The sequence below is a fragment of the Xenopus tropicalis genome, chromosome 2 (genome assembly GCF_000004195.4).
Source record: "Xenopus tropicalis strain Nigerian chromosome 2, UCB_Xtro_10.0, whole genome shotgun sequence".
In the NCBI taxonomy this organism is placed as follows: domain Eukaryota; kingdom Metazoa; phylum Chordata; class Amphibia; order Anura; family Pipidae; genus Xenopus; species Xenopus tropicalis.
Genome location: NC_030678.2, coordinates 70,945,102 through 71,069,984, shown reverse-complemented (window position 1 = coordinate 71,069,984; position 124,883 = coordinate 70,945,102). Strand labels below are relative to the sequence as shown.

The following is a 124,883-nucleotide window of genomic DNA, read 5'->3' as shown; positions in this document are numbered from 1 at the left end:
TTGACCACTTGAGCCTCTATACTTGTTGACTTGATGACACTGCAGGGTACTAACTCTTCATGGCCTCCTTGTTGGAACTTCTGGCTGTTCTACAAACTACCCTGATAACTTGCTGTAGGAGTGAGAGGAGGTATTACAAATCATTCTTAGTACTTACTTCACCTACTGAGTCCTACCTCTGCCCCAAGTTCTCTAGCACACCACCCCCACCAGCAACTGGGGACCAAAGAGAAAGAATATGCATTGTCTTCTGTTTTAAAGACTGACACCCCTAGCCAGTTGCTGAACTGCCAGATAAATACTTTAACCTGGAATGGGAAACACTCCCACTTACAAATGTAAATCAGGCCCAACTCTAAGCTGACCAAAAGCTTCCTGGAAGACTACATAAAATAAAGGTTGGCGTAAACCTTTACCCTCCCACAATTTTTTTTTTTTTGCTTTCAGCAGTTACAGAAAAAAGCTCAAATAAATGTATATGTATTTGAGCCACAATGTCCATATATTATCATATTTGTTACATTTCTGTGCTTCTATAAAAACATTTATAGTGACATATTAGAAGTTAGGAGAAAGTGGTCACCGAGTATCAGACCACCCCAGGTCCTCCCCCCCAAAAAAAGGCTTTGGAGGGATCCAGTGTGCACTTTGAACATTACTGGCCACCCACCCTCCCTCTCCTCTGCCCGTTCACCCTCTCTCTCTCTCCCGTGTCCCCAGCACCCTGCTGCACACAATGCGGCCACAGATTGGGGTTATATTAAAAACTTTAAAAGAAGCTGGTCCGGGCCCCTCTGTCTTCTAGCCCCCTGCGACTCTTCCTCTATAATTATGCCACTGGGGAGATTCCATCTGAATTCAAATGCACAATGGGGGTTCTAGATGATTTGAAGGTTTATGGCATGGTCTCTTAACTGTTGCTTTAGTTCATAATACTCTTGAAGTGGCTGCATTTCCTGGGCATATACAGTGTAGTACTCTTTTACTTCCTGTTTTAAATATAGTCTTGAAGTAGGACAGTGTTAATGGAGAGTGGCCATACATGGGCCAACCTGTACGGTATGATATTTATGAATGGATACTTACTAGGGGAAATACATGTGTATGGTCTTGTTTCTATTGTTTTGTTTGGGCCAGTCATTCAAATAACTGGAACAAAAGAAAGTGAAAAGGAGATGCAGGGTTGGGCTTCTATTCACTTAAGTTTTGGCAAACAGATGGAAATTTTCTTTCAGGACTGATAATCCTCAGTTCACCAGGATCTCAATATATTCATTCAGAGCGACCTCCCAACTGGCCATACTTGTCCAGTTGTTTGGGCAGTATGGTTGAAATTGGCCAAACTTCCTGACCAAATTTAGGTGTTTAAGACCAGCTTAACCCATTAGTGTATAATATGATTTATGAAGGTTATTCAATTGTATTTTTACCCACAACAGACCAGCACTGAGGCCTCTGTTCATCCATAATGTGGCCCATACTGCTTTTATTTTTCATTCTAGGCAATTACTCTGAATGAAGAATAGTGAAATATTGAAAAAGCCAGAATAATGGATGTCAGGAACACGTTACTCTCAGACGCACGTTACACCGGGACAGGGAGACAAGGGGTTGCACTCAGTTACCTTTCACACAGGTTAGACTAACATCAGACACCCCCAAACACACCACCACCCCAAATAACTATTCACTGCCACCATCTATCATTAACAGGTGATAGAAACCTAATACACAAATGTATCACACACTCTCGCTCACTGTAGTTAGGGTTAGCTTCCACTAATTCAACAAGCACTCTAGCAGCCAAAGGGTTAAATTACAATCAAACACACTCTCCTGCTTGCAGTCAACTGGTTAATTAGCGTTTACAAAGACAAATCCCGCCCATTACATACAGACACGCAGTTAATACATTCTAGGCCCAAACATTTATACAAGGTACGTGGGATCTTTATAGAGCCAAAGGACATAACTTATTACATTTTATATTTAATATTACAAGAGTAAACAGTGCATTTAAAAAGATATTACAAAAAGAGACATACACATACAAAACAGTAAATAAAATAAAAGGAAATAAAACACAGAGAAACCCTATGTACGTTACCAAGTTATTTTCTTTGTCCTCCTGAGGCAAGAGTTTGGAAACCTGAGCACACACCTCAACAGAATTGGAACCTCAAGGATGAGCTATCAGTACCTGGGTCTGTTGCCCTATTATATCCCTGGCGGGGACCCTCCCTCATTACCATATGCATGAGGGGGGAGTGTCCAGGAACTTGTCCCTTGGGACCCCCTGTAGAGAGCTGCAATTCTCAGGCCAGTTGCTGTCATATAATATTGTCACTTGCCAGTATCCAATGTTATTATGAAAATATGGGCTTGCTTTAACCCATATGCGGGCGATTAGAATGATACCAAACATGAGGGGTGTCTCATGTTCCAGTCCCCTAGAAACCATCCTTCCTAACTGGTGGGTATAGGCAGTCCCTGTTTGGTATCATTGGGAAGCATGGGACCTCCTCATGACCAATATATTATTTACGAGGATGTGAACCCTAAAGCAAAGGAGATATGGATCCCTTTCTATAATCCATATTTTCTCATAGCTGCTCCCTCCTGCTGTTCTTAGGTCCACAATTGCCTTTCTTTGATCAACATATCAAAGAAACCAATGGCCCCAGCATTCCTGCCCCAAATGGCCTGGCTCCGAATTATCTTGTAGCCCAGATAAATTTGTCGCCTTCCACAGTCCCATATTTAATTAAGTAAGGGTCTCTTGTGGACACAAAGCCAAATGCTGGACATGCCAGGGAAATACAATGCTGGCATGACAATGGAGATGAGACGTGATTCAGATGACTCAAAACCAAAACTATGCAATTTTTATACAGTGTAGTTTTGGTCTCTGGTGCTCCAGAGGGGTATTATTAAAAATAAGCTTATAAAGGCTATGAAAAATGTAAATTATAAAGAAAGGCTGGCTAAGTTCGGATCATTTACACTCAAAAAGAGACACATGAAGCAGAACTAAAGCTTAAACTAGAAGTAAGGTAGAAATGCTGCAGTGGCTTCAAAAATGCCCTGTTAGCTCACTATGTTCTTTTTTGCTGATTCACAACTCATGCTCTGTACAGTTGTCAGCTATCTGAGCTTAGAGACCAACTGATAAAATATTGTATATATAGAATATAAGATACAAGGCTTACAAGTTTTTCATGAAAGTTAACAGAAAACAAAACCCTAATAACATATATGGTCACCGTCAGACTGAGATGCCCACCAGAAAACCTTGGACCATGAGCCCACTCTTTAAACTGTTACTTCTCCTCTCCACCCTCAACATTTTTATTATCCTAGTCTTCCTATACTGTACCCTGTTCTTCCATATGTTAAGCCTCTTTGTTCCCATACAGAAACAGGGAATGACCATGAAATAGGCCATGAAATAGACCAAGAAGTTAGAAGTAAAAGGGCCCACTGGCACCTTGGTCCACCAGCAGTTTTCTTGATATTCCAGTGGGCCAATCCGACACTGAATATGGCTAGATATAAATATTTAATATACTGAACTGCTAGGATTTATAGCCATTCGATCTTTGTATATTTCAATCAAATAATATTGTATAAGCTTTGCAGAGCATTATTACTTCATGATTTTTATGGCATAGTTTTTACTAAGCTGTATTCTATTTTTGCCTGTTTATTACTTCAAATTGTGAGTAATTGGTTGTATTTATAATCATTTTTAATAAATGTTATCACACTATTCGCTGCTTTCCCTTTTTATCTTACTGCATTGAGGATCCTGGTGTTCCCTTCAAGCAAAAGTTATTACATTTATGTTTGGCCCTTATTCACTACCATCTGGTAAGTGAGGGGCTAAAGAAGGAGCTGCATATCGATTTGGTTTTTTCAAAACAGCACGGACGAGTTTGGTTTTTCCAAGATTTCCCACCGAGAGCACTGAGTTCTGGTATTATATATATACCATTTGTAAACTACACTGTGTACATACAAGTTTATAAATAGGTCGGTATAAGTCTATATATGGACACTGGGGTTTGCTTTGGCCTTTTTTAATTCAACTTAACTATGTATGTAACTATGTAACAATATGTCTGGTAAAGTCACCAAACAAGTGGATCATTACCTGATATGCCTACATTAACATGGACAATAGATTGATCCGATCGTGTAGCTCTCTGTCTTCCATGGTGAGTTAGTTAGTAATTCAGTCAATCTGATATCCAGGTTGTCTCTCGGCAGTCAAACTCACCACATCTGCTGCGTAATAATCAGATGGCTCTCTGTCTGGTTGTGTTTCTAATTGTTTAATAAATTAAATTATTATTTTTTTATGCAATAAGGAAATGTGATGGAAGACCTGCCCACAATTTATGTAGAGAGAAACACAAGGAATAGCAAAAGAGAGAGAGAAGCAGGGTGGAAGGAAGGCTAAAAGAACATTTTATATATAGAAGGGGCTGAGCAGGAAAAGAGTGGGGGAGAAGGGATGGCACTCCACATTCCAAAATAATGTTTGTGTTATTATTTGTTTTTTTTAAGTGGATGTGGTTAAAGAGGAAAATACAATGTAATCTTTGTGCCTGAGGGTTAAAATAGTGCCACAAGCAGGGACAAACATGTTTATTGCGCTTGTGTTTGGAAAGCTTTCATTTAGGGCAAACAAACACCCACATTGTTCCCAGAGAGGAAATTCAGAGAAAAATGCCAAAAATACTCCTCGGAAAGGAGAAATAGGACCTGGGAATTCTACAGTCAACTTTGTTATATTTGCATGTGGAGAAAGAGAATGAGTTTGGATGCAAGAAATGTGATATTTAGGTTAGTTGGTAAGAAAGGTATGTGCCGCAAGAGCAAACAGTCTGCAAGAAATTAGCTAATTGTAATCAAGTGCTGCAAGCGAAAGGGAGGAGGGTCTGAGAGAGTCAGACAGTCAATAAAGGCACGGGGAGGTGTAGCAGACAGAAACACACAGATAGAAATGAAAATATTGGCATATAGAAGTAGCAAAGAGGGGAAACGGGCTGACAGATTTGAGTGAAGAATAATTTATGCTAAAACAGCTCCGAGTGAAGATTGTCGTGTCCAAGCAAAGCAATAGACTTATTGAGAAGGAATGAAACTGGCAGCAGGACGAAGGCCGGAGTAATAGAAAGGTGAGTGAAAGCAATCGGTTGATGTAGCTCCTAATTAATACAAACTCTTTAAGTATGCTATGGTTTTTGTCTTGAGCGAAAAATTCTATGTGTGTTGTGTAAGAGATCTAGCACAGAAATAACTGAACGCTGTACAGTAATAGGGTGTATACATTGAACATACAGATTACAAACAAAAAACAACAAAAGATAACCAATGCAGGAGGTAAAGAGAGCGCTGTCCAAAAACCTTGCAATCACCAGATACATGCATGTGCAGATGACTTTCATAACTCCCTTATTAGCAAGATAAATATTAGAATTTGTTAAGAAAATGCCAGATGATTCATCTTGGAATCTTGCTAAAAATCAAAGGGACACAAATTGCCTGTTCAATACTATATACTTAAGTTACCAGTATATTTAGGGGCATGTTTAGCATATCCAGCAAGGGAAGCTGAACTGATTGCAGTTGAATTTAAATGCAATCAGTACATCTTTGCAACATAAAGATCCCTAAACTTAAGTGATCTAGTAACCTTACTAATATATATATATACTGTATATATATATATATGACTTCATCTTTGTAGTAATAGTCTTGAAAAGAAAGCATAATACACATTAATGTGATAGTATCACTGAGGCAAAGAGAGCTTTCAGGATTGTATATTTCTTATGTGCAAACTTCCCCTGTTCTGTTTCTTGAAATGGCACTGAATATTCCATAAATAATAACATATAGCCTCTCTCTATCAAGAAGAACAAACAGACAGATATATTAAACTGGTCTTGTTGGGTGATACATTGAGAGTTTTAGCAGTTGCTCCTGCTCTAGCAGTACCTAACAACCAAGCAGTTCTAAACACAAAAAATCTTTGTTCACCTTAAAATAGTTTAAGTATGATATAGACAGCATATTTCTGACAAATTTCAATTGGTCTTCATTAATATTTTTTCTGTGATTTTTGAAATACTAACATTTACTTCTCTAAAGGGGCCATACATGGTCTGATTGTAGCTGTCAATATCGGTCCCTTGGACCAATTCAGCAGCTTATCGGCCCATGTAGGGGCAGAAACGATGGCCATACCCAACCCATATCTGGCCTGAAATTGTTCAGATATCGATCGGGCAGGTTAAAAGATTCAGTCGGGTCAGGGACCGCATCAGCTCGTTGATGCGGTCCCCGAACCGTCTGTGCCATTGTCGCCGTTAGAATTCGATCTTTTGGCCCCAGAGCCTACTTTTTCCCGATATTGCCCACCCCAAGCGAGCAGATCTTAACGTGTATGGGCACCTTTAGGCATGCTATTTAAACTATCTAGTTTCCAGGGGCTAATTACAACCAACAGGGTGTTTTAAAGTCAAAATGGAAGATGAACAGTAGAGAAAAGTCTATGGGTATATTTATCATGCTGTGTAAAAAGTGGAGTAAAGCATTACTGGTGATCTTACCCAGAGCAACCAATCAGCAATTAGATTTTAACAGAAAATCAAATCAAAGCGTCTGATTGGCTGCTATATACAACATCACCGGTGATGTTTTACTCCACTTTTTACACAGCATGATAAATATACCCCATTAGTATTTCCTACTTAGAGTCAGTTACCCACCAACATCACCGGTGATGTTTTACTCTACTTTTTACACAGCATGATAAATATACCCCTATGTATTTCCTACTTAGAGTCAGTTACCCACCAACAGAATTTTTGGGTGCATGATGGAATCAGTCAGAATAGAAAAAGCTAATAATAATAATAATAATAATAATAATAAAACATACAAAATAAATAAATAATGAAAACAAATGTAAAAGGTGCTTAGAATAGATCCACTTATGTCATACTAAAATGCAATGTGAAGGTGAACCTCCCATACAGGTAACTCTTTCATTGCATTAAATGTATTTCTGCCTGTCAATTTGTTTGTGATAATATCTCATTAATGTACAATAAACAGTTTCTATAGACAACATTGGCCAGGGCGAAGTTTCACTATTTTCTACTTGTAACTTATATCCACTCTAAGAACATTTGTACTCATGTCTAAGTATCTACACTTTCTGCTCCTTTGTTCAGGTATTTCCCCAGTGTCAATGGAGGCACTTGGTCAACAATCTGAGTTGTGCAGTCCAAACCTTAAATCAGGTATAGTTACATCTCACCTGGAGCTCATGAAGCATCCCTGCACAGTATACATATAGTAAAGGGACATACAATAATTATAATAATGAATAAAATGTAATAATTATGCTACTTTTTGTTTTTAGAACCACTCAAAGTGATACAGGAAATAGATGGGATAGAGCAACACTCTGAAATCAGTGAGTTAATCCAAGAAAGTGTGGTCACAGAACCCCCTCAAATGACACGTAAGTGCACCTTTACTCAGGAAATTAATGCTCTAAAAATCTCCACTAGTACTTACTCAGTTGCAAGTAAAGAAGGGGAGATCACTAGTGATGAGCGAATCTGTTCCGTGTGGATTCACCATAAAATTCACGAAACGGCAAGAAAATTCGTGAAATGGCGTGATTATTTTGTCGCCCGTGCTTTTTTTTTGTCACCCATGCTTTTTTTGACGCGACTACGCCCTTTTTTATGCAACTGCACCCTTTCGTTGACGAGACCACTGACTTTTTTACGTGACCGCGCCCAATTTAACACAACCACACCCAATTTGCCCAATTTTGGCAAAATGTGGAAATTCGCTGCGAATCCACGCCTGGCAAAAAAATTGCTATAGAGTACCAATATGCAGAAAAACTGCTGCAAAACATTTTGTAATCGACTACAACACAACATGTTCCGGGCCCCGTAGTGCCCTGTTTCAAGTTGAAAATGGGTACTAGTGGACCCAAAACATCATGTTGTAGTCAACAATAAATTGCATCAGTTTTTTACAAATACTGTAAGTGTTGTCCCATTCACTCACTTTAAATTGCTGGTCATGTGGTAAGCCTTTGGGGATAGATGCATTGCGCCTGCCAGGCTGAGCATCTGTCTACCAGTTGATTCTCATTTAATTGCTCACTTCCTTATCCAGTGTAATGTCAGTGGGACACCATTTTTTCAGAAAGCATTGCTAAGTGATAGAATTTTGTACCAAACCTTTTTTCATTAACCTGTTTGTATGTTAATACAGATTTACCAGTCACTCAGATTTCACAAATAAAGAATGGGAGCCCAAGAAATTTCCATTTACCCAACCCAAAGGGACCAAACAAGTCACTGTCCCAGTCAAACAAGCAGAGTAGCAGAAGCATTAAAGATACAGAACCTTCATATCTTTCACCAGAGTCACAAGAGGGTATGTATAATTAATTGGTAGTGTCTTAAAAACACCTTGTAGACTTACAAAAGAGTGAGCTCTGAGCACAACTGAACTGGACTGTCAATTTGCCAAAGAAGCAAGGAATGCAAAGTTTAGCTTTAAGTATAACCCAGCACAATGTGGGGAATAAGGGGGGAAAGAAATGCTGAAAGGTGGAAGGGGGGGGGGTAAAGAAATGTGCAGACCAAGACTAATAGGAATATAAGAAAGAAAGAAAGAAAGAAAGTGAACAGGGTAAAAGAAGAGGAGAACATAAAGTACTGTATATATTAGCTGAAGTGTAGCCCTGGGGACAGCCATTCAAGCTGTAAAAAAAAAGGAAATAGGCACAGGTTATATAGCCAATAACAGAAAAGTTCTGTGGAATACAATGGAAATCTACACAGCTTATCTGTTTCTGCTATGTAATCTGTGTCTTTTCTCCTTTTTCAATTTGAATGGCTGCCCCCATGGCTACATAATATATTTGTTTATGTAAACTATAGTAGGGCTTCTGAAGAAAACACACAACTTTTACCTGTTTATCTTAAATATGGGTTACTTTTAGTACCTGGACAACAGCAAAATAATATCTATATAGGATATGGCTAAACAATTACACTCTAAAGCAGTCCCAGCCCTCACTGGCTATCACATAGCAAAAAAGGGAAAATTGTGCTGACCACAAAATTTTAACATTTAGGTAGGGATGCAAAGAGGCTGTGACCACAAAAGTCATAAAAACAAAGACAAGAGGTCCTCCACATTCACCCATTACCATATATACTACATATGGGTGTTCTATCTCACCTTTTTTAAGAGGTCTGTCTCAGCTCTTGACCACCTGCTGTCATTTTCTACCTGCAGCTGGCTAAATCATTTTTTCATTGCTATGGGTTACTGCCCATATGCAACTTCACCCATACAATCAACTTCCTGATTCTGTATTCACCAGTATAGATCCTTCCAGCAAACACAAGTGCATCCATTCCGATTAGAAGAAGGCTTTATCTTAATATTCAGAAAGGGTTTTTGTTACAGTGAGAGCTGTGAGGTTGTTGAATTGTCTCCTTTAGGCTAATGTCCCACGTAGCAAGTTAGTCACCCACGATTGATCTCTACTACCACAAGCGACTAACTGCTCTGAAATGCCTTTCTACTGGCAACAATAGTAGTCGCCAGTGTAAAGGGTCATGCATCGCTTTAGCTTTCAGAAGTCGCGTGACGTTACCTGCAAAAGGAAACTTTGCATGACTTTGGAAAGCAGAATTGATGCAAAGGCCTTTCCACTGGTGACTCCTATTATTGCTGGTGGTAAGACATTTCTAAGCAGTTAATTGCCTGCAGTAGCAGAGACCTATTGCGGGCAACTAACTCACTCCCTGGGACATTAGTTTTAAGTGGATAATTTGAGATGAAAGCTGGAAGATAAGCAAAGATAGAAACAGGATAAAGGTGGCCACACACGTGGCGATTTGCGATCTTACAGATCGTACAATCCGCCACTAACCTTCAGGGCTGAAACGGCAGATAAGGAGGTAGAAACAATAGGATTTCTACCTCCTTCTGCCGATTCAGCCCTGACGGCAGATTTTGCTCAGGCGCCTTCTATGGCGCCCGATCAAAATCTTTTAACCTGGCCTGCGATATCGGTCGACTCGCCGACTTGCCATACACGCACCGAATATCGTACAAAACGAGGTTTCGTATGATATTATCGGTGCGGGTATGGCCAGCTTAAGTTGTACTTGATAACCAAACTTGATGCCAATAGAAAGGTTTTTATTTGCCTTTGCATCTCTAGCTTGGAATTTTCTTTGGAGGTGTAGAGTCATGGCAAAAACACGTAAGGCATAGGTATAGAAATAATTTGGTTTGGGTCATGACGCTTGGATTGTACAGCATAGTGCCAGCCTGGATCTTTTTCTTGTTTACCCTTTTTTCATGTTTCCTCTTAATTCCTACATACATTCTGTTTAGCATTACTATAAGTTGGTATTTCTTCATTTACCTTGGCTCTGTATTGCTTTATGATTTTACCGCTGGTAATATATTCACCAACATCTCTTGATCATAACTTATTCACCACACTTGAAGCTGCTTTCTCCTATTTCTTCTGTTTTGCACCATTACACTCCTAATTTATTTATCATTTCTTTGTTTAGATTGCTGTGTACACTGCACCCTAGCACTCCTCTTCTGTCAGTTTCTATCACTGTGTAACTTGGTGCTGGATGTCTTAACATGTGGTTCCTGTTCAGCTGATTCTGCTGAGTTCTGCTGTACCTGCTGCTCAATGGGTGGATGTCCTGATTGCAGTGATTCCTGTGACACAGACTGTGGGATTGTGGATGCTTGTTGTGAATCAACAGACTGTCTAGAAATCTGCATGGAGTGCTGTGGTCTGTGCTTTTCTTCCTGAAAGGAGTCCTTTATGATGTACTGGCAGCTCTCTATTACATGCATTTTGCACAACATATGCTCTATAAGAGTTAGAACAGCTCCAGAATTAAAACAGACATTGCTGTTACACTGGCTACTATTATAGTGAGTGTTATAAAATCACTACCACTACAAATCTACCCAAAAATGCCTTGCAATAGACTAACATTGGGCTCACCACAAATATTGCTAGCGGCAGTATGGCTTAATTTAGTCTAGCTCGATTCAGTCAGATCAATGTAATACGCATTATACGTGCCAATCATAATGTAAAGGTGGCCATACACAGGGGTCGATTGTAGCTGCCGATATTGGTTCCTTAGACCGATTTGGTAGCTTATTGGCCCATGTAGGGGCACAAATGACAGGTCTGGCCGACCGACATCTGGCCTGAAATCAGCCAGATATCTATTGGGCTGGTTAAAAAATTTACTCAGATCAGGGACCGCATCGGCTCGTTGATGCCGTCCCTGAACCAATTGCCCCTATTACCAGTGTTCTAATTCGATCATTTGGCCACAGGACCAAGTGGCCGATTTAGCCTGAATTCACCCGACATTGCCCACCCGTAGGTGGGGGATATTGGGAGAAGATCCACTCGCTTGGTGACTTCGCTAGGCGAGCGGATCTTTATGGCCACCTTAAGTCTACTAGCAAGGCATTTTTTTTTAATGCTGGCTACAAATCTCCCCGTGTGTCATTGCCTTAAAAGCAACAGTAAGACTAAAAAAAAAAGTTTCAAATAATTAAAATACAATGTACTGTTGCCCTGCACTGGCAAAAGGGTTGCATTTGTTGCAAAAACACTACTATAGTATGTATGTATGTATGTATGGATGTATGTACATACAAGAATTATAATAAATAAAGTAAATCCACATAAATGAAGTGTCATGTGGTAAGAGACACAGTAGGAAGGCAATCCCGGACCCATAGCGCTTACAGTCTGTGTGTGTTTATATAACTAAGTTGCTTTGTAGCCATAGGGGTAGCTATTCAATCTGAAAAAGGAGAAAGGCAAAAGGTTCATAGCACATAGATTCTGTAAAATATAATGGGTTTGTAGAAGAACTAAACCTGTTGTATTCTGCAGAGTTAAGGTCCCCATACACGGGCCGACTATAGCTGCCGATATCGGTCCCTTGGACCGATTCGGCAGCTAATCGGCCCGTGTATGGGCAGAAAAGAGCTGCCTGGCCGACCGATATCCGGCCTGAAATTGGCCAGATCTCGATCGGCCAGGTTAGAAAATCCGGTCGGATCGGGGACCGCATCGGCTCGTTGATGCGGTCCCCGAACCGACTGCCCCATAAGCTCAAATGTAATCCGATCGTTTGGCCCCAGGATAATTTTTTATATTGCTACCCGATATCGCCCACCCGTAGGTGGGGATATCGAGTGAAGATCCGCTTGCTTGGCAACATCGCCAAGCGAGCGGATCTTATAGTGTATGGGCATCTTTAGTCCTATTTCAGTTTGAATGGCCCTATGACTACACAGCAGCTTTGTTTATATAAACTATAGTAGTGTTTCTGAAGCAAAACAACATTTTACTAGTGCAGGACAAAGTACATTATATTTTAAATTAAAAACACTTTAATTTAGGTTAATTTTCTTATTGGATCCTTGTCCATAAATAAACCAGCTTCTCTTGGTTCCAAACTGGAAAGATGCCGAATAAAAAGCAAAATAATTAAAAAAAAAAACAAATGATAAAAATGAAGACCAATTGCAAAAATATAACTCACAACATCATACTAAAAGTTAAGTAAAAGGCAAAGAACCCCTTAAGGGAGAAATGTGAAAACACTGATAGCACTTTGAAGGAACACAAACTTCAAAATCTTCTTTAACTTGTGCTTAGCACAGTTAGTTTACAGGCAGGGTTTATGTGCTTCCAGTGGTTGCACAAAACAATAAATGGAAAAATTGTGGACAGCCCCAGTGCAAAAATGTTATGGTCCAAATGCTACAGAAATACATTGTAAAACCACCTCTAGTTTCAATATTTAGATTAAAAGAAGTCCATGTGCCTGAACCTGTTACATCAATTCCACCTTTGTGATGAATGGTTGCTTTAATTATGATGATGTCCCCAATGAAATCATCACACTTTTATCTCACCCCATTAACACTGAGAACACACGCAACATATGTAACTGTGGCTTAAGACGAGGAAATAAACAGAAAGTACAGAAGCTGCAACCAAACTCAGAAATGTCTCGTAAAGAAGAAAACCAAATATAAATACTTATTTTTCTCTTTGTTTATTACAAATATACAATGATAAAGATATTTTAATAGCTAGTTTGCCTTTAACACTGGAACAGATCACTGCTCATTTTAAATAGCATGCAGGTCTGGTGCAATGTTTTTCCTGGTGCTTGATCGGTGTGCAGCATGTTAACACTACATGGTTGTGGCACAGGCACAGTTACAACTAGCCATTATCCTTTTTGTGCTTTCCTAATGAAACAAATAGTCAGTATGTGTGAAAACAAATACTGTAAAATGATCACTTAGCTTCCCCCCCCCCCAAAAAAAAACATACCTTCATCACTGTGTGACATGAACCGTGCTTTTCACTGCATCATCTTTGGAACCAGATTGCATTTCCCTAATTACCAATTAGTACTGAGCACCCTGCTAATTATGTTATGCCATGTAATTAAGCAGCTAATTAGCTCAGTGTAAGCTGAGAATTAATTAGCAAATGCTGAGAAAACTGAAAGAAAAAAAAACTACCAAAATGTGGACTTGGAGGCCAGGGTTTGAATACAAAAAATTGCCCTGTTACATCAGTAAATGAGTTGGACTTAATGTCTTTTTAGCCTAAACAATTAGGTCATTGTATAGAAGAGAACTGCTATCGCTAAAGTCTGTAAAAGAGCATTTTGCAACATTTATAAATATTTACTGAAGCATTTAAATGCCTTTCCAAACCACAAATTAAACCATCTGCTTTTTAATTGGTACTTGACAGCCTGTTTAAATAAATCCAACTGTTACCTGGGCATATCTGATCTCTCTGGCTTGGGGGGCTGTGGCCATCAAACACTGCTCATCACCTTTGTCAACAACTCACTTCACCCAAACAGTTTTATATTGGTAATGGAATAGCGCCATACGCTCCTACCTGTGCCTGCACCTGAATGAATGGAATACGCTCAGGTACAGGCACATGTAGCCGATATCTGCTGAAAAATTGAAGTCTTGCGTTTTTGGCGTATATCAGCTACATGTGCTTGCACCCGAGCGTATTCCATTCAGGTGCAGGCATTTTGATGTAAAGTATTTAGACTAAATTGTGTCAGCGGGGGTCATTTATAAAATTCACGCAGCACATATTTTTTTTTTGCAAATGGTTGTTTGAGCATGTTTTCCCCTAAATTTTGCACTGCTGTGCTTGTCTTTCCTTTTTTTGTGATTTGCGTTTGCATGAGCATGCCCTCTATATATAATTATTATGCGCAAATATGGCACTGAATTTCTCTTTGCGAATATAAATTTGCAAAATCAGTTTAGGGAATATTTTTTCTTCCCTTAATGTTGTGGCGTAACTTGGACACGTACACATATACGTGTGCACATACAAATCCACAATTTGTGATATGCCATATTTAAAAACCATAAAGAACATTCACATTGCGAATAAAAATTTCGTAATTATGTTTGCACATTAAATGCACCAGTGTTGTTCAGCTTTATACATGTAAACACAGGCAGGGTAAATATGTTAACTGTGTGAATAATTTTGTGCGGCGCAAATTTTATAAATAACCCCCACTAAGTCTATTAAACTTTCTTAGATTTTGACTGAATAAAACTGGATAATAATCAATTTTAGAAGCTGTCAAGGAGAAGAAAAGGTAAAAACTAAGTAGGCTTATCAGTTCTATGTGTATACTGACTTCCACTCTCAGAAAAATCCCAGGGCCGGAGTCTGCATAGCTCTCTCCCTTCTCCTGCTCCCCTCTCCCATAAGAATTCATAATAACACACTCCCCCTCCCATCAAAATGTGTGATCTATGCTACCAAGGGCTAGAGCTGCAGCAGGAAGCTATGGAGACCAATCTAAAATGGCAGCTGCTATCTTAAACAAACGGAGGGAGCTTCCAGGGCTGTTTACTTAGGTATGGTAAAGCTTTCTGCAGAATAAATATAGCGTTCTAGCTTGCATTAATGTGGGGAATCTATTGGCAGTAAAATACCAAAATAACTTTTCTTCTCCTTTAAGAAAACAAGCATATTAAACATCATCCTTCTGAAACCAAAACAGGCTGGTCCACTGAATACCTAGAAAAACTCTTCCTAGGGCCTCAGCCCCTATTAGTGCAACACAATCTACAGTGGAGGAAATAATTATTTGACCCCTCACTGATTTTGTAAGTTTGTCCAATGACAAAGAAATGAAAAGTCTCAGAACAGTATCATTTCAATGGTAGGTTTATTTTAACAGTGGCAGATAGCACATCAAAAGGAAAATCGAAAAAATAACTTTAAATAAAAGATAGCAACTGATTTGCATTTCATTGAGTGAAATAAGTTTTTGAACCCTCTAACAAAAAAAGGCTTAATACTTAGTGGAAAAACCCTTGTTTGCAAGCACAGAGGTCAAACGTTTCTTGTAATTCATGACCAAGTTTGCGCACATTTTAGGAGGAATGTTGGTCCCACTCCTCTTTGCAGATCATCTCTAAATCCCTAAGGTTTCGAGGCTGTCTCTGTGCAACTCTGAGCTTGAGCTCCCTCCATAGGTTTTCTATTGGATTAAGGTCCGGAGACTGACTAGGCCACTCCATGACCTTAATGTGCTTCTTCTTGAGCCACTCCTTTGTTGCCTTTGCTGTATGTTTTGGGTCATTGTCGTGCTGGAACACCCATCCACGACCCATTTTCAGTTTCCTGGCAGAGGGAAGGAGGTTGTCGTTCAGGATTTCACGATACATGGATCCGTCCATTTTCCCGTTAATGCGAATAAGTTGTCCTGTGCCCTTAGCAGAAAAACACCCCCAAAGCAAAATGTTTCCACCCCCATGCTTGACGGTGGGGACGGTGTTTTGGGGGTCATAGGCAGCATTTTTCTTCCTCCAAACACAGTGAGTTGAGTTAATGCCAAAGAGCTCTATTTTGGTCTCATCAGACCACAGCACCTTCTCCCAGTCACTCACAGAATCATTCAGGTGTTCATTGGCAAACTTCAGACGGGCCTGCACATGTGCCTTCTTGAGCAGGGGGACCTTGCGAGCCCTGCAGGATTTTAATCCATTGCGGTGTAATGTGTTTCCAATGGTTTTCTTGGTGACTGTGGTCCCTGCTAATTTGAGGTCATTAACTAACTCCTCCCGTGTAGTTCTAGGATGCTTTTTCACCTTTCTCAGAATCATTGACACCCCACGAGGTGAGATCTTGCGTGGAGCCCCAGAGCAAGGTCGATTGATGGTCATTTTGTGCTCCTTCCATTTTCGAACAATCGCACCAACAGTTGTCACCTTCTCTCCCAGCTTCTTGCTAATGGTTTTGTAGCCCATTCCAGCCTTGTGCAGGTCTACAATTTTGTCTCTGACATCCTTGGACAGCTCTTTGGTCTTTCCCATGTTGGAGAGTTTGGAGTCTGCTTGATTGATTGATTCTGTGGACAGGTGTCTTTTATACAGGTGACTAGTTAAGACAGGTGTCCTTAATGAGGTTGACTAATTGAGTAGAAGTGTCTAACCACTCTGTGGGAGCCAGAACTCTTAATGGTTGGTAGGAGTTCAAAAACTTATTTCACTCAATGAAATGCAAATCAGTTGCTATCTTTTATTTAAAGTTATTTTTTCGATTTTCCTTTTGATGTGCTATCTGCCACTGTTAAAATAAACCTACCATTGAAATTATACTGTTCTGAGACTTTTCATTTCTTTGTCATTGGACAAACTTACAAAATCAGTGAGTGGTCAAATAATTATTTCCTCCACTGTAGTACATTCAAATATTTTATCTAAAGTCATATTGCTTTTTCTCCTCAGTTCCCCCAGCTGCATAGCTTGTCATCCCTTCCTGAACAGGCCACTCCTTTATTACAGCTAATGACTAATTAATTCAAACAACTATACTGGCTTTTCAGTCTGAGTAAACACAGTCCCTGTTAGTCACCCCATCTGCTCTGTCTTGTAAAGCATTCTAGTAAAAGGCTTACCTTCTACTTCTCTAGGTTTTTCTGGCTACTGTGCCACAAACTTTGCAAGGTTTATTCTTCTTTTCCTAAGTTATTGATGCTGAGGGATAATAGTTAATAATAGATAATAGTTAAACTTAATAAACTGTTGTTTGTTAAGTTGTTTCTTCAGTCCAAACAAACTATTTAACAACCATTCAAAATGCAGCACAAAGATGTGTATTTTTTAAATTTTTAAATAGATCCCTTATACTTACCATAACGTTTTAGAAATGAACATGTCACAAATAGGTTATAATATATATAATATAATATATATAATATAAGCTAACAGCAAAAAGACCACGGTGCCATATTGACTGTCCCTTAACTCTGTCAGCGTTAATTAAATAAGATAAAGATTCAGTCTCATTTCCGAGCAAATATAGGAGACACTTCCTTAGGGTTCCATCAAAACTCCTATTAATTCTTTATTTCCCAAAACAGACAATCCTCCAAATCTCAATGGAATGAAAGACGCTAGCTGATTAAGATATTCTAATTAATTCATCTGCTAAGCAGAGTTTACATACTGCCCTCCCCCACTTCCTAAGATCATGATATGAATTTACTGACCTTTAAAAAAATTTTCCTTGTCATGTGCGAAATAAAATCTCATAGGACCCAGAGGCCTAAATAATGTGCAGTTTTCAATTTTGTTACAAGAAATTTCAACAATAATGTGCAGTTTTCAAGCTTCTTATAAGAAATATCAACAGAATTTGATCTTGCGCATATTAACCCTGTCACAGCTATCTGAGAAAATGTAAATTAGCTATACAAATATTCATGTACCCGTTAGACTGTTGATTTTAGTGTAAAGGACTCATTAGTTAAAGGAAAAATGTGCCACCATATATTCAAAACAAATTATATCATACAGTTAATATCATATTGAGTGGCCTATTAAAGAATCTTGTCAAACTGGAAGATAATGTAAATTAATATTAAATATTGCCCTTTTACATCTATTACCTTGAGCCACTATTTTGTGATGGTCTGTGCGCTCCCTTAGAGATCACCTGACCAGAAATTATGCAGCTCTAACTTTTAAGAGTAAAAGACTTTGCCTATTAATTGGCTGATGTGACCTAACATGTATGTGTGCCCTTGATTTGTTTATGTGCACCATAATTCGTATGATCCCAGGCCAATCAGCGTACAGAGAAGGACTGCTGTGTGAGTGTGCCTGACATACATTGAGAATCCATATTTAGTCCAATACAAGTCTATATCCAGTATGTCTTTTTACTTTGGTAAGGTATATGTGCTACTGCTACCCAATGTAAAACCATATTAAAACATTTTGCTTTGTATAAATCATACCTGATACTGTTTCATGGTTTCACAATATGCACTTCATGCAGCACCTTTTGAGAGACACAAAAGTGTACAAAAAGTATGATATGACTACAAAATGGCAATTGGACCAGTCCCTGGATCAACTTGTACTGTGAGCTATCTTCCATAACGCAGTGTTTCCTCTCTTCCTAAAAAGCCATCCAACCCCTTCTTGAAGCTATATAATGTATTAGCCAGTATGACTGACACAGGGAAAGAATTCCACAACTTTACAGCTCTCACAGTTAAAAACCATTTATGAATAAATATGCAGAATCTCCTTCCTCTCCCTTCCTTTGGAATAGGTACCCTTGTGTCTGCTTGAAAAACCTACTAGTAAATAAAGCATTACAGAGCTTATTATATTTATACATAGTTATCATATCACCCCTTAACATAGTTACATAGTTACATAGTTACATAGGGTTGAAAAAAGACCATTGTCCATCAAGTTCAACCCATCCGAGTAAACCCAGCACACAACCTATACTAACCAATCTATACACTCACATACATAAACTATACATACAACCAGTAATACTAACTGTAGATATTAGTATCACAATAGCCTTGGATATTCTGCTTGTTCAAAAACTCATCCAGGCCCCTCTTAAAGGCATTAACAGAATCTGCCATTACCACATCACTAGGAAGGGCATTCCACAGCCTCACTGCCCTCACCGTGAAAAACCACCTACGCTGCTTCAAATGGAAGCTCTGTTCCTCTAATCTATAGGGGTGACCGCTGGTGCGCTGATTGTTTTTATGGGAAAAAAGAAAATCCCCCAACTGCCTATAATCCCCTCTAATGTCCCCTCGCAAGCGCCTCTTTTCCAGAGAAAACAACCCCAACCTCGACAGTCTAACCTCATAGCTTAAATCTTCCATCCCCTTTACCAGTTAAGTGCCTCTTATCCTATGTAAACAACCCTAATCTGGCTAAGTCTTTCTTTATAACTGAGATTTCCTTACCTTTTACTAGTTAAGTTGCCCTTCTCTGGACCCTCTCTAATATCCTGTTTGAGCACTGAACACAACGGTATATTTTAGATGGGGCCTTACCAGTGCTGTGTAAAGTGGGAGAACAAACCCCTCCTCCTGAGAATGCCCCTTTTAATACAGTTCAAAACGATGTTTGCCCTTGCAGCTGCTGCCTGGCATTGCTTGCTACAGCCAAATTTATTATCCACAAGGACTCCAACGTCCTTCTCCATTATGGATTTGCCTAGTGCAGTCCGATTGAGAGGCTAGCATATTTTTGCATTCCATGTGTGTGACCTCACATTAATCAACATTAAATCTCATCTGCTATTTAGCCACCTAGATTGACAGTTTTTCAAGATCCTGATGCAACGATTTCACATCATGGATCGAATTAATTGGGTTGCAGAATTTTGTGCCATCTGCAAACACTGATACATTACTTACAATACCCTCCCCTAATGAACGAACAAGTTAAATAAAAGTGGACCCAGTACAGAACCCTTAGGGACCCCACTCAAAACCTTTCTCCTGTAGCCAGATTCCTATCCATGTGCAATCAATTTCACTAAGACCTTAAGATGGGCAAGCACACACCAATGTAATCATACAAAATGTAGTTTGGTACAATTTTCGGACCAAGTGTGGGTTCAAAATTATTGTCCCAATAATTTTGGTACCATGGCGATCGGTTGTTTAGTTAATCGGACAGGTTAGGGCTCTGGCACACGGGGAGATTAGTCGCCCACGGCAAAACACCCTGTTCGCGGGCGACTAATCTCCCCGAGTTGCCTACCCCTGCCATCCCACCGGCGAACATGTAAGTCGCCGGCGGGATGGCAGACGCGGCGTTTTGCCGCGGACGACTAATCTCCCCGTGTGCCAGAGCCCTTAGAAAATTTTGGTCAAATAATGATAAAATCTGTGCATGTATTGTACAATGCATTTCTAGGAAGTCACTTTTGTATGATGTCTGCCAACTATTTCATGTTCAGAATGTCCTCCAATTTATTATTTTTGGGGTTTTATCCTACAATTTCAGTCTGAATGTTAGTTTTAGATCATTGGAAGAAGGTTAAAATCTGAACATGTATGGCCACCTTTAGTTTGTGGCACACTGTATCAAACATCATCATAAAAAGCAATCAAATTCATTTGACATGACCTATCCTTCATAAAGCCATGCCAATTACAGCTCATAATGTGTCATGAATGGAGGTTGGAGTGAAGATAAGCATCCTCTCCTACACCTCCGACATGAGGTACACCTGGAGCTGGATATACAGCTGGCTCAAAGGAGGAGTGTCAGGAGCGCAAGAATGGAAACAGCTCCCACAGAGTTGAGTGGTTCAAGCATAGTACCGAATCAGAAGACAAAATTGTAATCAAATCCAGGCAATATGAGTCAAAGGCAGGCAGGGATGTAGCAAGGTCAATAAAAGAAAGCAAGATCGGCAACAGGTAATTAGGAATGCCACAAGAAATTGACTTGGGCCAAGTCTAATGTTCTTTAATGGCAGTTTACAAAAGAGAGAGAAAATAACAACTTAGCAGTCCACTTGAGCAGGAAGATGTTGTCACCAGGGGAGTGGCCACTATGGAGTACTCCAGTGATAGACTTAATGGTGAACAGGAAGAATCTGGAAACAGGAAGAATTTGGATGCCAGGTCCTTCAGGTGGGATTTTCCCCTAGTGTATATATACCCACTAATTCCGATGATCTCCAGGGTACTTTAGAAGATAAGGGTGGAGCACGAAAAAAACATTCCGAGAGCCCTTTTCTGACCCAGAAGTTGGCTTGTGCCATTGATGCAAATGTCCAGACAGAAGTTCTGGATTCATCCTCAGATACTTACATTATTGACTCTTTATGTTAGTGTTTGGAGACTGATAGGTCCATTTTAGCATTCCAAGGGTTATCTCCTGAGATTGTGGGCTCATTTAATCTAGAAAACAGGCCATTTATAGGATCTACTCCAGAGTTTGAAGGACCTTCAGAGGCTTATGTTTCCTTCACCAAGCTGTCCGGAGACAACTACAAATTAGGTCCAGATCTCTGCTCTCTCTGCATAGATGTGCTATGCAACAATGCCCCTAATCAAGAGATTTGTAAAGTCTATAACAAAGATCGGAGATTAGTAGAAATTGCAGCACTCCCAATTTCCTGATCTAATCTAAGATTAAAGGTAAGTAAAGGTAAACATATCACACTGCGGGAAAATATAAAGAGTTGAAAGCCCCCAGACCTTTTATTGCTCATTGGATCAAAAATATTATACTGATGGCATATTTTTAAGGGGGAAGACAATTGGAGCTACTTGTAGAAGCTACTTGTCATGATTACAAAAATAGACAATGCTGAAAACTTATAATTGTCTCTATGTGTGTTTCACTAGCTCTCATAGCTGCTGCCGTATGGGACCTAAGGGAATTAGTACATTTATACCCACCTTAATTAGTTATTTCGGAAGCAAGAATTGAACCCTTCCTATTAAAGTTTATCAAGCTTTTTACTTTTTTTACTTTTTTGTTACACTACTGATCCTTGAGGTAACACCTACTTATAGGTGGGGTTTGTGTTTTATTTGTTAAGTCTTTATTCTCTTATCCTACCTGTTAGGGGAACAAAATAATCTCATGGTTGCTGCCAAAAGGAATAAGGGAAAATAAAGTATGGTGAGTATGAATTTACTAAATTCCCTGCTAAGAAAATCTCTTTCCTTGTTGCATGCAGCTGATGAAAGCCGGCTAAAACTGCATTGGCCCTAAGTGAAAATTGCAAGGAGCATGAACAGACCATGGCTCCTGTATGAACAGCGTGTGATTTTGTACTTTGTACCAGCATTCGGACTAAGATGCCATGGGCCCACCAGAAAACTTTGGACCAGGGGCTAAACTGTTATTCCACCAGTCTTCCCTCAACCTTCTTATTATCCTAGTCCCATTTCTCTACATACTATACTCCAGTATAGACCATATGACATAATAAACTTCTTTCACATATTAATGAAGGGTGATATCCCTGCAGTGAGCACCAACCATTTGGGTTTTTGCTACACTACCACCATTAATGTGGGGATGGTTGTAAAAACTCTTGCAATAACATGGGTGTGGTTTGAAGTCTGTGTGTATTAAAAAAGAGGGAGTGGTCAAAACATGCTTCCATTAATGACCCTCCACCAGGTAGGCTGGAAAAACTCCGGCCCTCGGTACCACAGCCCTACTATACTCTATTCTTCCATCTATTAAGGTTCTTTGCTCCTATACAGAAACAGGGAATGACCATGAAATAGGCCACATAGTTAGAAGTAAGAGGGTCCACTGACATGTTGGCCCTTCGGAAGTTTCCCTGGTAGGCCAGTCTGACACTGCCTGCATTCATAAATGAAACCTATTTGTAAACAATGAGGCAATAAATTGTATTTTCATTTTAGGAGACACTCTGATGCTCATTTAATAAAAAAAAGGATGGTTGTTCCCCAAACACAATAAGGCTCCAAAAAAGTTTGCTAAGGAAAAAGGAACGAAAACAGATATCTGTAGTAATAAGTCAAACTGGACTTGCTGTGTTTTTCTTGAAACAGATGCTTTACTGTTGGACAAATAATCATTGATAAACTTTATTTTCAACAAGAATGCATAAAAAATGTTGTTTGTACTTTCTAGAAAAAACATAAACCGGTAATCAAACTGCAGAAATTTCTGTAACTAAGTAAACATATAAATAAATCATCTTTCAAGATTATAGGCAATCATAAGAATTATCATAAACAATCTCTCACATACCTCCCAACTGTCCCGATTTTTACAGGACAGTCCTGATTTTAATAGCTGAGCCTGCAGTTCCGGATTCTTATTGAAAAGTCCCTCATTTCTCTTGCACTGAACACTAAAAATGATACAATATAAGTAGCTTTTGGCAGAGAGCCCTGAAATGTTAACAAGCCACACCTGCACTTAGATACAATTGTAACTAATAAGATAAACAGGTGTCTTGGGGGAACTGAGACTTGCAGCTTAAAGGACAATTTCACCTTTTTTTAGAAAAACTGTAACAACAGATAAAACAAGACCTCAAAACCCCTAGAAATGTGTCCAAACTTTAAATAACCTGTGTAAAAACGGGAGTGGTATTTAGGGGGTGTGGTAGCAAAAATGGGCGTGGTCAAAAAATTGACACGCTACACTTCTTTTTGACATTCTTTACATTTTTCAAATGTTAGGAGGTATGTCAATAGACCTTTAAAGGACATGTAAACCCCACACACAAAAATTGAATCCGTGAACAGCTTCTTTGAAATCTTTCAATACCCAGCACTCCGGTTACCTTCTGCCCTCAGAAGGTAAAAGGTCAAACACCCCCAGTACCACTGTACCCCAGTACCACTATACCCCAACAGACCCATTTTTTCATCTGAATTTTTTTTTTTTTTATAAAGGGCTAGTATAAGTTCGTTTTTACTCTTACTACAGATCTCCCTTGAACTGTTAATTTCAAGGGAGTCAAGGAATTTTGATGTCCATATGGTGTCTATATAAATATGATTTATTTTTTTTGAAGAATTGGGGTGATCAAGTTAAAGGAGAAAGAAAGAAGTAAGCTTTATCAGAAAGGTCTATGTAAATACAGCCATTAGCATTCACAGAAACGCTCTGTCAAAAGATTTCTTGTGTCTGTTTACCTGTCCAGAGACACGCAGCTCTCTCCCCTCTCCTGCTCCTGCTAAGAACTCACTCCCCCCCTTAGGAATGTGGATCTGAGCCAATCAGCAGGAAGCTGACTCATAGGGGCACATTTACTAATCCACGAACGTCCGAAAGGGTCCGAATGCATTTTTTTTCGTAATGATCGGTATTTTTGCATTTTTTTTGTCGCCGTCGCGATTGTTTCGTATTTTGCGCAACTTTTTAGTCGCTGTCACAAAAAATTCGGATTGGTTTTTCCGCCGTTTACAATTGCTCAATACGAAATAATTGCGGCAGCGACGGAAAAATCGCAAAATTTTAGTTTCCAATCTGTTTTTTTCCCATTCGGGATTCGGATTCGAGGATTAGTAAATGTGCCCCATAGTCTTACAAACTGAGCATGTACACCGGTCTTGCTCTTGGTGCAGGAGCAAGGCATTATGGCAACTTTGTTTACACAGCTCAGCGTTTTTTTCTTCCTGTTTGGCTTCTGATAATCTGAACGGGAGAAATATGGCACTTAAGGGCACTATTAAGAGAACTGAAGGTATGCCTGCAGCTTAATATTAACTCTTTACTAGCCTTTCCTTCTCCGTTAAAACAGAAAGCAGTGCCCAGTTTTTCTATACTGTTTAAAAAAAAAAAATATATATATATATATATATATATAAAAAAAGGTAGAATGCATTTTTAAAACATGCTCTGTTTATTGAGATCATGTTAAATACAGGTGTACATTGACTCTTTCACATAACTGTCACAGTATGGTTTTGTTATGTATTCCACATATGAAAAAGCGTGAAAACACACAGAGCTACTAGTTGCAGCTACTTCTTGCGGCAACTAAAACATACAATGATGATCTTTTACTGATAATTGTCTCTCCATGTGTTTTAGCAAAAGCAGTTCCCAGTATTGTCTATGGCATGGGATTTTCTGGAGTTTAATAACCATTAAAAAGTAGCTGCTACTAGTAGCTCAGTGTGTCTTCACCCTTAAACACCTTAATGCACAATACCATGTCTCCACTGTTAAATTTGGTGTACACTTCAACAGCTCTGCCCATAGCACGAATGCTATCCCTCCCTGATGTATTCTATTCTATTGTACATTACCCTGGAATATAATCTGCTTTATAAACACTTAAATATCAATAACAATAAGTTAAATAGACTTAAAAGAAACATTATCATTAAAAATATCTGCGATAGGAAACCATGTGCAACTCATGAATGATATGCAGTGTAAAAAATATGCTTTATTTTTTATTGTTACAGTCTCATTATCTGCATGCATTGAGAAACTTTACACAGAAAGACAATAACTAGGGCAGGACCAGTCATAGAATCAGAACCAGAGAAGCTTTATATTGGCAAGGCAGGCATAAATATATGAAAACTGACAATAATCAAGCATAAAATTACACAATATAAATTAGTTGGGTCTTATGCCCAAAAACGGTTTCTTTACAGTGTGAAATAAAGTATTATTCTATGGAACATTCCAGCACTGAAAGCAATGTTTGTTTATGCTTTTCACTTCTTTGGGTCTGACTCTGAAACAGGTCTCCTCCAGGTCTTTTAATCAGTCTTTGTACATTAGATTTGCAACATTGTTTGATGAGTGCAGAGAATATAAACACAATTCAATTTTCAAATAATTAAACCAATGCAGATGCTTAATTAATGTATATTGGAAAGTTGCTTAAAATGACAGTTTCTTAAACTGTGCCAAAAACAGTTATTGGGTGGAGAACCCCTTTAAGCCTGCATCTAAAACAAAATTAGTAAAAAAAAAAAAAAAAGGCACGATAGTGTCCCTTTAAAATTGCTTTAAACACAAAAGAACAAGTTTTTTAAAAGCCTGAATCTACATAACAGTTCACTAGAGTGGGAAGGTTTAAGAATCACACAACATGTGCTCTTATGTTCTGTATCTCCATGCAACACAAATAAGACATCATCTATAATATTATTCAAAGTATTTAATCAAAAGTGTTTAGCTGCTTTAGCCAGCTAGATATCTGATTATCCATTTCATATAACACTAGCGCCTCCTTGAGTCTGTTAGTGCACATGAACAAAAAAGAAAAAACTGTGTGGGTTCACATAAATGTATGTATATGATAACTTTGTTTGGTACATTGATATGACATTTAAAAACAACTAAACCAACCAATCAGTACATAAAGTTAAGAAACCTGAGCTGTACAAACGCAGGGCTCAATTACTAATGTTAGAAGTTAGCAAATGCTTCAGCTCTAAGGCCCTTTCATGGAACACTTGGTCCATGGTCATGTGCAAGGGAGCCCTGTACCTGAAGCCTGCTATAAATGCAACCATAGTTTGCATTAGAGGGCATTCCAGGGAACTTCCTATTTTGCACTGCATACTCCGAAGTGCAACTTTTTGAGCTCCATTCTAAGAGCATCAAGGCAAGGTGAAGAGTGGAAAAAATGCCATTTTAAGGAAAACTATACCCCCCAAACAATGTGGGTCTCTATAAAAATATATTGCATCAACAAGCTCATATGTAAAACCCTTTTCCATCAAAACAAACCATTTTCATAAAAATATACTTTTTTTTTAGTAATATGTGCTATTGGGTACTCCTAAATAGAAAAATGCCATTTTAAGAATTAAGGGCCACCTCCTGGAATCATAGGATTCACAGTGCACACAAACAAGCCAAGGCACACATACATGCTAGGCCCCATCAGCCAATTAATGCACAGAGTTCTGCCTTTTTCTTCCACACTACTTCTTGTTACAGTTACAGCTGCATTATTTCTGGTCAGTAGGGAGCACACAGCCCATCACTAAATAGTGGCTCAAGGGAAAGGATGTAAAAGGGCAATATTTACTGATATATTACTGATTATATATTCCAGTTTGGTGAAATTCTTTAATAGGTCAATTAACATAATATAAATATCTGTTGGTTAAGTAATTCTGGGAGTATAGTTTCCATTAACATTTCCTTCTGTATACTAACTCGTTATTGTTTTAATCTTTTTTTGCCTAAACAAACCTGCTTGAAGATGACATGAATAAAACTGCCACTGTTCATACTGTATTCTGCTGAAAGATTAATTTGGGAACTCGTGTTTCATAATAGACATCTATTATTAGTGACATTATGAACTAAAAAATGCATGTTTTCAAAAGTGACAGGATATATGATTTAACAGCAGCATCATGAAACACATCAACACAAGAAAATCAAAGAAGTGTAAGTAAATAGGCCCCACTTACAAGAAAAATAAAACATTGCTTTTCTTTCACATTCTATACATTTTCAACTAGTAGTAGAAGCTTGGACTGATTTTCACCCTTTACTATTGGCTGGCACAGGAATCCTGTGCAGTGAACCAGTTCTAAGCTGGTGTTGGGTGCATTTTTATGCACCATTCACCTAAAAATTGTATTTGTTAGGTTTTCTGGAAATGGTCTACACCTTAACTCAGAGTGCAGCATGCAGCAATACTCTTGGGGTACTTCATTTAAGGACATGAAGCTGCACAACCTTTACAGGCTGAAGAACTGCAAGGTAATCTTTAATATCCTTTATATTTCTTTGAAAAGTACATTTTTATTGTTTGTTAGACAATTAACAACCATAATCCTTTATCATTTTCAGTATTAGGTGCATTGGGCCAGATCCAATTCAGTGAGAAAAAGGTTTATCACACGAAAATATATGGATGAGATTCAATTTTAGATGTTATTCAATTCAGAAAAACTTATCTGAAAGTTTATCGCATGAACTCTATTGAAATCTATGGGAAAAAACTGGAAATGAATTTGGAGAAAAGTTTTTGAATTTGAATTGAATCTCAACTATGAGTTTTTACGTGATAAACCATGAGACTTTTTGTCACTGAACTGAATCTGGCCCATGATCTCTTAAAATCCAACAGCTGTGGTTCTTGAAAAGATTAATGTTTAGATTAGACTATATGTTAACTACTTATATTCACATTACATAGAGGATACTGGGAAATATAAGTTTGGCATCAGCTGTAGACAGCACAAATGGCATCTTTTTAATATCCTTGTAAAATGTAGCTGGGGATAAATTATTGCTTAAAAAGCTAAAAAAATCACATAACAGTTGCACCTTCATGCTTCAGTCTAGCAGTGAATTAAAAATAATCATTCCAAATTACATTCACCCATTAATGTCTCAAATATGGCAAAAGAGAAAGAATAATTAAATATTACACAACAATGTAATTCCTGATGCAACTACCCTATATGTCCTATTCCACATAAACTAATTACTTTAATTTTTTGCTTTATTATCCCAACATTCCACTGTAAAAATCTGATTTGGCCTAATGTTCTCATTACATAATATATTATTTTATTAACAGAGTTTGTGACATTTAAACACCTGCATAAAGTGACAAGCAAAGGTTTTGGAGATGAGAAGAGGGGGTGATTAACAGTTCTGTACACTATTTGGATGCTTGTATATTTACTAAAAGTGCACTAAACTTTGAAATACAAATTGACTTTTCTAGAGAAACTCGCAGATAAATTATATGCAAGGCTCTTGTCACAGGTTTTTTTGCCTAAATGTTTCGGATAACAAGCCCTGGAAGTTTTGGCCAGCAGTTTATGCTAATTTGGGAATTGAAATAACACTGCGGTGTCAGTATTGTAGGTCCCCAAAAGAAAGGTGACTGTGATTTAGGGAAACACTCACCAACTAAATTAGGCTTTGCTAGATGCCAGTCCTAGGTGCTAAATGCAGCAGCATAAAATATCTAGGACACAATAGTAAGGGGCCAGTTTATGGTCAGCTGAGGAGTTTCTTCTGAACAAAACGCAGGTCAGTTCCTGTACTGACTCACATTCTCTGCAACTGATTGCTTTTCCCCCAATCGTGTTCTATAAAACCTGATTGTATTCACAGGTGGGATTTTGCTAAAAATAAAAATCTTGCCACCTAAAACCTGGCAAGCTTTTTATTTTTGTAAACAAGGAAAAAAATCCAAAGCAAATGACTATAGAAAATGCTAGTCAGTTTTCTGCCATCAATTTACCTGGAGATGATACTTAAAGGATTATAAAGGACCCTATATTGGGAAGTGTGCTGAGCAACTGTGTTATTTTTATTCCATTCAGTGATCTGCTTTCACGTGGCATATGTGAAACATAAATACAAATGACCTATGATGGGTGCACATTACTGCACTTTTTGTATTAAATGCCCTTACCAAGTTTAAATGTTATACATATGAACCCTAAAGATCTCATGTGGTTGAAAGAACTCAGGATATCTGAAACAAAGATGTTATTACAGATGAGAATTTTTATACTAATTACATAGGACTATCAGCCAGACAGATAAGGCAGTAATTCTTAAAGGCAACAGTAACTTATAGTAAAGCAGATAGCAACATTAGTACCTAAAGCAAGCAATTAGTTCTGTTAAGGTTTGGGAACATTTTATACATCAGTACATTTTTTATAATTGAATTTCCTTAAGTAGGGTTTTCACTCCTCTTTAATCACCGGTGAGAATCTACAGTCATTTTAAGGTGCACATCTCTGTTTGGGGATAAGTGAAGAACCAGTTAAAGGGGTTGTTCACCTTCAATGTTTAAATCTAATTGAACCCCCAACAATGCTCTCAGCGTGTTAGAAAATCCATTTTCCTTTCAAAAAATTACAAAGGCCACCGTAAAAGCTACTTTTCATACCAGTTAAATCAGTCCTGAAGGGATGGGAGTGGCCTATTTTGAACCTTTTGAACACTGATAACTTCCTATATGCTTACATCATCACGTCCAGGCTTCTTTAACCAGTTGACACCACATAAGGAAGTAAAAAAGCAATTGTAGTGTTTATAGGGGTCACTGCCCCCCTCCCCCACCCCACAGGATCTGTACAGAAGTGAAGCATCAGCAAAGGGGTGATTCTGAGGAGAATATCTCTTCAGCTGCATACACATTTTTTGTTAACTATGTATAGAGCAAAGATTGTTTTATTAATGTGAACTGTTAGATGTGTGAATATTGTACAAAGGTGAATAACCCCTTTATTGCAATACAAAACTGGAAGGTGCATGGCCACAGGAAAAAGATAAATGTACAATTATTTATATGCACCATAGAGCACAGTACAGATTTTATTTCAAAGGAAATCTGTTTATGCAAAAAAAATGTAACATAAATATTAAAAGTACCCGAGTGCCTTTTTATAAAGAAAATAAATCAAGAGAAGGCTCTCACATCTATAAAAATTCAGAACCCACTGAAATATTTACTGTCCTGTTCAGGCTATAAGGCACTTGGCATCTGATTTAGAGTACAGGTCTAAGACTGGGCAAGCTGGCTTGATAAGATACAAAATGTGATCAACAGACAATGGGTTTTTTCGAGGGTGCAGTTCCCAGTTTTGCATGTCAGATTCAGGATATATAAAAAATAAAGCTGCAATCTCAATGTCCATTTTGGCAAATGGCACCAGTTTCCTTCTCTCACATACACAGACAATACAAGGAACACACAAACATACTTACTTAAATCCAAAAAATGTAATAGTAGGAGATTTGAAAAAGGGAAACGTTCAATCATTAGGAGGGGGGTTGCTAAATTTCAGTGATTGCAATCACTTACCTTATACCCTGGGCAGGTGCCTGTTAGCAGAAAAGTGCACCATCCTGTGGTACTTCTGTATAAGTGATCTTCTTCCTGCTCCCTTCATGTTGGGTGCGCTTGCGCAGTAGAGTGAAAAGCAGAACTTTAACAAAAAAAGATGGTTTCTTCACTCAACTGTGCATGGCCCCGGGATTTTGAAGCAAGAAGAAGGGAGGAAGCGGATCGCTCACTCTCAAGGTAACTCGGCACAGTACAGTTTTCTGCTAAAAGGAGCACCAGCCCGGGGTATCAGGTAAGAGGTTACAATCGTTGGGGGGTGCCTAACATTTTGCACCCCACATTTTCCTTTAGGGCTGCTGTCATACACTGCATTTCCTCAGCTGGTGGGAAAAAGGCCAGGGGAGGAAATACTAATTCTTCTTTTCCACCCTGCATGCATAGGGACAATTCTATTCTTGTCAAATCATACATACTCTAAGTACTAGGTCACATTTTCTCTGCATATAGTTTTGCATCAGCTCCAAAGAATACATTGTGTTACACTAAACATAAGGCATTGTTTCTCAACCTTTTTTTGTGACCAATATTAAATGTGAGATTACGTAAACTGGGTTTTGAATAATTTAAGAATTCCCACACAATTAAATTTAGAAGGGACAAACATGGCTGTTGCTATGTTCCACTTTGCTTCTGAAAACCAAGAAACTAGGGCAAATTTACTAAAATTATAACTAAAAATCCTAGCGGTCTGAGCACTTTTACACAACACTTTTTCTGACTGCCACAAAATCCTTCTTGACAGTAATGAAAGCGTTAAGGAATTTACATATTTATCACTGCAGGAAGATACGCCAGTTATGTATTCGACTACTTTGTGCAGCTAAACACCTTTTTGGTCAGCAGGACTTTTGAGCTCTAATACTCCCCATACTGTTAATCCCCAGTGCAAATTGCAAGCAGGGGTTTGCATTTCAGGCACTTTTTTAATTAAAAAATTAAATTTCTAATATCCAACATTAATTTACAGGGTCCTGAGTTAAACACTATGGCTGTGACTAAACACCTAAAAAAATTGGTGCCAATATTTTGTAGAGTTTAATTATATCTAGCCCACTTGATGACAGTGCTTCCACGCTAACTAAATATACATACATACTGATAGACAGACAAATACATGCTTATTTTGTTCTGCTGGTGCAGTAGACAATATAAGGCACTTCAGGTTCTTGGCAAATCTTCTGCAAGATTTCGATCCCTGAGGCAGTGACAGAGTTTTGTACATTTATGTGCCATTGCTTCAACACAGTATTAAGTGCTTTACTGGTGCCTATTTGTTGTAAATTTAAATGTCAACCATGTTGCACAGTTATTGAACACTTGTGTCAATGTAAAGATAAGTAACTTGTTATTGCATAGGTCTAATTATGCCAATATGGTGGCTAGTTAAGATGCAGTGTACCTGTGGTATGAATATTATATTATTCAGTGCACAGAGATCACTGTGAAGAGCCATTTGTATCTGTCCAACAGAAAATGCAGTGTGATTCCTGGCTCCCAGCCATTTGCATGGTCACAGCCCCTATATGTCAATATTTCAAAAAGGGGGTCCAATTCCTGCATTCCAAGGGGTCACAGCCCATCCACCTCATCTATACTAAAACTGCTTCGCCGACTGCTGGCCTTAGAGGTATCGGGAGAAAGTGTGGACATAACTGGGTCACAAGCCATTAGAGGGTCAGATGTGAGCATGGTATCCTCCATTAGCATGAGGTCCAGCTCTGTCCTGGAGAGTGAAGGAAAGGATGTGTCTACAGAAGTATTGCTTTGGTAGCCGAGTGGAGCAGGGTAGTCCATTTGAAAGGATGCTTGCGAGGTGGCTACAAGTTGTTGCTGTATCGATGGAATAGAGTTAGACTCCTGCTTCATGTGGTCAGCTGGGCTCAGACCATGAGGTGAGGATGCAGGAAGGCCATGCATTTGAGCCTGCCTCTCCAGCTCCTGTGATGAAGAATATTAAGGTAAAATGTGTAAATTTTACAGTGCAAAGTAGGACAATTTAAAATATACATAACAAGATACAGTATTTCAAAAGGTGTAGAAACTTGCTGCTATCGAGTAGACATGTTTAAAATAACAAAAAAGAGGTCAAATGCATGTGACATGCCTGTGTGGGGAGTAACCTGCACTGTTACCTGGATTCGAAGCAAAAGCTGCTTATTTGCTAGTTCCAGCTGCCTGGAGTGTGTCTCCAGCTCTCGAGATTTCTGCTGTTCTTTCTGCATGTGTTTGATGTAATCCACCGAGGCCCTTAGTATTGTCCCCTTATTCCATCGTGTGTCACTGCTGTGGGATAGAAAAATATGAGAAAGTGCTTAAAACCCCATTTCCAGCTTTAATTCTGCTAGAAATATTTTGTAAGCAATAGGTTCATTTTAGGGAAGTATGAAGAATGGATTATGTTAAAAATATAGATGACTTATGTTAAATTAAGTAGGAAATCGGACTGTTTAGGTTACAGGTGAATCCTACTTGGATTTTGTCAAGCATTTTAATACAATGCCACATAATCTGTTCATTAATGAAGGCACTGTAAGCAATGTATCCATGTTTTCCAATGACACTAGACTATGCAGGCCAATTAATTCTGTTTAGATCGTAGCTTCCTTTCAAGGAGTTCTTGTATGTGCCATACTCTGCCTACCCTACACTGCCTGTGTATGTCATACTCTGCCTGCCCTATGCTGCCTGTGTGTGCCATACTCTACCTGCCCTACTCTGCCTGTGTGTGCCATACTCTGCCGGTCCTATGCTGTTTGTGTGTGCCATAATCTGCCTGCCCTATGCTGCCTGTGTGTGCCATATTCTGCCTGCACTATGCAGCCTGTGTGTGCCATACTCTGCCTGCCCTACCCTGCTTGTGTGTGCTATACTCTGCCTGCCCTACCCTGCTTGTGTGTGCCATAATCTGTCTGCCCTATGCTGCCTGTGTGTTCCATACTCTGCCTTCCCTACGCTGCCTGTGTGTGCCATACTCTGCTAGCCTTACGCTGCCTGTGTGTGCTATACTCTGCCTGCCCTACACTGCTTTTATGCCATACTCTGCCTGCCCTATGCTGCTTGTGTGCCATACTCTGCCTGCCCTATGCTGCCTGTGGGAGGTGAACCTGGGGGTCCCTAAGGTTTAAATTATGTGCTCAACAGGAGAGGAGGAGGAGGCATATGGACTTAAGGGTATGGTTTAATATAACTTAATTAACTTTTTTCACATGAGTGATGGGTGATATCCCTGCAGTGACCACCAACCATGTGTCTTTTTGCTGTGCTACCACTAATAATGTGGATACAGTCTTTTAAAAGTTTGAGTTAACATGTTTGTGGTTTCGAGTGTGTGTGGTTTAAAAAAAGGGAGGGGTAAAAACTGGCTTCCATTAACGGGCCTCCACCATGTAGGCCAAAAAAAATTCTGGCCCTCGATACCACATAAGTTGGACAGTGCCTGCCTCACACCCTTGTTTCCCAGTCTTCAATGCAATTCAATGCTTGCAGAACCATTGACAGAACCACAGTTCACCAATATGAACTGTGGTTTTGTCAATGGAACTGTGATTTGAATTTGTTGATTTGGACATATATATAGGTTCAGCTTGCCACATACAGGTGAAAAATACATATACTGAAAAACGCACTTTATTAGTATAGAAGGCTTACCCCTTAACCTAGGTTTTAGAACATCAATATGCTGCTGCATTCTTAATTTTAATACTTAATTCTCATTTTAATATATGTAATAAAGGCATTGTAATTTGAAGAAAACAGCATCTATGTTTTTCCAGAGATACCAGGAAAACCATAGGTGGGCATTTTTTCTTTTAGTTTTTTTTTTTTACTGGAGCATAGGTTTATGACCAGACTTTCTTGCTCTTAATCTTTATGCTCTACTAGTGCTGCATTTAGTATTACAGCAATGTATGACACAGCAGCTGATAGTATGTTTATATTTCCAAGCACAGGAGCAAGTTATGACATTTGCAACAAATCTGTTTAATAACTTGATACACAAGGGCTCATTTACAAACACAAATACCATTGCTACAATAGGAGCAAAACTGAGTTTGCATTTATGTTGTTCACAAAGAATTGTGCCCATAATTGGTCCTAGTATATTGGCATTCCAGTAGTGACAACACCCCATATCAGAAACTGTACAAGACAATTATGCTGGAATTCTGAGGAAAAGTGCTGCGCTAGGGGTAAAAAATATGGTAATTTGCATCCAAAAACTAACTTTATATTTTGCATATAGACTCTTATATAATAGTTATGTTTTAATATAGTGTGTTCTTAGCATACCATTCATAAGCAAATATTTTGTTTTACATTTCTTTAGCAGGACATATGCAGAAAAACTTACAGTTCATTTGTTTTTGGAATCAAAGTCCCCAGCTCCTTAATCCGATCATTGATATTAAACCTGCGCCTCCGTTCAACTGAAAAAAATGGAAAAGGGTACTAAATGAATATAGAGAGAGATGTAAACTAAAGACATCTAAAAGAACAACCATAGACATTATACTGTAGAGCTGTGTCACGAAAGTGTTATTATAGGAACTATACCAGAGAAATAGTCTTTACATACATATTGGGGCCTCAGACTTACTCATGTTGTGGGTATCTTTTTTCTGACGTTCCCGTACCAAAGCACGATTTTCTGCATCTGTGGGAAGTAGTAGAACAAACAAGACTTACGTATCATGTCACAGAACAGAATTTAAACACAGTGCAAAACAACCAGTAAGATTTCCACATAGTATTCACATTCCACACAAAAACACTGAAAAACATAGTCATGAATATGTATTTTCCGCTGTGCCAGGGTTAGAGTTGTTAGAGTTTCCATCTCGTTAGTAAGGTTTTGCAAGCAGAATATGTTTGCATGTGTGCACTTTCTCAACTAATTCGAGTAGTGGGAAAAATCCTTCATTCCAGGGGCTGGAGTCTGCACAGCTCCCTCCTCTCTAGCTTCTCCTGCCCCCCCCTCCCAAAAGAATTCATATCCCCCTCCCATCAGAATGTGTGAGCTGAACTACCAGCACAGCAGGGAAGCTACTGAGACTAAGCTAAAATGGCAGCTGCTATCTTAAACAAACAGAGGGAGCTTTAAGGGCTGTTTACTCGGGTATGGTAAAGCTTTCTGCAGAATAAATATAGCGTTCTAGCTTGGACAAATGTGGCAAATCTATTGGCAGTAAAATGCCAAAATGACTTTCCTTTTCCTTTAACCTCATAAGGTATGGGCTTTTAAACCTGTTTAGAACTTCAGGCTGGGTTAGGCCCAGGTTGAGAAGGGGCAAAAAATTCCCTACCTATTTGTCACTGCCAGTGTCTCCAGCAACTTCATGTATAAAGTGTCATAATAAATTAATTCTTCCTGGCAATATCATTCCATAATATCCTGTAGGGCCTCTCTGACAGTATTGCAATAAACTTAACAGCACACTGGTTCAAAAATATAGAGAAGCAATTAGTAAAATAACTGACAACAATCTGTAGGTTGAATATAAAAATGTATGTGGTTCTCAAGAACTGCAGGATAAAAAATACAATGCACAACAAACTAGTGCATAATAGAATTATAATGAGCCTTCAGGTGTTACAGAGGGTGCATAAAGTGCATAAGGCAAGGGGTGTGACTCATTATTATCCTTTTATATACTGGTGAACCATCAACACACACAAATTACATTACAAAAATATTTTTTTCCATCACCCATTTTTTCCATTGCACTACTACTTTTCCTGAGGCCGGTTCTGGACAGATTAAGTAAAATACTAGCACAAAGAAACAGAATACTGGACCCAAAGGTCCAAAACTAATGGAAACATTTGGTTGATGAAATAAAATAATGGAAACATTTAGTTGATAAAATAATGAAAACTGAATGAAGGTGGTGCAATAGTGCTGGGTCCAGTTGACCAATATTTTCTCCTGGAAGATGTCTTAACACCTGACACGTCATGATAAAGCCATAATTTGCTTTCCTCCACTAACTCCTGCCCTATAAAGAATCGCTATCTTCAGAGGTAATTTTCTCAAAAACAGTACACAAGATATACATTACATATTTTCTTAAAATGACTTAATCTGCTAAAATAACTTTAATTATGCGAAGGTGAACAACCCCTTTGGGGAGACACGATGCTAATGTTTTCTTTATTTTATCGGTAACTAAATATCAGTGTTTTCCTCACTCTGGCTGTTAATTTTTGAATTAAAAGCACAGAAATCGAATATAGCACATTGCAGCAGTGAACTCTTTACAAATACAGAAAAATAAAATAGAAATTAGGTATGCACTGAATCTATAAAATAATTTGGACAAATACTGAACCAAGCCCCAAGTCTTATTTGCATGTTAAAATTTTAAATAAAAACTGCATTATCTGTGAACAAAATAATTGTCTAATTGTCCAGAGCATTAACTTAAAGTCACATGACTTTAAGGGGAGCATTTATTAACACTGGAGACAAACATCACCAGTTATGTTGTCCATAGCTACCAGCCAGATCTTTGCATTTTCTTTTAACCTGTTGGCAACTGTTTAAATCCAACAGCTGACTGGTTGCTATGGGCAACATCGCTAGTGATGTTTGTATCCGATGTTAATAAATATGGCCCTTAGTATGCCAAACTGAATACAAGCTGTAAGAATTTAGATGAATCCTGCAAGAAGTTTGGAAAAATTCCTAACTGAACTAGTGCATCTCAAATGTAAATCACAGAACATTCTTATAACCTTAAAAGCAAATAAAATATCTTACCTGTCAGTTCTCTTTTAATAGCAAGATCTGCAGGGCATGAGTTGCTGGTGACACCAACAACAGTATCACTGAGACGAGGATTGTCACTGTAAAGTCCTAAATGGCTACTGGAAAATGGCAGCTAAATAACAAGGAAATTGCACAAAATATGGTTAGCACTCACTACTTAAAAGTTGGCAAAACAAATCATGGTAAAACTTCGTCAACAGAATGGCAGGGCAGAGTGGTGCCAAAGTGTGCAAGCACACGTAAAAGTTTTGGACTCAAGTACTTTTTTAAAAATGGTGTCCATTTTAGCGAGACCACAACTGAATAATAAAGAAAACACTTTGGAGAAGATGCAAACTTAATAACTATATGGAAAATTGGGAAATGTAAGATATGTTGTTTCCATATTTTGCTCAGTTTCTGCATACTTTCTTACCAAAAATCCCAATTTTAAATTTAGCCTCTGGAGAATAATGTTAACTACTTTTAACTATGCAAGCAGCAGGAGTTTTTATCAAAGTAAGTTCTGCCTGTATAAGCCTTCATTCTTCATAGCATTAACTTTACAGCGCACATGTGCTGTTGGCCACCTGACAAAAGCTGCAATTTGTTTTAAGAAAATGTTATGGTGATGGCAAACAGAAGGTACAAATGCATTATGCAGTACAAATGACGTTGCTGTTTTCCATGAGACGTCAGCATCGGTCTAACTGACCCAATCTTTCTTCTTTCAGTTGTAAGAACTGGAACTTGAGACTTCAAACATTTGCTTATGACTGCTCAGAGTTACTTACATATATGTTTGAGCACATGTCTCATAAGCTAGGGGGACCTCAGACAGGTATTAAATATAAGCTGCCTTGAATTCAGCTGTGATCATTAATGTCTCCTGCTCTCATGCAAGATAGGAATCTTTTGCACAGATATACTAACTTTTTATAAGAAAAAAATGATTGTAACTATTCCAAAATGAGAAAAAACTTTACTACTAAAAATTATTAGAACAAAATAAAATAGAATGGAAGTTTAGAGTAAAATGGGGATGCAAGACAAAGCACATAAATAAAACAGAATGCCAAAAAACAGCATAGAAGACAATGCAGACATGCATGCAAAACTATTTGCACAAACACTTACATACCGTGTTTGGCATGGAGATTGCAGGTTCTGGGTATCCAAACATGTCATCAAGGCTCATGATGTTATCGATTACATCATCCATCTGTTAGAGAGGTAAAACATGACACATTTTTTAGATTACACTTATAAAAGTCATGTTTTATCAAGATAATTACAGTGACCATATTTCAAAAACGATTCATTATTTATATGGCTGTTATCATTGCCATCAGTTACATCGTAGCAACATAAAATTTTTTAGCAACATAGCAATGTAGCAACATAAAATTCCATTTCTCTGACCAGAAGTGAAGGACCATGTATGTGTATGGCTGTGCTAAGCACACTTACCTCTACATTGGAGCACAAATTCATTCTGGCCATAGGACTGTTGGGTGCACTGTTGCCTGCAGAAGAAGAAAGTCTTGCTGCTCGATGAGCAGGAGATGCGGGTGCAGGTGGTGGCTTTGGGGAAAGCCTAAGTGGGTTGAGGTGGGCAGCAAACTTGTTTCCATAGGTATCAGACAGATAATCACGGACTTTTTTATCCCTAGACTGTTGCAAATGATATATAGTTGGATTCTCTAGGTGTGTTTGGACCTGGAAAAAAATGAATATTAGTGCCTAAATGCTAATGAAGATGCAAAGCGTATGGGGTATTTAGGTAGACAGAGTACTTTTGGTACAAATATCAGGGGAACAGTAAAAACACTTTAAACTTATTTACACAATATAGGTTCACAGTTACCAGTGTGTTCATGTTTACATTTATATCCAGTTAAATTGTAATATGTGTGTGTACATTTACAAAATTAATGTATTATACACAAACACAACTATTTGCTACTTGCTGTCTGTTTCTGTGCCAAAAATATAGTATTTTTCTACAGCCGATTGTAAAATAACAGATGAAAATATGCATGTTGTGATGCTTAAGTTTCTGTTAGCTGGTACGTAATGGAATGTGTTTCCATAACTCTTATACTACTCCATAAAGTCATAGATCAACACCCTATAAGGACACACAACAACAGGTGTTACCTCAAGGACTTCCACGGGGACAGGTGGAGGTGCTTGAAAAGAAGCTGGCGTGCTAATTGCAGGGGAAGCAGTAACAGGCACAATGTGATGCTGCTGTAGAAAATGTTGCTGGTGTTGCTGCTGGACTCGCTCACGCTGCTCCTCCTGCTGTGCCTGCTCCCTCATTAATTGCATGCGGAGACCAATTCGAGAGGCCATGATTGGCGGAAGCACTAATCTTTTGGGAAACAGAATGGGACATAAAAAAAATATTTTAAAAAAATAATAGTGTAATTAGTGTGCTACATAACTGCTCCTGTATTACCACTTGATTAGCAAATGTGGATAAAGATAATTAGGGCATTGGATATTATTGGATATGACAGAACTGATAATTATTTGCAAGTACTGCTAATCTTTAGTATGTCTCACCGCAGTTGAATGTGTAGTAGGCAAAATATGACTACATGTGATGTATTACAATACCAGTACCTACATCAAACAAAAACAGATCATGCTGCATTTACATACTTACACAGTAGTACACTTCCATGGGAAAACACGTTTTTTTCAAAACACATCAGTTAATAGAGCCGCAGAATCCTGCACTGAAATCTGTTTTTCAAAGATGCAAACAGATTTTTTTATATATTTAATTTTTAAATTTCATATGGGGCTAGCCACATTTGATTCTTCATTTCGTGGGTGCCACAGCCATGTGACCAGTGCTCTGATAAACTTCAATAACACTTTACTGCTGCACTGCAATTGGAATGATTTCACCCCCCTCCCTTCCCGCCCCCACCCCCCCAGCAGCCAATCAGCAGAACAATGGGGAAGTAGCAAGATAGCAGCTCCCAGCAGATATCAGAATAGCACTCAATAGTAAGAAATCCAACTCCGGCTTGGGACTCCTCCATTTACATGGGAGTAGGAGAAAAAATAGGTTATCTGAAAGCAGTTTTAATGTGTAGCACTGGCTTTTCTGAAAGCTCATGCACAATGCACTGAGATGGCTTGTTTTGATTTGATTGCAGGTGGCAGACACCTTGTGTTCTCTGTTTGTGCACTAATTCTATGTGTTGGCTTCCCTCTCTTTTCGGTATAAGCACTGAGATGGCTGCCCACACACCAATAATACAACTAAAAAATTATATATTTATAGATTCAAGAATAACGTTTTAAATGGTAGAGTGAATTATCTAATATGTAAACAGTGTAATGTAGAAGTAAAAAGTACACCATAAAATCATGACAGAATCCCTTTAACCTTTCCTCTAAATGAAACCAATAAAGGAGGCAAAAAGAGGTAATCTGAAGCTGTCTCCAATCTATTGGTTAGATACAGATACTGGTTAAGGCTGAGGGCACACAAGGAGCAGGCTCTGCTTGTATCCTCCTACGTTTTCCTTGTTGGTGGAGAGAAACCGATGCAATCCCATCTGCTCAAATGCTCATATGCACTGACAGGCTCAGTGTTGGCCTTCATGAAGACACAGAAGACACACTGAGCAGATATTGGCCAGAAAATTCACGCTGATATAATCAGGCAGAAAGATGCTGAGCCTAGTCCTCTCGTGCATTCAGCCTTAGGTGATGACTGGGGTGGTATTTTACAGCCTGACAGTCAAAAAAAATTATAATGGTTGATGGCAATATTGTAAATAGGAAAAAAGAGGCATAGGAAGGTCATGATCTTTTGCAACAAAATGTTTCAGTGGTAATACTTATGTATCTAGAGCTGAACACCTTCCAGCTGTATACAAGCTGCATGTAACACATGGCAAAGAACACTGTAACTCTGCATACTGCACACTCTGAGAGTAAATAATCCTAGTCTCAAATTTCCAACAGATGGCTGTGGTTTTACAATACATAAATGATATTAGAGATAATAGATATACATATGTACACATGCTTATGTATACTACTTAATTATTTGAAATGACCCTCTAAAACTTCTCCCCAGCTTGCACTCAGACCTCATCTTTTAATGTAATTCTGCTAGTTTTTTAAAATCTTACATACTGTACTTCATCTGCCTTTCATGCTATTGGAACTCTGCAACATCTTGAAAGGGTTTAAAAGAGGTGAAGTCAGACGTGTGGCTATAACGGCACATGTGGCATTCTGATGGGCACATAGATGACCAGCAGTGTTTTCACTGAAATTTGCAGGGCAGTGGTGCTTTGAACAAAGCAACAAATAGTGGCAATTAGGATGCTGTATGTGCTATATGTAGCTTTTAACAAAGCTGAAGACACAAGCACAATTTTCTTTTGGCAAAATGTTTCATGAATTTTTTTTTGAACACACAGCATGCATTTAAATTAAAGAATGCTGAGGACACTTTCAAGTTTAAAAGTGTAACCCCGTGGGTTATCTCCTTTAAACCTCAATATTCTTTTGCTCCATATTGCCCAATCTGGCTTGGTTTCCTCAGACCTACCGAAACCTTCTGTATCAGCCTGGTTATGTCTTTCTGATAATTGGGTTTGACCATAGTGTATTTTCAGTGAAGCATGTGGCCTGCCCTTGACACCTGATGGTTCATTTATGTCTGCAAGCGAAATAGGCAACTTGCACTTTCCCCCACATTCAGCTGAGCATAAAACCATTTTCATTAAAGGTACTTTTTTCAAAATGTGCTCCTTGCTCCTCCCTATAGTTGCACTGTGGGGCTGCGTCTACTGATGCAGAGGGTTCCCTCACCACACTGTGTCAATTGCCGCAGCACACATGCTCTGAAAGAATAGGGGGTGCACATGTCACTCACATGGCAAACACTTGAAATGACTTCAGGCACAATTGCATATGATTTGTGACAAAGTGCATGTGCAGTTGTGTCTATTTTAGAAATCTGAACACTATTGCAATAGCCAAGAGATTCGCAACAGCATCCAATGAATTCTGGAAAAAAACATGGCGACTGCGCTTGAAACTGCACTTTGCTCACTGTGCTTGAAATTGCACTTTGCACACTGTGCCTCGGTAAGTTAATGCACCCTTTAGTCTGAAGTAAGCTGTCCACTTGTTTCTGTACTTTCTGCTGCTCCACTGCTCTGATCTAGCAGTTACAAATATAAGTGCAATTGCTGTCAGCAATAGAGAAACAGTTAAAGGAACAGTAACACCAAAAAATAAAAATGTTTTTAATTAATCATAATACAATGCACTGTTGCCCTGCACTGGTAAAATTTGCACATTTGCTTCAGAAACACTTCTATAGTTTATATAAAAAGCTGCTGTGTAGCCATGGGGGCAGCCATTCAAGCTGGAAAAAGGAGAAAAGGCACAGGTTACATAGCAGATAACAGATAAAACACCATTGTATTGTACAGAACTTATCTGTTATCTGCTATGTAACCTGTGCCTTTTCTCTTTTAAATGGCTGCCCCCATGGCTTCACGGCAGCTTCATTTACTAAACTATAGTAATGTTTCTAAAGCAAATACACCAGTTGCACTAGTGCAGGCCAACAGTACATTATACTGCAGTTCTTTTTATACACTTTGATTTTTTGGTGTTACTGTTCCTTTAAAATGTAAAGTTCCTCACAATGATATCTTACCAGTGTCTTCTTATGTCTCTTTTGGTACCATACATCCACAGAGGTGTCATCAAAAGGCACAGCTCCTAGCACAGTTTGCTTAGTAAGAAATAGTGCTACTGAATGCTGTGCTAATTAATAGTGTGTGTATGTTTCTTAACATAGTTACATACTGTACAGTACCAGAGGCAAGTTTTTTTTTAGAACTGTTCTTATGTTCTCACAGAACATTTCAAGTGTGAGCATCCTACTGAGTGTTCTGACCACCAAAGATAATAGATCACAGATTATTATTAACCAGGGTGTCCCACTTTCCCACATATTATTCAAACCAACAAAAACACTAAAAGCACTTGACCCCTGGACAATCTTAAATCAATTAGTGTTCAATCATAAATAGAGATAAAAGGCAATATTTATTCACATCCATGCCAGCAGAAAAAATATTTTAAAGATAATTAATATAAAAGATATCCAGGGGTCAAGTCCGTTTAGTGTTTTTGTTGGTCATAGTATAGTACAGTACAGTTTTAAGCCTGTTTAATTTCCATCACTACAAAAACTCAAAACTATGACTAGACTAAGGGAATTTGCCCAGACCTGTTGTTTGAGGGCACATCATAGCCAAAGGGAAAGAGGCTTCTGTCATTCACGCTAGGTAGAGTGGTCTATTAATAGGCCAAAGTACTGTTTACATCAGTACCCCCTATAGAAGGATTGTGCCACATCTAGCTTAAAGAGAATGCAAGACTTTAAGGGGTATTTAAGACGTACAGTGAGCTAAGGACTCAAACAACATTTTCCCCCAAATTCCAGCATTTTTAGGCTAGTTGGGACTGCGACACTTCCAGTGCTCTGTGTTAAAATAATATTTGTGCAGGATTCATTGGGTGCAAGTCTACTGACAGCCTGCTGTGTGAACCCTGGAATTACCATCAGGTGTGGGGTAGCTCCAGGTATTTTACAATAGGCACACCTGTGAGAAATGCCGCAGAAGAGGAAGGATGAACACAATGGCCCATGGTATAACTATAAAGAAGTGAAAAAGTGTATTTTAGAGCTGCAGAGAGATCCTTTCTCTTCACTGGCTAGAGTGAAATGAGGAATGGGAGTGTCTCTTTAGTCTCCCACAGAAAATGGCCATAGTACTATCTGACACACTGAACTTTAATTAGGATGAAAGCTCCGAATTGCAAGAAGGCCATCACCCATAGAGCCCCATTTTAATCACATAATTAAAATTTAAAATGATTTATTTCTTCTCTGTAATAATAAAACAGTACATTGTACTTGATCCTAAATAAGATATAAGACACGTAAAGTCTATTTAACTGGAGGGTGTCAAAACATTAGGCACCCCCAGTGAAATAGTTTTTTTCCCCAGATCAGTGCCATTAGTAGAAAACTGTGGAAAAAACTGTGCTGCACTGGAATTAAACTTACCTTCTGTACAGTGTCCCAGGAATCCCTTGCAACAAACCCTGTTTGTGAATGCACAATAGTGTACACCCATGCGATCTACACTACTGCACATGTGCAGAACGCTAAATGCCAAAGGGATGGAGATCTCAGTTAAGGCTTATGCCACACCAGGCGTAGGGCTGATTTTTTCGGCAAGCGGAAAAACGCTTGCCGAAAATTCAGCCCTACGCCTGCTACTTGTGCCTGCACCCGAATGAATGGAATACGCTCGGGTGCAGGCACATGTAGCCGATATACGCACGAAAACGCGTGAGAATGCAAAGTCTCGCGTTTTCTTGCGTATATCGGCTACATGTGCCTGCACCCGAGCGTATCCCATTCATTCGGGTGCAGGCACAAGTAGCAGGCATAGGGCTGAATTTTCGGCAAGCGTTTTTCCGCTTGCCGAAAAAATCAGCCCTACGCCTGGTGTGGCATCAGCCTAAGAAAATGCTGGAGCATGGGCTGGTGGAGTTTTCTTCTAACATAAGCACCGGCCCCAGGAAAAGCTTAGTCATCTATTTAGCTGGGGGTGCCTAACATCTTGCCCACATTCCCCACCACCCCCACCCTCGGAGAAACGTTATATATGTTATTTAATCCTTATTGAAGGCAAAGCAATGCCATTGAGTTTAATTAATGTTTAAATTATTTTTTTAAGCAAATTTAAGGTATTTAGATCCATATTATAAAAAGACCCCATATCTGGAAAACACCAGGCCTCAAGCATTCTGGATAACAGGACCCATAACCTGTACTGTGCAAAATATATAACTGTATATAATTTATAATCTTTTATAGATGCAGGGAGTTATATTCAAAGAGAAAGGAAAGGAAAATTATGTTATCTATTTAGATTAATTTTAATAATATCCATAGAATAAACTTGAGCAAGAATAAACTTGAGATTGCTGATTTACTACATTAAGAAAACACATGATTGTGAATTTTACCCATAAAAAATTGAATGCATCAAATAAAATATTTCAGTGATGTAGCTTACTCTTGATTTTAAAAAAAATCCTGCATTTTTTATTTACTCGTTTTTTAAAATTTCTCCAGTTTACTAGGCAATCTAGGCATAAAATCTGTCATGAGAGCATGGAGAATGGCTTACTAGGGCAGGCAATCAAAGTAGACAGGTTGGAGGTGATCAGGGCAGGCGGCTGTGAGACGATTAGGGCAGGTGATAAATGTAGGAGTCAATCAGGGCAGGCGGGAGAGTGAGAGGCTATCAGGGTAAACCAAAGCCAATCAGCGTGTGAGCTTCAGGGTGGGATGTGTAGTAAAGGACAGAACAGAGAAGCAGGCACACTCCATGTCTGCAAGCCCCATCCTTGCTCACTGGGTGTCAAAATGACAAAAAAAATGCCAGTGGCACCTTAGTTAAAGAGGAGTCCTACACCAGAACTACTGTTAAGGGGCAGAACCTAAAGTTTTTGCCACTTTTTAATTAAACTGGACAGGAACGGTATAAAGAAAAAACAACAACAATTCCATCTATTTTAAATTACTAAACATCTAATGAATTTTGAAAATAGATGGTATACGTCCCCTTTAATGTACAGCATTAAATACCCACAACATTTTGCATGACACCCCTGCAAGCAGATTTATCAACTTTCTGATTTTCGTGGTTTACGGGGTTTACTAAAGCCATGACCATGTCTAGTCATTTATTAAATGTTTCAAATATAAAAAGCATGAACAAATTTAAACATGGAATGAAAATAACATAAAATGATGAAACATTTTTGAGGTTTTTACGATTTTGTTTGGTGTGTTGTTTTAGGTAACTAGGTACTGACTCGGATTGGCTGGGGTGGGTCATATTAAAATAACTAATAAAGCAGTTTTGCATTACCAGTAATAGTGACACATTCCTATAAACTGTACTTCTGATAACAAATATACTGGGTCATAATGAACTGAAAGGCAAAGTGCATTTTTTTTTTTAAATTTTGTATCCTGCCTTTCAGTTTAAATAAATTGGTGCAAGTTTGCACAGTCCATTTGAAAAGCACAGAGACCTGTCGCAGCCACCCATGAATTGGCCAAACACAAAAGTTTGGGGACAGGTAGACTTAGATAATGACTTCTATAATGTCTCTGATTATGTATGGTGTAAAACTGTTCAGTTCTGGTTTCTTTACAGTGGCTTGTAATGTACCTATTTAAGGACATGTAAAGTCTATTTTACTGGGGATGCCAAAATATTAGGCACCCCCCAGTGAAACAGTACGCAAAGTATTTTCCCAGGTTGGTGCTCCTGTTAGGAGCCTGTGGAAAAAACTTATTTTTTTACTTCTATATTACCTTCCTACTGGCGCTCCAGGCTTCCCTTGCAAAAATCTCTTTTCGCACATGCTCAGTAGCGTAAATCTAGCTACTCTACTGTGCAAACCAAAGAAATGAAGATGCTGGTGCAGCGCTTATGTAGGGCAGTTTTCTTCTAACAGGAGCACTATCCTTAAAAGGCCTAAAAGTTTAGTTATTTCACTAGGGTGTGCAGGCCTGGATTTGTGGTGAGGCCACAAAGGCCCGGGCCTGGGGCAGCACAAATTTAGGGGCGGCATGCAAATTTTGACATTTTCCTTCCATACGGAGCATACGGACTTCTCCCCACTGCTCCGTAAGGGAGTTTGCGCCAGTGCGGCTAGGGGGGGTTGGTTGCGGGGGTAGGGAGATGTTTGTTCCCACATATGTGCGCGGGGGGGGGGCACAAAGGGGAGTGGCTTTGGGGCGCCCGGATTTGAAATCCGGTGCTGTGTGCCCAAAAGGCCTTAAATAGGTAAATTAGAAGCCACTGTAAAGAAACCAGAACTGAACAGTTTTACATACATAAACAGAGACAATATAGAAGTCATTATCTAAATCTACCAGTCCCCAAACTTGTGTGTTTGCCCAATTCATGGGGGGCTGCAACAGGTCACTGTGCTTTTCAAATGGACTATGCAAACTTGCACCAATTCATTTAATGGACAGACTTATCTTTTCTTGATATTTTCTTACCTTGTCATGCATTTTTACCCTGTAATTTTATTTCTCCTACTGCAGTTGCTATACAACTATTAAAGGTTATGTTTTTACATAAATAAAGGTTTACGCACACACAAGCCCTGCTTCTAAAATGCTTACAAACATATCCTTTGCCTGAGATTTATTGAGATAAGAAGGCTTGAACTAGGTCACGGGCAACATAATTTTTCAAGAATAGCACCTTACAAATAAAGATTTGAAAGGGGTGTTCTACTTAAGGTAATACAAGTTTTTTCCCATAGGTATAGTAAAAAAATACTTTCTACAGGTGAAAATAGCAGGCATCAATGTTTCCTTTTGTTGTAGTTATGTAGAGCTATTCCAACAGAAACAGATGAAATAGATGGGTTTAGGAGAGATTTTCCTAAAAAAGAATTGGCCCTGTAAGAAGACATCTAACAAGACGAATACTTAGCACAGTCCATATTTATTTGCCAATTAACATTATATTAAGCCTCCTAGTAACCAGAAACTATGGGAAACCAAATATGATCATACTTTTATTGGTTGAAGTGGTGTGAGAAGCCACAATGGCAAAAATATTGCTGTATAGATTTAAGACTTATTCCCACATAAAATAAAAAGGCACACATTTTGCATAAGTGTAGTAACCTACAGCTAACACTTAAATGTTTGTTATAGTAAATTAGATAGACTACAGATAATAGATATAGATACAGTATGTACACATGTTTCTACATACACTAGTATAGATACATGTATACTAGTTAATTATTCATGTGCCAGTAAATGCTACTTGCTGATAGGTTGTTACCCCATAAATCTTTTAATGTTAGTTCACTTTTCAGAAAGCTCCTGGGGGCGCCAAAGCAGCCAAAAATACCAGCCTACCAGTTCACTGAAATCACTGCATGTAAAATACTGTACATGTGGCAATCCTGGGTAATCATACACAAATGCTTTTTTCCCTATTTTTTTCCCAATTACAAGGCATGAATGCATGCAACAAAGTGCCAGTCTGTCATTGCCCTTAACTGAGAATTTAATTTCTCTTATCCATATGGTTTTTTAATAATTTTTTTCATCAAACTCTGAGATCAAGAGCAATCCAACTTAGGTTGCATTATATTTGTCTTATACAGATGCTATTTCAGTATAGGAATAGGATTCCGGAGCCCCTCAGCAATTTTGTAAAGGGGGTGGGGTTGCAGGTGACCGTCATATTTCTCATTTTGTGGGTCACCCATGAAACCCCCTCACAATTGACTACTAAGAAAGCAGTGTCCCCCTATACCCCTGCCCCCCTCACAACTGCAGGGGTGTGGTTCTTTTCTTACCCCTCTGATTATTATTTTCTTTCACTGCACAAATAAAATATTATCTAAAATATATTCTATATAACACTGCATAATGATGTAATTTGTTGTCATATGACTCAATTAAACATATGTATTATGAAAAAGGATGCACCCCCCATTAGTCCCTAAATATATTTTACTCTTAATTATTTGATTCACAGTTTTCCACTGTCTATATTAATGTATTGTCAAAAATATGCATCACTACTAACTCAAATAATACTGTATAAATATAAGCAGTACATACATGCAACTAATAAAAATGTGGGCATCTGGCTGACGCGGAGAAAAATTAAAAAAACACAGACTTATCACAGAAACAGATGTAGCCTAAAATTGCCATATGTTGTCACAATTTTATCAGACGCACATTCAGTGCTACATATCCCCAACAGTCCCTGGGCAGTGAAACTGAATTGCAGAACAGAACATAACCCAGAGGCTCAATATGAACACAGCCAGTTACATTTTATCCAAGAGACACACTGTCCCCGCTAAAATCTTATGCAAGTTCAATGAGCCAGAACACCTACCTGCAGAGTTTATAAAAAAATCTGCCCGTTCAGAGATTTTTTTTAACATAATGTGCTTGATATTTGCAGTACATAAATGTGTAAAAATAAAGCTAGCTGTGGTGGAATGTTTATCTGGAAGCTCGGTCAACTGCTGTTATGTTGATCAACATGTCTATGTCATCTTGTCACCTGCCACTGGTGTGGTGAGAGCCAAAGAACTGACAAGCTATTCCACAGAAAGAGAGTGGAACTGAGAGTTGTTCTGTCACCGCATATAGTAGATTTCTGCACCCATTTGACATGTGTGTCTTATCTATGCAAGATTTCTGTGTCCTCTCCTGTAACTGTGAACAAGTATTTAAGTGCAGAATGTTGCAGTTGTGTTGTGACCCCCTAAGTCTTTCTGCATGTTGTCTATGATTGCATCTGCCCCTATATGTCATATGTTTACTTGTCCGTGTGCCTCCCAGAGTGTAGGAGGGGGCAGCATGCTTTGGGCGGAGAAGTGATAGACAGAAATAGCTCTCTCTGGTTCTGCTCAGCTTGTTTGTGTGTAACTTCTGCTTTCTTTCTGACTCATGCAGAGACACCAATATAAAAACCAACAGGGCGTTTCCCACTGCATATTCTACATGAACCCCAACAATCTCTGCACCCTTTTATTATCAATTCCTTAATCTGATTCTACCAAATTCTTTTAATCTTTGCCCAGTATGCACTAAAAAACCAATAGCTATTATTAAGCAATAATAAAATCATTGTAGGGGGAGTTCAAAATGTTTCTGCTTTGAGATGGGAATTATTATTTGTACACTCGCAATTTTGAGTGATGTCCCCCCAGTCACTGCCTGTGCCAGCCATAGGGAGAGCTTTACTATGGGAAACAGTGACAGCCGATTTGGGGTGTTTTGACAGCTGTGTTTCTCCTCTAAAGAACTTTGACGGTCAAAATTCTCAGTGTGCCAGAGGCCTAAGAATACAGATCATAATGTCTGCTTGTAAACAGATCATTTCGCTAAGTGCTCAGTAAGAAAGAAAAAGACGGCTTCTTACTTGATATATAAATGTTTTACTTGCATACTTCAGAGGAATACTGCTACTAATCTGTAATCTTGCTTATCTAATGGTTGGACTATCTATGATAAACTTTAATAAAAGAAAAAATTACAAAAAAAAGAATGAAAAAGATTGTGACTTCATTTTGCTTTCTGACATAAAAATGACAGAGACCATTCATAGTAACATAGTAAGTTGGGTTGAAAAAAGACATACGTCCATCACGTTCAACCATAATGCCTATATATAACCCGCCTAACTACTAGATCAACACACTGTACAATATGGATTTACAATTTTGTTTGCTAAAAACACATGCAAACCCTTTCTATAAGCAAGCTAATGGGGTAATTACTACATAAACAATTTGTTATCCAGAATGCTTGGGACCTGGGCTTTTCCAAATAGGTGACTTGGTAATTTGAATCACCATACTGCTAACAATTAGTTAAACATCAAATAAACCCATAATTGTTTTGCCACCAGCATGGATTCATGCAGCTCAGTTAGGATCACATAGAAGGTACTGTTTTAGTATTACAGAGAAAAACTAAAATAATTTAAAAAATTTAAATTATTTGCATAAAATGCACACTACAGATGGCCTTCCCATAATTCAGAATCAAAAGCCCAAACACAGATGAGATCCAACATGCAGCACCATATCTGTGTTTGTCAGCTAACCGTGAACCAAAAAAACTGATTCTGAGACATACGGGGGGCATAAACATAACATCTTATAGTGATGATTTCTAAAATCCTATAGTGTATAACATGTCAACCAGCAGTGACTGTTAAATGAAACAAATTAAACCAAACTTATGCTTTTTCATGATACAGATTGTTGCCTCTGGCTTTTGTTTATAATTATTTTTTTGAACAGTCTAAATTTTGTTCATTTCTGTCTACTAGTTTATACAGATGGCAACTTCACAAATAGTAACTATGTTAAACAATACATTATGTCAAACACACTTTACACACTATACTATGCTACACTATAATATTAACAGGGAATTGTTTAAAAAAACAGCCTTATAATTATAATAGTCTGATTCTCTAAAGTACCTGCTAAAATTAGAACTTTTGTTCCTTTGTTCTCATATATGCTAGCTTTCTCTTGACTTTATATAGTACCTGTAGTATATCTTCATTTTCAGAGAACAGCAGACGGATTATGCTTAATATGACACCCAATTTACTAATGTTTTTGTTTTTTTAAGAGTATATACTGAAAGAAGTATATCAGTCTGCTGCAGCCTCCATGGGAAAGTCTGTACTGAAAAACAAAGGCCATGTCTGTACTCTTATAATGTAAGTCTGGTTTCTTATAATGTAAACTAGTAATCTTTTTGCTTAAATCCCATATTGTTCTCCTTTTAAAACCCTTTATGTCCTATAATAAGGAATAACGTTACTTTTTCCTCTCTAGATATGCTAAAGCTTGCTATCCAGTCCTTGCAACCTTGCTTACTGGGAATTTTAATTTATGAAGAAAACTCACATAACTTCCTGGAGCAAAGATATTAAACTCTGTAAATGCATGCTTGTTTTCTAATTTTGAAGGAAAGCCGCAGTAAGATTTTGCACAGCATGCTCAAACCCTGACTTGCAGCTACTGTCTCTAGCTCTCCCCAGTATCTCTTTCACATAACCTGCTGCCTACTTATCTGGGCAATCCCCAAATTACAGACAGCCCTGCTTCCTTTCTCTGAATGAGCAGGAAATCAGTCACACACCATTAGTCCGGCTGCCCAGAAAAATAATCACAGATATGTATAACTCATATAACACATTTGTTATCCCAATCCTCATTGTTTAATGTTTATTACTGCTATTATATTGCTTTTAAATATTTATTTATATTCTATTTTTTATTCTAGACAGAACAGTGTATTAGCATCTCTGTACTAAAATTACAGCATTACTTCTTATAAACAACCCAAAATATAATTTTATGCCTAATAAAAGAAAAGATATTTCTAAGCAACTTTGCAATATACATTCATTACAAATTTGCAATGGTTTTTGACCATTTGTATATATAATTGTTATTGGAAGTAGTGTTTGTCTGTCCCTTTCTATTCTCTTCCCTGGTGGCTCACACTGTTGAAACAATGTAACACACGGCAGCAACCTGACAGACCTGCCTTGCTCAAGGAGACTGACCTTTACTACTTTGCTTAAAAAGAAACATCCAGGTGTTCAGCAAATGCTGCTTTCAATAGCAATTTTATTTACAAATAACTTTTAAAGCACTAAAGATTTTCAAAAAATTCACATTGGAAAATTGCTTGGAATTATGTTTTCTTTTATTAGGCAACAAATTGCCTAAAAAATTATTTTTGAGGTTGACGTCCTTTAAGAAGAAACTAATGATCTGATCTTTGAATCCTAAGGATGATTGTTCAAAAGATACACAAATTTCTGTGAAATCTGTCCTGACACTGACCACACTCTTGTTTGGTACCATGTTTCTTGGAAGAACTCAACTCAACTCAATGTAGAAGTTTAAGGGTGAAGACACACTGAGCTACTAGTAGCATCTACTTTTTCATGGCTTCTAAACACCAGAAAATACCCTGCCATAGACAATATTAAGAATTGCCTTTGCTAAAACACACGTTGAGACAATTATCAGTAAATGATCAGCATTGTCTATTTTAGTAGCCACGACAAGTAGCTGCTGCTAGTAGCTCAGTGTGTCTACACCCTAATAAATAGCAGAGGAATGCTGTACCAATTAAGGGGCAGATTTATCAAAATGTAAGATGTGAGCTCACCACAGAAAAATTCACTTGCTTTCTATTAATTCCTATGAGATTTTTAGAAAGTTAGAGTTTACCATTTGATAAATAAACTTCTAAAAATCTTATATGAATGAATAGAAAGTGGGTGCACTTTTCTGCAGTGAGCTCTGTTCTCACATTTTGATAAATCTGCACCATAATTAATCACATTTACTGGGGTGCAGTATTTGAGGAGCCTTTGTAAAAATCTCACCACATGGGCAAGCTGACAGTGTGTGTTGTTAGGCATGAAAGATGACTTGGCTAAAAAAGTCAAAGCCCTTGACAAGCCCTAAGAAAGCTTGTCATAGGGTGCCACTGGCCCAGAAAAGCTGGCCACAGTATTGTATCACTAAGTGATGTTCTATATGTAATAGTAAGTCACTAAGATCTTCTATCAGTCACAGAATCTTCTTTTATTAACCTTGATTAAATTAATCTGCTTGGTTTCATTTTGTTGCCTCCAATAAAACACTGGCTCTATTCAGCCCCTCTAAATACAGAAATGTGCTTTGCGTAAAAGAAGTAAATGTGCAACTGCATACATGCTAATGCACTACTCTATATATTTGATTATAGGGGTCAGTACTTGCAGGGATGCCATGTCTTGCATAGTTACAAGGGTATGGATACTAGTGTGTGGTTTTAACATTCCATACATGGGAAATACTATTGCCTTGTATACCAGCTCATTATTATATTCACAATACAAGCCTGAAGCTGTGGGACCAATTATTTGGGCTTACATTCTTTCCATGCAAAACAAAAGCAGTTAACCACATGAAATGAGAAAAGGTGTGGGCTAGCACATTTGAATAAGGCAAGGTCTGCATAATTTTTCTGTTCACATGAGTGTTACTATTATAATAGATTCTCACAAATAGTTCCACTTATTGCAGCCACAAGGTTAGTTGTTAGGAAAAGTAAAAGCATTTTGTTTCAAAAAAGCAGAGATGTAGCTCTTAACAGGGGTCTCTTTATAATAAGGCACACTTATGTCTAATAGGGTACTTATATTTTTCTTTTTTATTAAAAAACAAAACAAAAAATTCTCCCAGCTTCCGCCCTGGATTTTCATAGGAAATTCGGCAATAGAGCTGGAATTTAATTCTAGATTTTCCCATAAAGCCAGATGCAACTTAATAAGAAACACTTATCTTACTATTTATCACATGAAATTCTATTGAAGTCTATAGAAGAAACTAGAACTGAAGTAGAAGAAAGTTTTTTAAAACTGAATTTTGAACGTACATTTTCACGTTATAAACCATAACAAAACAAAATTTTCTTATGGAATTGAATCTTGCATAAAATACCATTTTTGCACTTGTTTCATGATGTGGAAGTTGCATAGTGACATTGTGTTGACAAAAAGTGGAAGTGAAAACTACAATCTGACTCCAGAGCAAAAACCCTTAAATTTGGGGAAAACAACATTTTCCATAAAATTATATTAAACTGCTTATTAGTTAGTGCTATACCTCCTAATAAAGGAAGGTCAGTGAAAAATTAACAACTAAATGAAACACCTTGGTATGAATGCATAAAACACATCACCATGTATGCACAGCTATGGTCTAATACAAGCATATTCTGTATATTTCTGCCTTGTCTTTTACACTGCCACAATCCCTTCTCACATTGCTTTGTGTGACCCATTCACCCCTTGCATAGCTGTGAAACAGACAATGTTCCATTATTAACAGGCTTGTAAAAGTCATACATCTCTTGTTCTACATATACTACCATTTCCCCTTAGAATATTCCTATTTGGGAGAATGAGGTCTGTTTTTTGTTTTTGAAATATATGCAAAAATGGGATCTGTTATTTGGAATGCTTGGGATCTGGGGTTTTCCACACAAGGGATCTTTCTGTAAATTGCAGCACCATTCCTAAAAACAATTTTGATTTAATATTACAGAGAATAAGCAAATCTGTAAAAAAATTAAGAACAGTTTGCATAAACTCCAAACCTTTCTGGATACTGGGTTTCCAGGTAACAGATCCCATACCATTACATATATATCTCTTTCTTGACCCTATCCTGAAGGCGCACTTATAGATTGTGATAGCTATTATAACAGTATGTTTCAAAAATATCAAGCTTAATCAACTTACAAATGATTTAAATCTGCCAAATAAACACATACAAATCATTAAATTAAAAATTCTGAGAACACTTTACAAACTGATATATACAAACATTGCTAATGGATATACTATGTCACTCAAACCAACATCAAGATCAATATGTGCAGTTGCATTATGTGTAGGCATTTGGACCAAAGTTGCAGTCTAACACAACCTGGTATGATGGACTAAAATTAAAAAGATTAATGACTGCAGTTGCTAAAATGTTGTCAGCAAAATTGTTATACAAGACAATCAAATGGATCTAATTAATTTCCAGGTAATTTTAATAGCATTATGCAACAATTATAAAGTCAACTAACTAAAATTTTCATTTAAACCTGTTCCACTGGAACTGTATATAAAGTAAGCATAGTAAGGCAACCCATGACCTTCCTGATGCTAAACTACAGCTCCCAGAGAAACCCCACAGGCCTGTGTCCACAGTTTGACTTTCTCTGCATTACACTACAAATATAATTGCATCCAACAAACCTTAACCAATAAAACTACTAAAACTTCTAAAACTTACTCTAATATTTGACTGTGTATTTTACAAAAAATGCACAGTAGCCAACACAGCAATTAAACAAATTCTCTGCATCTTGTGCGTATCCCACACAAGCCACCTTCCACTTTTTGCAGTTAGATGGTAGAGTTTCTATTAAAAGTGAAATCTGTACTCAATCGCACATAATCTGGAAACTTTACAAAATCTGTAAACCAGGCCTCATCTGTGTGATGAAACACTGATCTGATGCTCAGTCACTTTGTATAATATTAAAGTGATACTGAAATGAAAAAACAACTTTTTAAAATATGAATCTACATAAAAAGTTACCTATAGGTCATGTTGATCATTTTTTGCTGATAGGGATGCTTTTGTAAGTGTTACATGAAATTCCAAAACCTGACTGTTTTGCCAACCTGACTGTCCCTTCTCAGCCTGTCAATTATAACTTCTAATTCTAACAGACTAGTGCTGCACAAATATGGCAGCCCCCTCATAGAGGAACATGGGGGATCAGATAGGTAATGTAAAAGCATTGGATAAATACTTTTAAGTCAAAATTATAAATAGCATGCAAAGACAATGTTATGGCAGAAGTAAAAAAGGTTTAATTTCTAGTGTCAATATCTCTTTAATGCCAGACCCTTTAAACTAAAGCACAGGATAGAATAATTCCAACTCTGTTGCAATCTGTGGCTTATACATTGCACAACTCTGCTGTTCTGCAAATGTTCTCACATCTCCATAAACAAGCTTCTGAATTTGTACTTTTTGCAGAGAACCTGCAGTACATAAAGTGACACGAGACAGAGGGGATACTTCAAACACTGATAAGCAGCACATGACCTAACTCATCTTTTCCGCTAAATGCAAAGCAAATCATAACCATTGTATTCAGTCACCATCTGTACATAAAATAAAGAATTCTGTGGCCACTGAAAAAAAAGATATTATTAACAGAATTACAGTTTATAACAAATCCATGAAAGCATGAAAAGTCCAGGTCCTAGGCCACAAATAAGGCCAAGTTTGCCCACTGCAGATCTGTCACTGATACTGTCATCTCAGGTATTATTATACATTATCTAGAAATGTGTTGCTGAGATTGGGCCTTTAAGTGTAAGAAATAAAATAAACAATGTTTCATCCCTAACAAAATGTGAGTGGTAATGAGTTGAATGCTGTTCAGTTTTAAAATCCAAAGATAACTCAGCATTTTTAGCAAACATACTAGTTAAAGTAACATTGTACACGCCAAATACTGCAAATATAAAAAGCTTAAAAATAATGCAGGGAAATAATAATGATTAGGCTTTAATGTTAACACATTTCTTATCTATCTGCTGTCTCCAAAGAAATATAGGCAATTTCTAGAGGATCAAGGAAATGTGGAAGTAGATAAACTTATCGTGTTGCATTATACCAACCTTACTTAAAATAAATTACCAACATGTTTTCTTTTGTATTTACATGATAACACATCATAATTCTGCCTCTAATGAGCCCATACTCGGAGTGTGAGATAAAGAACATTTATTTTCATAACATAACTGTAATACTCATTTAAATGAAAAGCAACTATTTTAAAAAGCATTATATACCTAAATAGTACAGCATAAATGGTTCGTCCACTTACAGGCTGTATCAGAGAATACTCATTATGTGAATTCAGTAGCAGCTATTATAATCACCATGCTTCTGGTTTTGATTAAATGTATTATTATGCATGAATCAGCCTAAGATGTGTTGAATATTTACTAGATACTTCTCCATCCAGGAATAAACATTAATGATAAAGAGTAACCAGAACATGCTATGATAAAATACGACAAAAAGTGCTTATGCTTTAAACGCTCTTTCCAGTAATAGTCACCTATGACCCAAGTAACCTCTTCTAGCCCCGGATGTCTCTCTAGTCGGGAACAGTGGCAGGTGTCACCGGTGCTCCACCCCCCAGGCACTCCCCATTACTCCCCGGTGCGTCCAGCCCCACCTTGCCGCTAACTAGAACAGCAGCCAAGATTCTCCCACCCGATTCTGGTCCCGGCTCTCTTGCCCTGTGTCCCTGCTGAAGGTCAACTAAAGTCTGTAAGATTACCGAGTAGGTTAAGTCTGTTTCTTGTACTTTCTTGTTCCGGTGGCTGAGTATGTGCTTCTGTAGCTGGTGCAAATTCCAGACCCCCGCTCTATTCGCCCCTTGCAACCACCGCGCCCGCCCCCTGTCACCGGCTCCTGTCACTTACGAGCTAACAACATCCACCAGGGGGAGCTGGGCAGCCGCGAAGCAGCATGGGTGTTGGAGTTCACATCCGCAGTCACCGATGGGCGATAAAAAAAACTGAGAATACATTGTCGGCCATTTTTGATGTTGGCAGGTTCCCAAAAAGTCGTACTGTTCCAAACATTATGATAAATTATGCTGTATAAAATGAATCTTCTTTCGTTTCCAGTGCACTTTTGGAATGCTAATAAGGTGGGTAGTTGTCTTTTGAATCCTTTTTTAATTTTGTAGCAGCTCTACAGCTTGCTGCATTGATAAATGAGAAAGGGGGAAAAAGGGAAAATTAATTTAATAAAAAAGCAACAACACACCAGTTGATTAAAAAGTGAAAATGTATCCAAGCACTTCCCCAGAGGGGCAACATACAAGAAGATTCATTTTGACAGCTATGCACTTGAGGCAACATTTAGGGGCTTAGTTTAGTCTGAATACTAAAAAAAATAAAAGCTCATGGAGGTGCCAAAAAAGGGCTAAGATTGGCTATTAGGTAGCCTTTATGCACACTATCAGCTTACAGGAGGCTTTATTTGGTAGCAAAACTTGCCACCAAGTCAGGAATTCCAAAATAACTACCTGGTTTGGGGTCACTGAGAACAATATCCAAGGGGTTGGTGAGCAACATGTTGCTCACAAGCCACTGGTTGGGGATCACTGCTTTACAGTGTTGGACTCAGTTGACTGGGGGTCAGGACTTAAATGGCCCATCCCCATCATAAATACTCCACCACCACACCTTATAAAGCATACTTCCTTGCCAAAATTTTCACTAACATGCAGTTGGCCCAAACTGAGCACCCCACCCGACAGATCACAGCCAGACAGCAGGCCTGGGTTTGTGGGGCCCTTGAGGACTTGGACCACCTGGTTTTCTCCTTGTGTCCTGCCAGCCCAGTCCAACCCTGAACACTTTACTTTCTCAGGAACAGTGGTGAATGAAGCAAGAAGAGCTACTGCTACTGCTATTGTAAAGGTATATTATATTGTAAAGGTATATGAAATGACATGGGAGCAGCTGAGGAATTGAAGCACCCTACGCAAGTATGTAAGTGGTGTGCCGAATATTCTTTCTATTGTTGAAATTAAAGTTAAAATCACTGGGGGTGCCAAATGTTAGGCACCCCCCAGTGACAGAATGCCTCATAATATGATCAGCATTGGATGAAATGTACTACAAAACACTGTAATTTTTATTTTAACATTGTTAGAATTAACTGTCTGCTTGGGAATTTATTTTAACTTTTTTCTCTAGATAACAATGCATGATATTGTATAAATTCAGATGTCTCACAGCAATGGTAGCTTGATAAAGGGTCAGGTGATGTAAGACTAATGCTGTTCAATTACAGTCTTCCTGTTGATGTCCACTTAAAAGTGGCCAGTGCGTAACATGCACCTTTAAAAATCTCAAAGAGGCTGTGCTGACTACTGCTGTGCATGCAAAGTGGTTATTTTCACCAACATACTACACATAGTGGTTTGAAGTGTAGGGAGGTATGCCTTAGTGGGTGAAAGAAAAGTGTATGTAGCTGAGCAGCTGAGGCCCCACCAAAAGAAAGAAAATGTCAGTACCCTGGCAACAAATCACAAGTCAGGATTAGCTTGGGCATTTGGGATTAGCTTGGGCTAGTGTGTAGCCTTGGCAAAATGCATGTTGTGTGCAAGTAAGTGTGAGTGCTGTGAATGTGTGAAACTCTCCCAGATTGTATGTGTGTAAGTATAAGTGTGTATTAGTGTACTAAGTGTGTGTGACACTAACCTGGGGACAAGCAGACTGGAAATCCAGAGGAGGAGGCAGGAGGGACCCAGGAACCAGAGGAGACCATCTTCTTTCTTGATCCGGAGAGTGGTCTGTGCAGGGGGGAGGCAGAAGACTAGGAAATGACAGGCACGAAGTAACCATGTGCCTGTCGTTTCCTATGGGGCCCCTGGGCAATTGTGGCCCAGGGACCACTTGTTCCCCCCCCTCTGCTTGTTGCCTAGGGGCTGGGAACGAGCAGGGAGAGAACGAGCAACTTCTCAATTGCTCTCGTTTATTTATTTGTTATAGTTTTTTAATTGTTTGCTGCATTCTAACTCCATGCAGCTTTCAAAAGGGGGTCACTAACCCCAGCAGCCAGAAAACTATTGCTCTGTGAGACTACACTTTTATTGTTACTTTTTATTATTATCTATTTATTACTTATCTCCTATTCATATCCAGTCTCTCATTCAAACCACTCCTTAGCTGCTAAGGTAATTTGGACCCTAGCAACTAGATAGCTGCTGAAACTCCAAACTGGAGAGCTGCTAAACAAAAATTTAAATAATTAAAAAAAACTACAAATAATAAAAAATGAAGATCAATTGCAAACTGTCTCAGAATATCACTCTCTATATTATACTAAATGAGTGTACAACTGTTTTAAAAGCCGCTCCTCCGCTCCCAAACCCGGAAGTACTGCAGAATGTAGAATCTGCGTTCTGTGGCACTTGAGTCCTTTTATCAACAGAATGTAGATTCTACATTCTGTGGCACTTAAAGGGTAGAATTAATTTCTTGCAATGTAAAAAGTGTAATTTAGAAATAAAAAGTACACAAAAAAATCATGATAGAATCCCTTAAACTACAGTGGTGTGAAAAACTATTTGCCCCCTTCCTGATTTCTTATTCTTTTGCATGTTTGTCACACAAAATGTTTCTGATCATCAAACACATTTAACTATTAGTCAAAGATAACACAAGTAAACACAAAATGCAGTTTTTAAATGAGGGTTTTTATTATTTAGGGAGAAAAAAAATCCAAACCTACATGGCCCTGTGTGAAAAAGTAATTGCCCCCTGAACCTAATAACTGGTTGGGCCACCCTTAGCAGCAATAACTGCAATCAAGCGTTTGCGATAACTTGCAACGAGTCTTTTACAGCGCTCTGGAGGAATTTTGGCCCACTCATCTTTGCAGAATTGTTGTAATTCAGCTTTATTTGAGGGTTTTCTAGCATGAACCGCCTTTTTAAGGTCATGCCACAACATCTCAATAGGATTCAGGTCAGGACTTTGACTAGGCCACTCCAAAGTCTTCATTTTGTTTTTCTTCAGCCATTCAGAGGTGGATTTGCTGGTGTGTTTTGGGTCATTGTCCTGCTACAGCACCCAAGATCGCTTCAGCTTGAGTTGACGAACAGATGGCCGGACATTCTCCTTCAGGATTTTTTGGTAGACAGTAGAATTCATGGTTCCGTCTATCACAGCAAGCCTTCCAGGTCCTGAAGCAGCAAAACAACCCCAGACCATCACACTACCACCACCATATTTTACTGTTGGTATGATGTTCTTTTTCTGAAATGCTGTGTTACTTTTACGCCAGATGTAACGGGACACGCACCTTCCAAAAAGTTCAACTTTTGTCTCGTCGGTATTTTCCCAAAAGTCTTGGCAATCACTGAGATGTTTTTTCGCAAAATTGAGACGAGCCTTAATGTTCTTTTTGCTTAAAAGTGGTTTGCGCCTTGGAAATCTGCCATGCAGGCCGTTTTTGCCCAGTCTCTTTCTTATGGTGGAGTCGTGAACACTGACCTTAATTGAGGCAAGTGAGGCCTGCAGTTCTTTAGATGTTGTCCTGGGGTCTTTTGTGGCCTCTCGGATGAGTTGTCTCTGAGCTCTTGGGGTAATTTTGGTCGGCCGGCCAATCCTGGGAAGGTTCACCACTGTTCCATGTTTTTGCCATTTGTGGATAATGGCTCTCACTGTGGTTTGCTGGAGTCCCAAAGCTTTAGAAATGGCTTTATAACCTTTACCAGACTGATAGATCTCAATTACTTTTGTTCTCATTTGTTCCTGAATTTCTTTGGATCTTGGCATGATGTCTAGCTTTTGAGGTGCTTTTGGTCTACTTCTCTGTGTCAGGTAGCTCCTATTTAAGTGATTTCTTGATTGAAACAGGTGTGGCAGTAATCAGGCCTGGGGGTGACTACAGAAATTGAACTGAGGTGTGATAAACCACAGTTAAGTTATTTTTTAACAAGGGGGGCAATCACTTTTTCACACAGGGCCATGTAGATTTGGAGTTTTTTTTCTGTCTTAATAACGTAAACCTTCATTTAAAAACTGCATTTTGTGTTCAATTATGTTATCTTTGACTAATAGTTAACGGTTTTTGTTGAGCAGAAACATTTAAGTGTGACAAACATGCAAAAGAATAAAAAATCAGGAAGGGGGCAAATAGTTTTTCACACCACTGTATATCTGTAGTAAAAAGATGCCGGTTGAAAGTGTGCAAATGTGCTTAATCAGTTCTTTTCCACAATGCATGCAATTGACAAGTCAAAATTCCAGGACCAGCTCCATAGAGGTCCTTATAGCTCAGTTAAAACAAGTTGTTTGTGGCTGACACAGAATGGTACTTACAATTTTTAGCAAAATTAATGTGAACAATGCCATTTTTTGTGATTTACTCAGACACATCTTGTTTTGGTATCTATGGATTAAATGGATTCAAGTCCCTCTTAAGGTATTAACAGAATCTGCCTCCCTTTACTAGGAAGGGTATTCCACAACCTCACTGCCCTCACCATGAAAAACCACCTTATTTAAAGGTGTTGCCTATGGTGTGCTGATCGTTTTATAGGAAAAAAGAACATCCCCAATCTGCCTATAATCCCCTCTAATGTACTTGTACAGAGTAATCATGTCCCCTCGCAAGCACCTTTTCCAGAGAAAACAGCCCTGACTATGACTAACCTCATAGCTTAAATTTTCCACCCCCTTTTACCAGTTTAGTTACATATCTTCTAGTTGCATGCACTCTCTCCCGCTCATTAATATCCTTCTTATGAACTGAAGCCCAAAACTGCACTGCATACTCAAGGTGAGGCCTTACCAGGGACCTATAAGAGGCAAAATTATTTTCTCATCCCTTGAGTCAATGCCCCCTTTTTTTTGCCAGACAGCAAAAATTGTTCAAATTGTTCTGTAAAGTGGCAGCATCCTGCATTATCAATTTGCACAATTTAGTATCATCAGCAAAAATAGAAACAGTACTTTGCATGCCCACCTCAAGGTCATTAATAAACGGTTTAAAAAGCAAATGACCTCAGTCTAGGATTAATATGATTATGAATGTTAATGTTCAATGCAACCCCCTCCCCTTCCCCCCCCCCTCTTTCTTTCTGTATCCCCTCCTTAAAGTTGAAATGCAAAAATAAAGAATATATAAAAAAAAAAAAAAAAAGCAAATGACCAAGGACTGACTTCACAAACAACACTGGGCCAATTAGAAAATGTTCCATTTACCACCACTCTTTGTAATCTATTCTTCAGCCAGTTTTCTATACATTTACAAAAATTATGTTCTAGGCCAATATCCTTCAAATGTATCTTTAAGTTTCTGTGCGGTACTGTATCAAATGCTTTAGCAAAGTCCAAGTAGATGACATCCACTGCCATTCCAGTGTCCAGGTTCCTGCTCACCTTCTCATAAAAGGCAATTAAACTAGTATGGCAAGATCTGTAACGCATAAAACCATGCTGGCACAAACTCTGAGAACAGGATCCTTTTTTGAATAATGGCACCAATTCACCAGTCTCTCAGCACCATGCCAGACCTCAATTAATCCTGAAAAATTAGTGAAGAGGTTTGGCAATCCAGTTCTAAACTCGTTTAATACCCTGGGATGAATAACATCCGGTCCTGGACCTTTGTTTACCTGTACATGTTCAAGTCACTTTTAAATTTCCTCTTGAGTGACTTGCTAAGCAATATTTTGAAGATATTCGATTTTCCATATGTGTTTAACCCTGTGAAAAGCCCTTCCCAGGTCTTACATTGCAGAGATACCCTTATACTGGCAAAGTCTGCACATCAAACATTTCAATGCAGGATTCTGCTGGAGAAGCTTTACTAATTGACGTGTATTGAAAAAAACATATTTTCCCATGACAGTATTCTTTTAAGGATCATATACAGAGAATGGTTGTCAAAGGAATAGTCTCTGAGAAGGGTTAGTAGGGTGCCACAGGGTTTTGCAATGATCCCACTTGTATTTAGGCACTTGGGTGTGGGCAGTTTAAGCAAAGTATCTGTATTTGCTGATGACACAATACTAAGCAGGCCAAATCTGTACAAATAGACTGGGCAGCTAAGTGGTAGATTCAGTGGTGATCAGTGTAAGGTTATGCATTTGGGATAGTAAACTATGCAAACCACTTACTGGCATTAGGTTTCACATAAGTTAATATAAAAGGTATACCACAGACCCCTCACAAATGCAAAGAGAAAGGCTGTAGTGATGTATGGACTATTCCGGTTTGGGCGGGTCCAGGCCAACCTTGGTGCAGGCCAGCAAAAACACAGAACAAAATTTCTGTTGAAAATGATATAATGAACCACCCCAGTGGACCTAATTGCTATCCTGGGTCCCCAGACTGGCACTCCTTTTCTGTAAAAAAAAAATGCACTGGCCCAGGGTGCTTTCCATTTTTGTATTTTTCCTTCATGTTTCTTCATTTGCCCAAGGATCCCTTGTGCTGGTGCATGCACAATATAGTTAGAAACCTTCTTCACTGGGCTCATACTGGTCCTGGACTTGTGGAAGGGAACATGTGAAATTACTTTAATTCTCATGCAACAGCATAAGATTTCTGCCAGGACATTTCTGGTCTAGAAACAGGGTGCTGCCCCATTTTCCATTCTTTTTGAGCCACAGAAGTATGTATAGGTCCAGACCTGCAGTTAGTGATAATGACTTGTTTTCTATGTATCTAGCTCTGTTTTCTGGTGCTAGCACCTGCAGGCTGTTTGGTTTCAGCTGTAGGGGATCACTAAGTAAGGCACTATTTAAGCCTGACCCTTGCTTTACCCTGTGCTGGATCATTAAGTGCCGTTGGTGATTTAGCACTTCTTGTACTGAGTCCTTAGGCTCTGCATGAGTGTTTTCCCACCATGTCCTGATTGCTTTTACTTATCTCCTGGTATGACTGTTACATGGACTTGCTTTGCATGCCACCTAGCCAGACCTGCTTTACAGACTTGTTGCTTCCCGCCACCTGCATTGATCATTTGACTGTTTTACAGACTTGCCTTTCTCTCCTGAATAATTCGCTGCACTCATTTAATAATTATATATTTACTGAACATTGTTCCCATTCTTTATCCTGTATCTACAAGGCCACATAGCACATAGACTCCTGTTCTACCTTCAAGGAATAGAAAAATTAAAGTGGTCAGAGGTTAAAGCGGACCTGTCACCTTTAAGAAATAATTTCAAATTGTTTTCTATTGTGTTTGGCAAGCAAAATAAACTTTACTTACACTATATAAATTATTTTAATCTTATTTTCTTCAGCCTTGGAATTCACAATTGCAGCAAGCAGGCAGGGGCCATTTTGTGGACACTGTTATCAAAGCAGGCATTGGCATCCTGCCAAAATCTTGTTTCTGTGCCCTAGTGCCCATGTCCATGCACTGGTTACACAATTAGATGGTGAGGAGGGAGGGGGAATGTGAGGAGGGCAGCGACATCTAAGAAGTTCTGAATTGAAAGTGAAAGTAACTGTCTGCCCCACCTCTATGCCTAAGGCATAGAGGCGGGGCAGGCATTATATAATTGACAGCTGGGATTTTAAAATGCTTTTATAATGGGTTTGGATGTGGTAATAAAAAAATTATTTTGGGTTTCATGTTTAATTTGAAAAGGACTTTTATTATACAGCTTTTTATGTCTGGGTGACAGGTCCACTTTAACGATTAACTTTACCAGGGGCTGCCCAACAAACTGATACCCCTCAGTAAATGTAACTTTCCTTGTCATTTAAGCAAGAATTTAATAACTTTGGGGAACATACTATAAATTAGAATGGACATTTCTTCCCTTAAGGCTTAAAAAGAGCTTTTTTTTTAAATACAAAATATATTTGTTGATACTTTAATTGATTGATATGTGTGCTACATATAAACTTGCCATTGTGCATGTGTGAGCTAATGATCAGCTCTGCTTTTTCAGGATATAGCTATACACCTTATCTTCATGCTGCTTGAGCAAAGCCCACCCTATTGTTGCTCATATCATAGACAGAGTAGTATTGTCGAAGGAAGACATCCCCTAGGATCCATAAGGGTTGGCCATTCTGAGATGGGAGATAAGTTTCTTCAACTCCAACAGTGCAGTAGCCATTAGTCTAAATATAAACAGAATAATTGTTTTAAATCAAATGAGCATTCATGTAAACAGAAATATATCTGACTGAATAAATTCTGTGCTTGTAGAACACAGAAAATTCACTCCAGTTTGACACTAATACTAATTTTAGTATAAATGTTTTTGGTTTTGTGATCAGTTTGATCAGTCTCCAAACTGTATGAAGTCTTGCATGTACAATACTGAATGGATCCCTTGACCTGTTTGGGTTATAATTTCTTGTGTCTATAATGGTAAGAGAATGCAGAGGAAAAGACAGTAGATCAGAAGTACAGAATGCACAGGTGAGCAAATAATAAGGGGCGTAACCTGAATTTTTTTGTTCTAATTGATACCCATTTTTATAGGTTATGGTATTGGAAATATATCAGACATCAGTTTTCAGGGTAATCTTTATAATCTTTATAATATTTGGTTGATGTGTTTCCTATTTTAATTCTGTTTTACCTTGTGCACTCATTGGGGCACATTTACTAACCCACGAACGGGCCGAATGCGTCCGATTGCGTTTTTTTCGTAATGATCGGTAATTTTGCGGTTTTTTTCGGCGTCTTTGCGTAAAAACGCAAGTTTTTCATAGCCATTACGAAAGTTGCGCAAAGTCGCGATTTTTTCGTAGCGTTAACACTTGCGCGCAAAGTCGCGCCTTTTTCGTAGCGTTAAAACTTAAAAGGCGCGACGTTTCGCGCAAGTTTTAACGCTACGAAAAAATCGCGACTTTGCGCAACTTTCGTAATGGCTACGAAAAACTTGCGTTTTTACGCAAAAATCGTAAAGACGCCGAAAAAAATCGCAAAAAATACGAAAAAATCGCAAAATTACCGAAAAAGTCGCAAAATGTTCGTTTCCAATCGGAATTTTTCCAATTCGGATTCGAAATCGTGTCTTAGTAAATCAGCCCCATAATGTATCATTTACAAGCAGGACGCAGTGTGCAATAAATGATCAGCCATTTTTTTGCACTTTGCACACTGTTTCCTGCATAGTGTAATTTGCCTTAGGCTTATCTGCTTCTTTTCAAAGGGCAGAGACCTGCAGTATGCCCCTTTATTTTAAATGAGTGCTGCCTTTATAAGGATTCCCTTAAGGGGGTGAGTGCAGAAAGCAGCATTCCCAGGGGCACAGGTTCTTCTTAGATGAACATTAAGGGTGCTTCAACCACTTAATGCTCTTGCACTTTTGCCTTGCATTATAGTAAACGACACCTATTCTGTACATAGCCTAAGAACATTGGGGTGGGGGGGAATTGCCAAGGTACCACCTAAGTATTCCTAATGAGGAATTCTAAAAGTTTTTTGAAGAGAGGAATATTGGCACAAAATGTCCACATACTGTACCACAGAGTAAATCTGGATATTATAAACAGACACTCTACCTGGACTATGTATCCTGAGGGAGGAATAGGAAACTGGACTCCATTTATGACGAAAGTAATGGTAGGCAGGTTCTGAACACTGTTGCAGTTCACTACAAACTGGACAGATAAAAAAATGTCTGTAATGACTGGGAGCAGATCACATGATAAAATCAGATGCAATAGAATCAAACAATTTCCACTGTAACTTAAGAATGAATTCTACAAAGAAAAGTACATTGCTGACTGAATTTGTCATATTTGGCTAACTGGATGAGTAAAATTTGTCCATGAATGGATGTAGCAAATAGTTTATAACCAGTTTGCCCAGGAATTTTTACTTGTGTCACCGTAAAATAAGTTTTTGCAGGAATTGTCATGGTAAAAATTGTTGCTAATGAAATCTAGCCAGAAAAACATTGCAGCAGACTTTTGCCATAGCCACACCAGAAGTGATGTACTGCCCTGCACCTTGTAAGTTGTTTAACACTCTCAGCCTTTGGCTATAAAGTTTCTTGTTCTAAAGGCGAAGACACATGCGGCTATTAGTAGCCTCGACTTTTTAAAAAGTTGCAGCGACTAATTCATGCAGCGAAGACAATGTGTGATTAAAAGCAGCGACTTATACAGTAGCTTATGGCGGGAAGTCGCCCCATGTGTCTTCGCCCTAAGAGTCCCCGGGTGTTTTTGTCTGCTTTTTTTGTACACAAACTTTTCACAATTTTCCTGTCTGCTTGCTGACCTGCCCAGTACTTTATTACTAAACCTACTGTCTGCTGACAGCACTAAATTCTGGTCAGAATTTAAAGAAGCTTACCTTTCAGACCCCTGGCCAATTTGCTAAGACAAAGATACTGAATTTTATAGTTTACTAGGAGACACTAAAGTTCATTTACTAACGCACTGCAACGCACTGCAAACAAAGTGCAATTTTTAGACACAAATTAGCATGTTTCCCGCAAGTTGACACAGCATCTTAGGAATGGTGTCACTTCCTGTGGACCAATGTGCCAGTGTTAATAAGGGCATTATGCCAATTGACACAACCCACTAGTGGAATTCTGGACATTCTACCACATCCAGGCTGGCAGTAATTCCAGGATTCTCTTGTCTCTTAAACTTTCACTTGCACATAGATCATCAGAGCAGGATGGCAGGCCCAGACTGGCAATATGTGGATTCTGGCAAATGCCAGATGGGCTGCTGTAAGATGCCATAGACAGCCACTATTTAGTGGGCTGGTGGGGGGCTGTTTGAGCCTTAAAATGCCAGGACCTATTTTGAGTCCCAGTCCAGGCCTGCAGGATGGCTAGGTGCATTGGCGCTTCACAGAAATACAAGTGCAAGAAGAACATATCCCCCCCACTACCTTTTATGCATGGCATCAATGTACAAGTGTCAATTTATGCATTCATAACTGACCCCTGTTATTTTTTGCTCCTGCAACAATATGATATATAGCAATATATAATTATAATAATATATGATATCTATATATATATATATATATATATATATATATATATATATATATATATATATATGTAAAATATATAAGAATAATGTTATGTTTTTTTGTATACCCTTTTTTTTGTATACCCTTTATGTAACTCTTCTGTGTTACCAAAAGTATATAAAATTGCTTTTGTGTACTACTGAAAAGTCTTGTGACTTTCCTGCGCTTCTGCATGTGCAATTATGTGGGTGGGTGCAGTGACAGAACTACTGGGTTCACTGGAGGCTCGCATATGTTTAAATCCGGTGTGAAAATTGTGTCTGGAGGTAGGGTAGGTGGCCTGGCTGCACATCCTGCTGTGATAGTTATGTTACTGGGTGGGTACTTGAAACTTCGCCTGGCTAATAAATCATAAATAAGTATCTATCCATTCTCACTTTCTGCCCTTTGTATTTCTAGTACAAGTATAGGCTCTATTATACAGGATGCTTAGGACTAAAGGTTTTTCCACATATGGGATCTTTCTGTAATTTGGATTACCGTGCCTTGTTTTGCCACCACAAGGGATTTATGTAGCTTAGGTTAGATCAAATATTAAGTACTGGTTTATTACTAAGGAAAATAATAATTCGAAATATTTGTTTAAAGGTGAAGGAAAGGTAAAAATCACTGGGGAGAGGGGGTGCCAAATGTTAGGCAACCCCCCCCCCCAGTGACTTTTATTGCTTACCTTTTACCCCAGGCTGGTGCCGCTAGTTTCAGTGAGTGTTTAGTATTTGGAAAAATAATTGTCCGCTTTCACCAGGTTCAACAACATCATTAATAAATACACACATCTGTTTTGTATATAGCTACTGATTTCAATTAACACTAGCTCACATACACTAGCAAATTTTCTCTAAAAGATTCAGAAAGATTCAGAAGAAAATTCAATAGGAAAAGTAGTGAAAATTCTCAGAAATTACCGCCTGACGTAGTTGCACAAAGTGTGGTGAAGCTTCCTGAGGCGAAACTTTACACCTTAGTAAGTGTGCCCCTATGGGAAATGGCCTTTTCAAAATTCAAAGCCTTCTGGATACTGGGTTTCCATAAGGGATCCCATACATGAAAGAGTTATTAGTCATCTACACTATGTTTAAATTTCATTATTTTATTATGGTAGCATGTGGGACATACCAGTTACTCTTTCCTTCATAAGAATGATTGCTGTTACATAGATACAGGTAGTTTAGATTTAACAAAAAGTTGTGAACCAGGAAGGACTTGGAAACAAGCCCAAGATACTATTTTATAGAACACTTTTTAAATCAGAAATATGTTATTTAGTGTCAGATGGTATTTTCAAATTACTAATAGCGGAACTAAGATCTACAAGCTTCTTCCACCTTTAGACATTATCTCACCATTCTTTTTAAGACATTATCTCACCATTCCATTATAGTTTTGTGCTCCTAAGTTTTGTAGCAAAGTTCCCATATATTGCTGAGGGATGGTAAGGGGAGAGGTTCCAGTATCTACAATGGCTTGGCAGCCTTGACTGCACCATCCAGTTGCCTGACCATTAATTAAGAACCTGTAGAGAAAAAAACATACTAATTATAATAGACTAAATTCTGCCCCCCCTAACTAAAGGCATTAGGCATAAATATTGAGGCTCAGTGTTATAAAAAAGTCTGTCTCCTGAATAAGTCCCTGATCTTTCCGATGTAGTCCAATGGAATAACATATGTTATATTTATATTCCATACTCCCAGCTGCTAGACCATTTCTTAATGTTTTTACTCCTACAAAACCTAAAATAAGTTTTCTAGCCATATTTTAAACTTGTCCCTCCGTTAAGGTAGCCATACACTGGCAGATTTAAACTGACAGCTTATCTGATGGGCCTACCCAAGTGATATTTGGCCTAAAATTGGGTAGATGTTGATCAGGTGGGTTTGATCATTGGTGCAGTTCTCGCTCTGACAGTTCCTATTCTCGTTGGTGTAAGGTGTTATGGTGACCATACCTTTTAACAGGGATCCCCAACCTTTTATACCTGTGAGCCACATTCAAATGGAAAAAGTTTTGGAGAGCAACACAAGCAGGAAAACAGTTCATGGAGGTGCCAATTAGAGCTCTAATTGGCTATTTTGTAGCCTCTATGTTGACTGGAAGCCTACAGAAGGCTATGTTTGGTAATTACACTGGGTTTTTATAAAATAAAAGCTTGCCTCCTAACCAGAAATTAAAAAATAAGCACCTGCTTTGAGGCCAATGGGAGCAAAATCCAAGGGGATGGTTGGGCATCACTGCCTTATAAGATTTGATTATTTGGCAATCTTGACAAATAAGTGGATTTTGTATATCAGCTTAATTTGACCTTAGGGCCAAACAATCAAATCACAACAACAGAGATAGCATCAGTCAGAGTGAGGCTATGCAGTCCCCGATCTGACAAAAAAATCAAACCTGCCCGATGGCGACCTCGCCAATCGAGTGGATCTCATGGCATATAGCCACCTTTACACTACTCTGCCTGCCTCCCCCTATTTCCTGTACAATCCCTTATGTTTTCTCATTTTTTCTAACCCCAGCTAAAAGATACATTTCATCTCGAACTGCTAGACCAACTCTTGATCCCTGCACAGCTTATCACACTTCCTCATACACTATGGACATCTCTCTCTAAAGTGTAAGGGATGTAACCACTGTAGTATTACAAGTATTACATAGACTTGTTGTTAAATTATTGTTAAATTTCAAAAATCAATTACAGTTTTATACTGAAAAGAATAACTAAGCAGCTTGGAGACCCTAAAAAAGATTAAGTCAATGGGAGATGTATGTATTTTGGGGCTTTTATAGATGTATATAAATGGTAGGAAGCACTGATGAAAATTTATCTGTATCTCTTTTTGGCACACTCTGCATACTGCATAGAACTCACTGGGATTTTAAAAGTCACCAAGGCATTTTAGGAACATATAAATGAAAAATCTTGCAATTAAAAATATACTGAGCACAGAACCCTCAGGTGACATCTTTTACCTTTTTAGTTGGAGTTCAACTCTAAGGCTAAATAATTTGGAATATATAATAAGAATACATAGAAGAAAGTTCCATGCAGTGTCAAATCTTGAAAAAAATAAATAATTATCGGGAAAAGTGTTTGTGTTGGATAAGAGTTATAATTAGTGTGTACTAGAAGCTCTATTAACTGATTTGTTTTGAAAAAAAAAAACCATGACAGTATTTATTTAACACTCCACCAGAATCCTGCATTAAAATTAATTTTTCAAAAACACAAACAGATTTTCTTATATTTAATTTTACATGGGGCTAGCCATATTTTTCATTTCCCAGGGTGCCACAACCATGTGACCTGTGCTCTGATAAACGTAATAAAAAGTGATAAAAGTCATCCTTTACTTCTGAGCTGCAAGTTGGAGTTGTATTACCCCCCTCCCAGCAGCCAATCAGAAGAACAATGGCAAGGTAGCAAGATAGCAGCTCCCAGTAGATATCAAAATAGCACTCCATAGTAAAAAATGCAAGTCCAGCTTGGGACTCCTCTAGTTCCATGGGGGTAGGAGAAACAATATGATAATATAATAATGTGTAGTGCTGGCTCTTTGTAAAAGCTCAGAATAAGGCACAATGCACTGCCTACACACCACTATTACTGAACTAAATATTATTATATTACTATACTAAATATTAACTAACAAAATGCATTTGTTGGTTCAAGAATACAATTTTAAATGGTAGAGTGAATTATTTGCTATGTAAACAGTGTAATTTAGAAATAAAAACTATATCATAAAAATTATGACAGTATCCCTTTACCTTACTGCCTGCTAATTTCCCTTTTCAAATCAATAGATGTTCTAATTACTTACTCATCAATTCCAATTTGCCAGTAAACCTCTTGAGTAACTGGAGACCACTGGATTTGGCCTGAGTACAAGTTGTTATCAACACCACCAAAGATCACCTCTCCGGACTGACTAAACATTAAAATCACAGACACATTATTAATATGTGAAAACAAGCATAACTTGTCTGCTTCTAATATCAATTACCTTCTACACTAAACCGTATTAATATACACTATTGTGTGCAAAAATACACCTGAGACATTTTTAAAAAACCTTGCACATGCCAAATATCATCATATTTATCATCAAGCTATATAGGAAAGACCCACCACTGATAGGGTGCTGGATAATACTGCAAGCCCAGGAGCATCTAGGTGGCACCAGGCTGACTATTCCTAGGTGACAATGTCTAAAATATTGATTATCCTTATCCATCTATACATTATACCAAATTCATAAAATTAATGTAATTACTATATAATAATTGACTAGGATACAGTAATGAGGTATGGATAAATAAGTGGCTATACTACTAAACTAAATTATTTGGGGTAGTCACTTACCTGCTCATGTAGACACTGAATATGGGGTAAGTGAGCAGATTTTGCTGCAACATGCCCTGCATGGCAGTAGTAGCACCTCCTGCAGACATGGCAGGATAGGCCATACCAAAAATGCCATCAAACTTGGAATAATAGAAACTGCTGCCACTTTCTGTGTAGGTCAGACCAAATTCTTGGTTATTGAGGCTAAGTCCCTGGACCTGTATTATAAAAAATTCAGCTGTTTAAACCAAGAAAAGCAATTAATGAGCAGGTTGGAAAAAATAGTTGTAATTGTCTTGCTAGTCAAGTCAAGCCCCTAGATGACAAAACTTAAATCAGTTGATTTTTGTATTTATTTCATCACATGTATATTTTGTGTGCAGATGGAATAACAATAAAGCTTGACTTGTTTTTTGTGATTGTACATGTACTGCTACATCATTTAAAACATCTACCAGAGACACTCCCTAACTGATGCTGGAATTTATCAACTTACACAGGGCAAAATATTACATTTATCCAGTTTCAAAGCAAGGTTTTTTTTTTTAAAATGTGTTTACAAATAAAGTTGTGATTACATTTGTTTTCACAATCTTGATGTCTTTTTTCCTTACTAGCTAGAATATTTATGAAAAATACTTAAATCACAAAAATGTTAAAATAGTATATAGATAGGTTACCTACATGGCTCCATTGTATTTATTGTATTTGGCGGTAAAGGTACAGAGAATACTTCTATATGCAGGACAGGGCACAATATGCAAAAAACATGCCAGATTGCACTTTAAACCCTGACATGGGGGGGGGGGGGCAGTAGCTACTGTAGAATTATCCAGCTATGTTAGTGGCGGCTTATGCTTTTTTCAGTAATTCACCTCTGGCCCTTTCATTGTATTGCTGACTTGGAATGGAATCTTGACCACCTTTGTCAGTTGTGGTAACATTTTTTTTGTGTGTAACATAGTAACATAAGTTAGGTTGATAAAAGACACACGTTCAACCTTAACGCCTAACTACTAGTTGATTCAGAGGAAGGCAAAAAAAAACCATCTGAAGCCTCTCTCGCAGAGGGGGAAAACATTCCTTCCTGACTCCAAGATGGCAATCGGACCAGTCCCTGGATCAACTTGTACTAAGAGTTATCACCCATAAACCATGTATTTCCTCACTTGCTAAAAAGCCCTTCAACCCCTTCTTGAAGCTATCTAATGTATCAGCCAGTACAATTTGTTCAGGGAGAGAACTCAACAAATTCACAGCTATCACAGTAAAAAATCCTAATATTCAGATGGAACCTCCTTTCTTCTAATCTGAATGGGTGCCTTCATGTTATTTGGAAATACCTACTGGTAAATAAAGCATTAGAGAGATTATATTATACATAGTTATCACATCACCCCTTAAGTATCTCTTCTCCAGTATAAACAAACCCAACTTGGCCAGTCTTTCTTCATAACTAAGAATTTTCATACGCTTTACCAGCTTGGTTGCCCTTCTCTCTACACTCAAAACTGAACAGCATATTCTAAACATTACCAGTGCTCTGTAAAGTAGAAGTAGAGAAAAGTGGAAGAAACACACTTGTTAAATTTGCAATATCAGTTTACATTTAACTGCAACACCACCCAGGTTTTTGTTCTACCTTAATAGAATTTTCACAATCATTTGCAATGAAATAAGCTTTCAGCCTACATTACTTACCGTCACTGTATCATAGCCAAAGACACCAGTGACGCTACCACTGCCATATGACATTGAGAATTGCTGCCCATTAGATGTATAGGTAGAGGACTGACTGGGGTTAAACAAGTTGTGATTACCTAGGTTAAAAATAAATTGATGAAATGTTAATTTTCTTTTTTTTATTATTACTATTATTATTCCTTGATAAACAGTTTATTTAATGAAAAACTTGAAAATTCTATCAAAAAGGATTTTAAACCTTAAGAAAACTATTCAGTTCAGATTAAATACTTAACATAAATACAATTTATTTTATAGTAAGTAACCTATTAAAGGATTTTACCAAACTGGCATTTACATTGCAGTAAGTATTGTTCTTTTACATTTTTTTTTATCTTTAGCCACTATCTGATCACTTTTTGTGCGTTACTTACTGATCACCTGACTGTCAGGGAATAATGGAGGTTGTAAACCAGGTAGACGTGCAGGAGTAAAGACACAACTCAGGCCATTGATTGGCTGATGTAACCGAGCATGTATATATGCTCTTGGTTTGTGTGTGAGCACAGTGTCTCACATCAGCCAGAAGGTAGCCTCAAGTACTTAAAATGGCAGTTATTCTATTTGTGATTATCCAGTGGCAAAGTACTACTATAAAAGTATATATTTTTTTTTATGAAAATATTTTTCATTTTCATGAAACGCTGTTTTATATATGGGTTTTTTTTGCGTGATATGGTTTTTATAAAGGTCTGCTTATGTGCAGGATTATAGTTTTTCTTAATTAAAATACATTTAATCATAATTAAAATACATTCAGTTTTTACTGAAAATCCCAGTTTATAATTAAAATATATATTAGAAACATGTAGTTTATTTATAGGAGATTGGAGACATCCAAGTGCCCCATAAATTCCTACCTATATGTTTTTTTAAATATATACATTTTAGTTGCACTCTATACAAAATTAGCTGTTAGTAAGTCACAGATTTCAAAAAGGATTCAAAGGAGTGAAAGATACATTTTGAAACCACATCGTTTTTATAGGGACATGTTTTAATATAATCCACATATAAGGACATATTTATGATGTAATTTATGTTCGTTCCCCCCCCCCTTTTTTTTTTAAAGAGTAGAGTGGCTATTTTTTCAAGAATGTTCAGTATGATGTTGTAATTAAAGGTATTATTCATTTTACAGTTTTATACTCACTGCAGGCCTCGCTTTGACAGGAGGTAGATGGAACCCATAGGTTGGAAGATCCAGTGTCAAATAGCACCAAAAAGTTTTGGGGTGGTGTTCCAATGCTGATCTCTCCATAATAATATGTCTAGATAAAACACAGCATTTATGAACAACTATTTACATGGCATAGTGTTTCAACTGTAATCCATATGTTACTTACGTCCATGTACATGGGCTCATATGCCACAGCAAAGTCATATTTTTCGTTAAAGTGGTATTTCAAAGCTGGATCCCTCTTGTGAGTTTTCATAAATTCCTTCAGAATGCCTCTTTCCCTCATGATATCACGGGCAGATTTGTATCTTTTTAGGGGGACTCTGAACAGGACAGTGCAGGAAAGAGTGTCAAGCAATTACTTAATTACTTCCATAGTTAGTAATATTGATTGAGGATTGAGATAGGCTTAATTTGCCATTGGGGCATGGCACACTGGGAGATCACCCATGGTAAAATGCTTTCCTACTAACCATTTCTTCTTCTTTGTTTCTGTTTATAAGGAACAGCAGGGTTCTCTCTTCACATACTGAACATATACAAATATATATATACAAATATATATATATATATAAATGATAGGACCACCTACATCTGTGACACCTGTACCATTCTGGCCACTTGGTTATAATCTATAATAAGTAGCTTTACTCACCTTACAAGTCCCTCTGACAGCTGGAGGCAGATAAAAGCAAGTACCACCCACTTCATGTTTCTGTTACACTGTTTGTGGCCAGACTTAGGTGCCACGGACAGAATCCCTCTCTTATAATGTGTATCCACCCCTTCTGTACCTCTCACACCTCTTCATTTCCACCAATAAAGTCATAATCTGGCACAAAAGATTTCCATTTCAGCTTCCAACTTGCAATTTGATAAGAGAGATGGCCCGATAATAAAGAGGTTGAATACAGTTGGCAGGTTTTAATTCACCTTCAGATTAAATGCTGTTTCATGTGTGGGCTGTATGTAGGGATCCAAGACCTCTATGAGACCTCTATTCAGTAACATGTACCCAACTGAAGATTCAGCATATAGCAAATTTGGTGTAGGTAAATAAGTGAATGCATGTAATACAGTAAAACCCTGGTTATATGTATCTGGCCTTTTCCCCAGACTTATGCTGTTTTTTGTGGTCCCATACAAGCAAGCTAATTTTTTTCTTTCCTGATTTTATATTTTCTTGAAATTTGCATTGTTTTGATGCAGTGCCCTGGTAAGTGTAAAACTTCTGCTGTATAATTAACTGTATTTTGTAGATCCCACCCATTCCAGCTACAGTCAGGTGATCCCAGTGGAGCTAATAAAAGGGTAACAATTTGGGGGGTTTAACCTTGAAAGCAAGAAAGTTGCAGGTAAAACTCAGTCCCTTTGTTAAATGTATATTGAAGCAGTGGAATTCTTAGTGAATCAGATAAAAGTGAATGTAGGACTGGTCACTAAGCTTTTCCTTGGGACAGTGCTCCCAAGGAAAAAAAACTGCACCAGCCCATTTAAAAGCTACCTTGGACTCTGCATTGGCATTTCTGTGCCTTTGATCTTTTATCATTTGGCACATGGCGTTATGCACATGCGCAGTAGAGTACATCTGCGAGGATTAATCTACTGCACATGTGCGAGCATGGATTTTCACAATGGATACCAGTAAGCAAGGTAAGTAGAATGCGTGAGGTTTCCACAGGCTGGTGCAATTTTCTACCAGCCTGGAAAAAAAATGTATGCTTTATTTCACTGGGGGGGCTTAATATTTTTCCATCATGTCCTTTAAAGTGATAATTTTCCTTTAACGTTAGGTGGTATGCAGTTAGTTTGAGAAACGTTACAATGGGTCTGTTTTTTTTTACTTTTTGTGATTTTTTTTAAATTATTTAGCATTTTATTTTGCATCTCTCTAGTTTAAAACTTTATTAGCTGTCTGGTTGCTGGGGACCAATTTACCATAGCAACCGCACAGTGGTTTAAATGAGAACCAAAACCATTAAAAAACATATTTATTTAAAAAATAAGACCAGTTTTTGCTAAAAACAGGACATTCTATAACATGCTAAACCTAAAGGTTTCTTACTTTTAGATAACTTTTTATGAATTGTTTTACAGGTATAGGACCCATTATCCAGAATGCTCGGGACCAAAGCTATTCCGGATAAGGGTTTTTTCCGTAATTCCATACCTTAAGTCTACAAAAAAATCAATAAAACATGAATTAAACTTAATAGGATGGTTTTGCACCCAAAAAGGATTAATTATATCTTAGTTGGGATCAATTACAAGGTACTATTTTATTACTACAGAGAAAAAGCAAATCAGTTTTAAAATTCTAAACCATTTGATTAAAATGGAGTCTATGGGAGACGGGCTTTCTGTAATTTGAAGCTTTCTGGATAAAGGGTTTCCTGGATAACGGGTCCCATACCTGTACCTGCAACATACTGATTAAAGGTAATTGCTTATTGGTTGCTATTGATTTTCGCGGGACAGTCCCTCTTTAAACAGCTTAGTCCGCAGTCCTGGATTCTTACTAAAAAGTCCCGCATTTCCCTTTGATCTCCTGCACTGAACCCTAAAAAAAGAAACAAACTTAATTAAAAAGAAGCTTTTGGCAGAGAGCCCAGAAATCTTAACAAACTTCACCTACACTTAGATACAATTGTAACTAATGAGCTAAACAGGTCTCCTGGGGGAGCTGAGACTTGCAGCTTAAAGAATAAGTAAAATTACTCTAAACAGCCTCCATAATTACCTACCTTTGTCCCAGCATTCTGTCTGACCTGGTTCATCAGTTATACATTAATCCTTTCCTTTGCTTCCTTGTGCAGAGTGAAGCCCCGCCCCCACTTCCTGTTCAGTTCTCTCTTCAATTCGACAACCTGTAGTCGGAATGGAGAGCCTTCTGCACATGCCTGGAGGCAGCAGGAGCCAGTCTGTGCATTAGCAGGGTTTTGTTTTTTTATGAGAGACCTGAACAGGAAGTGGGGGCGGGGCTTCACTCTGCACAAGGAAGCAAAGGAAAGGATTAACGTCTAACTGAGGAACCAGGTCAGACAGAATGCTGGGACAAAGGTATTCTGGAGGCTGTTTAGAGTAATTTTACTTATTCTTTAAGCTGCAAGTCTCAGTTTCTTTAAGCTGCTAGTCTCAGTTTCTCTGATAGAAAAAAAAGGTTTACTTATTCTTTAAAGGGCAATTTCACCTGCTTTAGCAAAACTGTGATAACACATAAAATAAGACCCCAAAACTCCTAGAAATGTGTTCAAACTTTGAATAACCTGCCAAATTTAGGAAAATGGGAGTGGTATTTAGGATGTGTGGTTGCAAAAACAGGCATGGTCAAACAATTTTCGCCACACTGCACGCACTATTTCTTTTTGTCCCTCTTTCCATTTATCAAATGTTGGGAGGTATGAATTTTGCAGCATCACCTATGGCACTGCCCCTGGTGCACAATCTATAGGTTTGTTTTATTTATTTTCTTTAATCTGATTGTATACTCTTTGCCAGTAATTATTTCCAAGATTCCCCTCTTTCCTGTTTATTTATTTCAGGGTAAAATGTGGAGGGTCAGAAGGGCAGTGATATCAGCACAATTAAATTATTATTTGTTTTGTTTAGGTCACCTTTTATAATAGATATGAACTTTAGAGCTAAATATTGATTTTCTGCTAAATAAATATATCCTATTTCAATTTGCACTGTATAATTAGCTCTCAGTCTGCTTATTTTTCTTCTTGCATTGTGACATTATTAGTAAATGTGCTTTTCAGCTCAGAAATGTTAGAAAATACAATTTAATTACAACAATGTAAAAAAGTATTTGTACAAGTTATTTTGTACAAAATAAGTAAATGAGTAAACATTTTTTGAAAATGTTTTATTATTACTGCATTTATTTAAGGAAAAAAGTCGTCCAAATACCATATTACCCACATAAAAAAGTAACTGCCAGAACTAAGTTAGCTTCTTTTTACCCATTCCGATGTAGAATTACATTATCAGTATAAATATCTTGGTACATGTCTGAATTCATGGTTCCTTAAATAATGGCATGGTGTTCTTGTTGTGGAATGCAGTATTTGCTTTATATAAGACATAAATATTAATATGACATACAGATCAAAGCTATACAGAATGCTTCATGGAGAGCCTTACAATCTATAGGGGTGGGAATAAGTGAGATACAAGGTAACAAAAAAAATTACACCTGTATTTTTTTATGTGCGCAACAATTTTTTTTGGCACGTTTCGCGAAACAATCCGCCAATAGTGAAACATGGAAATTCGCCATAAATCCATGTCTTTGGGATTATTTCGCCCATCATTAATAGCCAGGTAAGACATTTGCAAAGTGGCATAACAGAGGTGGTTTGAATGGTTAGGCAGATGACCTGTGGCATTTTGGACCAGTTTTAGTAAGGATAAGGGAGAAAGTGACAAGAAGGAAAAAGTTGCAATACCCTTTGCAGATGTTAATAAGATTGCATATTCATGCAAAAATTTTAAGGTGCAGTTGGCAAGTTTTTGTAAAGACTTGCATGTGAGAAATGATGGAGGTGCAGAATTAAAGGTACATCAGTGATAGCAAACCTGAGTAGTGGAATGAATGATAGCATTGTTCACAGTGACAGACATATTATACAAGTTGTGTTTTAATCTATATTGTGCCACAGTAGCTAGGAACCACTAAAGGAAAGGTATATCTGTCGTGCAATGCTCTGTGAGACAGAGCATATGTGGAGGAGTGCTGGTAGGCATTAATACTCACTGTAGAAAGCAATGTGGCAGGGACCATATTAGTTTAATGAGAAAGTGAATGAGGTAAACTATAAGATTTACCAGCAAGAGATAAATAAGTCTGAATAAATTTACCATGCATCTAATTAAATATTTGAAGGAGATAAACACAAAATAAGTCACAGATTTAGTAGATTTACAAGGTAAGCAGGCTTCTGGTGGCCCAATCTGTTCTAGTGTCAAAAAAATGAACCTTATTTTTTAATTTTCTTTGTTGTAATTCAGAAGTGCCCTGTTTGTAGAAAGCCCTGTTATGAATTGAGTCTCTTTTCAGGTAGCTCTCCCTTTTCTCCAGATTCTCCACAATGCTGTCTTTTGTCCCCATTATCTTCCCTTATTTCCATGTCTGCATATTTCAACATGCCTATCTGTATTCACAAATAGATAACTGCCCTACATATTTACATTGAACACATGGAACTCACTTAACCATTCCATTCCTAAAATCATCCATTCTTAAATCATAAGAACCTACCCATTCCTGCTGCAACTTTGGTTATTGGCATGGTCCATAAGTGTCATGTTTCAAATTTTGTATTGGGGCACACAAAATAATTCATATTTTTAATAAACATTGGTCTTTTTATCCCATGCATATCTGGAAGTAGATGCGTTTCAGTATCCTTCAAGATCTTTTAGTAAGGCCACTTCATGATATGCTCATGAAAGCAGAAATGGGTACAAGTAGAAAAGAGATGCAAATGGCCTTTAAAAACATTAATGCTTCAAAACTAAGATAAGCTGTTACTGAAACAATTTCAGTTCCACAATATGGGGGGAAGTCATGAGTTAATTAAAAAAAATATATAAGTATTTTGGATACACAAAGATACATATGAACTCCAAGGCATGAAACCCATTTTGATTTTATATGGTTTTGTTTAATTTCAGTTATTTTTATAATGATTTACTTTGGCTAATCCTGACACATAAAGTATATCACATGTAAATGTGTGGGTGTCTATCATGTTTGAACCATAAATATAGCTATATATAAATATTGCTAATTGCTGCCTAGTTTTTAAAAATGTGTTTAAAAAATTCTACAGTACATTCAGGAATTTGCCTAAGTTCACCAATTTACTGAATGCCTAATCCTAGACAGATATTTAGTTCTTCAGAATATTGTATTTGAGAAGTCTGAAACTCAAAGTACATGTCAGATGTTTTGTTTAAAGGACATGTAAACCCCACACACAAAAATGTAATCAGTGAACTGCCTCTTTGAAATCTTTCAATACCTGCCATACTGTTTGTCCATAGGTTAATAGTAAGGCTGCAGCATCTCGTCAATCACTTAGATTTCCTTCTCCTCCTGTAACCCACTCGGCCCCCTCCCTCAGGAATTTGCTTTGACTTCTGGCTTGTGGGCATGTTCTAAGCTCGGATTACTAAACTCGCCCCCCAGTCTAGCAGCCAGTAAAGAGAGGGCATTGCTGGTTCCCACAGAAACTCAGCTCTAACTGTCTGCTTCAATGTTTTTCTCCTGAGCTCAACTTTACCATGAAACAAAGCAGAACTTTTATCAAAGACAGTTGTGCCTATTTGAGCCTGTTTTCTTGATGAATTGTATGCTGAATAAGGGTCTGTGTGTGTGTGTGCTGTTTGCAGATTTAAATGTATCTGATTATGTATCAGAGAAAAAATGGCCACTGGGTCAAAGCTGCTATTTGCTTTAGAAAAATGTGAAGGTGCTGGCAAGCGGAGGGGATATATCCAGTACAAATAATGCCATTTGGGTGGGGGAGATGTGCCCAGCTGATATACATTGTAGGCAAATGTAGGCTTTACATGTCCTTTAAGAAAATAAATATTAAGGATATTAGAACCCTGAAAACTGTTTGCAAAAATGTTAACACCACACACTTTTGTCACCTTTTCATAGTAATAATGCATAATGCATCGCTCCTGCAATGACCTGACGACCAGGACTGTAGGCGGCGCATGCGCAAATGACCCTATTCAGCACAAGCTGGCGCGCTCCCCTTCAGCTCAAGCAGGCGTGCTCCGGTTGCCAAGGGGACGCGTTGTCTGCATGCGAGAGGTCGCAGCCGGCTTGTGCTGAAGGGGAGCGCGCGGGGGAGACGGGGAGACTCTGAGACAGTTTGTGCAGTCTGTGCAGGAGCGGGGACGCAGCCAGCAGGTGCAGGGAGGGAAGCGGAGTGGGGGGGTTGGTGACTAGAGTATGTGCAGGAGCAGGGGGGGGGGCAAAGACCCAGCAAGCAGGTGCGGAGTTCGGGTGTGAGTCGGAGCGGGGGGGTGCTTTTAGGGCTCTTTATTCAGGTATGGCAATGCTTTCTGCAGAATAAATATATTGTTCTAGGTGGCACTAATGTGGTCAATCTATTGGCAGTAAAATGCCAGAATTACTTTCCTTCTCCTTTAAGGAGTATATAACCAAATGTGTTCCTTTGGAAGATTGTGTCCATTTTGATAATAAGAGGGGGGCGGGGCAAATACATCCTAAATCCAAACTGGCAACCTGGCCACTAACATTATTAACATTGTACTATTTGCAGTCATATGGGTAACCGTGCATACAGTCCTTTGTTGAAGCACTGCTTTGGTTTTGCCAGTGCAAGTTGCTTAGGGAAAGTTTTGCATTACTCCAACATTCTCACAGAAAAAAACACTTTCTGCAACTTAACAAACCTCATTGCTTCTAAATTCATTGGATTGCCATTGCTTGCTAATGTTAAGATTTTTACCAAACTATGCTTCCTCTGTATGTATGTGTACAGATGCACTCATGGGACTTATAATCCTGACAAAGGCTCCTGAGAAAGTGTGGTGTTACCAAGCAAAACATGTTAGTTTTATCTATATGCCTGAATTCACTCCATGCTTGTAAGTATCCTGTATCTAGCAGGACACAACTTTTAATAAATTTACCTCACTATATGCTACTTTTCATTTCTTCATGACTCGTGACCATTTGGTATTTGTTGTGGATCCATATCCTCCTGCCCAGAGAACCTATATTTGGCGTTAACCATTCGGGGTAAGTGGGTCAGCTCACTGTGTGGCCAGTGAAGGCAGATTCAACTTGATTCATATTGAGCACTACTATTGAGGATCTGTTACAGATGTGATTGAGGATGTTTGAAACATGTGCATTCATATTTGATATAACAGGCATTCTACAATACATATGGTTTTTATGTGCTTCCTTGTTGTTCTATATTGTGTTTTTAAAGCCCACCTAGAGGGGAGCTGCAAACAATCACTGGACGGGATTCAGAAGACCACACTGAGTCAAAAGACAACAATGAGCACTGATTACAAACACGATGATACCACAGTCAAACCGGTCGTTGGACAAGTGCATTCAGTACAAAAAATGAATATAAGAGATTATAGGAAAACAGATCAGTTATATAAACTTATTATTTGATACCACTACTGTATCATCATACACTTGCTGTCTATGTACTGAATGGTTTGGTCCATAGTCTATTATTACCTTTTCTGTATTTGGGTGTAGTGATTTAAAATGTTTTGTTTAGTTAGTAATTTCTCTGTCATTACCTTGCTAGACATTTCTTCCTATTTGTCATAATTTATATTTATAATTAAACATAATATGAACTTATGTAGGTATAACTGTCATTGGACCAGATGAATCCCATTTTCCGGACACTTATGAGAAATTAATGAGCGTGTAAAATGATAGTCCATACCTACAGTGTGTCGATTGACTGATTTGGCTTAACAACCAGTGTCCTAACTACAAGTAGTACTCTGTGTAGCTATGCCCTATTAAAGATGATTTGAAACTAGAGCTTCTTGCTTCCGCCTTTTTTTTCCTGACACAATCGGTGTGCTCTCAATTAGGTTATGGCTTTTTTTTTCTGTAATTATTATTTTTTGCTGATTATATGCCAGGTGGAGCTTTTTAGTTTCAGTGGGTAATTCTTCATAAGCCATTAGGGTATTATTTTAGCAAAGGAGTATATATGTATAGGAAGATCTTCATTCATCCATGTCATGATATACAGTGTCTAGTACTGATAAGGCTAAAGTAGCTGGACTTGCTGAATTGAACTGTAGAAGCCACTCGGATGAGTGGTGAAACATTTTCAGAAAGTTCAGTTGCTTAAGACTTATCTCTATTGTACTTCAGTGCCTTTTTTTAAAGCTAACAAGGTTATCAGCTTTGAAAAATAAGCTAAAATGTTCTGAAAGCTTGATGTGAGTATCATCTTATTTAGACAATAAAGGTATAAACTTTAACAAAGTGCCTAACAAAGTCTAAACATATTCTGTGGTAGAATTTTAACCCTTAATAATCATCAAAGAACAAAAAACATATTTTTTGGCAAAACGCTTAGAGACTTTTTAGATAAGTTCCATGGACATTTTATTACTGTACCACACATAATATCATTTTGGGAAAATGAAACCATGTAATGGGCCATGTTAAATTTGATAAGAAAAAAATTGAAGTTGCTTTTTATGTTTTGAAAGTTCTGTTGCAGACCTGAATCTGAAATCAAGTTTGTCTTGTTAATTAAATGTGGACCAATACACTATGATTGAATTATTACATTTTTGTTTATTTTTGGATATGAGTAATTGTATCATTAAATGTCCTGTATATTTCATCACTGTGCATGCTTAACAGTATCACAATTCTACTGTAGTCGTATGAAGATTGACATCTAACTTCTTAAAGAACCTTTACCAAATGTCTTTGGCTTAGGCCATACTAGCAAATCCAACTTGATTATTGCCAAAGTCATAGACAGAGTAGTACTGACGAAGGAAAACATCTCCCAGAATCCACAGTGGTTGTCCATTCCGAGAAGGAAGGTATGTTGACTCAAACCCAACCACACAATATCCATTCATCTGCAATGGGACAAGAGGGACAATAAGGAATGTTCCCAAAACACCAGTAATAACTAAGGCTTATCATTTTTTCTAAAGTGGTATTTTTTATGCTCAATAGTTCTGAAAAAAAGAGAAATGTATAACCTCATTACTATGTAACCTTTACCATGGCATTAAGACAGCAAATGTTAAAAGAAAAAGCATTTCTCATTGTTAAGCCTTTTTTGTAACAATAAGAAAAATTGCCACAGCCAGTGTACTAAACTGTGTTTGGTTTGGTTTTCTAATTGCAATTGGGTAGTGGGTTACAGGCGATATTAGACAATTTTATTAGTACTTATAACTTTAATAGATAGATACCTAAGGATTTAAATTTTAATAGGAGAACTAAAAAAATTGGTTGCATCAGAATCAGTATTAAGATGGCACACCTGGGGGCTGATTTATATAGTTTTTTGGCAAAGGTGGCATCACAGAGAGTTTCCTATTTTTTAAACAATGAACCAGTATCAAGAGGGGAAGGTGATATTGACCACCACAGATATAATTACAATGGCCAGTGTATCAGATGTACTGTAACCCTGAAGAGTAACTAAACAGAAAACAGACGTTTTGTGTGTAAGTGCACAGTTAATAGTTACAATATCACCTTTTTGGTCTCTCAGCAGGACATACAGAAGAATTATTTGTCTTCCGATCAGTCCTACTGAAAATTACATAGAACCAAAGTTGATCAGATTAGCCTGTACTTGTTGTCCATTTTGTGATTTCTGTCCTTTGATGGTACTTATATATTAAGAAGAGACTGGGTTGTTTAAATTACAAATAAATCCAAGTTTGTAATTAAAAAAAGTACTAGATTACTTTCACTTTAGTAGCCTAAATTGTACTAGCATAATGCAAAAAATATCCATTGATTTCTGATCAGTTTAAATCACACATGGGTAAGACAATATTGTTGTTACCTGAAGGATGTATGCAGAAGGAGGAATGGAGAACTGAATTCCACTGATAGTGAAGCTAATGGGAGGCAAGTTCTGCACACTATTGCAATTTACCAGAAACTGAGGAAAAAGTAAAAATAATGCTTTCAGTCTGAATCATACTGTTCTTAATGTTAATATTTTGCTGTATATTATTTTATGTTATATTGAGGCTTCAGGTGATATGTGATAAGCGAACAGCAGTCTGAACAGTAGTAGGGTTAATATACCTGCAGTCTACACAGCTATTGGGTAAGTTGGTAACCATAACTAAACCATCAATGTGATACCCTTCAGCTTGCGCTAGTAATTGTGAGAGCAGCAGCATTAAAGTGTGGCAAAGGCTTGTACAGGTATCGGACCCCTTATCCGGAAACCCATTATCCAGAAAGTTTCGAATTACAGAAAGGCCATCTCCCATAGACTCCATTTTAATCAAAATAATTCACATTTTTTATCATGGTTTCCTTTTTCTCTGTAATAAACAGTACCTTGTACTTGATTCCAACCAAGATATAATTAATCCTTATTGGAGGCAAAACAATCATATTGGACTTAATAACTGCTTATATCATTTTTTTAGCAGACTTAAGGTAGGAGATCTGAATTATGTAAAGACCCCTTATCTGGAAAACCCCAGGTCCCGGGCATTCTGGATAAGGGGTCCCATACCTGTACTCAGAATAAAAAAACTAGTTACAGGTAAATAGAACTTCTTTTGTTTGTCAGAATGCCTAATCAATATAACTGAACTGCCATCAGGACTAGAGATGGAAAAACAAGTGTGTGTTGGTGTTAAATATTTAAAATCTGGATTAATTTTAAAATAGTTAAATTCTAATTGATTAATTAAATTTCATGCAAAGAAAGATTTTGCAATATAGAGTTACCAAGCATGAAGACAACTGTTTGGGTTTGTTGAGAAAACTGTTCTAAACGATTGCCACAGAAATAAATTACCTGTCCATTTTGTGCTTCCTGTGCTCCAACATATTGCACCAGTGTGCTCAAATACTGCTGGGGGATGGTTAACAGAGGAGTTCCTGTGTCTACAATGCCTTGACATCCCTGACTACACCAGCCAGTTGCCTGTCCATTCACAGAGAACCTGATAAACACAATCTTTTTTAGTATGAAAGGGTTAGTTCATCCTTAAAGAAACTTTTAGTAAAGTATATACAGAGGAACTCCGAGACAGTTTGTAATTGATCTTCATTTTTCATTTTTTTAAAATTAGTCAGCTTTTTGTTTAACAGCTTTCCAGCAGTTGTCTGGTTGTAGGGCTGAATTTACCCTATCAACTAGGCAGAGGTGTGAATGACAGACTGTAAGATAAATAGTAGAGGGCCTGAAAAGAAAGAGAAGTAAAAAAAAAGTAACAGTAACAATAAAATTGGAGTCCCACAGACCAATAGATTTTTTAGGGGTCAGTGACACCCATTTGAAAGCTGGAAAGAGGCAGAAGGTGAAGAAACTACAAAAAAAATGTAAACATAAACCATATTATAGAATAGGAGATTCTATGACATGCAAAGAGTAAATAAAGTGACAGGCAAATTGATTGTAGGAGTAAGATACAGACCTTTACTGTCTGTGAGAAGTTCAACCCATAAGGCTTTAGCTCCCTCATTTACCACCACTACTTCCCCCTTAATATTTGCTTTTAATTCCTGCCTAATGAACAGACAAACCCCTCCTCCTTTTCTATTGCCTCTGTCCCTCCAAAACAAAGTATAGCCACCAATATTAACTGGCCAGTCATGTGACTCATTCAACCAAATTACAGCAACATCATATTTCCTCTCCAGGACCAGCACCTCCAGCTCTCCCATTTTCCCCTTGCATTAGTGAACATACATTTAATACTAGTACCAGTGTGAGAATTTCACATATTACTGCTTATGGTCCTCCCTGCATTATTATCAGTACCCCCAAGCAAGCCTTCTCCTCCATTCTCCCTTACTATGCCCACTGGCTGCTCTAGTTTAACTCTTACGTGGCCTTAACATTTAGAAGTATCCAAACACTCCTTTACTAACAGAAGTGATAAGCTGTACCTGTACTGCTTCCCTTAGCAACCAATTAGATCTTTGCCAAATTGCTGCATGCAAAATTACCCGATGGGACTAGGCGCCACGAATGGATTTTAAAAATTGTGGTAACTTATATATAGCAAAGACTGATATGTTTAAAATAGAGTTTTTTGGCTGAGACTGATTCCATTAAACTCACTGCCATAACTCACTCTTTGAGAGCCTTTTAGGGAACTGGCAATAAACATGTTTTCTTTACGTTTTAATTGTCTTTAAATGTTCAAATAATCTACATGGTTTTAACAGATAATACTTACTCATCAATTGCAATCTGCCAGTAAATCTCCTGAGTGACAGGAGTCCAGTAGATCTGTCCAGAGAACAGGCTATTATCTACTCCTCCAAATATCACCTCTCCAGATTGGCTGAGGGGGCAAAAAGAAGGTGGTAAGAAATCATTACTTGTTGCATTCAGTTTTGATAATTGCTTGGTTTAAACGTCTTAATTATTGAAGCTGGCCATACAGGGGCAGATATCAGCTGCCAATTTGGGTCCTTTAGATCAATTCAGCAGCTTATCTGTCCATGTATGGCCCTCCCACGGTCTGATCGGCGAGGCAACAAATATCCAAGGCTTTTGCCAATATCAGTCTCCTCATCTCCCACCATACACGTACCCATTATCGTACAGTAATATGCGTGTATGGCTACCTTAAGGCTTATGACACGTGGGAGATTAGTTGCCTGCAATAAATCTATGCTACCGCGGGTAACTAAGTGGCCGAAATTCCTTCCCATCGCCAGTGGGAAGGCACGCGCATTGTGTAGTTGCGCAAAGTTTCCTACTACAGGCAAATTTGCATGACTTCAGAAAACAAAGCAACACGTGTGCCTTTCCATAGGCGATTCAGTTTATCTATTTTATTACCAGTGGGAAGGCATTTAGGGGAGATCAGTCACCCACAGTAGAAGAGATGTATCTCCCTGTGAGACATAAGCTTAAAACGTTTGTTATGATTATATATTTATGTGTTTATATATTTCCTTATATTAAACAGAAACATAGTAGCTGAGTGTTTTTCTTTAAATTAATTTTTCATATTTACTGAAAATGTTATCAGGTGAATATAATGTCATTTAACTTTTTGTTTTTACTCTCTACTCTGTATGAACAGTGTCAGACTGGTCCACCAGGATACCAGGAAAACTCCCGATGGGCCCAGGTGTCAGTGGGCCCTCCTGCTCCTGACCATTTGGCCTGCTTAATGGTCATTCCCTATTTCTGAATAGGAAGAGGAGAAATAGATGGAAGAATAGATGCTAGCATGTAAATAAAAGAGACTAAGAGAACAAAGAAGCTGGGCGCGGAAAGGAGGAAAAATAGTTTGGAGAGAGTTTATGAAGGTGTTACCAACTCTGCTTATACTTATGGTCTTGCACTAGTGATGGAATGGAATGTCATGTGATTGATCATTTCTATTAGGGAGTTTTGACAATGCATTTTTTAAGGGGATTGGAAAATATGGTGAACAAATAAAGAGAATCCTCCCATTTGCCTTTCATCTTACAAGCAGCCAAAGGCAATGTAATCACAAGATTACAAGGTGGGTATCGGAATAACTTTTGGTTTTCTCATAGCTTTATTGTAGAGATAACATCAAACTGGAGAAATAACATTAAACTATTAACATTAAACATAAACTATGCCAACATTGGTATTCCCCTCAAATACACATACTTTTAAGGCAGTGGCCTTTTCTCTACAGAATCTCCTTCCCTGGGTGAGGCAGGTGTAATGATTTTATCATAAGCATGTATTTCCTGAATAACACTGGTGAGTGCAAATAGTTAGGGAATTTTTGGATAAATCTGTCACTCTTATATCAGATGCTTTAGTATAATTCTGCAAAATGATAAGCTAACAATTTTTTTTAACAAAACAGTCATTATTTTTTTTAGTCAATAGTGTTACTCTTTTAACTGCTTTTTGGTATGTATAATACACTTTTATGAGTGTACCTGTGTTCTTTACAGATTTGATGGGCTCAGGGATATTTGAGCACACAGACACATTGCTAAACACAGTTAGAGGCAGTCTTTTTATGGATGTTTATATCAGGGGCCAGAGCATCTGCACTAGAAGAACCAAAGTTACTTTTTAAATATCAGGACTTAATGTTACAAGGCTTTTTGCCACCCCTGGTAAACTTTAGAGCAGTGCTACCAGAAGCTAGTTTCTTAGCTTGCCTCATGGCAAGATCACCCCTGCATCTGTCTACCTGTTGCTGTTTTTATCTTTAATATAATAAAATATAAATAAAATATTACACAATTGTAAACTTTCAGTTCAGGTATTATCCTAATATTGATAACATGATTTCAGAGACAGAATTTTTCTCAGACTAGGGCAGAATAGCAAATCTATTTTTAACTTTAGTGGATTTAATGTAGAAGAATGAAGCCCCAGTTGATAATAGTGCTAATTTTTTTCAGCCTATTGCCCTTGTCATATTTAAACATTAAACACGATACATATTATTTAACTTAACTGCACTGCTTTGACAGATACTCTTGTCCTTGTAGCATGTCGTTCCCAGAATGGAAATTGTGTGAGGGGCAGGCTGAATAAGTTATCATAACATTTCAATTGTTAGGAAAATGTTCTTGAAATGTCTTGCATAACACTGATTCATCTGTTGATTAATTAACATGATATTAACAGAAATACATAGAACATTGTACTTATATGTTATATTCTTTGCCCAGATGTTACCTTTCAAATCTCCTTTATGTCTAGGAATGGGGTTAGAATTTTGTTTTTGCATTTCTTTCTACAAATTTCTCACCTAGTAAGGTAAAAGCTAAAGACTGGCTGTGGAATGAGATTTTGTTGTATCAGGCCTTGCACTGCAGTAGAGGCACCTCCCGCAGACAGTGACTGATAGGCCATCCCAAATATACCATCAAATTTGGAGTAATAGAAGAAGCTACTTGGTTCAGTGACACTGAGTCCCAGCTCCTGATTCTGGATAGATAAACCTTGTACCTAGAAATTGATAAGATACAAAATTCTGACATAGTATTTAGTTTTACATAGGATCCATGCATCATAGTAAAAAAAAAACAGTCTAGTTTTATTATATTAACTTGTTAAATATCACACACATGAGCTGATGCTCCTAGACACCAGGAGGATTTAGAAAGCATGAATGTGTAACCAGTGGTTCATATATAGTCATCTTATCAACTCCGTCATTCTTTAGGTTATTTAACATGTTATTAATAATAATAATTATAAACACTATCATCACAACAAGGAAAGGTCTTCTTCTCCCTCTTACTGCTGCAACTACTAATTTGGAGATGTGCATTCATTAACCAGATATCTGACTCTAAAATCCTAAAAGAAAATCTGACACTTTACAGGAAAATATTCATACCCAACATTAAAGGCATTTTGAGATTTTAAATGGAGAATAATGCAATCTAGGTGGCAGTCTAGACAACCAAATAGATAAAGAAGACAAATTATTCAATATTTGGAGAATGAATCTCTCTTTTAAAAAAAATTACAATTATTTTATGAAAAGAAAAAAGTGGCCAAGTCTGTACTTTGTAATGTAAAAGGAAAAAAAAGATAATATAGGCAGTGGTATTCTTGGTCTTCATTTTTTATTTACTGTTTTTGTTCAGCTTCTTTACAGTTTGGAATTTCAGCATCTATCTGGTTGCTAGGGTCCAATTTACCCTAGCAACCAGCAGTGCTGTATTTATGTCCGGACCTAAATACACCCCTACATCACGAAAGTGATGAAACGTGCATGTGATGTCACACGACCCATGCTGAAATAGGGCCCTGGCAACCAGGCAGTGGTTTAACCCTTTCCCGGCCAACAATGTAGGTACTACGTTGTTTTAAAAAAAAAAGCAGTTAAGTGCCAACAACGTAGTACCTACGTTATTGGTACCTAACTGATTCTCTCTGCACCGGCGGCAAAAGCCAGATGTGCCCCCCAACCCCCTCGGCAACGAGCTGAGGGGGTTGGAGGGCCGGTCCTGCGATTGTTGCAGGACTGAACTACAAGCAGCAGAGGCGATTGCATTGCGTCTGCTGCTTGTACTGCTTCCTGCTTCCCCCCAGCGCCGCCTCCCACCTACTTCCTGCCGAGGACTGCAGCCAGAAGGACCAGTCAAGCAATCCGTGCTTCAGGACAGGTAGTGGCGATTTTATTTTCATGTACACACAGTTATATACATTTACATACATTTACACACACATACAGCACACAATTTAGCACAGGTTTTTTTTTTCCACTTTGCACACATATACACTTATATACACACTTGCACACTGTCAAACAACTTTTGCATGTGCACATGTATACACAAACTCAAACTTTTTAAAAAAAAAAAAATTTAACACTTTTTTCTTTTTGTTTTTTTCCCTAAAAACTGACAGCGTGACTATTGGATCAGATATTTTCATTTTGGGTTCAGTACACACCACAGACTTTGGTATATCTATGCATATTGGGCATCAAACTGTTCAGTAGACCTCTGGTGTTCCTATTTGGGGTGGTTTGCCTTTGTACGCAAGAAATTGTGTGAGCTGAATGCGGCAAACTGCAAGATTTTTATGCGATTTTCTGAAATGTCATAAAAACCACTAACTTTAGGAAAGCTTTCCAGATTGGTACTATGGTATAGAAAGGACTCTTCACCCATGTTGGATTTGTCAGAATGTGCACTTTCCAAAAATATATGGTTTTCTGGGTTTTTCTGTACAGTTAGGGGCACATAATACACAGTCATTGGGCTTTTTTTGCAGAAATTGAGTTGGCAGCTGAGAAAATTCCTATGCACTATTTTCATTTGGGTGCCTCTGTACACCACATACTTTGGTAAATCTTTGCATATTGGGCATCAAACTGTCCAGTATACCGCTGGCATTCATATTTAGGGTGATGTGTCATTATACGTAAGAAATGTTGTAAGATAAATATGGCAAATTGCAACAATTTTAGGCCTTTTTTTAGTAAAGTCACAAAAACTATTAACTTTCTACTTTGATGTAGAAAGTGTTCTTTACCCATGTTGGATTTGTCATAATGTGTACTTTTCAAAAATATATGGTTTTGAGGGTCATGCTACATTTCTGCATCTTCTACCCCTCATAAAACTGCCATGTGTTTATGAATTAGGTAAAGGTAAGCCATAAAATTAGTGTGCACAAGGTATATTTGGGGGGGTCACTAAGTGCCATGTGCTTTGATAAACCTGTGTACAGTGGGCATGAAACTGTTCAGTAGACGTCTGGGGTTCATATTTCGTGTGTTTTGTCTTGGTACCTAATGCAATGTGGGAGATAAGATGCTGCAAAATGGAAGCTTTGAGGGGATTTTGGAGATATCATCAAAATTGCCAACTTTAGGAAAGCTTTGTGGCTTGGTACTTTGGAGTAGAAAAACATGGGTACCCATTTTAGATTTGGGGGGATGTGTATTTTCCAAAAATATATGACTTTCTGGGGTGAATGTACTTTTTACTAGCGTTATCCCACATATAATGATGTAAATGTGTTGATTTTGCAGAAGCTGAAATGACACTCCCATATGATCTATCATTTCTATGTTCAAAATGGGGCCCCTACATGCCACATATTTAGGTAAACCTATACATATTGGGCATCAAAATGTTCAGTGGACCCCTGGCATTCAAATTCAGGGCGTTTTATCTTGGTACCTAATGATACGTGGGAGATAAGATGCTGCAAACTGGAAGCTTTGAGAGGATTTTTGGAAATGTTATCGAAATTGCCAACTTTAGGAAAGCTTTGCAGCTTGGTACTTTGGAGTATAAAGACATGGGTACCCATTTTAGATTTGGGGGAATGTGTACTTTCCAAAAATATATGACTTTCTGGGGTGAATGTACATTTTACTAGCATTATCCCACATATAATGATGTAAATGTGTTGATTTTGCAGAAGCTGAAATGACAGAAATGATAGATCATATGGGGGTTTGTTCACATTGGGGCCCCTACATACCACATACTTAGGTAAACCTATGCATATTGGGAATAAAACTTTTCAGTGGACCCCTGGCGTTCATATTTAGGGTGTTTTATCTGGTTACTTTATGACCTGTAGGAGATAAGATACTATAGACTGGAAGCTTTGAAGCGATTTTTAAAATTTTTTACAAATTTTTATAAACACCAGTAACTTTAGGAAAGCATTGCGACTTGTTAGTTTGGAGTAGACAGACAGTTCTCCCTATTCTGGATTCCCCAGAATCTGTTCTTTCTAAAAATGTTTAATTTTCTGGGATAAACCTTCTGTTAGTGGAATTTTTGGCCTTGAAATCTAAAGTTCAGTTTTCTGGAGCAGTGCTTTGGAAATTTGGTAGTGTACTGCAGGGAGTTTTTGACCAATACAAGTGAGAAATCTCCACAAAACTATATATATTTGGTATTGGCACATTCAGGAGACATGGGACTTTCCAAATGTCCAGTTGTATTTTCATGCATAAAATAATTTTTGTTTCAGGTGTATGTGTTTATATTATTTTTCATTTTTTAGATATTTAGAAGCCTATATCTTGTTAAAGAATTGGAATTACACAAAAATGCCACCATATTTAAAAAGCTTAGGTTGTCCTGAAAAAAACAATAAAAAAAAACTAAAAGTCCCCCCAAGGAAAGGCCCCTAAAGTGAAACAGTGCAAAATGTTCAAAAACTGTCTGGCAGTAGAAGTTCCGCTTTGTCCAAAACGGCTGGCAGTAAAAGGGTTAAATGAGAGAAGAAAGATAAACAGGATAAGCACAAGTAACAATAACAATTAAATTATAGCCCGTGGCTCCTATTGTAAAGCTGAAAAGAGAAAGGCACATAAAAAACATTTGTGGCTAAGAAAAGGACAATCCATAACTTACTAAATTTTAATGTAAAGGTGAACTATTTTTAGGACAATCCTAGATACTCACTGTTACTGTGTCATATCCTAGCACTCCTGTCATACTTCCACTGCCATACCACATGGAGAACTGCTGGTTATTGGATGTATAGGTGGAGGACAGACTGGGGTTAAACAATGGGTGATTGGCTAGAAATGAGGAAGATTAATTAGAGAACTGAATGAAAAAGTTAGTTATTGATATCTGTCATATCAGCATAGTATTTCCCTGGCATGTCCAGAGTTAAAACTGGCAACATTTGGCTTTGTGTCCACAAGACACCCTTAATTAATTCAATACACAACAAGGGACTGTGGAAGGTGACAAACCTATCTGGGGCATCAGACAATGCGGAGCCAGCCATTTGGGGGCAGGAAGTTGGGGGGACTTTGGTTTCATTGATATGTTGATCAAAGTAAGGCAGTTGTGGACCTAAGAACAGCAGGGGGTACAGCTAGGAGAAAATATGGATTATAGAAAGGGATCCATATCTCCTTTGCTTTAAGGTTCACATCCTCATAAATCATATATTGGTTATGAGGAGGTCCCATGCTTCTCAATGATGCCAAACAGGGACTGCCTATACCCACCAGTTAGGAGGGATAGTTTCTGGGGTACTGGGACATGAGACACCCCTCATGTTTGGTATAATTTCGATCACCCACATATGGGTTAAAACAAGCCCCTATTTTCATAATAATATTGAATACTGGCAAGTACCAATATTATATTGGATACTGGCCTGAGAATTGCAGCTCTCAACAGGGGAGGTCATGTGACAAGTTCCTGGACACTCCCTCCTCATGCATACAGTAATGAGGGAGGGGCCCAGCTGGTAATAAAAATGGCACAGACCCAGGTACTAGTTAGCTCATTCTTGAGGTCCCAATCTGTTGGGGGTGGGCTCAGAATTTCCAAACTCTTGCCTCAGGAGGACACAAAACATAACTTGGTAACATACATAGGGTTTCTCTGTGTTTTATTTCCTTTTATTTTATTTACTGTTTGTATGTATATGTCTCTTTATGTAAAAACTTTTTAAGTGCACTGTTTACCCTTGTAATATTAAATATAAAATTTAATAAGTTCTGTCCTTTGGCTCTAAGACTCAAGTACCTTGTTTACCTGTGAATATATTAACTGCTTGGCTGTGTGTGTATTGAGTAGGGGGCAAATTTTGTGTAGATGCTAATTAACTAGTTGACTGTTAGCAGGAGAGTGTGTTTGTAATTTAACCCTTTGGCTGCTGGAGTGCCTGTTGAATTAGTGGAAAGTAACCCTACTTACAGTGAGAGGAAGTGTGTGATACAGTTTCAGTATTGGGAAATAATACCTGTTGTAGAGAGCAGGGAGATATTTAGATTAGGTTTCTATCACCTGTTAATGATAGAATGATTATTTGGGGTGGTGGTGTGTTTGGGGGTGCCTGATGTTAGTCTAACCTGTGTGAAAGTGACTGAGTGTAACCCCTTGTTGCCCCATCCCAGTGTCATGTTCGTCTGAGAGTGGTGTGTTCTTGACAATATCCCATTAAAATGTAATGTTTTTATTTGACAAACACAAGGTAACAGCTTACATTGTTTGACTTTTTATATAGCAAAAATGAGCATAGTTTATACAATAAGTATACAGCCTTGTATAACTACATGAGATAAGACTGAGATGAGACTATCAAACCCATACATTAAATACCTGGTGCGTTTGAGGTTTTATGAAGCTTCTTATGTTATTGAGCTTATAAAGTCAATTTATTTATTTGGTCTTCCCAAAAGGCTAGTGTGGGTATTTTAATGTAATAAATCTTTTAGTACATTAAAAAAATATTAAAATGAAAATGTCTTAGCCAAGTGGAGAGTCATGTGTACATTTGACATTATCACATTTAAATATCATATTGTGCATTGTGTCACATTAGTGTTCTTTATATCTAAAAATCAAAATTATTAAAATCTGAAAGTTGATAAAGTTAATAAGTTAAAATTAATAAGGGCAAAGCATATTAAAAGCTGTTATAGTCAACAACAGGGGTGATTTACCATTTGGATTTTTGCCACAAGTTGTCTTGGAGGTTTTGAAATTACAGTCCTTGATGATCCCCCATGGTGACAAGCAGGAATGGAAATATTGGGCCAATTAAACAGAAGAGATATGTGTAACACTACCTGCTCTGTTGCTTCCTAGGCACCTGCTTCTTCTTCCTACCCCTAGTTCTGGCCCTGTACCTGAGGAAGGTCACATAAAGTGATTGAATTGGATTAAATCAATATACCACACTGCTAAGCGATTAGAGTGCAGTACTTCATTTTCTTTATCTTTTTTTAGACCCAGTCATGTAACTTGTAAAGGGGTGTTACTCACTACATTCAAGAGGGAAATTCCTTCATGGCTCTTTGATGGCAATCAGAACAGTCCCTAGATCAACTTTGTACTAAGAATTAATTTTAGTCTGCGCCTTCTCGTAAATATGTCTTATGCACTGGAGACCAAAATTGCACTACATATTTGAAACGGGACCATTTGAATGCCTCGTAAAGGAAAAGAATGATCTTTGCCTCACTTCAGATAACTTGCACACAATATATGTCAAACTTACATGCCTATAATTGCCAGGTTGAGATCAGTCCATTGCTACCATACCAGGCGAAAGAATCTGAGAAACTTTTAAAATGGCTTAGCCACTTTAACACTGTAGCTTTCAAGAGTCAGATCTGTAAGTACTTTATTGGGTACATTACATCGAGGATAAGAACAGATTAAGTTAGAGTCCCGTATAGCCAAATATCTAAATTTTGTAATGCAGCCACACGCTACACCGTCACTTTTTACCTAGCTTTATAAAATCTTTCTTAAGGCTTTACCACCTTCCTCTAACTTATACATTGGTACCAATAAGTACCATTACTGCTGGGTTATACCCAACCACTTTGATCTGTTCACTCGCTATACAACTTGCCTAGCCTAGCTAGAACCAGGCAAGAACATATAGGTTTGTTGCAATAGACTACATAGAATTGTGCAATAAAAAGTAGTCAGGCAACCACATACAGTAGCTAAGCTTCCTTATTACCTAGAGGTGAATATTCACAGGTACAAAAAAAAAGTCCTGGGTTTTAGGTGATGTGATATTTTATTTAACAAAAATCTTTAAACTGCAAATTGTGGCAAAGTGCTAACAGGAAAATTAATAACAGTGTCTGGATGATCGGCACCCTTCATCTTATTACTATTTATATATGTAAAAATAATTTGATGTTTTTTTACTTGTCTTAGCAACGCTCTGTTCATTTTCAAATTTTTGCTTGATGTTTACATGCTAGATTGGTCCTCATGTACTTAATAATATTTTCAGATGAACCAATGAAGATTAATGTCTTGAATGCAGTTTTTATTTGTCCAATTCTCATTGTTACCCTTTCTATTGAACCACATTAGTGTATTATTTAATTACACTTACAGTATACAACATTATCAGTAATTGAAAATAAAGCAGTGAATCATAAAAATAGTATCTGACAATGTTCTTTACTTGTTATTTGATTGTATTCAAGACAAATCTAAGATAAGGTAATACTCACTGCAGGCTTGGCTCTGGCAATATGTGGAGGCAACCCAAAGATTGGAAGAACCAGTGTCAAAGGCAACTAGGAAGTTTTGTGGTGGTGTTCCAATACTGATTTCACCAAAGTAATATATCTGAAGGGATAACATAAATATTGATAAATATAATTTATATATATATATATATATATATATATTCTAATATTATTATCTATTGTTATTTTTAATATTTTAATAATAATGTTCCTCCACTGTATAAGTATTACATCTGTATTGAAAAAGAGAGACATATTTATTTTGATTTTTGACTTTTTAAAGTCAGAATTGTGGGATTAATGGGTTTATCAATTTTCGAGTTTCAATTCAAGTGTTTTTCTAATTTAAATAAACTCACATTTTAAAAAAGTTTGAATGCTTGCTTATTTATTGTTGTTTTTAACTGCAATAAAACACATCATGTAAGACATATGCTCTACACTACACAGTATGCACAAAGTGTACTTTCAATGAAAACACCATGTTTTTTGCAGTGTTTTACCCTCATAATTTCAGCATATTTGTAGTTGCGAGGGGGAACTGCATCTGTCACAGGAAACTGTGGGAACCCTGGAGCTACTGCTATCTTTGAAGGTGGTGGTAGCTCCAGGTGTCTCCTTTTCAATAGACACAGTACACTCAATTTGGAACAGGGGCAGGAATGGACAAAGCTGTGCAAAAAGCAGGTACTTGGAGGTTCAAGCATTTGACACAAGTACATTTAAAGGGGTGGTTCACCTTCAAGTTAACTTTAAATATGTTATAGAATGTCCTATGCCCAGAAACTCTGCAATTGGCCTTCCTTTCTATATCTTTCCAGTTTCCAAAAGGGGGGTCACTGACCCTAGCAGCTAAAAAACAATTACTCTGTGAGCTTACAATTTCATTATTATAGTTACTTTTTATTCTTTAGAACACCCTTATTCATATTTTAGTCTCTCTTTGAAACCACTGCCTGGTTACTAAGGTAAACAAGACCATAATAACCAGATATCTGCTGAAATTCCTCACTGGAGAGCTGCTAAACAAAAAGCTCAAAAAGCTCAAAAACCCAAAATAATAAAAAATGAAAACCAATTGCAAATTGTCTCAGATTATCATTGTCCACATCATGCTAAAAATTAGTTTAAATGTGAACAACCCCTTTAATGAATGGGCGGGCAATGACTGTGGGCAGTTTAGTGCAACCATAACTGCACTTGCAGTCTTACATGTCCACTTCTGTCTCTTTCTAAAGACGGTGACAATTCATAAAAAAACATTGCTGGATTTAATAGAGTGGGATGGGTCAATTTTTAAACCTGAGAAACATCTGACAATAATTTTTGAACCTTAGTGCATTTACGAATATGTAGAATAATGTTACTATATTACCATATTGCTTTGACCAACATTTTAGAATATAGTATCATTTTATTTTTTATCTTTCAGTGTTTATTAATTTTGGTGGCAAACATAGTTTGCATTAGTATTTCATTACTGACAATAACTTGTCTAAATTCATTTCAAGCTATTTTCATTGTTTTTTCATGATTGGCTAATTGTACATGGAAAAATTAGGTTACGGGAGATGATGATACAGTTTTCCATATTCTGTTATTATGTTGATTCCATTAAGTTCTTCAGCTTATCTGTCTTGGGTTTTGTCAGTTTTTTCTGCATTACATATGTGTACTATGTATATAGTTTAAACTAGATATTGTGCGATAAAACTCTATAAAAAAAATTGATGGTTGCTTTATGCTCTGACAGGGTCAACCAAAAAATTTGTTTTTTGCTTTATTATGGAGCACATTATCCAAAACTGTAAATCTTCTCCCCTGCAGTACTGAATACAGTAGATTGTGGACCAGCCCAAAAGTCTTTAGGAGAGACTGACTGTTTCAGTCTTGGATATTCCCTGATGCATCAGGGTGTAATGAGCTAAGAGAGCCTAAACAAGTTATAAACCCCAAAGGTTCATGAAGTAAGAAACTTTATGTTCTAGAGGCTGCATATGTTATATATTGGTATGCTAAGTATTAGTTAATAGCAAGTTAATACCATATCCTACTAGCTTCTTATTCTTACTCCCATACACCCCCCTAGATATAGATAGATAGATAGATAGATAGATAGATAGATAGATAGATAGATATCAAGTGTGTTTAGGGTGAATTTGATACTCACATCCAGGTACATTGGTTCGTAGGCCACACCAAAGTTACTTTGACTATTCCAGTTGTATTTTATAGCTGGCTCTCTCTTGTGTGTCTTTAAAAAGTCATTCAAGACCCCATTCTCCTTCATTGTCTCTCTGGTGGATTTGAATCTTTTCAATGGAACTCTATAATACAGACAGTTCCCACTATAACATATAGGTTAACCTGTATGTTTTAATTTTTTTCTATTGGTTGGAGCATTTATATTACACACATTACATATAACACTTTTTTTACATGTTTTATTTAGTAGAGGTAAAAACAAAGCTTTCTGTATCCAGTTCTCAAAAGTTTTGAAAAGCATAGTATTAAAGCACTTAAAAAAGCAATTAAAAAATATTTCCTGTATGTACCAAGCACAAGGGGTAATTTATTATGTGCAGGTCAGGGTTCAAGGTGCAAATAAAGAGTGCAATCTGAGATTTTTTGTTTTTGCACTTTGCACCCTGCTCATAGATGAATTGCTGCAGGTCTCCTGCATCCTCCAATGAATACAGTGCTACCTGTTTTTGGCAGCACTGTATTTATGAGGGTTAGGTATAGAGAGGCATGAAGGCATCCCCTCTGCCATGTGGGTGTACTGTAATCTGCATGTCATTCATATAGCAGGCATCTAACTAGCACTAGGTTTGCAATTTTCTGCTAGGTGCAGAGTGCAGAGACCATATACACAACTGCTTTTTAATTCATACTATGCTTTTCCTCCCCTTAGTGGTCATGCACTTGGTTCTGGGCTTAAAGTAAATGACTTCCAAACTCTGCAGTCTCAACAATATGAATAATGTCTTGCTATCAATAAAGGACAATCATTCCATTAACTATAATCTACTGCACACATAGCCCAGTAAGAGCAATGGGGTACATATTATATATTAAAGACAAGGAACTTTATGCTTTTGCCAAGATTAGATATAGATAGATAGTTATAGTTTATTATGCTGTGTAAAAACATCAACAAAAATCATCAGGCTTCACCAAGTAAAAGACAGCATAATTTTTAAACATTTTTTCTTACAGAACTTAAGTAAAATAGCCTAAAATCGGTGAATTTGGATTTATACATCATAATAAATAGATCCCCTAGCCTTAACATACTACCATACTAACATACTACCAAGCTTGCAGATAGCCCCAGATACATACCCACTGCACAGATATCATTTTGGATGCTGTAAATTAGATTTTTTATTTTACAAACTGTTTTTCCTTAAAATGGTCAAGTGTAATAATTGAGTTGAAGGCATAGAAAGAATGAATTATTTAGAAAATGTCCACAGCATATTCCAAATTCTCCGTTATCATAAATTTCACTCTTTATTTGCTTTGCCTGTTCCTCTACCAACTTCTATTTCTGTTCTGTTTTGACTCTCCATTTTTCTTTTTTCAGACACTAGATGGTGCTCTAATATTAAATTAAGTAAGTTCAAATGCAGAATGAAAGTGTTACAATGTATTGTTTCAGGTTTAAGTGGCACAACCAAGCCTTAATATTAAAAAATAAGAAGATTTACAGTGAGCCCAGACCAGAAACAATGCAGACTAACACTCTCTCCAGCTACTGTGAAACAAAAGCTTGCCCCCTTGAGCTCTAACTTTTGCACCCTTCCACGGATGTTTATATGACTTCTGGGAGAAGGGGAGCCCTCCCACAGTTTGGGAACCACTGTTCTAGGGGAAATTGTCATTCTGAGAGACTCTTTATTTTTAACTCAAATATTTCAACTCAAATTTCAGCTGAAATCAACTGCTCCGCATGCAGTACATTTTGAACTCACCTTACCAGCCCCTCTGAAAGATAGAGACAAAAAAAAGTAAAAATGATCCACTTCATTGTGCAGGAATCAAGTAATGCACAACCAAGGGTGTAATGAAATCAGTGTTGGCTTTTATAATTGCAAGACCATCCCATACGTTATGAACCTTCCCCTTTCATAAAACACTGTACTTATCAGTCCTTGCTGTTACCCTACCTCTGATCCACAAGGTGTGCCAGAAAAGTCATACAGATAAGAAATAGCAAGTGGCAAGGAAAATCAAACAAGATTTTATTTTAATTTTCCCAACAAGTTATCATCTTATTTCTTAACCACTATTTCTAGTAGCTCCAAGTCATCTAATAGCTCCAAGTCATATAACAGCTTGGCTAATATGCTAAACTCTGAAGTGATTTCATGATTATTGCCTAACTAGAAGTTATAGAATCAAAAATTAACTAACATTGCTAACTGTGTCTTCCTTTATTATGCAGGATGCTAAATATTGACTGGCAGGGCCGGATTTAACTTTTCGGCGCCCCGAGGCCGCCCCCGCCCCCCCACGAGTGTGCATGCGCAATCGCGCAGCGCCCTCTCCCCCGAGTGTGCATGCGCAGTCAATGCGCATGCGCAATCGCACATTTAAACTCCCATACGGAGCAGTGGGGAGAGGTCCGACTGCTCCGTATGGGAGCCAAATTTTAAAAATTCTGTTGCGGCGGGGCGGCATGCCGCCCCTAAACTTGTGCCGCCCTAGGCCCGGGCCTTTGTGGCCTTTCCACAAATCCGGGCCTGTTGACTGAGACCTTTTTCATCTACTGCAGTATGTTGTGCTGCATTATATAACACATTTCTAGTCTCTGAAGATTTTTTTAGAAATTCCTAATTATATAGAATTCAGTGAGTGTGTTCTTGTTGCACTAATGTGAGCCTATTAATGTAGTTTAAGCCAAAGGTGACTGGATGTATATTATTCTGGGTTGACAGAGGGGCAGCATCCTTGGCCTAAAGAGGTTCTCCACAAATTTTAAAGCAACATTAAAGGGTTTCTCTTGTTTTATTCATAGGATTTAAATAATTTTAAATATTAAATACTTAAAGGAGAATGCAAGTCAAAATTTAAAAAGCATACTGCCCAATAGTCCTCCTATTGTTTAGTAAAAACACCACACTTTTGGCTCATCTAATCAAATATTTACTCAGTCACAATTACTTCACATTTTCTATCTGTTTTCTTGAACAGGCAGCCATCTTTAAAAAGGTATTCTCCCTTCCTTTCCCTCCTTGCTTCATACTGCACATGTGTTTCATTCCCTCCCTCCCCCCCCCCCTGGCAGATCCGCTTCTGATTGGCTGGTGGGCATGTGTAGCTCAGAACAGCAGACAGGATCAAGTTACACACATGCTCAGAGAATAGGAAGGCTGCCGCTGGCAGCCTACAGGAAGGACAGAGAGATTTCAGTGATGTCACTGTAGTCTTCACACTGCTGTAGGCTGCCAGCACCATATCTCAGAGAGGCAAGCAGGGATCTGGGAATTTAGATATGCAGTAAGTACTTAAAAAGAATGCCTTTAGACTTACTTTTAATTTATATTAACCTTTTCTTGTCCTTTAAGATTGGTCTTATGTATTAAATCATTTTTTATTTTTATTTTTTTTAAAATATAGACTGAACTGATATTTAAAAGGGGGGCTGTTGTTCTCATCCTACATGGTTGCTAAATAAGTCTAATAAACATAAGCTGTGCTGTTTCTTTCACAAATATGAGCCATGAATGCACCTTCCTTGTCTAACCCACCACCAACCTTCACAGTGTGAATGGTGTTTATGTGTAATGTTAGGCTTATGTCAAACTTCAGTCTCATCAGAATGTATAACCTTCTTCCAGCTGAGACATGCAAGTTTTAACTAAGAGTGGCTTTCTTATTTCCACTCTCCCATTAAGCTGCCACTTCTATGCCAAGTCTCTCCAATCTCAGTCAATGAGGTCTTTAAAGGAGACATATCCTATAAAAATTATGAATGTACCAGTGAATTATACTCCTCTAGATATAGAAGGAATGTGCTTAAAAAAGTTGTGTTTCTGACTGATTTATTGAGAAATTCCACAAAAACCCCACTAGCCCCGCCCATCTGTGCCACTTCCTGCTGGCTGAATTCTCTGGATGAGCTAGGGAGCCGGTGGCCCTCCGTACCCTGCACTGTAGGATAGGAACCAATCAGCAGCTAGGCTGACCTGATAGGGAACTAAAGCCTGTCTGTGCTTGTGTGAGTGCAGGGCTGTGATTGGCTCTCCCCCTCCTACTGTGCTTCTGGCAGGGACCGTTAGGACACGCCCACTCTTCATTTCAAACTCGGACAGAGAAGTGATAGGATCTATAGGGAGCTCCAATAAAGGGGCCATTGTTACAGATAGGGTTAATGTTTAGCCCAAAGTGAAACCAGCACCTTATATTATTCATAATTGCCTACAAAATTACCTTTTTTTCCCATTTATCCAATATGTCTCCTTTAACTTCTTAAGAATTGTTTCTCCCTTACTTGACATTTTTTGTCGTGATTTCCTTGTGGTTTTTGCACAATTACTTTTGGAGAACAGCTTGTTCTTGGCAGGCTTACGACTGTTCCATTTTGTAATGATTGATTTAACTGTACTTTAAGGTTTAAAATACATAGGGGAATTTGTAGAATTTGGGTCTGATGGACAGCATGCATCCTACAAGTCAGATGTAGTTACACAGGTCAAAATACAATGGGACTGATAGATCAAAAAAATCTGATGTGTAAACAACATGGAAGATTTTCTGCCCCACAAGGATGTATCAGGGAAAGGAACACTACAAGATAAAGTTTGATGGTTTCTGAAACTTTTTTTCTCTCGTTGAGATACATTAACTGACAAAGCTGTCAGCCAACCCTATGTCATGAGGGGTTAATGATCCAGTCCTGTTTTTAGGCCTGGATTCTTTTTCACACTAAATAATAATATAAAATAAGGTTTCAAAAAAGCCTGTAATAAACACTATCTCCTTTGTGACAGGGGTTGGCTGACAGCTCTGTGTAGCAGGAACAAAACACACCATCCAACTCACACTACAGCAGTGAGGATATCACAAAATGTTGTGCCTTTCGGGAGCCAGGTCTTCCAAACCAAAAATATTTCCAGGCCCCATGCACCCCTCTGCCACATAATGCAGTCTTGGGGTCTGCTGTATGGTCTGCTAGTTATGCTGCCATCAAACTGAGCAAAGTTGTGCTCACCGCTAAATGTTGAACCATTATGCGGGGGTGCGATGAGGCTGTGACCACAAAATGGATATTGACAGAAACAAGAGGTCCTCTGCACTCACTTATTATCAGTATATACAGGACATTAAGACATTCTGTGCATTCTTAATGTCCTGTATATATTGATTATGGGTGAGTGCAGAGGATCTCTTTTTAGTCTATATGCATTTTGTGGTCATAGTCTAATTGCATTCCCACCTAATAGATTAAAATTTAGTGGTGAGCACAACTTTCCCTTTTTTACTAAAAGGGTACAATCAGTTATTTTCTATTTTTTCACTGTAATTAATTTAAATCACTTTGTAGAGATCTGTTTTCACTTTGACACCTTGACTTATGACAATGAAACACCATTTATACACAATATAAATATTTAAAGGTTTGTTAAGATATCATATTAGAAATAATTTTTAGTGCAATGTTTTGTAGCCATATTTTCAGGCGACCCAAAGTAACTTGGAAAATTTGTCCATATACCACATTTTAATTACTATTTTTTATTATAGGAAGCTTTCATTGTGCTCGGGGGCTCACTATAAACAGTGTTTTTGGGCCCCAACCCTTAGGTTAAAGGAAGGTAAAAGGCACCTCTCATACATAAAACTTCTTAACAGTATCCTGAATTGTTTTGAGAAAGATTTATCTTCTGTAAAGTTTATAGAACTTTGGCTAGTTGTGTTGCAGTACCTGCAATCTTCAGAAATTTTCAGCTTCTATTACTTTCATCATATTATATTTATTTGCATTCAAAAATTAATATTGATGTTTTGACATGTTTATGAAAAAGAGAAATAGCTTGTGTTCTACAGCAAAATAGAGCCCATAGTAAAGATTGTCTGTTTCCATGCTTCTGTACATAGAATGGTGATTTTAAAAGCATATTAAATTTAATATAGCTTATGCACTGGGAGCTTAAAACATAGATGCGCTTCATGCCATCAATAGTATCCGTGATAATGAACAAGATGGGAGTAATTAATGAAGTGAATGTAATTTTTAAAAATACTTTCATTAAAAATGTGTGTTTCTTAATAAAAAATGTAATTGTCTTTGTGGTGTTGCACATATTACATTGATTTCTATATAGCCATCAAGTTTAAAACCTTTTAACCTTAGTTTCAAACATAGGGTTTTATTTAATAATAGATGAAAATCATATTTACTGAAAGTACATTCACATGTTTCTGAGTGTAATTCATTTCTAACAGCCTTAAGGTCTTAGTTGACAGTTGTGCATTAAGAAAATGATTAAGAAAACACTTAATAGCACAAGTTCGTTTTTATAAATAGATATCTGAGAATCGCATGGTTACAATATCAGATGGTCATTAAGGGTTATTTTCTATATTTGATGTAATGAATATATAACACATGGTTGATGAAGATAGTAGTTTTGCAAAAAAGTTACACTCATTTTAGAAGAACCTCTATGATACTGGTAAAAATTTATGAATTTGGGTTTAACACACATGTTTTAAGCTTTGACTAGATCTTTTATTTAAAATGAACAAAAAGATCACATAGAAGAGAATGGAATGGAAGTTATTTATGCTGACTGTGCAAATCCAACCCTGTTGTTGCCCATATCGTAGACAGAGTAATACTGCCTAAGGAAGACGTCTCCAAGTATCCAGAATGGTTGACCATTTTGGGATGGCAAATAAGTCACCTCTACCCCAACAGAGCAGTAGCCATTATTCTGAAAATGAAATTGAAAAATGTAATCAGTCAATTAAAAGATGCAAAGATATAAGAAAAAATAAGGGTATAATGGAGAAAAGGGTACAATGGAGAAAAAAACAATGGGATTAGATATAAAATAAGACATGGCAAAAAGGCACAACATATAAGTTTTAACATCTGCAAACAAAAAGAAGATGAAATACCTGGAGAATATAGGCAGAAGGAGGAATTGGAAACTGCACACCATTGATGGTAAAGCTGATGGGAGGCAGGCTCTGCACATTGTTACAGTTCACAATGTACTGTAAATCAAATATGAACATTTATTAGTGAGAAATCAGCATGAATTGAAAGTAACTTCTATAATGTTATAATGTATAAGACTATAAATATTATTTGAATACACTTCCATGTATAAGGAAGTACTAGTAGTTCAAGATCCACTGGCCTTTTATAGAATTATGAGTGCTTATTTATGCCTGCAAGTGCAGTTGTGGTCCCTGCAATTTCCCCACAGTCAGTTGTGCCAAACTTTTACTAAAGGTAAACTTGTATTAAAATGTGCTCCTAGCATTTTTGTATGTATGCACTCCGTGCCACTCAGACTTTCCTGCCTTCCGTTCCAAATTGAGAACTGCTGTGCCTATTGATGACGGGAAACCCTTCGTACCCAGTGTCAATTACCGCAGAACAATTGCACCTAAAGAATTGGCACAAAAGTCACTCATATGGCGAACTCCGCAATCGTGTCCGATTCACAATGAAATGCACATGCAGCTGCAGTCTTGCAAAATCACCTACAATTATAAGTGCAGCGCAATTGTGCCGAGAACATCATCCCTTTATGACCACAATGATGCTCGAATTCTGGAGGAAAATTGTGCTCGAAATTGCACTTTGCTCACTGCACTTGTGGATGTACATGTCCCCTATAATCTCATTTAGAAGATAGGAGGTAGTGTTTTGCATTCCATTCAATGTGAGGCAAAGAGGCTAAGAATAATGCACCTCCTGTTCTCTTCTCATGCAGATAACGTGTATAATACTGACAATAGATGCTGCTGAATTAAAAAGGAAAACTGTCAGTGCCTCCTTTTATTTATTCCTAGAATCTCACATACAACTACTTAGAAGGGAGAAGGAAACTCATAATCTACTAGCTTCTGACTATTGCCAAGCAAGAAAATCAAAGGATGTTTAAAGTATTGTTTAGTGGTAAAATAATCTATTTAAAATCAAAGTACCAAGCACTGACAATTATATCTGTTATTTAAACAAATTAATTTTTAAAAGCTGAATCAGAATTTTTTTGCCTCAACCCACCTCTCCATACTGGTTTTGTTGAGCTCCCAAGGACTGAAGGAATGTCCCCATAAACTGTTGTGGTACTGTAAGCAGGGAGGTACCAGTATCCACCATGGCCTGGCATCCCTGGCTGCACCATCCTGTTGCTTGCCCATTGATTGAAAATCTGAAAAGGATACATGGTGTCTGTCACTAAAAGAAACTGTCAGTATACAAAGAACACACTTTTTAGCAGTTACTTTATAAACTTACCTTTATAAACTTAGGTTTAACTATCATCTACAATGTAAAATGTAAGTTAATAGTAAACATCTCATTTATACTTACTCATCAATTGCTATTTGCCAGTACAACTCTTGGGTAACAGGGGCCCAGTATATCTGACCGCTATACAGGCTGCTATCAACTCCACCAAAGATCACCTCTCCAGACTGGCTGCAAATATAGACAGTAATCAAGCAATTACAGTTTGAAGGGATTATATTTGTTCTTGTATAGCTTATTTGGAAGTGTGATTTGTCTTACCTGCTCATATAGACACTGAAGATTGGGTAGGTAAGAAGATTTTGTTGCAGCATACCCTGCATTGGAGTAGTAGCACCTCCTGCTGCTAGGGCAGGGTAAGCCATGCCAAAGATTCCCTCAAAGCTAGAATATACAAAGTTGGTGCCAGGTTCATTTATACTTAGGCCTATTTCCTGATTTGTGATGCTCAGCCCTTGTACCTACAGAAAAGATGTTTAGCAGTGAAAGTAACTGTGATATTATGTTACTAAACAACCAACAAGTTATCACAATGAAGCAAATGAAGAAAATTAGAGAGAAATCTCTTTTTCAAACTCTTGAATAATGGCAAATGTTTGTATATAAGGTTTGTAGAATTCTGTAGAATGTCTATAACTAGTCTATAAAAGTTTTGTCCTAGAAAGCAGATATGCAATGATATATAAGACTCAGTAATACAGTAACACTAGTAATATTGAGTAATATATTTGTTAAATCTGTTTTGTGGAAAATGCAGGAATTATGAATTCCATGCTTTATATGTTATATTAGGATTCCTAGTTTGCATGTTAAATTTCTAAATATCTAATTATCTCATTTTAAATTAATTAGCCAAAATTATGTTAATATTTTTAAAGTATGTTTAGTTTAGAAGATGCCTTATTTGAATGCAGAGTACTTACTGTCACAGTGTCATAGCCGAATACACCAGTAAGGCTCCCGCTGCCATAGGTTATTGAGAATTGTTGGTTTTTAGAGGTGTAAGTGGAGGACTGGCTCGGGTTGAACAGTGGATGATTCTCTGAGGAATTAGAAGCCAACATGCAGCAACATTAGGTAACCAACAGCTTACTATGGAGCAAATTTTTTTCTACTATGTCCATTGTATGTCAGTGTTTTCTTTTATAAGTAGGGAAGGGCAAAATAATTTGCACAACAAAAAAATTTGCTGTGCAACAATAAAATTTGCAGCGTGTTGCTTCTTTTGACATGGACATTACTTTCTATTCTGCTTTTAACACGCGCAGCAAAAGACTGACGCACGTGTTAAAAAAAACTATGCACGCGACAAAAGCTGCCGCACATCATAGAAAGCGACGTTTGTGTCAAAGGAATCGATGCACGGCAAATTTTATTGTCGCACGGCAAATTATTTCGCCCATTCCTATTTATAAGCAAACATTTAGTTAATAAAATCATTAAGGGGCTTTTTTTGTTACTCAGTACTTTTCTACCAAGTGGTAATGATTTGTTGCAGCATGGAAAGAAAGAGTAGGTAATCTGTGAGATTAAAATGTTTGAAGAAAACTGGGAAAATTTATTGACTCGAGTATAAGCCTACATTAATTTCTGGTGGTCACGCAGCTTATATGGAACTCTAAATGTTCACTGGTGAGCTGTTTTCTAATTGGTGAATACTATTTGCATCGGTAATAACGTTTTAAGGAGCTACTTTAGAGAGCTAGAGGATACATGCAACATTGTTACAAAGGGTTTAGATCTCCTTCACTCACACAAAGTATGTGCAAGGGTAGGCTGGGAGTTGTAGTCCAGCAATAGCCAAGCAAAGTTACATTACTATATAAAGTTCATATCCCCTTTAATAAATATTTTATAAACATATAACCTGTATTTGCTTAAGAAGGTGTAAGAAGCAACATGTCTTTAAAATAAATAGAGACAGCTATACTTGACGTCTGCCTTCTGAATCAGTGAGGACTTCCTCATCCTTACTACATCTACAGGGAACCTACTGAAGGTTTGCTCTCACTAACACGTCATTAGGGAAAAGAATTCATGCCAAGTCAACCAAGCAATTATTTTTAGCTACAAAGTTATAATTCGGATGGGCAATAGATTGAGGGAGCTATTTATTTTTAAATAGGCTTTGATCTGGATGGCTCCAGTTCAATATAGCACGACATCGCTACCCTAGCAACCCGCCCGCCCGCCCGTCCCCAGCATCGCCAGGGCACCCGCCCGTCTCCAGCATCACCAGCCGCCCGTCCCCAGCATCGCCAGCCCGCCCGTCCCCAGCATCGCCAGCCCGCCCGTCCCCAGCATCGCCAGGGCACCCGCCCGTCTCCAGCATCACCAGCCCGCCCGTCCCCAGCATCGCCAGGGCACCCGCCCATCCCCAGCATCGCCAGCCCGCCAGCCCGTCCCCAGCATCGCCAGCCCGCCCGTCCCCAGCACTGCACACGCCCACCGGCAGGACCCGACCGTCCTTCCAGGGGAAGGAGGTGCTACCGCTACATTAGAGGGAAAGCTGGAGGAAATAATGGTGCCTACCGTAAATGCAATAATCACCGACCGCATAATCAAGTAAGCACCACATAAGCGCTTCCCCAGCACCGTGCACGCACACCGGCGGGACCTTGTCTGTCTGGGGTTGGGGGGTGCTCCTGTATATACCCGAGTATAAGCCGAGGGTCACTTTTTCAGCACTTTTTTGGTGCTGAAAAACTCGGCTTATACTCGAGTATATACGGTAACTGTAAAGTGACTGATGTTTGTACCATCAGATCAGCACCAACCAAACATTGTGAATCTTTCAGTCAATAAAAAATGAGCCTTTTTCCTTAAAGAGGAACTAAACCCCCCTAGCTATAAAAAAAACCCTCAACTGCCCTTGATCGCCCCCCTTCAACCTCTCCTTTCTCACACAGCCTATTACATTGGAAAGTGGCCCTATTTAAAAACCTGAGCTAAAAAGGTAGAGCAGCGCTGCTGTCTACCTAGACACCATCTTCTGTCCACAAGAAAATGCTTCGGTCTCACTGCCAACATGGACCCTGCATGAGCATGTGCAGTTGGAGCTGATTCCTGACTAGCTCCAACTGCACAAGCTCCTGTAGGGTCCATATCAGTAGTGAGAACTGACACATTTTCTAATGGACAGATACTTTTTTAGCTCAGGTTTTTAAATAGGGCCACTTTTCAATGTAATAGGCTGTGCGAGAAGGGAGAGGTGAAGGGGGCAAAAGAGGTTAAGGAGGGCTGTTGTACCTAGAGGGGTTTAGTTCTTCTTTAAAAATCACTGAGACATCAAGTTTTGCGTGTTAATACAGTGTGGTTAACCCATCCTGCAACAGAACAATGAGGGCCGACCTAAGAGAAAAGAGTTGCATGTAGCCTGTGTTCTACCGAAAGTAGCGAATGGCCAAATCAAGCTTGGGTAAATCAAGGTACAAGGTACTAGTAGCCAACCTGCTTTCAAAAAGTTGTTAGATGGAAGTACAAGGAGCAAATGTTGACAGAAGTACTTTTATTGAATTGAATTTTTAGAGCAAGTGACTGACTTGAATTAGCAGCCCCACAACTGGGGTGCATTAAATAAATGACTTTTATTGTCCTGAAAGAGGTAGAAATTTAACAGGAGGAGATTGTTTTTCCCCTTTACAAAGCACTTCTAGAATGAGCAAGGCAGATTTCATTGCCAGTACTCAGAAGGGACATTATTGAAAATGAAAGAGTCCAGAAAAGGTTAAATAATTAAAAAAAATTGGTACAGAAGATCAGTTATTATAATTTATTATGTAGGACAACCCTCCTTGACCCCAGTTGTTGTTTTTTATTGCCACTGTCACTTTAGTTTAAAATTCCCTGTAGCCCAGGACTTTAAGAGACAGATTTCATTTGGCACCAAAAAGCTGCAAAACTTTTTCTTATTTAGGAAAGCCCATTCATGGAAAAATACCTCAACTAACCAACGCTGGGTTACCTTTATGATTTCTCAAGCCAAAAGGCAATGAAAAACGACAACTGCACTATGGATAATCATATAAAAGAACCATACCATACCATACAATCTCTCATTAGATCTTTTCAAAGACCACAATAGCATCTATAAAAGAATTATGCACGCCAAAATCAGTTTGCCAGTTTGATAGATTTCTCTAGACTCTGCACAATGATAAATAACACTAGTATCATATTTGGCAAATGTGTCAAATATTTAAAGCTTTCTTGACTATGATATTAATGGTTTGATGAATGAAAAAAAAATGTTGATTAGCTTGGAATGCTTAAGGGTACTGTAGTTTGATGTATTTATAAATCAGCCCAGAGTGGCAGCTTGTGTACATGGGTTCAAGTTACTAGCTAGTAATTTAGACAGCTTTTTACTAATATTGCCGATAAAAAATATGAATATTTACAATATAAAGAATATTGGGAGTGAGTTAAAGTTGTCAAAATGGAACTAGACCCTTAGACATTAAATCACTATTCACAGAGTGCATGTGATTAGACAAGGATTCATGTTATTAATAAAGCAGAATACAATAGAATTATATAATGAGCTAAACAAGAAGGCATAAATTAGGCTGCTTTTCAATTAAATATATGCTACTCTATCCCTGAGGATACTCACGGCAAGCCCCACTCTGGCAGTATGTGGATGCTACCCACAAGTTTGATGACCCAGTATCAAAAAGAACCATGAAGTTTTGTGGAGGGGTCCCAACACTGATCTGTCCGTAGTAGGCAGCCTGGAATTAAGAAAAGTATTCCGGAATATATATATTTATAAAAATATATGTTGTCAGTTATTAAAATGTGTGGTAAATAATCTAGTAAAAGAATGTGTATATTATGTAACAGTTGCAAATAAGTTTCAAATGTAACTTTAATACATAAGAAATTTTATTAAGTGATTTTTTTAATTGTATGTCTAAATATCTGTAGCATTTACAACAATTTACAACAACAAATTAGTGACTTTTGAGTTATAACTGAAGGTTACTTCTCTAAGGGATGCTTGTTATTGCTTTGTTTTTGACTGGCAAGCTATACTACATATCTTGATCTTGTTCAATGAAAGTTTATTCTCTGGGGGGCCAATATTTTAGGCACTACCCCAATGAAATGTGGGCTATTACTTTTAAGAGCACCTAGGAAGAATCTATTGGTATATATATATATACTGTATATATATATATTTGTGTGTGGGTAAATATGTGATTATATATATAATCGTGTAAAAAATTGTGCATTACTCACATCCATGTACATGGGCTCATAGGCGATAGCAAAGTCATTTTTTAAGTTGTATTTATATTTCATGGCTGGTTCTCTCTTGTGTGTTTTCATAAACTCTTTAAGGACTCCTTTTTCTTTCATCGTCTCCCGAATAGTTTTGGATTTATGGAGAGGGACTCTGAAAAACAGGGAAGGTACTAGAGTCTTGATCTATAAAAAAATCTTACAGCTACAACCTTTAACTATTTTTCTCACTATATATATATGCTAACACCTAAAAAATATATGCTTCTTGCATGTTAAATATACACAACTAAAACTCACTATAGTAGTATTAAAATTCTACCTTACACCTCTTATTAACTGTACAAAATACCAAAATATCATCAGATTTGTTTAAATGAAGCTGTTTCTTACTGACCTGATCAGTCCCTCTGAGATTTGCAGACAAACAAAAGCAAGGATCACCCACTTCATGGTTACACACTATGGTCAACACCAAGTTTTTTGAGAATAGGATTTCAGTATTTATACCACTGAACTCCATTTATCTATGTATCCATCTCTTTTTCAAGTGCTGAATTTTCCATCTTAATTCTGTTTGTTCTGGAACATAGTTATCCTTATAATCAACACATATCATAGTTACATTAATGGGTATGAGATAAGGTTTAGAGGAGAAAATGTGCCTTCCAGAAATTTTCTAATTGCCACCACTCTTTATATCCTTCAGCCAGTTCCAAGTACAAATATTATTATCCAGGCCAATATTCCTTAATGTAATCAGTAACCTTGGATAATACTGTATCAAAGGTTTTTGAAAAATATATTATATCCACTGCCACTGCAGAGTATTTCTTCTGCTTACCAACTCATAAGGTGGCCATACAAGTTCAGATTTTAGTCTTCTTCCGTGAATGTTTGAGTATCGATCATAGGTTTAAATGCAACAATCTTAAACTAACATTCAGACTGAAATTGTAGGATACCTGAATAATTTGTAATGTATTCAGGTTTATTATCTCTTATTAATACTTTCCAAAAATGTTCTTAGGGTTTTAGTAGTGGGATGGTTAATGGATGATTATTTAAGGGTATAAAAGGTGCAGTATAAGAGGTGCAGTACCCTTGTCCTACTGAGGAAGCTCTGTAGAGAACAGTACATGAGGATTCTGTAGAGGGAATCATTCTGATGGAAGGGTTCTATATATTCAGTATTATGTGAGTGCATTTTAAGAGTTAAATAAGCTATTGCTAAATTTGTTTTGTTTTAACTATGAAAAAGACAGACAGGGATGGTATAAACCCAGAGAGAGTAAAAGCTCACAGTGATCCACTGTGAAAAAAAAAACAACAGAATGGTCAATTAGAATTCATATGGAAAAATGTTCAATAGGCCAAATATTTGTTGGCAACATATTCAGTTACCAGAGAAACAATACTTAAAGGAGTGAGGGGGAGTAGCTTGAGGGGGTGCAAGGATGTCAAAAGAAGTTTTTAATGTAGATAAGATAAATTATTTTAAATATGAAAGGGGATGTCCAGTGATGTAACCTTCTTTCTACTAATCTGAATGGCAGGCCCTACTAGTATCAAAGAGTTCATTTTATGGTCCTGTAGCTGGATCCTGAGAAGTTATTGTCAAAACAACAAGTCTCTTAAAAAAAGTGGTTTTTATTTTAGGCAGTTGCAGTACAGGCAAAATGAAGGCAGTTTTTCCACAAAATCAGCAAAATACATAATGGGCATGGTGGGATAATAGCACCTATTGGTCCCAGAACTGCTTGTATCCAAAAACTGCAAACACTGTCTAAAAAACTATGTAAGTTGCCTATAAACCTAAGGGGATTCTGTCATGATTTTTATGGTGTACTTTTTATTTCTAAATTACACTGTTTACATAGCAAATAATTCACTCTACCATTTAAAATGTTATTCTTGAACCAACAAGTGTATTTTTTAGTTGTAATATTGGTGTGTAGGTAGCCATGTTAGTGCATTGAGCCTGAGCTTTCAGAAAGAGCCAGCGCTACACATTAGAACTGCTTTCAGATAACCTTTTGTTTCTCCTACTTTCATGTAACTGGAGGAGTCCCAAGCCGGACTGATATCTACTGATATTGTTCTGTTAGTTGGCTGCTGGGGGGGGGAAGGGGGGGAGTCATATCACTCCAACTTGTGGCTCAGCAGTAAAGTGTGACTGAAGTTTATCGGAGCACAGTTCACATGGCTGTGGCACCCTGGGAAATGAAGAATATGGCTAGCCCGCATGTGTTATCTCAAAATTAAATTAAATCTGTTTGCGTTATTGAAAAATGGATTCTGCTGGAGAAGCTCTATTAACTATTGGTTTTTGAAAAAAAACATGTTTTCCCATGAGAGTATTCTTTTTAGTAACTTGTGTATTAAGCAATATATAATAAACAGTTTACTTAACTTATGCAAAAACTTACATTACTTCAATATCAAGCAATAACAGCACAGACCATGGGCAGGTAGGTGAAATGGGGTTAAACTTAAGACAACTCCCAAATGAACTGACTGACTTATTAGCACATTAATCAATGTAACTCTTAATACAAACTGCTTATTATAGAGTAACTCCAGCAGTTTATATTGCACACACAGGAGATGTGGCCAAAATGTTGGTACTGCATGTTTGTGTTCCTGGAAGGCCCCAAAGACATACCTTGTGTGGGGCCCCATCTAGTGATGAGCGAATCTGTCCCGCTTTGCTTCGTTGACAAATTTGCGAAACGACAGCAAAATTTGCGAAATGGTAAAAAATCCGCAAAACATGTTTGTCGTGCAATTTTTTTTTCATCTGCATCTTTTTTTGTCAGCTGCGTCCCTTTTTGACGCAACCGTGCCTACTTTTTCGGTGGCGAATTTTCTCCGAAGTTTCGAGAAACAATTCGCCAATGGCGAAATGCAGAAATTTGCTGCAAATCTATGCCTGGCGAATAAATTTGCTCATCGCTAGCCCCAACGTTTCTGATGGTGGCCTAAAATATACTCCAGACACCTCGTCTGACATTAGCCTTAGGCAGCTAAACCTAATCAGACCCAGCTGGTCACTATGCTACAGGTCCCCTTATATATTTATACCTGGTTATCGTATGTCCCCATAAGGGCCTTTATCCAACATAAACAGACCCAAATAGTTGAGCCTTTTTTCATAACTATGACATTCCCTTTACCAGCTTAGTTGCCCTTCTTTGGAATTACTTTATTTTAATAATATTCCAAGCACTGGAGACCGAAACTGCCAGATATGCCTTTCCAGAGCTCCTTAAAGGAGAAGAATCAACCTCTTTTTCCATTGTACTTGTGAGATTACACCTGCGTGCACCTTCTGCCAGCATTTTCTAACTTGCATGTGTGAATGATACTCAAGTTACAGCATGGGTAGCGGGCAGCAAGGAGAATTCTGCATGCCATCCCCCTCAAGCCCCTTTATGACTACATCACTATCACAAGCAGTTGGCACTGTATTCATTGGGGGCACAATTTTTTAAAGTGTAGGGTGCAAAATGTAGAAAACATGGTGGATTGCATCAGTTTTTTTCAGTTTTCATCCTGATCTGCTCTTGATAAATGGGCCCCAGTATTTAGGTAAAGCTTAATGATGGGCAATATAATTCACCAGGCATGGATTCACAGCGAATTTCAGTGTTTTGGCATTGGCGTTTTTTTTTTTCACGAAACGGGCAACAAAATTCACCACATAAAAAGTCATCGCACATCCTAAAATTGTTGCCCGTGTAAAAATGCCGCCCGCGTCAAAAAAATTTGTCACACTCGTAAAAAAAAATTACAGCCATCAAAAAAAAAGCTTTTTTGACGTGCGACATTTTAGCCATTTCACAATTTTTTCACAGTTTCACAAATCTTTTAAAAGATTTGCAATTTTTTGGAGAAGCGACACAGGACAGATTCGCTCATCACTAGTAAATCTACATTACATGCTAATATATGTTTTTCAGACAAATCCGTAACATGAAAGCACACCTCTTAGTGTAAAAAGTCAGATTCAGTGTGAGACTTTCTCCATGGATGAATTTCACTTTCTTTTCTTTTTCAAATGTTTTTATATAAGTTTTGACAGTAAAATTTAGACAAATTACCTTATTACTGATTAGAAACAATTATACAATGAACTGATAAGTGATAATTGCTGGCTAACACAATTTAGTTTTGTAACCTTCAATTTATTATTTGTAATATATTATATATTAGGCTAATGCCACACCATGTGTATGGCGTATATTTTTGGCAAGCTGAAAAACGCTTCCCGAAAATATGTGCCATACTCACCATATGCTTCTACCTGTGCCTGCACCCGAATTAATGGAATGCACCACAAGGTATTCCATTCATTCGGGTGCAGGCACAGGTAGGAGCCTATGGCGCATATATAATATACGCCATACACATGGGGGCAGATTTATCAAAACACTAGGTCAAATCCCGAATGGGAAAAATTTGGATTGGAAGTTAAAATTTCTGAAGATCGCAAATATCACGAAAATGGTTACGAAAAAATCATGTTAGTCACAATAATATCGTATTGGCGATCCAAAAGTCACAAAATTTTCGTAGCGAGCGATTGTAAACAGTGGCAAAACCGATCAGATTTTTTCACTCTAAAAATACAAAAAGTCGGGCAAGCATTAAAAAAGTCGCGAAAGGGCCGAAAAAGTCGTGCAAGGTGCTAAATAGTCGCGGAAAATACAATTGGACCGATCAAACGAATGCTCGGAGCGTTCGTGGATAAGTAAATGTGCCCCATGGTGTGGCATTAGCCTTTATATTTGGACATGAAAAAGAGGTGATAAGAGATGGAGAAGCAGACAGCAAGAGAGAGAGAAGCTATTATTATGAATTTGCAGTGACTTGACAAGAAAAAAAAGAGCACTATTATGTTGATGCAATAACAGGTATATATAAGGTCAAAGCCGTGCCTGCTAGAGTGGGGGCCACTAGAATCACTAAGAACATTTAGATAAGAGTTCTAGAATAATAGATGGCAGATCCCCATGATAGTTAGAAAGGGATGCCAAAATTTGGGGATTATTGCTGTCCACCAGGACATATATATATAGTTATATATATAAATGGAAACACATTCAGTTCTTTAAATTTTATAAGGCAAATACAAAGATTTTTTTTAAAAAATTAAGCTATGATTCCCTACACAATGGAAGTCAAGCTTTGTAGCAAAGTACTTAAATTATGTCAATGTAAGTAAACATTAAGGGGAACATGACATGACAAGAAAAACATGACATAAATTAGCAGACCATTTAGTTTTAAGATATCACCTAAAGTAAGGTTTAATAGCTAAAACATCCATGAAAACATGATGTATTGTCTAACTGAAATGACTTTGTTTACCATTGTGCTAACTACAATACTTGAAATTGTTATGTACCACTTGATAGAAACTTAAAGGAAAACTATACCCCCAGAATGAATACTTAACCAACAGATTATGTTAAGTGACCTATTAAATAATCTTGCCAAACTGAAATATATATATCAGTAAATATTGCCCGTTTGCATCTTTTCTCTTGAGCCACCATCTTGTGATGGGCTGTTTTCATGGGCAGCTTTGACTATAACAGGAAAAAGTTTGGAAGCAAAAGTTCTGTCCATTAATTGGCTGATGGGGCCTAGCATGTATGTGTGCCCTGGTTTGTTTGTGTGCACTGTGAATCCTGTGATCCCAGGAGGTGGCCCTTAATTCTTAAAATGGCAATTTTCTATTAAGAAGTACCCAATAGCACATACTAGTAAAAAAGTATATTTGTATGAAAATGGTTTATTTACATGAAGCAAGGTTTTACATATGAGCTTGTTTATGCAATATATTTTTATAGAGGCCTACTTTGTTCTGGGTTATTGTTTTCCTTTAAAGGAAAACTATAGTTATAGAATTAATACTTAACCAATAGATAACTTTTATTGCAATGTGAACTATTATATATATATATATATATATTGTAAGCACATGTAGTGCCTTTTCTCCAATGTAAACAATCCCAATTTTCCATACCCCATTATTAACTAAGCGTCCCTTAAATGAATACATTCCTTTCAATGTCCTCCTATAAATTATTAATAAACACATTGAATAAAAGTGGGTTTAATACAGATTGCTGTGGCACCCTATTGAGAACTCTACTCTAAGTAGGGTTCTCAATGAGTGTACCAATGACAACTACGCTTTGTACAATATCCTTTAACCACTTTTTATCTATGTGCAAACATGACCAAAATAATCTTGAACATGAGCCTTTAGCAAACTTTCCAATTACTTTCCCATCACAGATGTTAAACTAACAGACCTTTAAGTGCCAGACTTCTTGTTTAAATAGTGGAATAATCAGCTTTCCTCCAGTCCATATGTACCTTACCAGAGTCCAAGAAAATCAGAAAAAGTGTCTTGGCTACTCTTACGTACCATATCCTGTGTCAGCTACTGGCAACTTTTTGCTAAGCTATGCATACCTTGACATGGTGAATCCTGTAACTCAGATTCCTTTATTATATACATAGAGAAAAGAGGATCAATTAATCATGTTACATGTTACTTCCAAGTCCTCTGTAACACTCAACCGGCTTCTTTTCATAGTTAACATAGTGAGATAATACATTAAATGAGATAATACTGTGGTTGCTATTACCCATGTTTTCTGTTACTTGTACATATGGGATTTGCTATGGATTAGTAGAGATCAGTGGATCCAATAAAGTATAATTTCTGGTCGGGTCCTCAACAATCTGTGACATAAATTTGTCATGTAGAAAATTTACATTGACAGTTCTGGCAGTATTATTACTCCAGTTAATATTTTGGTTATTAAAATCTCCTATTACTAAGATTGGATCAAAGTTGCAGCCTTTTATATTTTTAACAGGAGTTAACCATCTTTATCCTCAGGTGAGGGGGGTCTGTAGCATACTCCTACAATTAACTTGTCACCTTACACTGTGTTAAAAACTCACTCCATCCCTAATATTTTCCTCTACTTATTCATTTTTTTGGTTTCATTTTTAGGTTTTAAAGTATGCTTAACATACAAACATACAAATCCTACTTTTCTAATTCTCCTATCACCTTGAAGATATAGCCCTCTATCTGCCCAAGGTAAATAGTTATAAAAAGAGATTTGGTATTTTACAGATATAGAAAACATCCCTAGTTAGCCACAAAAGTTGACAACGGCCCCTTGCACAATAAATTGAGTAGCTAGCTCTGGCCTGGACCAATTGGTTTTAGTTGCCTCACTTTCTTTAACCTCTACTGAAATGTGAGATATTTACTACTTAGTTGAGCCCAACTATACCTTTTTTTGAAACATGCCCCTGATCTGCCTCAAACCACACATAACAGAAAATCCTGCCCTGCAAACTTGGACAGCTACATTTGGCTCACTGGGATGAAGGTCCTCATAAGACTCCAATTTGTCTCCCCATGCCCACTTATGCCCATACTTGTTACGATAGTTAGGATAATAATAGTTTTTTTTAATTACAATGATAACAATATAATAATGCCATAGCTAAAAAGCTCTTTGTCATTTAGTCAATTTATAAACCACATTCAGTTTAATATGTTTCTCTGTAACTCAGTGGCAGATTTCTTGCTGTACAGTGGCATAACCAATTTGTTGGTACAGGCATGGTACCTGTTATCCAGAATGCTTGGGACCTGGGGTTTTCCGGATAAGGGATCTTTCCATAATTTGGATCTCCAAAAATGTATTAAAACATTAATTAAACCCAATAGAATTGTTGTGCCTCCAATAAGGATTCATTATTTCTTAGTTGGGATCAAGTACAAGGTACTGTTTTATTATTATTATTATTATTATTATTATTATTATTATTATTATTATTATTATTATTATTATTATTATTATTATTATTATTATTATTATTTTTTATTATATAACCACAGGAGTTAGTGGGTGCTCTGTAAGTGGAGTTATAATCACAGGAGTTAGTGGGTGCTCTGTAAGTGGAGTTATAACCACAGGAGTTAGTGGGTGCTCTGTAAGTGGAGTTATAATCACAGGAGTTACAAACTAAGGGAGTTAAAACAAGGTAAAAAAAAAATTTTTGTATTTATTTTAAAGCCTTTTCACCAATTTTTGTTTAACTGTTTCTGTAACTGGGAGAATGAGTGGCAGCAACATTGAAGGTATGACACAGTGCACAGCCTGCCGCATGTATGCAGTTGTGGAACAACAGTTCCAAAGTGCATACCTCTGTGGTGGATGTGAGCGAGTTGCCACTTTAGAGGCTCGCGTTAGAGCTCTAGAGGAACAAGTTGCAACACTGCATTCTATTGACAATCTTGAAAGAAGTCTCTTGCTAACTGAACAAGAACTAGCGGGGTCAGATAGTATGGGGGGAGGGGAGCAAGGAAAGGATGATAGGGCAGTAAGCTGGGTGACAGTTAGAAAATCAAGTGTGGGGAAAAGGAAAAGGGAGGCTGCTCCAGGGTTTGCGCATCCCAACAGATTTGCCAGATTGTGTGAAGAAGATGGGAGTGTGAACTCTGGACTGGCGGTTCTAGATGAGGCTGATCTCTCTAACAGCCGGGAGACCAGTTTCTCTAGTAGTGGTGGGGAGGAGAGCAGAGCTAGGCCTAAACAGATGGTGGTTATAGGGGATTCGATCATTAGGAAAGTGGACAGGGTAATATGTCGAGCGGATCGCTTCAACCGGACAGTTTGCTGTCTTCCTGGTGCCAGGGTTCGGCATGTGGTTGATCGGGTCGACACATTATTGGGAGGGGCTGGGCATGACCCGGCTGTCTTGGTACATATCGGTACTAACGACAAAATGAACGGTAGGTGGGGGACCTTAAAGAGTGAGTTCAGGGATCTAGGCTCTAAAATTAAGCAAAGGTCCTCCAATGTCATTTTTTCTGAAATTTTGCCGGTGCCGCGTGCTAGTTTAGGGAGACAGCGGGAGCTTAGGGAGCTAAATGTGTGGCTAAAGTCTTGGTGTAGGAAGGAAGGGTTTGGGTTCCTAGAGCACTGGGCTGACTTTTCTTTGGGGTACAATATATACAGCCCTGACGGATTGCACCTCAATGGAAGGGGGTCTACTGTGCTAGGGGAGAGAATGGTTAAGAGGCTGGAGGAGTGTTTAAACTAGACAAGGGGGGGGTTGGTAAGCTAGATTCTTATGGGAGAGCTAGTGTAGATGGGGCAGTGGGACCAGTAAAGGGTTGTGGGGGAGGAGTGAGGGGGGCATATAGTTTATCAGATAAGGAGCTTCCATTGTTACAAGGGAAACAGACTAATT

The 124,883-nt window shown here is 37.8% G+C and overlaps 5 protein-coding genes and 1 long non-coding RNA gene across 11 annotated transcripts; 2 read left to right on the top strand and 4 right to left on the bottom strand.

Annotated features, from left to right (window-relative positions):
* The first annotated feature begins 4,731 nt into the window (after window positions 1–4,731).
* mdfi (MyoD family inhibitor) lies at window positions 4,732–11,261 on the top strand. The gene is made up of 5 exons (XM_004911383.4): window positions 4,732–5,183; window positions 7,248–7,316; window positions 7,439–7,540; window positions 8,314–8,478; window positions 10,647–11,261. Exons 2-5 carry the CDS (start codon window positions 7,265–7,267, stop codon window positions 10,901–10,903), a joined length of 576 nt encoding a protein of 191 aa, XP_004911440.1. The 5' UTR covers window positions 4,732–5,183; window positions 7,248–7,264; the 3' UTR covers window positions 10,904–11,261.
* Window positions 11,262–26,710: 15,449 nt separating this feature from the next.
* tfeb (transcription factor EB) lies at window positions 26,711–58,580 on the bottom strand. Of its 6 annotated transcripts, NM_001079180.1 has the most exon segments (10): window positions 26,711–27,797; window positions 28,049–32,740; window positions 32,935–33,085; window positions 35,154–35,229; window positions 35,400–35,456; window positions 37,563–37,683; window positions 38,692–38,772; window positions 39,021–39,269; window positions 39,711–39,927; window positions 58,159–58,290. In NM_001079180.1, coding segments are annotated over 8 exon segments (1,302 nt in total). In that variant the 5' UTR covers window positions 39,909–39,927; window positions 58,159–58,290; the 3' UTR covers window positions 26,711–27,797; window positions 28,049–32,371.
* On the top strand, window positions 57,982–85,220 carry LOC105948334. Its single transcript, XR_001171768.3, has 2 exons — window positions 57,982–58,161; window positions 84,637–85,220. It is a non-coding gene; the product is annotated as an uncharacterized LOC105948334 (long non-coding RNA).
* On the bottom strand, window positions 66,227–77,363 carry mgc108380 (protein). Its single transcript, NM_001032309.1, has 9 exons — window positions 77,307–77,363; window positions 76,818–76,974; window positions 76,625–76,742; window positions 75,430–75,548; window positions 73,747–73,946; window positions 73,205–73,312; window positions 70,752–70,896; window positions 67,889–67,987; window positions 66,227–66,493 (listed from the first exon to the last, which is right to left on the bottom strand). Exons 1-9 carry the CDS (start codon window positions 77,360–77,362, stop codon window positions 66,341–66,343), a joined length of 1,155 nt encoding a protein of 384 aa, NP_001027480.1. The 5' UTR covers window position 77,363; the 3' UTR covers window positions 66,227–66,340.
* A 754-nt stretch (window positions 85,221–85,974) lies between the features above and the next one.
* Window positions 85,975–103,893, bottom strand: pgc (progastricsin (pepsinogen C)). The gene is made up of 9 exons (NM_001015682.1): window positions 103,816–103,893; window positions 102,009–102,165; window positions 99,821–99,938; window positions 96,276–96,394; window positions 92,135–92,334; window positions 89,606–89,713; window positions 88,216–88,363; window positions 87,238–87,336; window positions 85,975–86,290 (listed from the first exon to the last, which is right to left on the bottom strand). Exons 1-9 carry the CDS (start codon window positions 103,869–103,871, stop codon window positions 86,138–86,140), a joined length of 1,158 nt encoding a protein of 385 aa, NP_001015682.1. The 5' UTR covers window positions 103,872–103,893; the 3' UTR covers window positions 85,975–86,137.
* Window positions 103,894–108,196: 4,303 nt separating this feature from the next.
* On the bottom strand, window positions 108,197–116,037 carry LOC594991 (pgc protein). Its single transcript, NM_001030432.1, has 9 exons — window positions 115,981–116,037; window positions 115,581–115,737; window positions 114,952–115,069; window positions 111,260–111,378; window positions 110,598–110,797; window positions 110,400–110,507; window positions 110,091–110,238; window positions 108,971–109,069; window positions 108,197–108,783 (listed from the first exon to the last, which is right to left on the bottom strand). The coding sequence occupies exons 1-9, from the start codon at window positions 116,034–116,036 to the stop codon at window positions 108,631–108,633; spliced, it is 1,158 nt and encodes a 385-aa protein (NP_001025603.1). The 5' UTR covers window position 116,037; the 3' UTR covers window positions 108,197–108,630.
* Window positions 116,038–124,883: the final 8,846 nt, after the last annotated feature.

Excerpts from the sequence above, each read along its gene's own strand:
- LOC594991 (NM_001030432.1), bottom strand. The coding sequence starts at position 116,036 with ATGAAGTGGGTGATCCTTGCTTTTGTTTGTCTGCAAATCTCAGAGGGA. Across the intron at positions 115,070-115,580 it reads ATGAGCCCATGTACATGGAT|GCTGCCTACTACGGACAGAT; the intron begins GTGAGTAATGCA and ends TCTTAATTCCAG. Across the intron at positions 111,379-114,951 it reads CTGCCAGAGTGGGGCTTGCC|AGAATCATCCACTGTTCAAC; the intron begins GTGAGTATCCTC and ends CTAATTCCTCAG.
- pgc (NM_001015682.1), bottom strand. The coding sequence starts at position 103,871 with ATGAAGTGGATCATTTTTACTTTTTTTTGTCTCTATCTTTCAGAGGGG. Across the intron at positions 102,166-103,815 it reads CTTTCAGAGGGGCTGGTAAG|AGTTCCATTGAAAAGATTCA; the intron begins GTGAGTTCAAAA and ends TCTGTATTATAG. Across the intron at positions 88,364-89,605 it reads TGGCAGATTGCAATTGATGA|GTTCTCTGTGAATGGACAGG; the intron begins GTAAGTATTATC and ends TGTGTTTATCAG.
- mgc108380 (NM_001032309.1), bottom strand. The coding sequence starts at position 77,362 with ATGAAGTGGGTGGTACTTGCTTTTATCTGCCTCCAGCTGTCAGAGGGA. Across the intron at positions 75,549-76,624 it reads CTGTCAAAGCGAGGCCTGCA|GTAATCACAACTTGTTTAAC; the intron begins GTGAGTATAAAA and ends TTTTTAACCTAG. Across the intron at positions 66,494-67,888 it reads CCTCAGGATACATAGTCCAG|ACTAATGGCTACTGCACTGT; the intron begins GTAGAGTGTCTG and ends GTTTATATTTAG.
- tfeb (XM_031896141.1), bottom strand. The coding sequence starts at position 58,410 with ATGTATTCTCAGTTTTTTTTATCGCCCATCGGTGACTGCGGATGTGAA. Across the intron at positions 37,684-38,691 it reads CAATCTCCATGCCAAACACG|CTGCCATTTTCCAGTAGCCA; the intron begins GTATGTAAGTGT and ends CTTGTTATTTAG. Across the intron at positions 33,086-35,153 it reads ATTCCAAAAACAAATGAACT|CAGTGACACACGATGGAATA; the intron begins GTAAGTTTTTCT and ends TCTATCCCACAG.
- mdfi (XM_004911383.4), top strand. The coding sequence starts at position 7,265 with ATGGAGGCACTTGGTCAACAATCTGAGTTGTGCAGTCCAAACCTTAAA. Across the intron at positions 7,317-7,438 it reads CAGTCCAAACCTTAAATCAG|AACCACTCAAAGTGATACAG; the intron begins GTATAGTTACAT and ends TTTTGTTTTTAG. Across the intron at positions 7,541-8,313 it reads AGAACCCCCTCAAATGACAC|ATTTACCAGTCACTCAGATT; the intron begins GTAAGTGCACCT and ends ATGTTAATACAG.